The 110448-nt window shown below is 41.7% G+C and overlaps 9 protein-coding genes and 1 long non-coding RNA gene across 15 annotated transcripts; 5 read left to right on the forward strand and 5 right to left on the reverse strand.

The window, feature by feature from the left end:
• Positions 1-10221: 10221 nt before the first annotated feature.
• ccl25a (chemokine (C-C motif) ligand 25a) lies at positions 10222-12935 on the forward strand. Its single transcript, XM_068748688.1, has 5 exons — positions 10222-10251; positions 11016-11100; positions 11310-11427; positions 11573-11690; positions 11975-12935. Exons 2-5 carry the CDS (start codon positions 11037-11039, stop codon positions 11984-11986), a joined length of 312 nt encoding a protein of 103 aa, XP_068604789.1. The 5' UTR covers positions 10222-10251; positions 11016-11036; the 3' UTR covers positions 11987-12935.
• A 2586-nt stretch (positions 12936-15521) lies between these two features.
• On the reverse strand, positions 15522-17912 carry LOC137904647 (serine/threonine-protein kinase NIM1-like). The gene is given in 9 exon segments (XM_068748850.1): positions 15522-15709; positions 15712-15911; positions 15913-15998; positions 16000-16080; positions 16231-16248; positions 16251-16331; positions 16717-16960; positions 17074-17207; positions 17856-17912. Coding segments are annotated over 9 exon segments (1089 nt in total).
• Positions 17913-19032: 1120 nt separating this feature from the next.
• pnhd (pinhead) lies at positions 19033-23222 on the forward strand. Its single transcript, XM_068748851.1, has 7 exons — positions 19033-19402; positions 19891-19986; positions 20129-20262; positions 20505-20781; positions 21248-21429; positions 22180-22238; positions 23051-23222. The coding sequence occupies exons 1-7, from the start codon at positions 19033-19035 to the stop codon at positions 23220-23222; spliced, it is 1290 nt and encodes a 429-aa protein (XP_068604952.1).
• A 1402-nt stretch (positions 23223-24624) lies between these two features.
• On the forward strand, positions 24625-26741 carry admp (anti-dorsalizing morphogenic protein). Its single transcript, XM_068749349.1, has 5 exons — positions 24625-24913; positions 25017-25147; positions 25255-25377; positions 25513-25711; positions 26332-26741. The coding sequence occupies exons 1-5, from the start codon at positions 24625-24627 to the stop codon at positions 26739-26741; spliced, it is 1152 nt and encodes a 383-aa protein (XP_068605450.1).
• Positions 26742-27079: 338 nt separating this feature from the next.
• LOC137905117 (excitatory amino acid transporter 1-like) lies at positions 27080-32003 on the reverse strand. Its single transcript, XM_068749348.1, has 10 exons — positions 31783-32003; positions 30133-30270; positions 29686-29893; positions 29559-29601; positions 29418-29475; positions 29135-29309; positions 28736-28969; positions 28101-28295; positions 27792-27926; positions 27080-27628 (listed from the first exon to the last, which is right to left on the reverse strand). The coding sequence occupies exons 1-10, from the start codon at positions 31970-31972 to the stop codon at positions 27439-27441; spliced, it is 1566 nt and encodes a 521-aa protein (XP_068605449.1). The 5' UTR covers positions 31973-32003; the 3' UTR covers positions 27080-27438.
• Positions 32004-35097: 3094 nt separating this feature from the next.
• LOC137905119 (calcium and integrin-binding family member 3-like) lies at positions 35098-38580 on the forward strand. Its single transcript, XM_068749350.1, is given in 8 exon segments — positions 35098-35255; positions 35257-35280; positions 35282-35393; positions 35766-35800; positions 36110-36221; positions 37698-37845; positions 38163-38358; positions 38559-38580. Coding segments are annotated over 8 exon segments (807 nt in total).
• A 2774-nt stretch (positions 38581-41354) lies between these two features.
• Positions 41355-44079, reverse strand: LOC137904622 (ras-related protein Rab-8A-like). The gene is made up of 8 exons (XM_068748821.1): positions 43953-44079; positions 43401-43461; positions 42433-42493; positions 42269-42346; positions 42078-42167; positions 41730-41795; positions 41593-41643; positions 41355-41444 (listed from the first exon to the last, which is right to left on the reverse strand). The coding sequence occupies exons 1-8, from the start codon at positions 44074-44076 to the stop codon at positions 41355-41357; spliced, it is 621 nt and encodes a 206-aa protein (XP_068604922.1). The 5' UTR covers positions 44077-44079.
• An 868-nt stretch (positions 44080-44947) lies between these two features.
• LOC137905031 (uncharacterized) lies at positions 44948-47354 on the reverse strand. Of its 2 annotated transcripts, none has more exons than XR_011105825.1 (4): positions 47277-47354; positions 46484-46627; positions 45438-45538; positions 44948-45081 (listed from the first exon to the last, which is right to left on the reverse strand). It is a non-coding gene; the product is annotated as an uncharacterized lncRNA (long non-coding RNA). The 2 variants fall into 2 exon arrangements; XR_011105826.1 differs by having other exon boundaries at positions 44948-45291.
• A 299-nt stretch (positions 47355-47653) lies between these two features.
• LOC137904359 (tropomyosin alpha-1 chain-like) lies at positions 47654-55392 on the reverse strand. Of its 5 annotated transcripts, none has more exons than XM_068748532.1 (9): positions 55100-55392; positions 53129-53254; positions 49921-50054; positions 49158-49275; positions 48990-49060; positions 48790-48865; positions 48510-48572; positions 48362-48431; positions 47654-47789 (listed from the first exon to the last, which is right to left on the reverse strand). In XM_068748532.1, exons 1-9 carry the CDS (start codon positions 55211-55213, stop codon positions 47707-47709), a joined length of 855 nt encoding a protein of 284 aa, XP_068604633.1. In that variant the 5' UTR covers positions 55214-55392; the 3' UTR covers positions 47654-47706. The 5 variants fall into 5 exon arrangements, with proteins under 5 accessions (XP_068604633.1, XP_068604636.1, XP_068604635.1 ...); XM_068748531.1 differs by lacking the exon at positions 47654-47789 and adding an exon at positions 48008-48193; XM_068748535.1 differs by lacking the exons at positions 53129-53254; positions 55100-55392 and adding an exon at positions 50869-51039 and having other exon boundaries at positions 48993-49060.
• A 3734-nt stretch (positions 55393-59126) lies between these two features.
• Positions 59127-69189, forward strand: ap1m1 (adaptor related protein complex 1 subunit mu 1). Its single transcript, XM_068748570.1, has 12 exons — positions 59127-59168; positions 59739-59895; positions 60023-60090; positions 60185-60315; positions 61873-62020; positions 62214-62340; positions 62587-62729; positions 63329-63400; positions 63592-63750; positions 63954-64079; positions 68128-68203; positions 68633-69189. Exons 1-12 carry the CDS (start codon positions 59127-59129, stop codon positions 68653-68655), a joined length of 1272 nt encoding a protein of 423 aa, XP_068604671.1. The 3' UTR covers positions 68656-69189.
• The last annotated feature ends 41259 nt before the right edge of the window (positions 69190-110448 follow it).

The raw sequence follows: 110448 nt of genomic DNA on the forward strand, positions 1-110448 counted from the left end.
TGCTCTGAGGCAGGTTCCACGTTATGTATGTTAATTTTAGAACTGTCTGCCAAAGCCTGTTCATTTTTATGTGACCTCATTTAAACTCAAGGTACCGTGTTGTTTATTGTTCTACTATTCCGTTGAATGCAAATATTCAAAATGTGCAAATAATTGTATTCACATTCATATTCCACAATGTGGCACAACACAACACAACAAAACAAAACAAAACAAAGCAAACACAACACAACACTATAGTGATTTTTTATAATAATTTGTAACTGATGCTGTTTCATTTAATATTGCTCCATGGCTGATGGATTATCACTTATTTGTCTACTAAAATATATTCTGGAAATTAAATTCTGTTATGGTGTTTTTTTGTGTTGTTGTTGTTTTTTGGTCAATAGAAAATGAGCCTGCCATAATAAATACATAGCTAATAATATAATTATCTTGATATAATCAAAACTAATAATTCTAATTGTAGTATGACTTAGTTATTGACCTTTAAAAATAGCTCATACACAAATGTATGTGAAATGACTCAAGATTCAGAAAGTTACTACAGTTATATGCTGGAAAAAACCAATTGTTTCCCTCTTTAGTTCAACTATTGAGGAACGAAGATTAAAACATATTTTGCATGAGCTTGCATTACACAATACCGACCAAAACATTTCTGAATGAGTCACACTTAAGAGTTTCCTTCAGGCAAATCTTGAACAAGCCACTGCTTGTGTTTACAGATTGGCCCTCATCTGTCAGTGCAGCTTGGCTTACGCTTTCAGCCACAACAGTTTCACTTTTTCTCATATCCCAGCCGTGACCAATGTCCTCTGTAAATCAGTGAGTCTTTATGAGTCTTTATGGGTATCAGGCCAGGAAAACTGCATTAACGTTCATACTATTAACACATTCCAGCAAGATTATGCATTATTGTTTTGTGTGGGATGATTGTTCTGTGTTGCATGGTAGATTATCAAACAAGCTAAAAAATAGACTGTAAGTGTTGCTATAATGAAAAAAGTGGCTTCCTAATTTCTGAATCCTCCAAAGACAGAGGAAGCTGATTTTCAGTTATAATGCAGGGATGTTGTGTTCTGCACTGCAAGACCATCTCCGAAATACAACATTAAATTGCACGCTTCTTTCTGCTTCTGAACAAACCTGACGATAAATCCCAGAAAAACAAGGGTATTTATGATGCAAGCATTTACAAAAATCCAGCTGTGTGTTTGTTGATTGGAAGAGCATTTGATGTAATCTCTTAAGCAGTGTCCTTTGAACACAGCACACATAACTCCTGGATAGCACTGGGTGCAACAATGTGATGGACTAATCACTATAGGATGGCGGACGGTACATCCCCAAAGATTATTATGTAGCCATGTTCAGCATAGAAGTTTAAAAATGTTTATGCCTTTATTTTTATTCCTGTTCAATGAGTCCATGAGAGACCTGGTAGACTTGAATCTTCTCTACATGTTAATGCCGATATGATTGTAATACTTGAAGCTTTTATTTCTGCCCACAATAAATGATTATTCCCATCTTCAGCCGCTTATCCGAATCCGGGTCACGCTGGAGCCTATCACAGCTGACTAGGGGCAAAGAGGCAGGAGACAGACCGGACAAGTCGCCAGGTCATCGCAGTGCGACAGAGAAAGGTCCACCAAGTCAATTCAATGACATGTTTTTGGTGGTGGAAGAAAAGCCGGAGAACCCAGAGAGAACCCATGCAGACACAGGGAGAACATGATGAAGGTATTGTGTTTATAAATAAATACATAATAAAGATAGTGTGAGTCGTTTTGATTTACCAACACCACTGTCATGGAAAACTTAAAGTTTTCATATGTGAAATTCGGTGGTGAGATAGAAGACCCCCACCCTACATGACTGTTTCAAATTCCATAAACATCGGTCAATAATCAACCGAGATATTGAGGAACACATTTTGATGCTCCATTGACTGCAATGTTAATGAAAATGTCAAAGTGATCCAGAATCAAATATCTATTCTGGATCATCAACAAAATCTAATAATCTGTTTCTGGTAACATTCCCAACATTTCCTGAAAATCTCATCAAGATCCGTCCAGAATCGTTTGAGTTATCTTAATAACAGACGGACGGACGGACAGACAGACAAGCACCAGCGATTACCGGTACATAACCTCAGCCTCGCCTCGGCGGAGGGAAATATACAAACAAATAGTTAAACAATAATTAAAACACTCAGTCCTGGAATTGTTTCCCTCACATTAAATGTTAAATCAGTATTAGTGAACAGTATTAGCGATAGCTCTGTCATCATCGCTACTGCAGCCTTCGTGTATTATATGCGCAAAAGCAAAAGTTCCTACCACCCTGATTAATGTCCTCTTTCACACGCATGCAAAATGATAGCAGCAGCAAAGGACAGAACACGTCTTACTGACTGAAAGGAGTGCTGGAGACAACACTTTGTCTTCACACAGCTCCCGTTCATGCGCCTTTGTCAGTGGACCATCAACCCCTGACAAATATTCACTGTCATTAATCCAAAGAAATATCTCAAATGTACCAATACCAGGAAATCAGGAAAAGTCATTATCACTGCCAACCCTATAATTTCTTTTACGAGTTTCAGGCCGTTTTGCCAACAATCATTCAAATATTATTCATGTGTTGCTCAAATCAAATCTACACGACAAGCGAGGAAAGAGAAAAGGATTGCACAATAACAGTTGAGTTATTGTGTTTATGTGACCTGCTTTCCTCTCTGGGTGGTAACTCAGAAGAAGCAGTACATAAAAAAAAAAGAAGAAAGATTTTCTCCCTCATGCGCTCTGGAGTAGAATTCCGGTAAATTGCTCAAATGATCACCGCCAGTATTCTGCAGGTAAAGGAGATGAAAATGACCGGCCTTCGGTTCTGAAATGCCTCATTGAGCTCCTTCTGTTTGGATGAGAGAGTATAAACAGTGAACAGTCCTATCAGATGTCTCCTGAGGCGCTCAAATCTCATTAATATCAGTCACAAAGTGTTCAACAAAATTCTCAGTGAAGGGGAAACCTTTGTTCTGGAATCAAAATAAAGAGATTTGGGTAGATATGCAATACGACAGCACTGAAAAGAGTTTTCAACGCAACGCTGCTCAACTGTCAGATCGTGATATGACTAAAGGAGGGTCACTTCAAGTCTGATTTCATGTTTCATCAGATAAAGAGTAATGCCAAGTATTGTCTTGAATCACGTGCAAAGCAATTCAATGTGCTTTGCACAACACATCAGAACAAAATGACAGATAGACATGAGCGGAATAAAATAGTTCACGACGACAAAAAATACTGAGGACTTAAAAAGTCCATTTACAACCCTTAATGACCTTTATAAGGACACTAAAAGGAAGAGAGGGTTGTCTTCCGGGAATGCTGGTGGTGTAGAGTGGCAAGGTGTGATGGAGGAGTGTCCCCATTAAAGGACACGGATACAGATGTCCAACTTAAGGTCGTTTTATTTGGCTGTGGTCTTCCGGCATGTACGCACAGCGCTGAACTGAAGGAAGTAAACGTTATCTGTTAAGACAGACAAGCTACGGTAAAAGGGCATTGTTCCGTGTGTGGAAAGTGAAACTATTTCCAGCTCCGACGCTGCACACGGAGATATGGTGCATTCAAAGGCGTCGGAGAACTATGGTGCGTTCACGAACGTGGGATATGTGACGATTTATGTCAGAAATGAACAATTGTAGTGCCATGCCTGGCACTGCATGCAGTGACTCTGATACTTCTTAATTGCTTCCCTCCCTCGTAAAATCCAAAACCGACGACGTAGTTCTGCCAGGACTCTTTCAGGTCCAGGGTGCAGAAGGTTCTCATCACAGGCCTGGATGATAAGATTGGTAAGAGGGTGCTTTGGGTCTAGTAAGACCGGGTGGATGGTGTCTGGCTCTAGCTGCTCCGCTCTTCGTAACCTTCCCCCGACTCTGAGGAGTCCTGTGTCCCTATCGTGTTCTGGGGATAGGGAGCCCAAACGACTGGAGGTTGATAGGGGTCGGTCAGAGATGAGCGCCTTCACCTCTTCTGGGAATGACTCTAACTGTGCCTGTTTTAAGAGGAGATTCTCTGCTTTGATGTAATCTGCCGCTTCACTTGGCGAGTTAGAGCTTGGATCGGCCGCCCCGTGTAGGGACTGCGCTGTTGCTTGTAAGAGTTCCTTCCATGTGGCGAACATGCTGACGTCAGGGAGTTGAGGGCAGGAGTCAACAGTCACCTGTCCACAAAAGGAGGGTTTCCTCAGTTTGTTATTCTCAGGCTCTGGGTAGACTGATCGGTTGTTCGGCCATTGATCCTCGGTGTGACGCAGAAAGTCAGGGCCTTGGTGCCAGCGGTGAGGTCGGGACAGCTCCTTCAATGTCTTGCCCCGCGTGATATCGTCAGCAGGGTTGTTCGTGCTTTCTACATACCTCCAGTTTTCCACATCTGTAAGGCTCTGAATCTCCGCTACCCGTGTGCCAACGAAAACCTTGTAGTTGCAGGATTCTGACCTGATCCAGTGAAGGACAGTGGTGGCGTCTGACCAGAGGGTGACCATTCTGATGGGTAAGGTCAGCTCGGCTTGGAGTAGATGGGCTAGTTGGGCACCGGTGAGAGCGGCACTCAGCTCTAACCGAGGCATGGAGAGTTGCTTCTTAGGTGCTACACGCGATCTAGCCAGGACAAAGGAGATATGGACCCTTTTCTGTCCATCTTCTGTCCGTAGGTAAGCAACAGATCCGTACGCTCTCTCAGAGGCATCACAGAAGATGTGGAGATCTCTAGTTGAGGTTGGGGAGTCCGCAGACACTGGTGCATAACATCTGGGAAGTTCCATCTGGACTAGGTCAGGAATCTCTCCTTCCCAAGCGAACCATCTGTCTCGCAGGCTCTGTGGCTGGATCGGGTCATCCCAGCCGGTTTGCTCCTTTCAAAGATCTTGGACAAGAATCTTAGCTCTAGTAGTAAATGGTACTATGTAGCCTAGTGGATCATACTGACAGGCGAGTACTTGATAGATTTTCCTCAAAGTAGGTTCGGTTTGCTCCGCGGGTCTATGCTTATACCTCAGGGCGTCATTGATGCAGTCCCAACGCAACCCGAGAGTTGGTTCCTGAAGGTCCGTGCTGGACTGAGAAAGCCATAACTCACTGTTTTCGGATCTGGCTTCTGGTGGAAGGTCTTCCATGACAGCCGGAGCATTACTGGCCCATTGACGTATCTCAAAGCCCCCGGTGTAGAGCAGCTCTCGCAGGCTTTCGATGAAGGTTTTTGCTTCCTCCTCTGTGTGGGTGCTGTAAAGACAGTTATCCACATAAAATGACTGCTCAACGCAGTCAACAAGATCACTCTTGGACTTACTTGTGTCACGAACGTGCCGCTGCAGGGCATAGATAGCACAGCATGGGCTGCATGTGGTGCCAAATGGCAGGACTTGCCATTCGTAGATATTTGGTGCTTCTGTCCTCTTCATATCTCGCCAGATGAAGCGCAGAACTGGTTTGTCAATTGGTAGAAGCCGTATCTGGTGGAACATACCTTTGATGTCACCGCTCACTGCGACTGGGTACTGTCGAAACCGAATAAGGACGCCTAGCAATGATGGACCTAGGGCAGGTCCAGGGAGTAGGAGGTCGTTGAGGGACTTCCCTTGATACTGGAAAGAACAGTTAAAGACAATTCTGTGTTTACCGTTGTGCCGCACCATATGATGAGGTATGAACCAGGATTCTGGGGTTGATGTAGCTAGCTTGGGTGGCACCACGGCTATGTAGCCCATCTTCTCTAGTTTCTGGATCTCCTGACAATATGCCTCGGCACGTTGTGGGTCTTTGGCGAGTCTTCTCTCGGTGCTACGAAGACTTGGCAGAACTGCTTCCATAGGGGCTTGGAGGGTGATGGAGTTGGCTCTGCGCAGCAGCGGTGTGGCGTATCTATGGACTCCGTCAACTGTGACCCTGGAAGTGGATGTCTGGAGCAGGTTTAAGGCTTGCTGATCCTGTTTCGATCGGGTCACCTGCTTCTCACTTGTATAAGGCAGTGTATCAATCTGCCAGAGGCGTTCAACGTTCTTGAGGAGTTCGCAGGTGGGTGAGACTGTCGCTGAGAACAGGCACTGCTGTTCGGACGCAGGAATTTGGTCGATACTGGTGGGACCTTGAAGCGACCAACCTAGCTTGGTGTGGACTGCAATGGGTCCTCCTGGTGGGCCTAGCTGCACCGGCTCTATGGGTGTCAGCAGGTGAGGCATGTCAGACCCGATGAGCAGAAGGGGTTGAGCATGGTCTACGAGGGGCAAAGGTAGGCGGAGGAGGTGTTTATACCTCTGCTGCAGGGTTCTCACGGGGTAGGAATGTTCTGATAATCCCAGGTTGTCGGCCGTGAATGCCTGACGTATGTGGTACTTCTCTTCGGGTTTGAGCGGGGAAGACACGTAGAGGGCAACTGAGGCACCATGGAGCTGCACTACGTCTTGGTGCACGGTTCGAAGAGTAAGTGTTTCAGGCTGTCCATGAAGTTTCAGGCATTGCACTGCCTGTGGCAAGATGATGCTTCGCTCCGAGCCATCGTCTAGTACTGCATAGGTCTCCAGTACTCTGTCTTGGTTATGAATTAGAATTTTCACAACCTTAAGCATGACCTTGGGAGATCTATTTGGTCTATCCAGGTACACCTTTGCGGTAGGAGTGTTTACCATGAGCACACTCCTTTGGGCTTGCTGGGCTGCATCATGGAGTACCGTCAGATGTTGTTCTTTGCAGGTACTGCAAGGTCTCTTGAGGGTGCAAACCTCAGGCTTGTGAGATCGTCCACACTTCCAACACCGCTGTCCGTCCGTTAACCACCTCATAATCTGGTTTGTGTTGAGTTTCTTGAACTCTATGCAGGCACTCAGGAAATGCTCTGTATTGTTGCAGTGGGGACAGTATGGTTTGGGTTTGGATAAGGACTTCAGGGGTGCGGACCGTCCTTTGAAGTTGTGGTCATCACTGGAAGTGAGGAGGAATGCAGTTGGCTTCTCCTTTGGTTTGTAAGAGGGACGATAGTCCTTCTTCGGTGGTTGGGGTGCTTCATGAGCATAGAGTGAAGCTGCTCTACCTGCTATGCGCTTGGCTTGAGATTTCATCTGTAGCCAGGAGCTCAAATCAGGTAAAGTATAAGTTAGGTCAGTACCTGTCCGAAGGATACCTTGGTTTAAACAGTATTCCACAAACCCGTCACGATAGCTTGGTGGCATTTTACTTAGTAATCGATCGACATGAGATCCACATCTTAGTTCGTAGCCATTCTGTCCCTCTAGGGTCTTAAGCATGCCAACTAGCGACTGGATGGATAAGGCGAATGCATCAAATGCTTCAGAGTCTCCAAACTTAAGGGCTGGGGCATTCAGGATAGCACCTAGTTCACTTTGGACGAGCTGACGGGGTTGACCGTACTTGTCTTGCAGAGCCTGCATGGCCATCGTGTATGGCCTTGGATCGTGCATGTAGGCCTTGGCTAGCTGGAGCGCACTCTGTAGCTTCAGGTGTCCAAGGAGTACTTGGTATTTGTACTGCTCGTTCAGGTGCAATTGGTTGTTCAACAGGTTGTCGAGCGCCATCTTCAGTAAAGTAAAGTCGCTTTCTTTACCACTTTGGAAGGAGGGAATAATGGGTTTAGGAATGCCATAGGATGAGGTATTGAATGAGAAGGCTGCCTGTGGCTGAAGAGGGCCTGGTTGAGGCAGAGCTGCCGTAAAGCATGATGCTGTCTGGGCTGGGTAGGTGAATGCTGAACTGGATTGGTGGTGAAATGGATGATCGGGACGTGAGGTCGTTGCAGGGGGAACAGCCGAATGTAGCAGTGGAGGAAGTGATGAATACTGCACCGGAGGCGGGGCCGCGCGTAGGGCTGGAGTTGGAGCTACAGGTGCTTGGGGTGACGCCGCGCTGAGTGGTGGTGGCGATGCTGCACGGAGTACTGGATATTGGGCCACAGGTGCTGGAGGCTGGGTTGGACTCACTGCAGGTGCTGAGGGTGGCGCCGGGCTGAGTAATAGTGGCGATACTGCATGGAGTACTGGATATTGGGCCACAGGTGCTGGAGGCTGGGTTGGACTCACTGCAGGTGCTGAGGGTGGCGCCGCGCTGAGTGATGGTGGCGATACTGCATGGAGTACTGGGGATTGGGCCACAGGTTCTGGAGGCTGGGTTGGAGTCACTGCGGACGGAGACGCAGGGTGGCCTACCTCGCCATAATATGATGGACATGGTGAAGGTTTGGTGTCATTAGGTTCCTGTGTTTTCTCTTTAAGGAGAGAAGTAACCATCTTAGCTAGCTCCAGCTCGTTCACACTTTTCTTTAGCTGTCGTCGCTTTTCCAGCTGTCTGGCTAATGACTCTTGCTTTCTAGTGGCTTCCTCTTGTAACTGCTGGGCCTCTTTAGCTTGAGTCCGAAGCCGCTGAAATTCACCTTCAACGTGTTGATCCTCCTCCATTTGCTGCTGTAACTCTTGAAGCTCCATTTCCTTCGCTCGCTCTTCGAGCTGAGCTGTTTCCAGTTCAGAGAGAACATGTGTGGGGAACCTGCTCATGGTTGAGTGGGATGACCGTGTGGACCTGGAACTGGAGCTCCTCAGAGATGAGCATGTTTTCCTACTGTGTGACTGTTGGGACGAGGGAGCCCGTTGTGTGGTGTGGGTTTGTCCCATTGAAGGGAGAGTTGCAACCACATAGTCATTCAGGTAGGTTGGAGGGTGTCGCTCTCTCTGCGAAGTTTGTTGGGTTTCAGATTCATGCTGGATATCTGTGGGTTCCATACCTTGATTGATACTCTACTCCGGCTCGAAGGACCATAAAAGGAAGAGAGGGTTGTCTTCCGGGAATGCTGGTGGTGTAGAGTGGCAAGGTGTGATGGAGGAGTGTCCCCATTAAAGGACACGGATACAGATGTCCAACTTAAGGTCGTTTTATTTGGCTGTGGTCTTCCGGCATGTATGCACAGCGCTGAACTGAAGGAAGTAAACGTTATCTGTTAAGACAGACAAGCCACGGTAAAAGGGCATTGTTCCGTGTGTGGAAAGTGAAACAATTTCCAGCTCCGACGCTGCACACGGAGATATGGTGCATTCAAAGGCGTCGGAGAACTATGGTGCGTTCACGAACGTGGGATATGTGACGATTTATGTCAGAAATGAACAATTGTCGACTGAAATAATATGGGCTTTCTAACAGACACTGTTACAGAAATGTAAGCGACTGACAATAAATGCTTGGAAAAATTCTTCCAGGTCCCGTTGAGAGTTGAGAAATAATAAATATAATTCTAGAAATACTCTTCAGATGATCGTAAGATAAGTTCGTAACAGTTTTAATGTGATTTGCCAAAGGCAGGTTTGAGTCCATTACTACGCCCAGATGTCTGGCCTGACTAGTGGCTTTTATTTGCTGTTTGTGATCATTCTTCTTTTTGTCCAAAAAACGACCACCTCTGTTTGGTCAATGTTTAGCAGAAGGATGTTTTGGCGCATCCATTCATTTATTTGCTCTTTGCATTTAGTGCGGTCTACTGATGATACTAAAATTAGTTGTGTGAATGAAAGAAAAGTAAAAGCTCATCCCCACACCAGCGATAACTGATATCTGTTATAAGCCTTTAAGTGACAGTCAGTGTAAGAGCAAGATTTAAATGCAGAATCAGTCATCTGATCTGCTGCTAATAAGGCTCAACATAATCTTATGCCAGCTAGCACCCATCTTGAAAATACGGCGTCGTGTTTCTGCAGGATGCATTTGAACAGCTGCCTCTCAGCAGAAGCATTGTCTGAGTCCATCTAAATGTCTGTTATTCTCACCCAAGCTTTAAATGCAGTTCATGAATGCCATGATTTCCACAGCACACCTTTCTGGATAAGAGATAAGAACAAGTAATTGAAGAATAACGGGACTAAACAGCTTCATATTCTCACATAAATGCATTTCCAGCAAGAATTTAACTTCTCATATTACTCTTATGGGACATTTCTCTTGAAATCACAAGCGTGCTGCGTCTCTATTTCGCTTTCTCTTTGAATTTTGCAGGAGGGGTGGGTGGAAGTTGTGGAAATCAAGAGGGAAAAAAGAAAGATGAGGTGAGGTGCAAAGGTGAGTTGCCTTCATGGAAATATGATCCATGGCAAAATGCCCGTGATTGCTTTATAAGACAGCCTCGCCTTTTTCCGACACAAGCAGAGCAGCTGAAAAAGGCAAGTTCATCTGGCGCACCGGAGGTGAGTTCCCTTTGATTCTAACACACACAGTACAGAATGACACTTGTTCTATAATTCTAGCTTCCCGTGTTAAATCATCACAGTTATTTATTCAGATAGACGATAAATATGTTATATTTATATAATCCCACCACCACAGTTGTTAACTTTATCTAAATTAATGACAGATTTAGCCAAACTGACATTTGGAATCACTGTTTGGGTTTATACTTTGAAGTCAAGTTTTATTTGTATTTATTTATTTTGTCAAATTGAACAGATGTGACCTTTGTGTTTCACTTGTCCTTTACCAAAAGTACAGAGATATGTTAACAAATGACCAAAGAAAGCAAAAATAATTAAAACTATTTTGAAAAGCACATTTTCTAGTTTCCGTTTTAGAAAAGATTTCTCCTTTCGTGTGGCAGCAGCTCCTTTTAAAGTAAAAGCCACTGCCCTGTTTAACAAAGTAAGAGTTGTAGACCTTTCAACAGGCTGTTAGCTGTGTACACACAAAGCCAGTGTAAACTTTCATTCAATGTTCAAGGTTTATAGGGAGCCAGAGGAAGGTGTGGGAGTAAACTGACGCGCAATAATCCCAGGGTGATGATGATGAATATATTTATTAGATAGAATGTTAGAGTACAAGTACGGTCACACAGTAGCATGTATTACAGTACAAATAACGTCAAACATCCTGTCTAAGAGGAGCATTTCAAAGTCCTTCGTACATAACCTGGTGATAAACCAGGTTGCAGATTAACGCTGCCCTTCCTTTTTTCCAGAGCTACAGCTACAGACGGACCATGCATCTCAACACATTGTTCTTCTTGCTCCTCATATCTGGTCTCTGTCTTGCACTGGGACAAGGTAAAGGACCAGTGGATTCACTGGTTGAGTCTTGATAGGATGCATGTGATATTTACACAAAGATGAAACCTTTGCTTTTTGTTCCACTTCTTCAACGTTCCCCATTTGTGACAAATGCCTTCGTATTAGTTTAGTTTTGGTGTTGCTTTTAAATGGCAATGCATGCTACATACTTGGGTGTACTAGCCTGTGTATTTCTGATCCTTCAGTGACGTATGGTGACTGCTGTTTGAGTTACGTGGAAAAAATGAGCCTCAGCACTCAAAAGCATGCCGTCAACTACAGACGGCAAGTGACAGATGGCGACTGCAACATCCCTGCTGTAATGTATGTACGCAAAGACACTAAGAAGGTTCACTTTAATTCTGAAAGGTCTTAAAATGTGTGAAGTCTAAGTCCTTTTTTATTTAATATTTTTTATCAGCATTGTTTTAACTAACAAGTGTTTCTTTTTGTGTGAATTATCCTTTAGCTTGATCATGAGGAAGGGCCGCGTCTTATGCGCGGACCCTAAAGAGAAGTGGGTCGTACAGCTGATGAGGAAGATCGACAAAAAGAAACGTAAAGGTTTCAAGAAAATCCCCCTGAAGGTGAATATGGATGTTTTAGCACTCAAAGACTGTCCATCCTCTCAAATCATGTCTGTCGTATTGCATATCTACCCATGTCAGTAAGGATCGACATGAATTAACAACTATAATATAATTATTAATAATAATAGTATAAAAATAATAATAATTTACTATTTTGCATAAATCATAGTTTGGTATTTTGACATTAGAGATAATGAGGAATGCGTTTGCATGTAGAATAAAGAAAATGTCTGGTTAGTTTTTGACGTTTTAATGATTTTGTGATTATTTGTCCCACTCAGCACCTTCCCTGATGCCTGCCGAGAGACTGGCAGCGGCTGCCTGTTACAGCCTGGCCTTGTCCTTTATCTGATGATGGTTGGGTTAATGATTGGTCTTGTGACTTCTGACTGCAGGGCAGATTAGGAGATGGGACAAATAACGTGGAGAAATTGCTTTTGCTTTCACTGTGAGGTCAAAAAGCTTGGATGGAACTGCGGCGTCTCTTTGTTGCTCAGGCTTGCGCTACTGCTACGGACTGACCAGCACGCACATGTAAACACTTTGTGCTGCAGTGGCGCTTTCAAAAGTACATCTGTGGCTGTTTTCTTGTCTATAGGGAAAATTCAATAATCGATCAGCTGTTTAAATAGTGACGATGGAAGAATGTGGGCACATGCGAGAACACATGACATAATTTTCTGAAATGGTTAAATTCTGATCTTTTTCACGCGTTTTCTGATTAGATTTTCCAACAATATATTCACATAAAAGCATCATTACAATAAACCTACTAATCACCATCCAGTCTGTGTTAAAACGTTTATGACTGTATTCACGTAAATGGTTTTATACAGTGTTTTATTCTGTTGTGTTTAAAACAATATATGAATATACAGTATGTATATATACTGTGTAGATATATATGCCTCTTCTTCCCTGTATGAATTGATGAAGCATTTTCCAGGTTTTGTTTTCAGGAGACCGTTAGCTTGCCTTCATCACCTGATGTTACAACAAACTTATCTAAAAGTGTAGCATTTACAACTGCAAACCTGAAATGATCATAGTAAAGTAGTTGAACTGCAGGTTTATGTACAAACTCTTACCTTTGACTCCCACAGTTTGCATTAGAGAGTCCGGCAATAAAACGAGAACAACATACTCTACGGTCATTCATCGCAAGTCTTGACATAACCTTACTTAAAAGTCTATTGAATGGTTTTTATTTTTCATATCTCTGCTTGAGAAGATAATTATTATACCCAGCACAGCTTCGGCTTTAATTAATTTGCTTTGCATGGAAATCCCTGCAACGTGCATTATAAATTATATTTATCAATTAACAAATTAAGTGAACAAAGGTTTAAAATATCTGCAATGACAGTCGGAGCTTCAATGTGAGCATATTTGAATGCGTGAGCATGTCACATTTTGGGGGATATACTGGTCTTTGTTCGTTATGCTCTCATCAGGCGTTCACAAGACCTGCTGGCAATTCAGGCAGTACAGTCATTCATTGCGTTTGACTTTATTGCCTGTGGAAGTGATTGCCAGACATTGGCAACTTGCAGGAATTTCCTCGTGCAAACTGTGTAGCAACACTATCAGACGGTTTGAGCCTTTGGACCACCGCCTAACGTATGTTGGTTGAAGGAAAGGTGTGAACACACCTTGTGAGATAACATACAAAAAAGAGCATCGAAGAACAACTGAATCCGAAGGCCAAGATGATAAATAAAATGACAAATAATAATAATAATAATCACCAAGATGCTGATGGTATATTTATTATTGGTGCGCATCCAAGGTTACATTTTGAATGACCTCTCAATGAACTGCCTACAGAGATCAATGAATACGGTTGTGGCTTGAAAGGAATTTTGGTGTTGTGGCACAATAGGAAGAAATGTGCCACTCAAGTTCCTTTAGCATGCCGGGGCAAGAAAAAAAATACCAGACTGGCATCGTGAGTAGATATTATATCATAACCTGTTGTCGAGGAGATACAAAAAACATGAAATTATAGTTGGAGCCAGAGAAGCAAACTGTGAGAAGTCAAATTACCCTGAAACATGTGTGCTGAATTACAAGAAATAAGATGACAGGAGCTGTGATAAACTGGCAACTTGCCCAGGGTGTACCCTGCCTCCTACCTCCAGGCTCCAGCGGAAACCCAAGACCCAGATTTGGACAAGTGGCTGAAGACAAGGCAATTTCTGATTGTCTTGTCATCAAGAAGAATGAATGCATAAATGAGAGAATGAATGAATGAATGAATGAAGCAGAGAAGAAAAAAAAAGATTTAAGTGCTACAAGACATTTAACAGGCATGATTTATTAAAAGGCACACAATAGACCTATTGATTCCAGTTTCTGGAACTCGTTTTAACAGAGGCAAGTTTGACATAGAACATTGGCAGCATTGGTTTAATAAATCATGAAGACAAAGAAAGAGATCAAGGCATTGATAAACAGTTCACACGACAAAATCCTTTGAAAATGACAGGATTTTTAGCAATGTGCACAAACACAACCCCAAAAATGCTCATAAAACTCACTGTTAGTCAGTGTGTGACAGACGTACTCTCCACGTAGCAATGTGAATACTGTGAGTAGTTTTCATTCTTAGTGATGACATCACAGGTTTTATTGATGGAAATATTGAACCATGTAAACTAGGTTTTCACTCATTTCTCACTCGACAAATGTTGAATTAATCCAATCCAACGAGGATCTTCTCCATAAAATCTTTGATGATTGTGCAGTGATTATGTCAGAAATCTATAATCTGCATTGATCACAGGAGATTATTCTACCTGTTTTCCAAAGATACAGCCAGTTTTATATATTCTACCAGTTTTAACTGACATCACCAAAGCATTATCTATGATCAGGCTTTTGTCAAACTGTTTGCGGGACATTTTCGTTCTAAATATCATTCATCAATACTTTTTCTAAATAGCTTTCTGAACAGCTAATATTTTAGCAGTAACTGAAGACTTAACATTTGGGGATTTTTTGCAGACAGTCAGCAATTAAATTCACAATTTTTATAAGAAACATGAACTTTTTCATTTAAAAAAAAGCCAGTTTTATTTTTGAACGTTCGTCAAGGTAAAAGGTCATGACCTCCTCACTTAGAGGATGGAAATCCAGTGATTTTACAACTTGAATCGAGAATTCTTTTCTGTTATATTTGTTTATTTATTATTATACCATCAGGTAAATTATTAAGGCGTTTCTAAAAATGTTTTGCTGTTCAGACAATCCACCCTAAAGAGTATTTTTTGGATTGCTACATTGAAGGATATTACCCCATCGCTCACCTTTATCCGACTGACATTTCACGCCGTCATGAGTTTTTGGTATTTCCACATTTGTGTGTAGTATCAGGGTTGTTACTGGCCCTCTGGGAAGCTTCTTTCAAGCTTAATCAGTCATGCTGCTGTAAAAACGTTGATATTATCTGAGTGAAGTAAAGAGCGCCAGGTATGATTGCAAAACGCATCACTCGACACGTGCATTCAGTTTGAGTCACAGTGATGATGAAGTCAATCTGTCATTGTCCGATATACTAACATAGCATGAAAACTCCCATTCAATGAAGCCACTTAGTGCCCTTTTAACCTTGTGTAACCCATGGGATGTGACTGTCAAAAGAGGATACGGGTTAATTATGGAGCTTCATGGTCATATTTGTAAATCAGCAGTAAGTGAGATGAGCTGGCAGTGAGGGAATAATGTTGTTATAAATCCATAGAGTAAATAAAGTTGCATTTGGATGACGTAGAGGATAAAATTAATAGCAGGGACTAAAGAAAAACATGACTACAATAGACACATTTCTTAGCAGACAAATGAGAAGGGTATGAATGTTGTCATGCTAATTTTAAAACATTCCCCCAAATACAGATCTATGTTTTCCCCCAAACTAAATTGCATAATTATGCAGACCATAGAATGGTGTTTGTTTAGCAGGTTATCTGAGTCTGCTCTCCGTGTTAGTCTCTTCGGGGAGTCTGTGGCGTTGGATGGATGCAGCCCACATACTCTAGAGACCTCCTAGGAGGGTTCAAGCAGGCGGCTCGGTGTGTAGGGCTACAAGCTGGGTAGGCCTGTGGGTAGTTGATACCTTTCATCCACGATCTGATGACCTCTTGGCATGATCCAGGAACATAAGAAGGGATGGCACAGGAGCCCTGGAGGATGCAACACCTAAGTTTGCCTGTGTTAGTCTTTGAAGAGCTCTGGGGCTGCATAAGGTGGGGAGCCACAGAAAGTGTGGAGGACATCGATGGGGCAGCAAGAGGTGCTGAAACCAAAGTTCACCCACTTTAATGCAGCATGTACCGGAGTAGAAGATGTTCCCAGCCTTCAGGTCCCTGTGCACAATGTTATTATCATGCTGGGAAAAAGAGGAAAATGTTTGACATTGAGATGTGATGACTTTAATCTGTGTGATATTGTGCAGCGAGGATGCAGTGGGGGTTTTCTAACTCTTATTTTGCAGCAAAATGGACAACATTCCACTGAGCGCTGCCTGCCACTGACTTACCATGTGTTTGACTGCAGACACAGGACCTGGGAGATGACACGTTTACTCTCCAGGGCCAACAGGCGCCCCCTGGTGTTGTCAATGTTTGTAAAGTAGGATGTCTGTATCCAGAGTCAGTAAAAAATATTTAATTTCTAAAATTCAAAAATTCAAAAATCTGTTACAAACACACATCAGCTCCGATTCACTCTCATGGTTGGTGTTTAAAGATACCAAGAACAATTTAGTACCTTTTGTTGATGATCCAGATCACCATGAGGATGGTGTAAATCCAATTAGGAGGGGAATGAGCTGCTCTGCAGAGGTCTGTGCTCTCTGAGTGCTTTTCTAGTTCATCGTTACTTTGACAGACTTATTCCATCTATTTGTTTTGAACATACATTTTAACTTTGACAGTGCCAGATAGAAGATTTCAAACAGTAATTTACAAGGATCACATATTTTCTAAATCTGAAGTATTAATAGGAAATACAGCAATCACCTGACCTTTGGTATATCCAATCCAACCTGAGAGAAGTTCCCAGAGCCAATCTCTCCTCTCAGCTCATGAAGTGCTACCCGTCTCCCAAATGTCAGATCATTCATCACCTTCTCTGAATGGGCTAGATCATCCAGGGCCTTCCCAAAAACGCTGTGCTGCTTCTCCTCCAGCTCCTCTGACACATTCATCTTTGTCTCCATATTTCTGCCAACATTTGGGCATTCGGGGGGGTTAATATATTTTCCTGACCTTTGGGGGGGGGGGGTCGTCAAGTAGGTGTCATGTTTTTTGGATACAACAGCAATTTTGATATGCTTGAAAATACGATTGCATTGAATTTCCTTCAGTGCATAATATATAACATCCTGTACTCACATGTTTTCCCTTTTATGTTCTTCTTACTCCGTTCTGTGTTGATGGCACTGTTTCTTTTGTTCAAATACAGGATCTCGCCTCCAGACACTGGGATGTGCTGCTTTCCTTTGAAATTCCACTTCTAGAAGGTTTAGCAAAAAAAGTCTTGCAGCAAATCAAGGAGAAGTTCAACCTCTTTGAACCAAAATCTGAAGTGATTCATGTGATGTCAGCAGCATATCATGAGTGAAATCACCCAGCATGCACCAGGAAAAATATTCTAAGATGACATTTCTCAGAGTTCCAACTGTCTCGCCCACATGCTCTTCCTTTGCTGCCTGCTGTTTCCCTTTGCTTTGTATTCGTGTATAATCCAGCACTACTGCATGATGCAGTGTAATCCAAGGCTGCTGGACTCCTCCCATGCAGACAGACAGTAGAAAGAAGGAAGTAAAAAAATAAAAAATAAAATAATAATAATTGCTGAAGTGGTTTGTATTCTTATTCTTACGTTACGAATATTTAATTATTTCTAACTGGAAATTATTTATTAACTTTACATGATTAAAGCTTTAATGTGTAAATATCTTTCCATGCGTGTCATAATATTGAAATACTTCTAATTTTGTTTTACCAAATCATATCATAAAACACAACTTTATTCCCATAATTTCAAACAAAATCCTTAAGGAAGCGAATGCTGCTGTCTTCTGGCTGTGCTACACAGTGACCCAGACACTGTCCCAGACAGACACACGGACAGACCGTCTGCACAGACCCACCTCTGTACCGTCTGTGATCGGTCTCTCCCTCTGCTACCCAGACAGAGCATGCAGCCATCAGTCATCACACGTAAGCTGCATGGGTATGTCGAGACTCATTCACTGGTGAATGTATATTGGGATGCCATTGATGAACATTTTAGTGGTATAAAGTATGATTGTGTGTTATCTTTCTAATTAAAGAAAATGCATCCACCTGTTGGGAATTTGATAAGTGACACAAAAAAAAAAAACAATTATGTCTTCAATTTAATAACTGAGGATGGATGTGTGAGCAACATTGAGCTGCTGATATAATCTACTGTGAGAATATTTTCCCAAAACCAATTTATTTCTAAGTTTTGAGAAGAAGCCAATAAAAACCTTTTAGAACCTCATTGAAATCCCTTTCACGTGTTTTTAATATGTTGTAAATAGGCTTAATTGTGTTAATCTTTATGGGATTTTATAGGTTTTTCTTTCATTTACAACCTATGATAATGACCTAGGTAATTGAATCAATTAATTGCCAGGTAATCTGGATTGTGGAAGGATTACAACCGAATTTCAAAGAGATTTGTTGTAGCTTCATGCAGAGAATCAACAAATGAAACCTGTTGCGGTCATCACCTAAAATCCAGGTGTCTGAATGCTGGCGACTCGTGAATGATGATCCCTTGATCCCCCTGAAAAAGAGAAGATCCTATCAGCACTTCAAAGAAGGAGTAACCTTTTGCTAATATATTAAAGGCAAATCATTAAATACCAACATCGTGATAGAGCTCAAGCTCTTTTTTTTCCCCCAGTGATTGACATGAAACCTTTTGTTTCCAAAGGGAACTGAAGTTTTAAGGTTTCTCTCTGTTTTCTGTGCTTTATTTATTCATTTATTTTTGTCTCAGTTCTTAATTATTATTTCATTTAACCTCTGAAATGTTATAAATAGAGACCGAACGATAAGTATGTTATTCCAAGTCTTCCTCTTAGAGCTCTGTCTTCTGGACAGACGCTGGGGTTTAGAGGGCAGCTCTGGCCAGTCTGGCCATTTGGTGCTACATTGATTAAACACAAAGGTGCTGGAGCTGTGTGAAGGAGAGCCTCAGGCCCCCCCATGCTGATTCTGTTGATGTGTTTGGGCCAGGTTTTGTTTTAAGTCAGAGGTGCTAAACACCTTCCCTGTGAGAAAAAAAAAGAAGAAGATGATTAATGCCTTTGAAGGAGCGACACATTAATGACTCAAGGCTACTTAAGCGCTTCATTAGGGTGCGCCCTGGCCTACGGACACACTCGAGCCGCCGGTTCCCTCGCAGCAGAAATAGAAAAGCACCAGAGACTCCCTTTGAAGTTGGCCCTGCTTGCAAGAACATTCAGCATGGCAATTTGATTAGCCTGACCTTTTTTCTCTCTCCACCCCACTTTGAGACCTTCTTGTCAGGCCACGTTTGGGGCTTGATCCTGCATAAATATCAGAGGGACACTCAGGATCTGGCAGCTAAGGAGCAGATTGGCACTGAAGCCATGGATGGACCCAGAGCCAGAGCGTTCCTTCTCCTCCTGTGTGCCCTCTGCTTGACCTGTAAGTACTGTCTGCTGTCTTCTATTCAGATGCTGCTCTGGCGTGTGCAGACGCAGCTATTCACAAAGTGTTCTGACACCCATCCACACAAATGCGCTTGCTCAGAATAATTTCTACATATTATTGAACGTTGGTTCATGTGTTCTTCAGCGATACAAGAAGATTCTGTTTTATTTGTGTGTGTGTGTGTAATAGTGATATTATTTTCATTACAATCCTTGGAGACTATTTCTGAATGAGAATATAGATACAGGCTTTAGACATTCTTCTGTAATAAAGTGTTTCAGTGACTGTTTGTTTTGTTCTACATACAAATATGTCTGTATGAGTCATTTAATAACTAATAACCAAGAAGAAAATATTACATTGAGTGTTAAAAATATTGCGCTCTCATGTATATGAACAGCTCACCTTGGAATATCCAGTGTTTTCGCCTTAAAGACAATTTCACATTAACTTCGGGATGTTTGTTGTGTTGTGTTTTCCAGTGACGGGGATTTTGAGCAAACACATAGATCACAGAAACCTGTTCACACAGAGAGTGTGCTGCAGAAGACAGAGCCACTTTGTCTACATTGGACAAGGTAAAGTGTCACATTTATGCCACATGAACATGCTAAATAAATTTGCCAATAAAGTGAATGTCTATAATCCTCCACAAATTCAAAGTATAATTTGTCAAATGGGTGAAATTTTATTCTTTATGTTCTGCCTGTGTTGCCACAGACATATCTGGGAGTCCTGTTAGTGTTGATGTGGGAATGTGCAGGTCTCACTGCGTGGGAGCATCCAGACCAGAAGCAGGACAGCAGGAATACTCTCAGCATTCCTCGATGCTGGAATTTCTCAGGAGCAAAAAAGTAAGCAAGGTTTCCCTGCAATGCCACCTGGTGGCGCTGTTACTTCGTAATAGTTTATCAAGGATAACAAGCTGAAGCAGTGCGCAATGAAAGCGCACTGTTTGCGCGCATTCCTTTGCGCAAAGTACAAATGTCAAACACTTAAATCTGCGATAATTTGCACCAGTCAGCAATAAATCGCACAGCCATGCTCAGACATGTCAGCAGCGAATGGCGGCCCAACGTCTCTCTCCGTCCTAAAGATGCGAAGGCGCAGACCATCGTCTCCGCAGAGTCCGCTGTCGATGAGCCAGCAGCCGTCGTGCGGCACCAACCAGGCGTGTGAGCCCACCGGGATGCGCGTGGACCGGCTGCTTCTGTTCGACGGACCCCGGGAGGTGGAGATGATCGAGGAATGCCACTGCGAGATCACAATGATCCAGTGCGTCCGCGTCCCAGCACTGAAGACGTATTACTCCGAGACGCCGTATGAGACGGTCATCGACGTGGGAGGATGCTCTCGATCAAAGGGGCCCCCAGGTGTGTGCGCGCGCGCGCGTGCGTCAGTTAATTTATGTAAACTAAAGGATTAATCTGATTATTTGGCTTGTAATGATATTAGGACAGTTTCAACTATGCATCTAAAAAAAAAAAAACACATTTCTCTTGGAAAAAGGAGACAATTGTTTCGGTGTGTGCACATTTACAGGTTGCATTGTGTGCACATTTACAGGTTGCATTGTGTGCACATTTGCAGGTTGCATTGTGTGCACATTTGCAGGTTGCACGACAATAATGATGCATTATTTGTTGACCCCGTGGCCTTTATAGCAGCATATATTGAAATGTACTATGCTGCTATTCGCTTACGGCTCGGGGTCAAAGTAGTCTGCACCACTATGAGCGTCGAATGAAGACGAATGCCCCAATCCTTAATTTGAAGACGTTGATTAAATGTGTATAAATAAACCGATCAACAAATTTAAGCACTGTTTGTCATTTACAGAAGGATTTTCTTGTGTCCCCACCAAGTTTGAATCAGCCCTGGTGGAAACCCCAAACAAGGCTGACATCATTCAAACTGTAGCTGCCTGCGAACTGAAGGAAAACTGCTACCGGAGTCCGTATGTGGAGTATCACTATGAAATAGTCCATCATGCAGATGGAGTCAAGGAGGAAAGGCTAAAGGTATAAGTCTAGACTTAAAACTATAGCGTGACCTCGTGACATCTCCACGACTCGCTAACATCATGAGTATACTGTATATCGTATTGTTCATACACAATGTTTTTTTAAAAATATGCTTCGTTTCCACTTGGTGTCCTCAACAATAGAAGAGATGCATTGGCTTTGCTGAGCTCACACTCTCTTTTGTGAGCCAGTTGAGAGGAAATGGGGGGGGGGGGGGGGGGTCATTTTGGGTGCTAGACGGTAATGAAGTATCTTTATTCATGTCACATGTGTAGAGGACAGTACTTAATCAACATACTTGGTGCTCTAGACTGGAAAGTTCAAGTTAAAAAAGTTATAAATTCATTTAAATTATTATATTTGCCATGGAAATGAGGATTTAAATGTATTATTCTCCCTCACATTTACATCATTCACAAAAATCTCACTTTGATGCAATTACTATGACGCTATAATCCTACATCCTCTCTACCTTAAAATCAAAATGAGTATTTGCGATTTCAACATCGCACTCATGAATGTGTGCAAAAATACAGTTTAAAAGTTGCGTTTGTGCAAAGGTTTAAGTTGTGTTTTCCGGTGGCTCGGTGGTGGTGAGAGTACAGTGCAAATACAAATGATCCTGCAGGTGTTGCAACAAAGCAATTGACATGCTAAAACGCAGCTGGCCTGCAGCTCAACTGGGTCAATATTTGTGACCAGCTGTGACCTGATTGTCGTCTCACTGTGTTGCTAATTTTTCCACAGGAAATAGATGTGGGCAGATGTTTGGGAGGCTGCTCTGCTGGAAACCGCTGCCTTCTCAGGTAAGTATGAACATAGCTGGTGCGCACACACACACACACACACACACACCTCGGCTGCCCCTCTCATAACAATTGGCTGTGATCTCTGACACTTTCTGCAATCAGCATGGTGGCTTTTGTAGTTTTAACCCTGACACCAAATGTCCCTGAGACCATCTGGTTTATTTTGCGATTAAGGCTGACTTCTAATTGATCAATCGCTGGAGTTTTACAGCTGAAGAAAGAAAATGCAGCACAAAAAAAGCCAAAAATACACACACACACACACACGTGCTTAATCTCTCAGCATACAATACACCCTCCCATTTAATTCCCCATCAGTTACTTTGAGATTGTTAAAATGTATTTTAATTATTGTTAAGATTCCGTAACCATGAAAACAAACCTTTAGCATTGGATTCACATTGATACAAGTTTAGAAGTTATTCAGAAAATTCTTCTGAAAATTTCATCAAGAACCGTCCGTAACTTTTTGAGTAATATTGGTAACAGTCAGACAAATGCTATATGGCGGAGGTAATAAAATATTCAAATATGTGTGATTGACTCCTGTTTTTTTCATCTAAAACATTCTATTAAATTCAAATATTTGTATTATTAACTTATAATAATGTAGAAATGTGTTTTTTTGGTTAGGTTTGAGATGGTTGATTGCTCTCTTTCATAATTTGATTTATCTTTCATCATACCTTTTTATCAGAACATTTTTGGTCAGAACAGAATATATGTCATTGCTTTGAGGGACATATAAAGGACCTCGTCTGATGTAATTAATTCCAGTGATTTTAATACCTTTCAATTTCATTCTGCAGGAGCCCATCTGATGCAGAAACCTGCCTCTTATGGACTGAGAGACAGTCCAACTCCTGTGTTCCACGGGGTTATGAGAGTCACAGCTTCCTGAACCAGCATGGACAGATACGCACAGTCCTCTCCATCACTTCCTGCCTTTGCCAAAACACTGCGCCCTCCACCGGAAAATAATAACTTCCATTCCTTTGTCCGGAGTTGGAAAAAATGGAATTCACAGTAACACGTTTAAGCGTTTTGCTACCCTAAACTATTATTGTATTATATGTAACATATGTAAAAAAAAAAAAAAAAAAAAAAAAAGATGGATTTTGTAAATAAATGAAAATTACAACAATCTGTGAGAACTTGTCATTATTGTCCCACATTTTTCTAAAACTGCAAATAAAAAATGAAATGTTTCAAGATGTTTTTTTTTTTAAATCAAATTACTCCGAACGTTTCGAAGAAACAAAATAAACCTTCTAAACGGTGCAAGATCACACGAAGGCCCCCCAAAAATAGGCAAACGTTCCTTTGAAAGAACACACGTGCGGTTAATTGTTCCTTGGTTCGATATGAACGTGTGAAACAACACGGTGTGCGTTTTTCATCATTCTCAGATGTTTTATGGCATACTTTCAAAGAGTCACAGAAAGCAAACGTTGATCTCTTAAATGTTTATTGGGGGACGGGGGGCGCACAAGACCTTTTAAAAAAACATTGTAGTCACTCTTTCGCTCGCACGTAACTGCGCGTAAAGATCAAAGTAACCAAATGGCACATGCACCTCCGCATAGTATTTCCTGGCAAAGAATCTAGAGTTTGACAAAAAATAAAGAACTTTCAAGAAAAGCTTCTCGATTGGGTTTAAATTCAGGGTTAATAACAAATATATTTATCTAATTTATATATATTTCTACATGTAAAACCAAACAAAACTAAAAATCTAAATGGCATCAACTTATTGGTTGCAGTTCTCCTAAATGTAAAACTGACACCGCTGGCACTGGATCAGCATGTGTAGCGATCGACACCTTCTTCTTTATCGAAGTAATTGGTTTCCACCCATAACACTTCCCATTATTCTTGATTAATGGTTTCATTTAGGCGCAGTTAACCTCCCACGGTGAAAGACCTCACTGGAAAAAAACATTCTCCCGACTTTCTGCGGTTTGTAATTCACCTATATAACGCGACTTAAATCAGATCCAAAAATACATTCCACAATAACGCATTCGCTCCTCGATGCGCCGAAACGCGTTTACGGCGGCTGGATAAAAGTTTATTTGACAATCTGGTCGCAGACGAGCCAGACAAAGGGCTTGAATAAAATCTCCAATCGGATTCACACCTTGTTCGCACCGCCATTAGTCTCCCTTTACATTTGCTGATTGGTGATTTACATTTGCGACCAAATAGCATCTTTACTGCTGTTTGCCAAGGCTTTGAAAGGCACCGAGCAAGAGAAAAGGGAGCATTATATAAAAAGTCGAGCCTCTCAGGACCCTGCAGTCACTCCAGCTCCAATTTGTCGGTCGCTTGCGGGGCCCAAGGTCGATGCGCCGGGAATCGAGCCCTCATTCCAGAGATGTTGATGCTGCTCAGCTTTGCCGCGTTCGTGTGCGCCGCCGCTGCGCGCCCTCCGGTCCACGAGCCGGAGGATCACTTCTCCGCCGTCAACGACCCGGAGCAAGTCCGCTCGGCTGCTATCAAGAGACTCCTGGAGGTGTTCGGGATGGATGACCCCCCAGCTGCGCACGCGCACAAGCAGCAGCCGCCGCAGTACATGCTGGACCTGTACAACACTGTCGCCGACGCGAACGGCGTGACCAAAGTCCCGAACCTCCTGGAGGGGAACACCGTGCGCAGCTTCTTTGACAAACGTAAGTGCGGATGGGACAGGCAAGACCGTTGCGGGTTTGCGTGTCGCTCACGCACGCGAAGGAAGCTGTCTCGTTGGTTCTAACGCCATTCTTTGCGTTGCAGTTCACAGCGAGCAGGTGGAGTACAGGTTCAACTTGTCCACGGTGGCCAGAACTGAGAAGGTTCTCACTGCAGAGCTGCATCTTTTCAAGCTGCGGCCTCAAGCGAAGCTCAAGCAGCATCATTTCTGCCAGGTAGGAGCGGGATGAGAAGCAGCAAATCTACCCAAATGCGTCTCTCACACACACACACACACACACAGAGAGAGAGAGATTACAGTCATTTCTTCTGTTCCACTCAGGTTAGTGTGTATCAGCTGTTTGACACCAGCAGAAGCAATAACACACAAGAAAAGAAACTGCTGTCGTCTCGCCTGGTTCCAGTCCACACTACTGGCTGGGAAGTGTTCACGATTACACACGCAGTAAGTATCCACTTCTTTTTGAAGCTTAGTGCTGATTGATGTCTGTGGGGAATTCCCCCCCCCCGACGTATATATATACAGCTGCCTCAATTCTGTGTTTTATTTAAAGCGGTTCACGTGAATTCTTTCATCAAGGTCCGCTCCTGGATGTCAGATGACGGCAGCAATCTGGGCCTCCGTGTGACGGTCCGGACGCTGGGAGGAAGCCAGATGGACATGAAAGCGATCCGCTTTGCTTCTGGACGCAGCCACCACCAGAGCAAACAGCCCATGCTGGTGGTGTTCACCGACGACGGCCGTCGCTCCACCACTCTGGAAAACACGGGTATGATTTGTGCTCAGCGTGAAGGTGACAATTTACAGTTCAACTTTCAGAGATTGTGCTCTGCTTAGCAGGGGTGCATCTAAGCATTATAGGATCCCGGGGGGGTCCCCCAATTTCCCATTCTCCCCTCATCACTTTTATTCTCTTATACCGTTTAAAAAAATCTGATTTCTAAATGTAAAATCAGATTTTGGGAATTTGCTTTGAACACAATTCTTGTATTATTTATATGTTATAGATGTCTGGCTTCGTGATCTAGCCTTATTGTTATCCCGAATAGATCTGTGTTGAATAAATTCAACTGGACTTGTGGGGAAAATGTAAAACATGATTGGCCTTTTATTTATTTAGGCGTTTTCTGTTGAATTTAGTTCAATGAAAGTGACCTCTTTCAACACAGAGATCGACCACGACTTCGACAACTGAGTATCTTCAGACATTTAATCCCAAGTGTCTTTAACATCTCTCATCTCATCTGATTTTATTTAGAAACATTTTCAGAATAAGCTCAACATTGAATTATCTTAATTCACTCAAGCAACCTCTTTATCCTTGTCTTCACCTGTGACATAGCTCAACTTACTCAACTCTTCTAACAAAATTCCCCCGTTTTCTTTTATTAGATGAAGCAGCCACTTCCGGCTTACCCCACGCCCCACTGGCAGGTTCGCCCTCTCGCAGTGCCCGCTCTGTGGACTACAGCGAGGAGGAAGGTGTGTCCTTGCCATGTCAGCGGCTGCCACTTTATGTTGACTTTGAGGAGATTGGCTGGTCGGGCTGGATTGTGTCTCCTCGGGGCTACAACGCGTACCACTGCAAAGGCTCCTGCCCCTTCCCTTTGGGTCAGAACATGAAGCCCACCAACCACGCCACGGTCCAGTCCATCATCAACGCTTTGAAGCTGATCAAAGGCATTGAGACGCCATGCTGCGTGCCTGAAAAGCTCTTCTCTATCAACTTGCTGTTCTTCGATGATGAGGAGAATGTGGTGCTGAAACAGTACAACGACATGGTGGCAGGAAGCTGTGGCTGCCACTGACAGCAGCTCGCCACTGCTGTCGGGCTTTACAAAAGGAAAAATACATTCGGTTCAGATGCTCTTTAAATCTCAATTGCAGCTAACGATTGATGTGAGAGTGCTAAATATGGCACTGTAATATATGTAAATATAAATATTCAAATGATAATATATGGCAGTGATAGAAGCGATATCCTGTGAAAGATGTAAATGTGTTGTGCAAATATTTTAGTTTTCTCTTGCGATTTATTAGACAGAATAAATTGTTTAAACAATAGACTGTTGCTTGAGTTTATTTGCGAGATGTTTAACCGAAGGAAAAAAAAATACATGTTCTAAATTAAAAATATAGCATCTGACAACCAACATTGAGAGCTGGCTAGTTTATCCAAGTGTCATTTTTAATCTTGAATATTTTTTGTGTTTGTTTTTATTGTATTGCCAGGAATCATCAATCTGTCATAATTCTTCGCCACATAACATACCTAGTCTATAAACATTACAGTTTTATATATGACGAACAATTAAAACAAATGAAGAATCACATCTGCAGATGAACTGGAGGTTTTTCTTAGAAGAGGGATGTCTGGATTATCATGCTTACCCTGTTGCTTCCGTCTCAACCTGACCCAGATAAGAGGTAGAAAATGGATGGATGGACTAGTCTAGAACATCCTCACTTTTAACGAAACACAAATCTGCTTGTAAAACAAAAACTTCACTTGTCAAAATTATCAAGTGCAGAGCACTGTGGTGTTCCCTGTCCATTACATGTTGCCATGCTATCATGTTCCACGAAGTGTTCTTCATCAGAAAAGGAGATCTGGAGCTCATTTTCAGAGAAGTGCTGCACGACACCCACACCGACACAGTCAGCCAGCACGTTGGTGGTTGTCCTCAAACGATCTCTATCAACAAAGAAGCTCTGAGGTTAGAAACTTCCTGTGTAAGTTGTAGAAGCACGAACTTGACAGTACATTTTCAAACTATTGTTTTATATTACTTTGTTGCAGTTCCATAAACAAGACTGGCTGCTGCTCAAATTCTGGCAATACATAAATAGACACTTACAGCATCCAGTCAACTGCGATAATGAATGCAATGCCATCAAGGGGTAGTCCTACAGATGACAGCACAACTGCCATAGAAACCACCCCACCTTGGGGGATACCCGTGGCCCCAATTGCTGCAACTGTGGCAGTGATGCTGTTCAAATAAAATGATGAACAACTGTTAATTCATTTAATTAAAAGGAAACGACTCAATTCTTAGAAAACTCTGAAACTCTGAAACAACAAATGTATGAAAGAAATTGTTTTCAAACGGTACAATGAGATTCATGAGATTGAAGTGATATTTATAACGTGCATTTAACTGTACCTGATGATGATGATTTGAGCCACTTGAAGATCCATATGATGAACTTGGGCAATGAATATGGCAGCCACTGCCTCATAAAGTGCCGTGCCGTCCAAGGTCAATACAGACGCTATAGGCAACATGAAACGTGTCACCCGCTTATCCATGTGGAGATTGTTCTCCAGACACCTCATGCTGATAGGAAGGGTGACAGCACTGCGGGGGGAGGGGATACATAAAAACTGATGGATATACAGTGTTTAGAGTTTTAGTTGATGATATGCAAAGCAGAAGGTTTCACATCATCTCTGTGTTGAATGAAATCAAAAGGTCTCGTAGGAAAAGCTTGTAGATGTTTCTCGTCCGAGAGGGATTTTTAGTTTAATAGGCCAAAAGTCTTTATGCTTTTCCTACTGCTGACCTTTTCAACATAGAGATCTAATCTCCACAGATATTTTACATCATATTTATCGATTCCTGATTCATGAACCATAACATGCAACAAAGGCTCATTGAAGTATAAAGGAGTTTATAAGGAAAAAAGCAACTTTCTCTGAAGGCAACATTGTATTTAAGAGGACCGGTTCTCCCATAGGTCCAAAAGGTTTTTTTTTTAATGTACGAGCAGTAGTCTGTAAGCTAGAGGTCAAACTCACCTGGATGAAGTCCCAAAGGCAGTAGCGAGAGGCTCGAGAATGCCAGCCATAAACTTAAAGGGATTCTTACGTGTGGTGAGGACATAGATGAGAGGCAGGGTGAGAAAGCTGTGGATTAACAGGCCAGTAACAACAGTTGCACAATATAAACCAAGTTGGCGACCTATAAGTCCAACATCTTTCAGCTTCAAAATCTGTCCTCCAACCAAGAAGAGTATTCCTAATGGAGAATACCTGTGGGATGAAAGTAAGATGGAGTAAACATTTTCATTGCAGGGAGTAAAAGCTGGCATTTATTTCAGAGACTGTAACATTTCCAGAGTTTCTGTGATTTATTGATATCCAATATTGTCAATCATGTTATATATTTTTTACATATTTACAGCTTCTTGTTCTTACCAGATGACTATGCTGATCAGACGCATGCTGGCTTTATTCAGGCAGTCAAAAACATCCCTCAGAGGTTTTCCCTCATTCTCCATATTTCTCAGGATGAGGCCAAGGGCGACACAGATGACTAGTAATCCCAAAATATTGGGAGTTACTATGGTGCTACCAACTGGCATTTTGTCATCTATGGGGCCCCCAGTAATACCATTAGACAGCAGCATAACAAACAACAACAATAATAAATATTAAACAACTTCATTAAAGTCACAATTTTCTATTTCACTGATTTCACCTGTTTGGGTCAGATTGATGGCATCAAGACTTTTGTTTTCCAAGTAAACAGTTTTATACTGAATAAAAGAAAAAGACAAAAATCACAATTGTTGACAAGTATCATAAGGAAAAAAGAAAAAAAAACTCCTACAGATCTTACCTGTTGAAAAAACGTGGTCACTATATTTTCAGGAAACATGTTTCTGCAAGTCAAAAGAGCATTTTATTATTACTTAAGACTGAATGGCGTCACCTGACGGAGCCGACTGGTACTTCTTGATGACCACCTGATCAAATCCAGGAAAGCGTCTTCAGGCTGCACAGGCTGGACTTGGCCTCCAGAGATTGCTGTGGTATTGGTTGGTCCGTTCCCTGGCTTGATAAGGACAACTAGAATAATGCCAGTGAACACTGACATGAAGGAAGTCACTCCGTAATAGCAGAAAGCTCGGACCCCGATTTTCCCACAAGCCTTCATGTCCATCGATGACATACCTGAAACATTGCAGCATATGAATGCTACTTTATGCAGAATCAATCAACTTTGGAAGGCGGTAAATGGTGATTTTACTATTTGTAATATAATTTTCTCCCTTGGAAAATGTAGTGGAAAAAGATTAAGCTGTTAAATCATGGATCAAACATTGTCTTGCCAAAATACATTTGGATAAAAATGTTCATTGTCTAGAAGGTACAGTATGTGTGCAGAGGAAATGTAATATATTAGACCTAACCTGTAATCAAGCTGGATGTAATGAGAGGAATCACCAGCAACTGTAACATATTCATCAATATCTCTCCAGGAAACATGAAGTATTTTATTTGTCTGGCTGTCATGTTAATGGATCGAAGAGAAATTCCCAATCCAATGCCTGTCAAAAAGACAAATTCTGTTTGTTAGTGTACCATGCTCCGGGTCCATACACAGACTTCTTAGCAGAATCCGCAGAGTTCATTTTAATTATTGCTGTCAAGAGATTAATTATGATCTCTAATTAATCTCTTTTTTAATCTCACTGAAAAATTGCTGAGAAAAGCTCTCAATTTGAGGTATTTTCATTTAAATTCATTACATTATTGTGGCAGATTAAAAGCTTGATATATAACAAAAAGTAGCTTTATAAAGTAATTTATTGTTTTTAACACTTGAACAGATACAGTTCTAGCCATTTACATTCTGCTGCATTTTCTGCCTAAATGCTGCCTGCGACATTTAGTTTCCACCACCAGGGGGATTGGGAATATTACAGTGGCTCTGAAGTACAAACAACTACGACAAATAGAAGCACTGCAACAAATTAAAAAAGACAACAACATTAAGGTAAGCAATAAACAACATTAAGGTATAAGCGCTACAACATTAAGTTAAGCAATACAACATTAGCCATAAAACCGCTCCTCACCTTGTCCCTCCCACCTACAATTGGAACCTATCAATTTGTGCTAAAAAAAAAAAAAAAAAAAGCCCAAACACAATGACTGACTATTACACTCCCCAAAACTCAAGCACAAAAAGCCCAACGGATAAAAACTGATTTATTTAAAGGCCATACAGAAGCAGTAAACTTACAGATTAAAAATTAAATTAATGAGAAAAACATAAATATGAATGTAATGAATTAATTGCAATTGACAAGATAATTTGACAGATTCAGATAAAGCAATTAATGTGAGTCATTTGAATATTTGTGTATACATAAAATATGATACATTATTTACAATATTTGGTCATTGATTCCTACACTGAGTTTAGTCCCTCCCAAATCGATTATCTTGTCAAAAGTGCTGCAGGCACTCTAGGAACAACTTTAAAATAGAAGCATCTCAATCATGGTAGATAGCCTCCATGAAAAAAAACCCCAACCCCATAATCTACAGCATGCAAGGCAAGAACGAGAACAAAAAATGGTGTTATGTTCAAATGTTGAGAATGTTACCAGGAACAGATGATTACATTTTGGTGACGATCCACAAGAGATCCGGGATTATGGAACAGTTTGAGATTTTTGGTAACATTGCAGTTAATGGAACTTCAAAATTCTTTACTCAATATCTCGGTTGAATATTATTTATGCAATTTGACACAGTCATGTAGGGTGGGGATCTCTATCTAACCACCGAATTTCATATGACCCCGAACTAGAATGACGTTACATTTTAACATTAAAATCCCCCATTTACTGATTCAAAAATCAGTTAAAAATTCACAAGAACAATTTATAACCTTTTGGTGATCATCCAGATCACCATCTGGATGAGTGCGGTTCTAGTTTTACAATTATTATTATTGTCATACAGATTATTAATACTGTCAGAGTAATTTATCAATACTACAAATAAGGTGAGGAAAAAGTTCAAGTTATCAAAATTGTGTAGAGACTTACCTATGATGATAGTTGTTATAGTGAGAAGGACAAACGCATTTCTCTTGAGTAAACCTTTAATATTACTAAATTTGCTCTTTGGTGGAGAATCCAAACTCAAACGCTTAAACATCTTCAGGGTTGCATGGGTTTCCTGGACATCAGTGCTGTCCACTGTGTTCAGGTCAGAGTTCAGTATCGCCTCTTTCATACTGCTGTACAGAAAAAAAAAAAGAAATTGTCTCCCTACAATAGGGAAGATAAATAAGCATTCAATATCAAGATACCCAATATGCCACCATGCCGATAATGATAAGTTGTTGACATAGCACCGTCTCATGGAACCAGTTTTACCAAGAAAACAACAGCATTGAAGAAATAATTCAAACCATTAAAGACTGTAAAATTCCAGGTATTTCTGTCTTGTTACTTTTCTCTCAGTTCAAAGTTAATATCCTTCTTTTATCCAGGCCTTTTCTTTTAAACAAAATTAAACCAAAAAATAACACAGAATATTGTCAGCAAGGAGCAAAGAAGCTTTGGAATAAGACGTGCCTCGTTTCACAGCAACTTGATGAGCAAGTCATGGTCACAAACAAACTGATGACTATTATCGCTCCTGGCGAGGAAAAACCCAGCAGAGCTGCTTTAGAGAAGGTGGAGCCTGTGAGAATGAAACGTTTCAAAAAACATAGCAAAGCATAAAACCTGCAAAAAGGTGTATCATAACTTTTTACAAACGTGTTTAACACTCGGTTGACCAGAATTCTGCAACTACTAGAATGACCATAGCAGTCATTTTGACTGCTATGGTCATTATTTGTATATCATTTGGATTATTGTTATCACGATCTAAGAAAAATTGGAATAGGTGGAATAGGTGTTGATGATGATGAATATATTTATTAGATAGAATGTTAGAGTACAAGTACAGTCAAACAGTAGCATGTATTACAGTACAAATACAGCATTTCAATAAAGCCCTTGCAGTCTTGTTTCCGTTGAAAGTCCTTCGTACATAAATCATCAACATTTAACAATACAAATAAAACTAATATTAAATTACTCAATTGATGCAAAATAACAATAAAATAAAAATAAATTACACCACAGATGTAAAACAAACAATAAATTAAAAATACACATACTATGTATAATGTAGGTGGACAAAAAAAAAGGGGGGGGGGGGGGTGATCAGGAGAGAGTTGTGATGACTATCTCCGTTTCTGCCCCTCAGAAAGGTGCATTTTTAAGGCCGTTTTGGTACGGAAGGCGGTTGACGTCCTCCCCTGCCTGCATCTGTGACTCTATGCGCATCGGCTGACCCAAACACTTCAAGACCATTTCTGGATGCTATTTTAATACGGTTCATTAAACTAAGTTCTCTTTCACACTTCTCTCCCAGTGCAGCAATGTCTGCTGCTCCATATACTCAAAAGTGACGTCTGAGCTCAGTGCCTCGACGTCAAAAACAAACAACTCCTCCTTCATCCTCTGGAAAACGTGCGTCGCTCGAAAAAGAAAATATCTGCCCCAGTCTCACCGTTTCTTCTTCTGTTTGCGCTCCATCTTTAACACACTAGAATTCTGCAACTACTAGAATGGCCATAGCAGTCATTTTGACTGCTTGGACATTATAATTTGGATTATTGTTATAATGATCTAAGAAAAAATAGGTGGAATAGGTAAAAAAAACATCAGGCCACTAAATGAAAACTATAATGATTGAGTGTTTCATTTATTTCATTGACACAACATAACGTCTCTGAAATGACGCACGCCGACTCGAACTGCAACAATGATCTCTGTGAAAGACAAAACAAATGTATCCTGCTTTCAAAACAGGTTTGTGCCATCATTAGACCTTATTACAATAATTACAATGATAATTATTAACCATGATGAACATTCCAAAATGCTGTGAGGGGGCGGCCAGCCAACTGAAGACATTCTGCTGTTGCGATGACAATTTGCTTTGCTTATGGCTCACAATCACTCACAGTGAACTCAGGTAACCTGCCCCCCCCCCCCCCCCCCCCCCCGCCTGTGCAGCTCCCACGCACAAGTGTCCTTTTTTCTTACAATGTATCCTGCTTTCAAAACAGGTTGGTGTCATCATTAGACCTTATTACAATAATTACAATGATAATTATTAACCATTATGAACATTCCAAAATGCTGTGAGGGGGCGGCCAGCCAACTGAAGACACTCTGCTGTTGCGATGCCAATTTGGTTTGCTTATTTGCGATTTGAGATAAAAATGCTGTGCAATCCGGCACGATGCGGGACGACTGGTCACCCTCCATCAGAGTCTTCCTCACCAAGTCTCAGAAGCAAGGCTAAAGCCTCCATAACTTTCGTTTTATTTCTACTTGTCATTTTCGTCTGTCTTGGGTTTAGAGTGAAGCTATAACGTTTTAGCTTCACAGAGCCTCAAAAACAAATAGACAATAAAGAAGGAGAAAGAGCAGGACAATGTAGCAAAGAGTGACACATGACGTCCTGTAAAACGCATGCAGTCAATTTCACTGCTCATTCGAGGTACCGGTAGTCATAAAACAATGTTAGAATAATATATACACACATTTAGGGAAAGTCAGTATCCCATTGTTACATAGGTTTTTTTTTTTAAACCAAGTTATGACGTTGCAAATTTTGAAAGCAGTCAAAATGATTGCTTTGGTAGTTCTAGGCCGCATGGGTGAGTATGACATGGAGCGGTAGATCCAAACCTGCATGTCCCCTTATCGCACATTAGAGCCCAATGACCAATGTTAAACCAGAAAAATGCTAAAGGTTAGGATTTTATTGTTATTAAAAAGGTAAATTGCAAATCGTTAAACACACGAGATTTGAACTTACAACATAATCATTGACTGAAATTCCTTCAGACTGTGGATTCTTTCCTGAATTGGTTAAATAGTTAGAATTAAAACTGTTCAGATGGAAGTCTGCTGTGCTGCGCTGAATATTTCAAATGGAACAAGGTTGAATTTCAACATTATTTTGTGGAAGAGGAACATCTCTAAACTTTGCCCCTTTACTCAGGGACACACCACGTGAAGTTTGGTTGCTTGCTCAAGTAAAATAAGGTGACATTAAAATAGATTAGTCTTGAAAATAATGGTGTTATTTTTAAAGATTAGTTAGAGTTCAGCGACAACATACCTGATCTATGTGGAAATATTCCATCGAGGTCTCGGCAGAACAAAACCTGTCTTGCATCAAAAGGATTATTTATGCACCATAAAAGCCTGTCTCTACAGAGTGTAACCTGAGCAGTGCCTGAGGCGTTGGCCATAGAGTGGCACTAAAGGGGGTTGATACCACTTGGCATGATGCTGGATGGCAGCCCTTATTCATTGTCAAAGGGGCTGCTATTCACAATGGAGAAAACGATGAAATGCTGCCATTATAATGGGAACCAAAGGACCTGCGGCAGCCCGACACCTGATCTACTCTTTGGCTCTGGCTTGCTTTTGTCCCAGTTTTTCATACCTGGCATATCCATACACCATTAAAAAGGGACTTCATGTTGGAGCAGCAATGGATTGGGAGCTTGCAGTTTGTGCACTCAGACATGGGGAATAAACAGACCATCTTTACCACACAGCAGCTGGATGCTTATCAGGTTGGTGTCAGTCCGGCTTGTTTCTGGTTGAGACTCACTCTAATGGTCATTTATCAGTCGGTTATCAATAAGCCACCAGAATCCCTAGTTGAGATGAAGATGAAGATATTGACTATAATAAATAAACTGAATGTTTCATTTGCTTCTTATATTTAGACAAATGTGTGATTATCCTGACATGAATCACTGTAATACTTTAGATATGGCTGCTCTAAAAAGACATTCTGCATAATAAATTCACAAGTCTGTATTTTCCTAGTGTGGTACACCGTATACAATAACAACAAATTAAATGATATATAACAACAGCTGCATCTTGATGTTCTTTGCAATGGCTTCACTTTCTTTGCCATGGTGTGAATGTATTTACAGGACTGCACATATTTTACAAGGAAAGAAATTCTCAGGTGAGCAAATTTGAAGAAGATAATGCTTTTTGTTATGAGTCATTGCTGGTGTAACACTGTACAAATATTTGTACTCTTCTGCACAATACCACACTGTAATATTAAACCACAGCATCAGGAGACCTGTCCTACTGTGGGGCAGGCTACCATGGCGATCACATGGTATTTAAAATACAGCTTTCACTTGTTTCGCTGTAATGGAGTTCATTTTCCAATACTTTCTTGTGGACTGTTGAAATAATAACTGTTGATATAATAGCGGTACGAGAAACTTTAATATGGACAGTAATTTTCTCAAACCGCCTCCAGGCTCTTTAACCGGTATCGGGATTTGGCACCACAGCTCGTTCCCCTTGACTACACCAACCAGCCAGATGTGAAGTTACCATATGAGCTCATTGGAAGCATGCCGGAGCTGAAGGTAGGCTGACTGATCCACACACATCCTGTCGACCTGTTCGCTCCCTGTGTTTCCAATCCATAATTAATAGCCAACTAATCGACAGAATTCTTTGGAAGATTATATTGTTACCTGACTCTTTTAAACGTGAAGAATGCTAATGAGCCCCTTAGGGGACACTTGCATGATCAATATGATTGTGAACACACTGACAGCAAAAAACAAACATCCACAAATAAGCTCGACACTGACACATGCTTTTTCTTTCTTTTTACTTGTCTGTATTTGTGCTCAAAAATGACAACATACATGGTGTCAATCATTTATTTTTCATGTAATCTTGACCGTCACCTGCCCTCTTGGCAGACTAGCCTAATATGTTTTATTACGTTCCATTTCCTATTTTGCGCCATTGAGGGCCGTGCCATCCCTCGGTGAAACATGGAACCAACAAGACGGACAGAGAAAAAGTGAGGCATAGGCAGTGTTCTGAAGAGAAAATGCAGTGGATTTATTTGTGCTCCTTGTTTCTGCCCCTTTCATCCAACCATAATTCAAAGCGTTATCCTTAAACACCTGTGCAAAGGTCTCGAGAGGAAAGTCTAAACTAGGTTTCAGGAGATCTGAGGAAGAAGAGGGAGCCACAGATACTAACCAAGCAACCTCCACTGACTCCGAGTCCGGGGGGGGGGGACTATTGCGTTTCGATAGGTGCTGGTTTGCTACACCTGGCATGCATGAAACCTCCACCAAAGGAAGGAGCTAGGGCAGCACGGCCCCCCCAGAACTCCCCAAGCTGCAACAACACCCAGAGAACGACCCCCTGGGCCCCCACGGGGGCCACCCGCAGAAACAACCACGGACACAGCCGACGAACTAAGGCCAGTACAGAGGCATGGGGCACAGCAGGCCACCCACCACCTCCGAACCCGTGCCACCATCCAACCCAGGGGAACGGACACTGACATTCTAAGGAAGGCAGAGTAATGCTGTGAAGTCTGTCCAGGACATCAGAAATATACAGAGACCTTTGAAGTTAGCAAGATTCAATCCTCTGTAGATGATTAAATAATAAAAGTCAGAAAACATTTTCCTTAAATTAGCACTAGTATTGTGTTAAAAACAGGGATTATCTTACGATTAACACCAACCTATGATGCAGGTGAGAAGATCCTTTCCTCAAACGCACGTGGTTCTCTGTCAACAAACCAAACAGGTTTCCGACTGTTAAAATGAGTAAGGACAAATAGATGGTAAAAGATAAGTTTGTAGACACAGCCAGAGAGTTGACTAATATTTTATGATGTCACTGAACCCCTTTCACAGGCTCCGTTTTGGGACCCCAATATTTCTAAAACTCTGTCTGTGACCATGGAGACAATCATAAAGGACAGGGCCGCCCTCTAATCCAACAAACACTTTACAGTCAGCGCAATGAATAGCTTCCAAAATATTCTACCAGGCGGCACTAAAGACCCATGTCTCTCACCTGTCCAGGATAACCCATTCCGCCAGAGGATTGCCGAGGTTTTCTCCGAGGATGGAGAGGGGAACATGACACTGGATGACTTCTTGGACATGTTTTCTGTCCTGAGTGAGACGGCACCTCGTGATCTGAAGGCCTACTATGCTTTCAAAATTTATGGTAAAATACTCAAAAAAGTAGAACTACTACTGTACTTTCGGCTTGTCCCGCCAGGGGTCGCCCCAGCAAATCAATGTTCTCCGCTTCACCCTGTCCTTTGCATCGTCCTCCCCAACACCAGCCACTCTCATGTCCTCCCTCTCTACGTCCATGTATCTTCTCCTGGGTTGACCTCTAGCCCTTTTCTCTGGCAGCTCTATTCTCAGCATCCTTCTACCGATACAGTCCCTGTCTCTCCTCTGGACATGTCCAAACCATCAGTAGTTCTACCACATGAATTACCTTTAGATTTCTTCGTTTCTAACCTTTTATGCAAGATTTCAACAATGATGACTTCATTTGCAAGTCAGACCTGGAGAAGACCCTGAACAAACTGACCCGTAACGAACTGACGCAGGACGAGGTGAGGATGGTGTGTGAGAAGGTGGTGGACGAGGCTGACCTGGACAACGACGGGCGTCTGTCGCTTGAAGACTTCCAGCACATGATTGTTCGAGCTCCAGAATTCCTCAGGTGGGCTCATGGTAGCCATTTACTTTAATATATAATGAAGGGTAAATACACACATCAACAATATATTAAGGCACATTATTTTTGTTTTGTACCAATAATAGTGATCTAAAGTCTGTGTCCTTCCATTTCCCAGCCTTATATTTGTTTTTATTTGATTTATAACAAGGAAATCAAACCAAACTGTAAATGTTTGTCCACAGCACCTTCCACATAAGGATATAGGGAACTGAAGAACTGAAGCATTCATGCTTTTCTGAACCAGAGTATCACATAAGGATGGACTTAACACAGCAGGACATCTGGAAAGTGGCGTAATCCTGACATCTCAACTAAAAAAAGCAAATAATAGTGGGAGTTCTTTGGCGTTGTGATTTATTTTGTAGAAACAGATATAATCCAAACCACTGTTATCTTCATCAAACGTAATCAATCTTTGACATTCAGCATCCAGACTAAATATTATGTTGACTTATGTTCCCATGAAGGATGCAAGACAACCCATAACAGGTTGGATGTGTTTTGACATGCTGAGGTCAAATGTGATTTTTCTTTTGCTACTGCGCATGCAGAAGTGACACCATAGTGTATTCTGCCAATCGATCATTATGAGGCATCGACCGTCCATCACGGCAAGGCTCATCAGCAGTAGATTTGTTTTGTTCAAAGGGGCTCAGTTACACCAAACTGTGGGAGAAACTCATGCCAGAATATTCCAGTGAGTCACAGAATGTTCATTTGCCATGCAGGCAGACCAGCTCTACTGTCAGAGCACAGGGCCGACTGCAGTTTCATCTGCAGGCCACCAATGAAGATGGTAATTGTGCAGTTTCATAAACGTATTTTTAATAAATGATAAGTAGATACCTACAAATTGTAGATACATTTCCACATGGGTTGAGAAAGTAAAGTACAACTTAAATACATCTCTTGTCAACATGATATTTACAATTTATTTGAAAATGTATGATTCTCCCCGTGTACTTCACAATGGATGGATACAAACATGGCTGTAATGTATATTGTAACATGTGATGGGAATCCTAAGAAAAGGATATGAAATAAAAAATAAGTATAATTTCAGCTGAAAATGTTACAGCAGAAACTGTCGCTTCCTCTTTTGTTTCAGACTTAAAGACACAGCATCACTAAACAGAGACAAAAGTACGACCTTCACATTTCACCATCCACACAACGTCTTACTTAATCTCACATTAAGTTCTGCAAAAATGATCCTATCCACTTGTTGGCTCAGTGAACGACACAAAATAAAAATAACAGAAAGCTCATACATTGAACTGTCAATAAGCATGACTAAAAAATACACTGCCCACATATGCACAGGTCCAAGATTCACAATGCATGGCTTGCCCAAGACTGAACGGAGTATTAGTGGTTAAGACAAATGGCGACAGTAGTCATGAGGACCCAAGTTATGTGACACAGAAAAATAAAATAAAAAGTGCAGGCAAGCAAGAGAAGATCCTCCCTTGATATTGTGCATAGAGGAGTTTCATTTTCAGACGAGTAACAAACATATAAAGAAAACATCAACAATTAAATTAGAACAGTAAACATTTGTATCTCCAATTCCTCTTAAATATTGGTTGATTTTAATGCATACTGTACGTGGTGCCACCTTGTGGTCAGCTCTTATGCGACAAGAAAATATCTCTCCTAGAATTTGAGAGCTGGTGAATTATGTTGAGTCTTATTTATTTATTTTTTCCATTAATTGATAGTACAATGGATCAGTGCATTCCAAACAGCCAAGTATTTTACAATAACTATGTCTGGTAAAATCTGGGAAGTATGGTCCTTATTCCATCAAGATTCAAAAACCTTTGCAACTAATTAATTGCATTGCAAAACTATCACTTTGGCACAGAACTACACACAAAACATTATTCACTGTTAAAATGCAAAGGGAACTCCTTGGATAGCGGAAGGTTCTAACAGTGCCAAACTTTAAGAGTAAGTTTAAATGTTGTTGAGCTAACTTTCATTTAGCTTAACTGTGAATCAGAGCAGTGGAAAAACCTTCAAGTAAAAATGGAAGGAAATACTTTAAAGTCATCTTATTCAGAGCTGCAACAGAGAAAATTTAGATTCTAATATCAGCTAATCAATTAGTCAATTTTCAAGGACAAAAGGCAAACTTTCCACGCCCCTCAATGCACACATTTTGCTGTAGGTCACTACATAATAGGTGCAGGTCAGCCTAGCAATGTTCTGCAAATAAATATGAAGCAGATCATCCGTAGAGGCAGAAATATAAATTCTACTTTTCCTTTGTGTGGCCAACCTGCCTCCCAGCACCTGAAATCTAACGCAGAGAAGGAAAAAGATAAGGCAGTGTGCAATGAGCTAATTCATGGCCAAAACAAATGGCTGTCCTGGTCCACGGGCAAACAAGTGCAGAACATAATTCGAAAACTTATTTCAAACGTGCCTTCTTGACTGTCTAAATGTATTATGCAATTCCGATTCTGTTAAGGAGCTGCTGGGAGAATGAAAGCAACTCTGCTCCGCAGTTCAAACCGCTCAGTCTCAGGCCGTCATTTAGAAATCAAATGGGAAAAAGCGAAAATAATAATTAGGTCTAAATATCTATGAAAGTGTATTTACAGACCCAAAACCATGACGCATATTAAAATGATTCTCATCAACGGTTTTGCTGCCAGTTGCGATAAATGTAAGTGAGTAGTATAAAGAGAGACTAACATTGGAAGTCGGAGCCCGTCTTTGTGGGAGAAGAACCTGGACAAGGCTCCTGTTTATATCCTTGATCGATCGAGTCGTCTGACTCATGAAATCAGAGCTCCATAAGGAAAAATAAAGGAAAGATGTACTGTTTGTTGGAAGCTTTTTGGAGAGGATGAGACAAAAGGAAGACCTCTATTGGGAATGTGATGTCTTTTCCTGTGGAAGGGGAAGGAAGTACTAAGGGTGAGCACAGTCTGTTAATGTCCAGCAGCCAACATCCGAAGCATCGGTCCTCAGAGTAGGCTGCAGCGAAAGAAGCTGCTCTTTTTCTGAGGCTCTGCGATCTTGACTCCTTGACTGCTCCCCTGCGGTGCGTTTCCCTCCTGCAAAAGTGACACAAAAGCAGGTCATTCTCGGCTGCTCAGAGCTTTTGGCTCAGCATCCCCAGAAAGCTTAACGTGCTCATGCACAATGCTACTCGTGAGAACTTTTAAAATACGCATTACTGTATTGTAAAAAAGATCTTCATACCAATTTTGTGTCCATTTTTGTTTTGATGTCTCTGGCCAGAGTCAAAAAGGCCTGTGAACCAGAACAAATACCAAATATCCGTCACATTGATAGCAGTCGGCCCGTCGATACATTAACAAGACAAGATAGCGACATACCTTTTCCACATTGATGTTGGCCTTTGCACTTGTTTCCATGAACTTGATTCCATACTCTAATGCAAGCTGAAAGGGAGATAATTACCAGCTTACAACATGTTGCCAAGTCTGATGGCGAGGTAGGTGCCTTGCTCAAGGGCACCTCGGCAGTGATCTGAGGTTAAAACTGGGCCCTCCCCAGCCACCAGCACACGTTCCTCATTTCGTGGCCCAACCCACTGATAAAGTGACATTTTATTTCATAGTTAAAAGTTCCAACAACGTCCAACTTGGTCGACGCCACGCTGAACAAGTGGCTCCCGTTTGTACCCAATGACAGAACATCGGCTTTACCACCAAGCCGCTCACCTTTTCCCCCCTGTCTTTGGGAACCTGTCGCTTGTCATTAATATCACACTTGTTGCCGAGGACCATCTTCTCAACATCAGACGATGCATGCTAGGCCAAGAGAATAAACAAGATGAAAGCAATTCACTAAATGTTTGATATTTTAAGAGGAAACAGGCACATTTAGTGACAATTATTCAGGCGGCAAATACCTCCTCTATGTTTCTAATCCAGTTCTTGATATTATCGAAGGACTTCTCGTTAGTGATGTCATAGACAAGCATGATGCCCTGTAAGAAGTATAAATCACACGTGATGATGGTATCTTAAGCGATGTGGCTTCAGGTTTCGTTCGTCAAGATATGAAGACACCCACCATTGCTCCTCTGTAATAGGCTGTTGTTATCGTTCGGAAGCGCTCCTGGCCAGCTGTATCCCTGAGAAACGCCAACACAAACAGTGGCATCATGGTATGTTCAGCAGCAGAACATGCAAGAATAATTATGCTCTCAAAGATAACTTTTAGGTGGAAAGATCAAATTAGTCTTTCAACATAGTTAAAGAGACACGAGACTTTAATAATGCCACAAAGGGGGAAACTGCTTGTTCCAGCAGCAGCAAAAGAAAAGTGGAGAAACAATGCGGCAGTAACAGGTATAGTACAAGATGAAAAGAAATCTCTAAATCTCAAATAAATCCAAATGGAAATAATATAATAATATTAAAACATGGTATGTGGACAGTGTTGTTGATAGTAGAAGAACAGCGGGGATGATTACCGTACCTGTGGTAGCGCACCTTCTCATAATATAGCAGGTCTGTATTCAACAAGTGTCGGTGTTGTGTCTTAGTCTTTTTCCAAGTAATTTTTATGATGAATATTAATATGATTGCTTTGTGACTTAAAGGTCACATATTATACTCTTTTTCCACAAGTCAACGCTGTTCCCAGACACTTATATGAAATATCTGTGGCAGTCTGGCACACACATCTTGTGCACATTCTAACAATGTGATGTCACATTAACAAAGATTTTTTCCAGACGCGTTTCGGTAGGTGATGACAGACCTACACAATCTACGCAGGATTAACTGGATGGTTTATTTAGCTATTTTTGGGTTGATAATGACCCAAACCCTCCATAGTATTGTAGAAACATGGGAAAAGGGAGTTTTTCATAATATGGGACCTTTAAGACAGAAATATGTCCACTAAAGTTCACATGCATCTAATTTAAACCAATCTAACTATTATAAAGACCAAAAGGAGTCTTGGACTCACTAGTGCCCAGTTTGAGTAATGAGCACTGCGGTCACAGAATAAATGAATAAAAGTAATCTTACCATATTTGTAACTTTATCTTCTTACCATCAAGCTCTATAGTCCTAATCTTGAAATCAATGCCTGGATGGATGAGAGAATTCGCCCATGACAATCGTAAATATTGGGTATTTAAACATGTCTCTCAAGCATCGGCTGACATTGTTGTGACCCCAGAAATGACAGATGGACTAGGAATAAAACGCGTCTTGGCTTCTTAAAATGGAAATAACGCAGCAGCACTCTTCTTGTAATTGATCAACGAATTAGCTACAATGTGCTACATATTAGGCTTACCGGTATCTTGCAGGTTGTAGGATGGGGCCGATAGCTAACGTTAGAACGACTTGGCTAAATGCTAACGTCGAACATTTGTGTTAAAATATTAGCCTCATGCGAAACATAATTATAAATGTTTTACTTATATTTATGACATGAAAAACTATTACAATTTGCATTACAGACACACTACTTAGCACAGCAAGCAATCCAGCAAATAGCCTTAGCCTAAAGGAGAAACCATTGCCATATTGTAAACAGACAGAAAGACGCAGTTAATTTCACTCGAACCATACCTATAGTGGAGATAAACGTTGAGTTAAAGGCGTCCTCTGAAAACCTGAACAGGACACAGGTCTTCCCGACGCCGGAGTCACCGATTAATAGTAACTTAAACAAATAATCATACGTCTTCGCCATACTTGATAATATTACGGAAATCCCGCCCGGCGAAATTGTGATAGGTGCAAAGAACTGGCGCCTTCTACTGGCTCGGAGTTCAACTGCTGCTTTTACGGGACAGAACCTGCGACGCTGCAAACTCTCTATCAGTCTCTCAGAACTGAGAGCTTCACCTCTCATCCAAGAGACTTCTTCGGTTTAGTCTTTCACATTAGACTGTGCCCACATCTTTTCGGTGTGGGAATGAAACGATCTACTGGAGCCGATCCCATCAGTCTCCAGGTGGAGGCATGGTACACCACGGATCAGTTGCCAGATCATCGCCGAACTTTAACCTTTTAACTCCACAAGTCTTCCATTATTTATGATTTCTTGTTTTGACTGAAAATCAATTTTTTAAGAAATTCTTTAGCTTTGATACAGCATCTACATCTTCCATTGTTGCGGTGAAAAGACTTCCTAATTTTGAACTCGAATATAAACTTCTTCTTCTTTGTAACTCGCGTATTTCTTCGATAGAACAAACATAAACACGGGCTCTCGCGCGCCTCGGTCTTGAGGCAGAGGTACCGTCTGCCTCACCTTTCGATGTTTCACTGCGGTCAAACCATTAAGACTAAATCCGTTATCAACACACGTGAAATACATTAATTACTAAGACTATATAATAAAAGTGTCTACAAACAGAACATTGGTGGCGTACAGAGAGTCAGCGACTGGCACGGGCCAACAGCACACGCTCAATAGTGTGTGTGGGATTACGCATCAATGAATCGATCCGTCACTACGCTGCATCGCGCATGTGCAAAATCGTGTATCTATATGAATTGGGGGTTTTGCCCCATCCCTAGTATATTTGTTTGAGCAAAAATAAATAAGAGGCATGAAGGTATGTCTTACAAAAAAGAAGCTTTTGTATTTATTATTGCAGTTTCTTGTTATTTTACAAGCTGCTAAGCTCCTGCAGTGTTTGGTCCAGGACTTGGTCTTGAGTTTTTTCTTCTTTAGCAGTTGATAGATTCTCTGCAATAAATAAAAAGCAACAGCAGATTAAAAGTGCAAAACAAAGCGTGCCGATGGATAAGATAATACATTTGATTCATTTTAAACATACAACTTATACATTTTAAGTTACGTTTTGCTGTTCCAGGTGGAGTAATATACAAATTGAAAAGACAGCAAACAAGAGAAAAATACTCTTGTTTGTACAACACTCTTGAGTGTACTGTTCATCTGCAGGTCAACAGCAGAGAGCGAGCAGGTGGAGGAAAATGCACATGGAGAGAAATCAGGAGGAAGAAGAGAGAAAACAGATGAAATATCAGGGTAGGGAAGGACAAAGATGTGAACAAAGGTTTGAGGATAGATATCAAGCATACCATCCGAGCGTTCTTCAACTTCCACTGTGCTTTTGCAAACATTCTATAGTCATGTTCAACTGAGCCACAGTGTTTTCTGCAATTTCTGCACGGGTTTCCGCCTGAGAAGAGATGTTTGACATATTTATTGCCCAGACATGGTCTCTATCAGAGAATAGATTTGAGCGGTCATGAATTTAAAGACTGTCGCTCAGGACTTTAATATGCTCTTTATATTTGTCCTCCTTCTCAGAGTACTGTAGAAACGGAGCAAAAGGAAATCATGTTTTCACACATAGTACATTTATTTGCTGCTGAATATCTGAATGGCGGACATATCTGAAATCAACAGAAGCAGCGAAGAGTGTTGGAAGTATCTAACGCTGCCATATTGATGATGATGAATATATTTATTAGATAGAATGTTAGCGTACAAGTACAGTCACACAGTAGCATGTATTACAGTACAAATAAAGTCAAACATCCTGTCTAAGAGGAGCATTTCAAAAAAGCCCTTGCGGTCTTGTTTCCGTTGAAAATCCTTCGTACATAAATCATCGACATTTAACAATACAATTTTCGCAATACAAATAAAAAAAAAACCAATATTAAATGACTCAATTTATGCAAAATAACATTAGAAAAAAAATAATAAGAATAATTTTACACCACAGATGCAAACTTACAATAAATCACACCACCGATGTAAAATGACAATGAATGACAATAAATTACATAAATTACAATAAATTACCAAGACACTATTAATGCATCTCTGCTCGGGACGCGCAGATCCATCGGCCATCTCCATATGAAACCGATCTCATCTACCTCTGCAAAGGTCTAAACGTCAGCCACGGTCTCCTTCTGCTCTGCCTTTCGATCACCCCCATACTGCTGTGCACTAAACAGGTGTGTAGTGTAAGCTGTTAATAAAATAAGACTGGAACATTGAAGGTGTGTGCTGTCAGTTATTTAACTAAATTGCTACCGGCAGGTCAGGACCAGAAACTGTCTGCATCGTGGCCTACTTTGGGGAACTCTGTCAACACATGGCATTATCTCACCTGCTTGCATTTATCCTCCAATGCCTTATTATCAGACTCAGCCCGCTCTGCCCTCTCAATGGCCGCCTCCCTCTCTGACTTCAGCGTCGCCATCTTCTTCTTGATGGCCTCCATGGTAACAGTTGGAGCTCACTGACTCGCAAGCTTCAGTCAAAAAGAAGAAAGGAAAATGTTTATTTCTTTGGGTGAAGAGCTGATGTCCGGAAGACAGACTGGGGGGGGGGGGGGGCGCCCCTCACTGGAGGAACAAAGATCATTGCCCTCTTGATTTGGACTGAACAGGAGAGGAATATCAGCCAAGACAGAAATTGACTTGAAACTCCCACATCAAAAGAGCATCGGCTTCTTTAAATGAGAAGCTTCCTGTTACACGTGTACAACGATGACGTCACCTTGTTTCAGGAAGCAGTGCATTTATTGAACAAGGAACATAATGTGGAAAGCAGAATAAAATGCGAGGGTCGGCTTTCTGTGCTGCTTCTCCTGACTGCCTTCCGGTTTACGACTGAGTCACACTCGGCTAAAACAACAACAACAAGCGGAACTTTATCTGCGTAACTCGCAACTTAAATATAAAACACACAAAGTAACGTCACGAACATGAAAAACGTGACGCCATTCAGCTAAACTCGTACGTGGCCGTTCACAAACTTGTGTGTGGGCGGCTGAGGCTAGCAGGCGTTAGCCGCCTTACTTATGGACAAAAACGACACCAATGAACACACAATTACGGCGTGACAACTTCCGAATAAGCTTAACACGACTTTATGACATGCTTGTGGACTTTGCTCACCTGTAAAATAAAATCTAGGTCCGTCTTAATGAGCGTCAGCTGCTCTCCTGACTTGCCTTCCATATTACGTCACAGCGCCAGTCAGCCTCTTCACAAAGCTTCTACTGACACCTTCTGACGCAAATTGGTACTGCCATACGTGTATTACAGATGAAACAGGTGCGTTTTAAACTAGCCTTTTAAAATACAATAATAAAAAAATAATGCTGAGCGACTGAATTGTAACAACTGATAAACACCATTCTGATGGAATATGATGGAAACTGAATACCATATGGGCCCAAAACCATGTTAAAAAAAGAACTAGAAGCATAATAACCATTAATGTTTGAAATGGGTGCATTTGTTTGAGCAAAAGGAAATTAGAGGCATGAAGGTATGTCTTACAAAACAAAAGCTTTTGTATTTATTATTGCAATTTCTTGTTATTTTACAAGCTGCTAAGCTCCTGCAGTGTTTGGTCCAGGACTTGGTGCATTCCTAGGTTTTCTTCTTTTGCAGTTGATAGATTATCTGCAATAAAAAGCAAGAGCAGATTAAAAATGAAAAACAAAGTGTGCGATGGGTAAGATAATAAATTTGACTCGTTTAATAAAAACAACATTGCAAAAACTCTTAGGTATTTCAATTGTGAATTTCTAAATATGTTTTTTTACAATCAATCACTGATATATTTTCAGGTGCAGAAATATAAAAATTGAAAAGACAGCAAACAAGAGAGAAATATTTTTTATTGAAGTTTAGATGACGGCAAAGGAGGAAACGAAGAGACAAGGTGCTTCCAATCAGTCAAGGAAAGGAGAAAGTGAAAATATCATGAGCTCCCTGCACGATTTACAAAGTGTTCATATCATTCAGGGCATGATCCAGCTCCTCGCTAGTAGCCTTGTATTTCAACTTCTGAGTGTACTGTTCATCTGCAGGTCAACGGCAGAGAGCGAGCAGGTGGAGGAAAATTCACATGGAGAGAAATCAGGAGGAAGAAGAGAGAAAACAGATGAAATATCAGGGTAGGGAAGGACAAAGATGTGAACAAAGGTTGAATGAAGAATTGATTTGAGAAGAAGGATAGAAATCAAGCATACCTTCTAAGTCATCTATGGTCTTTTCCAACTTAGCCACAGTCCTTTCTGCAAATTCTGCACGGGTTTCCGCCTTAGAAGAGATGTTTGACATATTTAACGTCCAGACATGGCCTCCTCAGAGAATAGATTTGAGCAGTCATGAATTTACCTCCTTAAGTCTGTCGTTCAGGACTTTAATATCATCTTCATATTTGTCCTCCTTCTCAGAGTACTGTAGAAACGGAGCAAAAGGAAATCATGTTTTCACACATAGTACATTTATTTGCTTCTGAATATCTGAATGGTGGACATATCATACACATATCTCCTTTAAAAGAGCTTAAATGAGAGTTTTACAGTGAAGAAGCTCATTTAGAATAGAACAGGGACACGTGTAGAGGTGGATTAAATCAGAAACAATTCATCCATTCATTCTCAATAACACTTACTTTATCAGACTGGGCTTCTAGTGACTTGAGGTTGTTGGTGACATTCTTCAGCTCTTCTTCCAGGTCACCACACTTACTGTATAAATAATGAAATACAGTTGCATGGTATGCATGATGTGTATGACCTTGACCTGTGCTTTGTAATTACTCAGTGATGGCTTTAAGCGTACGTATTATTACATTAATGTATTCATGCTTACAGCTCTGAAATCTCTGCTCTCTCCTCTGCTCTCTCCAGCTCGCCCTCAAGGATCACCAGTTTACGAGCAACCTGATATTAAAAAAAAAACATCCAGGTGGAAAACAAACATTATATTAAAATGCTGTCTAATACTAAAGCTGTTGAAATGCTATTTCTGGTCTCACACCTCCTCGTATTTACGGTCCGCCTCCTCAGCGATGTGTTTGGCTTCTTTCAGTTGCAACTCCTGGATCTCCATCTTCTCCTCATCCTTCATGGCTCTGTTCTCAATCACCTTCATGCCTCTGATGATCACAAACACAAGCTTCAGTTCAACCAGGGCACAAATATAAATGATGTCTTTATTACAATGTGCATAATAATACATGTGTATTATTATTCTGTCTCAATATTATGAAGATGTTTGGACTAACAATAAATGACCTCATAGATAAAAGTGTCAACGGGCATGAAAAATGAACAAAAAAGGCAGACATTGATAGTAGATGCAAGAAAAACTAAAGAATCGTTTTGAGGCTGGCCAATCCTTTTGTTACTTTGCATCTAAATATAGCTAGAATGGATTTTTGAGTGCAGCATTGACACCTTACCTTGCTCTAATTTTATTTTTGTCATAATATAACTCGGCTCATTCTTCCTAACAACTAATCCCATTCTAATACCTAATTAAAAAACAATTTTCCCCAACTTATATTATTTTAACCAAGCTTTTATTTATTTTTTCCAGCTTCAAAATATTGGCAGTTTTGGAATCCTCTGAAATCAAAGTTGAATGAAAGTTCCCTGCAACTTCATAACAAACATATTTCTAACTGGAGGAACCTGAATAAAAAAATAAAAAAACCACATCGAGTATGGTTGTACATAGACAATAAACCCTAGGAACCATAACGCCACAATTTTTGTCTGAGGCCGGTGTCACCGCTCACCTTTCACTCTCATCTACAGCCTTTTCTGCTTCCTCTAGTTTCTGCAGGGCGATGGCCAGTCTCTCCTGAGCACGGTCCAACTCCTCCTCCACCAGCTGGATCCTGCGGTTCAGAGACGCCACCTCGCCCTCTGCCTACAACAAGAGAGGAAGAAAGGGAGGGGTCAGGGGGTCAGCCAGGAAATGTGCTGCTACCGCAGGAGGAAGGATCCTGTTGAGGCTGGTCAAAGCTGAGCACTGTGAACCAGTCATCCCTCCATCCATCCTCTTCCGCTTTTCTGCTGTGCAGGTCATGGGAGTTGCTGGAGCCTATCCCAGCTTGCTATGGGAGAAAGCCGGCGTCCACCCCGAACATGTCGCCATAAGGTTTAATGAAATCGCTTGATAATACGTAGAACCCTGATTTTCCCTCCGTCTGTTTCCTGTTAGAGTAGACTGTCTGCTCTGATTTAACCAGTCCGGTCCTGATTTAACCAGTTTGGTCCTGACTAAACCAGTTTGGTTTGATTTAACCAGTCTGGTCCTGATTTCAGATGTCTTCGTCTGTTTAAAAGCCTTAATTATTAACAGGAAGAGGAACTATTGCATGCTAGACAAAACAAGATAAGAATATTTGCCATTTTCTATTGTCTTCAACAACATGTGGGGGAAAACTCTTTTCATAAGACAAAAAACAAAACAAAAGGAGGGTGCAGTGCATTTCTCCTCCTTTAAATAGACTATTGCTGTGCAAAGATGCTCTAAGTTCCTCTATATGATCCATATTGGTACATTATACAAGATAAGAATGAAAAGTAGACAAATAGACGCATAAATGAACGAATACATTTGAAATAGTCATTTCTGAGTACCACTTATTCAATCGCTGCCTGCGTAAATACTTTGATCCTCCTCAGTAAAGATGACAGAGACATTAAAGTAAGAAGATGGACACGGGACGCGTTCTCACTTTGCAGCGCAGAGTTACTTCATCATCCAAGTCTTTCTGAACTGCGAGTCCCCGATCTTCTGCATCATCAAGCTGCTGCTGCAGGGCTTGGATTTTCTTCTTCACCAGCATCGCCATGATTTAGATTACTTCTTCTTCTTCTTTTTTTCCAGAAGCGACATAAACAAAAAAACGAAGTAGAAACAAACGCTGGCCGATTACTTTAAAAGTTACTGATTTGCGTAAGAATTGCCGATTCCGAGGAAACCGGTTTCTTCCCCCCCTCCCTCCCAGGCAGGATGTCTGGGGCGCGCAGCGCTGGACTGAGAGGGTAACAGGAAATTTATGGCGAGACCGTCCAATCCCGGTTAGAAGCCTGGTCACTGATGACGTCACTCCTCCTTTCCGCTGGGCAAATATGCAATGTGTTGCTTTAGGCTGCATTTTTCCTTCTCTGATAAGATAAGATGGATCTGGAAAGGAGATCAAGAGAGGAGGAGGACGGCCGCGTCGTGACGGATCATCACCAACGCTCCCTCTAATTGACCCTTACTCCTGACTTTTCCCTTGTTCACTGACTCACAGTGGAAAACAGCACAGAATGATTTTTCGCTGCGCGAAGACCGTATCAGCTGTGCGTAATTACGCACGAGTGCACCTTAGAGGGAGCGTTGCTCGTGACGTGGAAACATTTGATGTTTGAAGAAGAGAAGACAGTAAAGGAAATGGGAGGGGGTGTAGAAACAGGTGACGCGATAATGTTTTTCATCAGGACGCGATAAACGACCTGGCATCACATTCAGCATCCGTCATAACCCCCGTTAAGACGTAGCGGCGTGCGGTGCACAAAAACAACCACGTGTGTCTTGGGTCACGTGAGACAGAAATAATTACATCCACCAATGAGAGAGGAGAAGATATCTTGGGGGTGGGGGGTGGAATTGAAAACAGATGCTGATCTTTTCTAAAGGGGTGGCTCACAGGCCAAGGAATAAATTGATACATTGATATTTTCATGCAGGCGCTGCATCTGGTTTTTACTTCCTTCATCAATGTAGAATCAGGCCTTAAAAAAATATATATATAAAAAGAATAACAAAATGGAATAGCACTAGAGTCAAATATAAGTCACAGTTATTTCTAGGAAAAACCAAAGATTGTATATTTCTTGTTAACTAATGAACTACACTGATAATAACCTGATGCTTATTATCAAAGTTCAAGCAGATGTGAGTTGAATGTCAGGGCAGTCACCATCGTGGGTTTTATACCCCTCCTTGCCGCATGTCCAACCCCGTCATTAAGTTTAATTAGAATCCATCAAGCAGTTTTTGGTTAATCCTGCTAACAGACAGACAAACAGACGAACAGATAAACTTGAGGAAGTGAAAACCTAACTTTCCTGGCAGAGGTAGTTATTACCCAAAACCAAAGACCTTCCGTTTCTGCCTGGGTCTGGTTCATATTGTTAAAAAAGAGCCATTTTTTCTGATGAACATTAATTTAATCATCAAACTAAATTAAATATATTGAATTGAACTGCCTTTTCCAACTTTAGTGAAAGGGAAAGATCATGAACAAATTAAATAAATTATTCATAAAGCTGAATGTGCTGCGAGGCCAGACAGAGTGTAATATCTCCACTCAAAGAGGCCAGAGCATTGATTTTATTAGAACTGCAGCTCCTTTGTTTGCTTGAGCTGCATTCCTAGGATTCCTGGTCAGCTCCAAGAAGGGGGGGGGGGGGGGGGGGGTCAGTTTCGTCTGTGTTCTATTCCAGACCCAATTCTCAGCACTATGTTGGTTAATGACATGTTACTCTATGGTTCATGGTACAGTCTGATGTAGAGGTTTAGTGCAAGTAGTTTAAAACTTATCAGCTGTGTAGAGTGAGTCTGAGTCGGATACACAAATAGGGACTTTGTTATATGCATGCAAATTAACTGGAATTAATGTACTACCTTCTTATAGTCATTTGTTTAGTTGACAAACACAAAAAGAATAGGGAATAATTAACCTTAGCTTGTACAAATACCACTTGACCAATAACTAAAAAATATGTTTTTAATTGATATATTGCATTATTGAGTAACATTGATTTAATTTATACATGGCCTTTCCGTGAGAGGAGTGTCTAATGCTGTCATTTTAATGCGTCTCTGCTACTGGATTCTCTACAGTCATGGAGTGATATCTAGTTCAGTCCATCAGTACCTTAGGACTGATACTTGTGAGGGTTTTACTGTATTGTAGATATAAAGCATTTCCGTGTTTAACTCACATCGCCGGCCTTCTTCTCCGACAGCTCCAGTTTCTCCTGAGCATCCTTCAGGGCCTCTGAGTACTTGTCCAGTTCATCCTCTGTTCCTTTTAGTTTCTTCTGCAGAGCGAGCAACTCGTCTTCCAGCTGAAGGAAACCAAGCATGGGAGGAGTCAGGACATAAAAAATAAAAATAAAAACTATTGTTGCTTTGTATTAAAGGCTAACATCAGAACGCTGACATGATAACAATGCCGACATGCAGCTGTTCAGCAGGTATGAAGCTCGATACCAGATTAGTTCTGTGCTTTTTCATTCACACATTTGCTTCTTAGCGCCTAAGACAAAGCTGAAATTGAGGGGAAAGCTAAATCTACAGCTACATGGCCTTAAACCAAAGTATTGGACAAATAAAACATTTAATGTGGTGCTTAATAAAAACATCTAGGTGTTGAGAAATGTCATTGAAATGTTTAAATATCAGCCTCATGGAACCACCAATGTATTAAAGTGTACAGTAATTATTATCAACACCCATCTGATAGCATGGCTGAAAGATCAAAGCCCGTTATACTTGATCAGCTAAAGGTTTGGATACATGTTCTGTTAAATAGTAAGTCTTTCCAATGTAAATCCAGTATAATGAAGTCTGGGGCTCATCAAGGGTAAGTTTGGCATTGTTGCTGATATTTTAGATTATTTGGTCATTTGAGTGATGTAATCCTTATTTGCTGACTCTATAATAGAGATACATCCAGAACACATGGCCTCAGCAAAGACAGCATCTTTCAGCGTTGCTTGCGTCACCTCATTAAGTAAAAAGGCTCTGCAAGATCTAGGATTTCAGGCTGACTGCACCTTAATGTGGAAGACATGCTGGGATGGCATGTGTGTCGCCAGTGACAACTCTCACTCCCTGTTCTCTCTGAGGATATGATTACAGCATCAACTGAGAGACAAGGGATTAAGTTCACTTCTTAAACTGTAGCTTGTCCCTGCTTCGACTTCTTCCTGCTGTTTAACATTCCTCTTGTGACGCCTTGAAGATCAGATAACCTCCCACTGTGCCATGATTTCATCTATTTCAATGCCTCAAATTTTCTGCTATACCTCCAGACTGTTTGACTGCTTTTAACAAGTGGTAGAATTACACTATCATGAAGTTAGCGCTTAAAATATCAAGGTGTCTCAGGCTCTCGCACGGCAGCACCAAATATGGATGTGCAGATATGTGTGAGTTTTTTGCAAGGCACAGATATGAAAAATCACTTTTTCCATGTTTCTACACTAATATTTGGTGGCTTCGGGTCATTACCAACCGAAAAACTGCTAAATTAAACCATCCAGTCAACCCTGCGTAGTTCGCGTAGTTCTGGAATCAAGTATTGAAACACGTCTGGCAGCACTCTTCCCGTTGTGACGTCACAAAGGGGGGACGTTCAAAAGATGTGCACTCTCCCCGTGTCTGCGCTCCGCACGTCCACGCTCTACCTGTGGCTCAAGCACAGGTAGAGCGTGGACGTGCACAGAACAGAGAGAATAAAGATTATTTTTGGTGATAATGTTCCGGCGTGCAGCTGCGTTCGAGGGCGCTATAAACTTAGTTTCTGTTTCATTTTCAGAGGCGTTTCTGGCAGAGCTGTTTGAGACCGAATAGAGGGACGCTGTCCTGCAGCATCTGTTTGCCATTTTGACCAAAGATATTTCATGTAAGTGTCTGGGAACTGCGTTAAACTTGTGGAAAAAGTGTATAATATGTGACCATTAATAGTCAGCTGCGGTAGATTGGTTTGTTTTAACCACTGCAGCAACACTTCTATTAGCTTCAAATAATCCTTCTGTTGATAATATGTCCAGCGATCATCACTCTGCCATTAGATGTCATCCTCTATCTTCTCCTGTACCCAAATGTAAGGCTCAAATGTTCACTACTAGAAACTGTCTGCATTCTTGCCCTTTGGGGAACTCTGTCAACACATGGCATTAGCTCACCTGCTTGCATTTATCCTCCGATGCCTTCTTATCAGACTCAGCCTGCTCTGCCCTGTCGAGGGCATTCTCCTTGTCCAACTTCAGCATCTGCATCTTCTTCTTGATGGCCTCCATGGTAACAGTTGGGACTCACTGACTCGCAAGCTTCAGTCAAAAAACAAAAATAACAAAGAAAAATGTTTATTTCTTTGGGTGAAGAGCTGATGTCCAGAAGAAGACACTTCACGAGAGTCCTCACAAGGTGGGTGGAGGGCACACCCAACAAACACAGACTGGGGAGGGGGGGGGTCAGAGAGGGAGTTCAGACAGAGCCAAGAAGAGGATGCTAACTGAGTCAGTGGACCTCTGTGATTTAAACTTGACTGCAGGCTTGGAGGCAGCGCCGGTCTCTATAGTGACTGCCCTTTCCCAGCATTTAGCCCTCCTGCCACTCCCCGTCTTAGCTACTCTAAAAGTTGCTTTGCCCCCCCCAGTCTAAACGTCAACTACTGATGGCTCTCTGGAGGAACAAACTGTTGTCGATGTATAAGCAACATTTGAATCATTGCCCTCTTGATTTGGACTGAACAGGAGAGGAATATCAGATAAGACAGAGATTAACTGAAAACTCCCGCGTCAAAAGAACATCGGATTCTTTAAATGAGCGAAGCTTCATTTCTGTATGTCTGTGTTATTACTTTGGAATGTTTAAATTGATGTTAATACCAGAGTTGGTTAGAAAGGACATAGTTTGCATTCTACTGCTGAATGAAAAGAGCTGTGTGGAAAATATTCCAGCCAAAGAAAATGTAGGCAAAGAGCTGTTTTCCGGCGATATACACCAGGCAGCTGGAGCTTTGCTGCCAAGCTACGCAGACAGAAACCATACGTCTAAGAGCTTCTTAATTACCATTGGTATAACGGAACTCTATCTAGATCTGCTTCCTGTTATTTGTATAAGGCACACTATATAAAAAGATTTGTTGATCGCGGATCAAAAGGTTATTAGTGTTCGTCAAAGGTTCCAGTAATATGATCTTAAATTTCTCTGGGCTGTCTTGTACTTCAGGAGATTTATTTATATGAAAATTAAAGTTTATATCAGAAAGAGAAGCCAACATGGATATATATTTATGTTTTTTTGTTTGTTTTGTTTGGCCATTTATAAGTTAATCTTTGCAAGTTTCTAATGGGCAATGGGCGTGTGCGTGTGCATGTGTGTGGTTCTGCATGTATGTGCAGATGACATCAGGCTTAACAGATGCCTGCTTGCTTCAGACTCTTCTGGGAAAGTTAATTTATTATGAGGTTACAGCCAAGCTTGCCTTTTATCACATCCACAGGTATGCAAAGAACATTGTGTTCTACTGTGTGTGTGTGTGTGTGTGTGTGTGTGTGTGTGATTTTCAAAAGTCAGATGAGGAGATCTGCCAAATTTAAAGCCAATAAATACACTCCCAAATATTCACCTTCCTCCGTGAGAGTAGAAGGCTGATACTGAAAAAAGGGCAAATACAATTGTTCTTAGATGAGGAGGGAAACTGAAACCGGTTTTTGGCATAGCTTCGTGAATGTGGTGCATTTTGATAGTTTTAAAGCCTTTGGGCTGGCATAAGTTTACATCTTGATCAGCACGTGTGGCGTCTATATGTTTTGATTAAAAAAAAAAAGTGTTTGGTGATGTATTCTTTTAAATAAAATTATTTGACTTGTTCTATTTTTCATAGCGAGCAGAAAGGACATTTTGGAGGAGAACCAAGAGGAGAAGAGAGAGGAGGAAAGGGAGTGGAGTTAAGCAAGAGGAAAAATAGAGACAGAATGAATTGAATGCAGAGCGAGAGAAATCAGAACCCTCCCACAGGAACACAATCTAAACTCCTCTTCTCCTTGTACGGTAAAAACTCCCCCCCAGAAGCCACAGGATTGTCTTGGGAGTAGCGTCAAAGTCCAGCTAAGTATAAATCAGAATGGGAAGAGTAGAACAGATCACAGAAGAATAGGCACTGGTGCTCGATATCGTTCAGGCAATATGCGGACACTGATGTTACAGTCCATTATAAATACTGCCAGTGTGGGATCCGATTCACACAACAAAACTCACATCCCAGTGAACATCTAATCATTCAATGGATCTTCTGCTGTTCTCCCTCATGTCTAACTAATCAGGTGTAACACACCTGTGTGATGCTCCGACTCACAAAGCACTCAACAATCGCATTCGGCAAATCCTATCAGCCAGTGTAGTCTCTGAGGCCGCATTACAAACAAATCCATCAATAGCGCGACCACATCCACTGAGCCCCAACAACAAACCCACACACAAACACAGTGTATGTACACACGCGTGCGTGTAAGTTGCCGTTATATTTGGCCCTGTAATTCAGTCCACTTGTATCTATGGCTTCTGACAATGTCTAGACTCCATTTTACCAGCCAAGAGATCAGAGCTCTGTCACTTTGATGAGGCACAGTTGTGGCGCACAAGCCTAGTGCTGAAAGGCCTTTCATCCCAAAGGGTTTGCTGGGAAAAAACCCAAAAATCCTATGATGATAGTCAGCGTTGACTCGTAAAATGATGAGGTCAGTATATGTTGCATGTGTGAAATTTAAGATGTGTGTATCAGCAACAGAATCAGAATACTTTATGAATCCCAGAGGGAAATTCTATATATTGCCAGTGAGGTGAAACATTAATTAAGTTTCAGTATAATATTAGAACAGGCATCACATTAGGACCTTTGAAAGTGAAGTTTTAAACAACTTAAGTGGAGCTGATTAAAAATGTGACTTCAAATTAAGTATTCAGTATAAATCTTCCATGCAGATAGGAATTATTTTTCCATTGAAGAGTTCCATCATGTTTTCTCTAAAAGTTTCAAAAGTTCCAACTTAGTGTTTGATCCCATGCCATCAAAAAGAGCCCTATCATAGATAGCTACCTACCTTAGATAAATCCAATGTTAAACATTTATAACCTTAGCTTCCTCATTCTTTTCTCATTAATTTTAACACTATTATATCTATCTACAATGGCATGCACTGGTATACGTATACTTCACTAATGCTGTTGTAGTAGAATGGGAGTGCATGGTTATTCCGAAGTCTTGAAGAGAAAAGTTAAGGATTTTAATCAGATCATATTATGGATCCATGCGTTTGAGGTTTTGCTTTATTTGTGTTTTCTTTATTTCATCAGTATATTTTTATTTACCAAATGGTTTGCTTGCTGGGAGTATGTGATTGTTTAAACGATAGGATGAATTGGTGACAAAAAAGAACCCCCCCCCCCCCCCCCCCCCCCCCGAAAACGATGTTAAATTTGAAGGAATGTGCCTTAATGACAGGTTCCAATAAAAGAGTGACCAAATATAATTTTCTCATTGACTTGGATTTCAGTAATAAAGATCCATGATACATATGATTTTCCCTCAGGATTAATTAAATAATTATCTACATTATATGGGTGCAACAGGACAAAAACAGACAGAAGCCCGTTACTGTAAAAACAATTCGGTGGAAGATTGTTTTAATTTTACAATGGAATACAATAAAAAAAACATTAAAACATCAAGCACTCCCCTTTGAACTGCCACCTTATCATGGAAAGGGAGTTTGAGTGCCCGAGTGATCCCAGCCCCAGGGGCTATGTTGTCGGGGGCTTTATGCTCCTGGTAGGGTCTCGCATGGCAAACCGGTCCTGGGTGATGGGTCAGACTGAGACCAGATCAAAAGCCCCTATGAAAAAGAATTGTACATGAAGCATTTTTTATTCCGATCAGGTTTTTAATCCGATTAAATGTGTCCATGTAAAGTAAATGTAGCCAGTGTCATTCTCTGGAGCACTACATCCTCCAATCCTATAGGGGGCGCTCGTTAGACATGTAATGTAATAGTTCTGAACCGCAGGGAAGAAGGGTGGCTTTCCTCTTTTCGGTATTATGAATGGAAGTCTGTTCTATGATTCTTATCCTGAACTCATAATTATCAAACATAGTCATAAGATATAGATTAAAAAAGTGCTAGTGGTTGAAGTATCAAGAGCCTCAAGATGTCTGCGAGTGCGGTGTACGTGTTGGATCTGAAAGGAAAGGTAAGAGCTGCTGCTACGTTGTTAAACTAGCGCTTAGCCTAGCTAACGGTTTTCTTTCACAGATCAAGATGTGGCTCCCTGCGGCAGGAAAGCTAGCTGACCGATATGGGTTCATTTGATGTATTAATGTTTGAGCATGTACTTTAAGTAGTATGATGAATGTCAACAAGGAATATTGCGGGAATGGGCTCGAGTAAGGCCACGTAGCGATCTGTCAAACCGACGCCACGCACGTCGCGCTGCGATTGGGCAGGTGAAGATAAATGCGATGAGACGCTCCTCGTGAACTGTCAATGTTGTTTTTCGTTTGTTCCTTGCGTTGCGTACTTGCATCCTGTTTTAAACTGAGTATCCAATGGTAAATTATTACTTGATTAAAAAAAAACGTAATTTTAATTATAATATTTGTTTGTTGTTGGGGTACAGCTGGGGTATTGGGGTATTTTTTATTTTTGTCAACTTTATATTAGCACATGCAGATAGTATATTATTATTAATGGATAATTATCTAGTGACAGGCCCAGTCGTGCACTAAGCAGCAAACGCCTGTCCTGATCCATTTCCCTTCAGGTTCTGGTTTGTCGAAACTACCGGGGTGATGTTGACATGTCGGAGATTGAGCATTTCATGACCCTTCTGATGGACAAAGAAGAGGAAGGCACGCTGTCTCCAATCCTGGCCCACGGGGGAGTTCGGTTCATGTGGATCAAACATAATAACCTCTACTGTATCCTGAGTGTTCAGCGCCCGATATGAACGTTATAGCACCATGACAACACATGATCTTATACGTCTTTCGTGCTGCTTGGATATCAAACTCTCTTCTAACTAATTCTTAACATGCATCACATCAGTGGTTGCAACTTCCAAGAAAAATGCCAGTGTTTCGCTGGTCTTCTCCTTCTTGTACAAAATTGTCCAGGTAGGGATTGCATGTTTTTTGTTGTTGTTGAATAACAACTTGAACAAAGCTGTTTAGTCTGTATTTACAGTGAAGAACTAAACCTGTGCTTCAGGTTTTTTCAGAGTATTTCAAAGAATTAGAGGAAGAGAGCATCAGAGATAACTTTGTCATCATATACGAGCTGATGGATGAACTTATGGACTTTGGTTATCCTCAAACCACCGACAGCAAGATTCTACAAGAGTGAGTAACCCTCAGTGAATGTTTCACTGCAATCAACTCCACATACATTCATTAGAATGATTTTCAGAGGAGTCTTGAACTCAATACCTTTGAAGGAAATGAAGGAAGAAGAAAAGGCTGATGGAGAGAAAAAGCAACTACGCAAGAGTTCATCAGCTTAAATGATTAATTCATCATTATTCAAATTATTAAATAAAAGAAATACTATTGAAATCATTACTCTTTACTCCAGTGCCCTGTGTGTTTTAGATGTTTGCTCTAACACACTTAATTAAAGGAATCAGTTAGGGTCATGCAAAGCTTGATAAGGAGCTGATTACTAGAATCAGGAGTGCTGGAAGAAGAAGACCTTTAAAATATGCAGGGCAGGCAGTCCCCAGCACAATACGTTCCAGCCAGGGGATGAACTAACCACATTAGACTCCAGGGGCAGGTCGTGAGCTTCCTGCCGAATCAGACGTCACCACAGGTGCGGTGGAAGGGCAGATTTAAAAATTATGTCCGTTATAAAGAGAATTTGGCAACTTTGTCTAGAAAACTGAGATGTCTCTTGCATTGATACATAAGTGAGACATGTTTTAAGACATTTAAATACGTACAGACAAGGAATCTGACTCTGGTTTAACTTTGCAGACAATGTAATAGGTGTTGGAAATTTTTGGTAAAAAAATGGAATAAAGATCAAATGTACACAATTAATGAAAATTGTTTGAGAGAGGTAGACGATCTTCCAGCAGTAGTAAACAGGTCATGAATGTTTTATTTTGTAAGATTTTGCTTTACAACACCTGCTTCAGGAAAACATTGTGATGCACTATTCCGTTATTGAAAACTTGGTTGGGCTGTCTGTGGAGGACAGTTTGAAGATCCGCAGCTGGAAATTTGGTGTTGATTTGAGCTAAAAGTGTGGGAAAAAGACAATGTGACGGTTTGTGTGATGATGGAGTTCATTATTCCTGCCAGTTTAAAATATGTCAAGGTTTCTGCTCAGTTGGACCAAGATTCTGATGAAAGTTGCAAAACTCTGATAAATATGTCCGGTTTGATATGACTTTTTAAATTTTAGAGGGTTTACTTTAGCGCCACCGTCAGGACAATTGGCTCAACAATCCTGATGTGTAAGTCTGGCATCGGACTCGCCCTATGCACCAAGTTTTATTTAGGATGAAGAAGAAAAGAAGAAGACTGAGCAAACAGCTGCCTGGTCCCTGAGTATATTGTGCATGATGAAGCAACCAGTGTTTCATCACAGACTTCTGTGTTTTCTCTCTTCTGAGTGCAGAAAGGCTGCATGAAATCAGGAAATGCCACTCTTTGCAGCCCTAACACAATCCAAGGGTCATACTTTGACTGGTGGCAATTGTCAGCCATTAAATTAAGTCTAGCTGCTGTACTTTTAAATTGCAAATTTAAACTTGTAGCTCATTCTGGATTTCCCCCCTGTGTTCTAAGATGAGCTGTAAGTCAGACAATCCTGTCTTTTCATTGCTTTCTGGGAATGTACCTTTCCCCCCCCCTTTTTTTTATGTGTTTACATTTTTGTAAAATGTCTTCCAGGTACATAACGCAGGAGGGCCACAAGTTAGACACTGGCGCCCCACGACCCCCCGCCACAGTCACCAATGCTGTCTCCTGGAGGTCAGAGGGTATCAAGTACAGGAAGAATGAGGTCTTCCTGGACGTCATTGAGTCGGTCAACCTCCTGGTAGGAACTGCTTGTTTCCTAAGCGCCGTGTTGCTTGGTGAATACCAGCAGCAGGGCTTGTAAACTGCCTCTCTCTGCGCGTCACAGGATGAGCTTTTTCTCTGCTGTCTTTAAGTAGCTAATGCTTTATGGGACGAGGGGATTCTCTCTCCCTCTTTGACCAACTGACATTTGCGATCCATTGCCTTTCCAGGTGAGTGCCAATGGGAATGTTCTACGTAGCGAGATCGTGGGCTCCATTAAGATGCGCGTCTTCCTGTCTGGAATGCCTGAGTTACGTTTGGGCCTTAACGACAAGGTCCTATTTGAAAACACTGGACGTGAGTTATCTGCTGTGACATACTCTAGTGATATTGATGAAGTAATGTTTTCAGATGGGGTCATCAGTAATTGATAATGATGATCATTATTGTGAATGAGTGACATTGCTTTTTATCATTCAGATACGTTTGGAAAGGTGTTTGCAAATGTATCTGACTTTGGACTGATTGATGTTAGTTCATGCAGGTACACTTTTTTCTTCTTCTTCTTCTTCTTGGACAATGATCTTTTTCTTTTTCCTGCAGGTGGGAAGAGTAAATCAGTGGAGCTGGAGGATGTCAAGTTTCACCAGTGTGTCCGTCTGTCTCGCTTTGAGAATGACCGCACCATCTCCTTCATTCCTCCCGATGGAGAGTTTGAGCTCATGTCTTACCGCCTCAACACTCATGTGAGTCCTCTTGACCTTCCAGCTCATTGTCTACAGGGTCTGGTAGTTTGATTGGCTGAAACTAGCTCCTACCAAGCACCACATGGTAATCAGTTTAGCTTCTTGTGTCTTAATTCCCTTCCTAAATGTGCTTTTTTTTACACATGTTGACCTTACAGACCACCGTATTAACGCTGACTCAGCATTGATGCATGTTTAGAATGAAAACCAGAGAACAGGCAGTATTTCTCCATCTTCTATCATGGGAGACCTACGACTGCCTTGATCAGCGCATGTGGCAGCTGTAGTAACATGCAGTGTCCACTAGGTGGTGACTGTGCTACATGACAGTGATCCTAATGAACCGCAGACACCCTTTGGAGAAAGGTTTGCTTTGAAAGCCAGGACTCCACTTAATGTAATTTTGTGCCATTGTGTTGTTTACTGATCGGATTTTCTTCCTTTTTACTGGAGGCCCCGTGGAACGCCCTGAAGGACCCATGGGGTTTCCAGGATACCACTTTGAAAACCACTGTTTAAATTCTATTTAAATTGTTATTAGGTTTAATAGAAGCGATTGTTTGAAATTGATTTCAACGTTTAAACTTGTTTTGTTATAGGTGAAGCCTCTGATCTGGATTGAATCTGTTATTGAGAAGCATTCCCACAGTCGGATCGAGTATATGATCAAGGTTGGGTGCATTTTCAAACTGCAGATCCTGCTTACACATTTACAACTGACATTGAAATCTATTATTAGCCTCTTAAGGTAATAATTATCCTGTTTAATAATCGCTCAGTAGCTATCACCAAGCCTTACTTTTATTGCCTATGTTTAGTTGGAACATTGTAATAAACGTGACCTGCTTGTTTCTCATTTCAGGCCAAGAGTCAGTTCAAAAGGCGTTCCACAGCCAACAACGTGGAGATCCACATTCCTGTGCCAACGGATGCTGACTCACCCAAATTTAAGACCACAGTTGGAAGCGTCAAATGGGTTCCAGAGAACAGTGAGATCGTCTGGTCAATCAAGTCCTTCCCTGTGAGCAGAAGTTATGACTCATGCACAGCATAGAGTTGTTTTAAAAATCATTCTTTTTATATTTTACGTTGTAGTTTTTCTTCCTGACTATTTCTGCATTTAAAACTTTTGTTTAACTAAACTCATGTTTCTGAAACCTGTTTTTGCGACTATAATGCATCAAGCTTGCATCGTGTAACAGAGTTTGTGCCACTGATTCACAGGGTGGAAAAGAGTATCTGATGCGAGCTCACTTCGGCCTGCCGAGCGTAGAGGCTGAAGACAAGGAGGGGAAGCCGCCAATCAGTGTCAAGTTTGAGATTCCATACTTCACCACCTCAGGCATCCAGGTACAACCCACAAACGTGTACACGTCAGCTTTTTAAACAGCGTAATGTACTTCCAGCAGCACCATGGGCAAAGACAAAATAAGCTCTCTGGACAAACTGTTGTTACAGGAAGATTGACTCCATCTGTTTATAGGAGCTCAGCTGTTTATCATCTCTGAATGTAAACCATTTGAGAATAGATTCAGACAAATCCTGATGTTTATTTTCACCTGCAGCAATAGTCTAAATAGCATGTGGGTTTCTGGTCTCGGGGAAAGGCAATGTCCCAAAAACGTACTTCCTCCAGAACAGGAATTTAAACAATTTGCATTGTCTAAAAATCAATTGCACCTTTTGGCCAGAGGGGGCAGTATGGGAGCACCGTTCAAGTGCAACAGTCCATCAGTGTGCAAGAAAAGCTTTGCTGTAGCACAAAGCAGAACGCTGGAGTTCATCTTGGACTTAGCCCTTTGGCTTTGATGTCGGTCAGTGAGAGGAAACATCTGCAGGTAGGAAGATTCCTGGGACTATCTGTGTGACCTCCGTGAGCCCGAGAGGAGAAACTCTTTTAAGCTTCATGTTGTGTAGACTTACACAGATGTGCTGCACTTTCTGCATAATCACTGTTGTCTCGTGATTATACGCGAGGCACCACAGTAACACAAAATTAAGTCTCCCGATGTCTTCATAGGGAGACAGCAAAGGCAAGTTGACAGACTCTGTTTTAAAACATATTATTTTGTGAAGACCCGTCAGCTGGTACATTTACACACATACAGAGTTGCATTTACCAAATCTCATCTGACTAGAAGAGTTTATTATATTCAGCCAGAGCTTGTTGCACTGAAATATTCACTCGTAATGTGTTGGTGCATTCATCTCTGTGGTGGCTATCTAGAAATAAAGGATCAGTACCGCAGCCTTAAATAGAAGAAAGACAACTGCATAAAATGACAAGGCTTTAAAGCACTGGATTGTGCATGTTATTATTCATTCTCTATCTAATCCTCATTCTAAAACTCGCACCCAATTGATTCTGAAGGTGTATTTGATTCTCTGTTTGCACTTCAGTCAACCTCTCCACCGCAGGTTCACCACTTCCCTCAGGTTCTCAATATCACTTTTGCAGACAGTCAGTCGGGACCTATGAGTACGTGATTAACTGTAATCATGCTGGAATTACAAAACTTTGCATCAACTATTGGAAATATTCAAGCAGTAGGTTCAACACTGGTGATAAGATACCAGTAGTAGAAGTACAGGAAGTAGATCACAGTGTGCAAAATGATTGGAATCGTTTGAACAGCCTGATTGTTCTGAGGGTAGGATCGCTCTTCTTCACTTTTAATGCTGCTCCTGTTTAACTCCTATGAGAAGAGCGACAGGCTCATATTTTCCACCCTCCTTATTTCCCATAATAGTTAATAAGACGTTATTAAGTTGTGTGGACATTATGCTGCCCACTCGGAAATGAGAAGCTCAACCCCGAGTTAATTGGGGGGTGGATATTGCATAAAAAGTATTAGTATTAGTAAATGATTTCTTATCCAATGAGGACATGGCCTTCAGACTGTCATCATGACACTGATCAGAATGAGGTGATCAAAATCTGCAACTTTAATTCATTTGAATTCAGTTACCAATTAGTCTGTGAGAAAAAATCAGAAGGGTTTAATGTCCGCATTATATAGTTACCAGCCATGTACGTTAACATGAATCATTGTTTAGTAGCCAGTTGGAAACTAAATTAAATAAAGAAAATATATGAAACCATAAACAGGTTAAATACATTTGTAAAAATCAGAACCTGAGATGGTCTGTTTCTGAAAACGCCTTATTTTTCTGGTGCTAGCAATGCCTTAGTCGTGTTGAAATAAGGACTGTTATTTTTATTTTGCTTTACAAGTGGATGGCTCAACCGATTCTCTGCTAAAATGGTGGAGAGAAAATGCATGTGTTAACTGGTAGCTTTTTCTCTTTCATATTAGAGAGAAAAGAATACACAGCCCTAAATTAAGAGTGTAAGAATAAAGTTTTTCCTCTGGCATGCAGGACCCGCAGAAATAAAATATCCGTATTAAAGTTTCTATAAAAAAAAAACAGTTCATTAGATCCCAACTTGCTGCAGGCTCCCCACCCCCGTTATAAAAACCTTTTGCTGAGGGGCAGCAGTCGCTGTAGCAAGCACACCGTCTCAGAAGCAACCTGTCCGTGTTGTCTCCAGTGTCCTGGTCCAGGTCAGTGACCGTCCCCTTATTACAGGGCAGCAGCAGCAGCAGCAGGCCTGGTCTCAGGCTCTAATGCCGTCAGTCACACTCCTCTCTGGGTGTCAGACGAGGCTGCGATGTTTAATTAGACGCACATAAATATCAAAGCATGAGAAAGTTCCTCTTAACTCGACCACTAAGTGTAGGGGAGAGCACATGTGAAGTGTGTATGATGCACGTAACGGCACCGTATAAATTTAATCAGAATGGGAATACAAGCCCGGCACTTTGGACAAGTGGTAATAAGAGGCGAGCTGCAGTTAGACTCTCCAGCCGTCCGTCTTTAGGCGATGCTGTGAGAACCCAAACAAGCTGGCATAGACGTTTGGGGTCCCGAAAGCCCGATCAACGCAGACCACACATGTAGTCTGTACTTACCAGAGATACAACAAACATCCTCCTTTGCCCTTCTCATCTTACAAGCCATAATGATATTTTGCGGAGGACGGCTTTTGATGCCGTTTTGCTGACTGCGTAGCCACAGTCCGGCCGGCTGCACGTTTGTGCCGCCGGGTCTCAAGGAGAAGTGCTGTGCCGGCAAACCTGGTGATCCCGCGTCTGTGTTTGTCGTCATGTCTCTCGCTCTCTCGCTCTCTCTCTGACCTCACTGTGTAGTGGAAGGTAATGACAAGTCGGCCAATGCCAAGGCCGCACCAGAGGCTCGCCGCACGAATTCCTGACCCGTCTGTTCCGTTTTCGGCTGGGCAACCAGACTCGTGGGGACATGGCATGGCAACAGTTCCCAGAGAGGGGTCGCATCAGCCCTAAAATGGCCACATTAATTTCCCTGCTAATTTTGAGCATGCAACATTTATTAAAAATAAAAATTGTAACAGGTTTGTATTGAAATTGATTACTGCAAAAGCACGCTGAAGCATGACAGAGATCTCTTAATATTTTCGTAGAACACTAACAACATGAAATGATATATTACAGGGAACTTATGTTGCTGTAAATCTAAATAATGTGAATTTATTATTATTGCTATACAGTGACGTCAAATTAAACCTTGTTTTTCCTTCTGGACTGAGAAAAAGATCTGCGAAATTGTCCGTTCCTGCCCCGGACGGTATTTCTGGAGCGTTTAATCGAAATTCTGTGGAAACACTGCTCTGGTGAAATATCTCTTCATGCCTTGTGAAAGTTGTATCTCGATTATGCTGATGTGCAGGTTTTGTCCTGCAAGGGATCCAAAAAAAAGCCTGTATTTTACAGTTATGTAAATTCACTTAAGTGCGTCCCCTGAAAGCTGGTGTGAGTCTGCTTCCCCCTTCTCGGTTTGACTCATGCTACTACTTCCTCATTAACGACACCGCTTACTACCTGCAGTAAAACCATAAGTACAATTGCACTAAAAGTCTATCTTTGTGTAGCTTTGAAGGATTTCTAGCATTCCAAAAGTACGTTTATATGCTGCATTCGGCAGGTGCAGCAGAGATGGGGAGGTGATGAAGGCCACGGACGTTTCGCTCGTCGTTACAAACCGACCGGACTTGGTTGCTGTCATCTTTTTGGAGCTGACACATCACCAGCCACATGTTATTTAACTTCTGTTCCAGCTGTGACTGTGACCTCCATGTCCTTAGCACATTGCTTTGTGACGGAACAGTGTGCACTCTGGGATTGGCTCCAGTCTCTGCCCACAACTCTGCACAGGATAAGTTTAGACTATGGATAGAAAATGTTTAGAATGAGGAGAAAAAAAGAAGCCACGCAAATAGTTTTTATATATATTGTTGTTTGCTGATGAAGAACACACCAACCAACAGTCGTGATTTCAGTCTCGTGTTTTCTCTCTACAGGTCCGCTACCTAAAGATCATTGAGAAGAGCGGCTACCAGGCGTTGCCGTGGGTACGCTACATCACCCAAAATGGAGGTAGGCTATGTGAAAAGTTCAGGCGATGTTTGTGCAGAGTGCCCACGTGTGCAGTTATTAGGCAAGAATTGGCCAACGCAGTGCAATACGGTGGGAACCAGCTTTGTACTGATGGGTTTCTATGAAAAGGGAATACATTGGAGAACATGAGGCAATGTTGCAACAACGTCCTGCGAAACGTGAGAAAGTGAACTTTTTCAAGCTTCGCTGACCTTCCTTCTGAGTTTACAACGGTTGCACATGTTGGTCTTCTTGCTACTGTTGCTGCTAATTGCTAAACACCGCCCCGCCCACCCGCCTCCGTCTCATTTCCTTTGGATTCCATTCAATGGGTGAAAAGCATCAGCTGCCTGCACTGGCTTTATTTCCGATTATCTTTTTTTTTTTTTCTTTATCCATTTGATTAAGTCTTGGCCATTTCCTCCTCAGATTACCAGCTCCGGACCCAGTAGGCAGCGCCGCAGCCGGCAGGTGGAGATCGGATGGGGGCGAAGTCGAGTCGCTGATGTGATATCAATGGCAGGCGTTTGCCACGAGACCAGAGGACTGTCAGTAGCTACTTTTTTTTGTTTGTTTGTTTTCTATTTGCTGAAGTTGTATTAATTTCTGATCAATGCAAATATAAGATGAAGCCTTCAGTATGAAAAGAACAGCAACCCAGTGTTGATGTTTTACTACTGTTTGGTTGCTAATGTTAGCAACATGCCAAGGAAAGCAGGAATGAAGTTTACAGCCAGAGATCTATCCCAATGGGTCAAATGTTTCAAAAGAGTATGTTACAGTTGTCGCCAAAAGTTCCTCTAAGCGTCTCCACGCAGGTCAGCAGAACGCGGGCGGTCAGTCGGAGCGGGGTTTTATTTTAGATGAAGCTGCTTTGTTTTGCCACGATTCCCATCGGTTGATTATTTGTATATATTTGTTACAGGTGAATGAACGTCAGTGTTATTTGTTTGCCCTCAAGTTAAAAAACAAAGTTCTCTGTTTCAGTCGTTTCCTCCTTGTGATTCCATCGATTCCTGCTGGAGTGATGCCGTCCTGCATGGCTTCCTTGCTTTTTTTATTTTTATTATTAATCTGGCAGTTTGACTCCTGTGATGTTCAGCTTTTCAGAGCAGAATGAAACGCTCTCTAGGTTGCACATTAAATAGGATGCCCTGTGTGTGTTTTTTTCTTGACCCCCCCCCCCCCCCCCTCACTGCACCCCGTCTGTAACCACGTCATTTGAAATCATTAAATGTCTATTTAGAGAAAATTGTTCCGTTCGTCTTCTTGCGTCACTTCACATGTGATGTCACTGCAGTCGCCGCAGTGATGTGCCATCTGCAGGCACCTGTCCCACACACCAATGAGGAATGCTGAATGTAGGGGAAAACAGCAAGGGGGGGGAGGGGAAGGGAAGGGGTTTCCTGTACCAGGTCTGTGGTGCAGCGAAATTGCGGATGGTTCTTTCCACGCTGACCTGGAGGTCTGTTCAAACAGTGCGACTCTTAATACACACTGCCTGTGATATCATAGGCAACTGGGCTCCAGCACTCCATAAACATGCAGGCGAACTAGGAAGGATGTGACTCAAGCTGTGGTCAGCGGTCGCAGCCGTACCAGAGAGAAACGTGGGATGGACCAGCACAGACCGGCTATTGTTCATGTCAAGCCAGATTTCAGTGGTCTTGAATGAGGTCATTACTTCAATTTGTCTTGTAACGAGAGTGTGATCCTCTTAATTCATGTGAGTCAGAGCAGATGCTGAAGGTCCATGATGGAGCTACTTGTTATTTTTAGCGTTTAGCGTTGAGATTATTTAGATTCTTGTCAGCACCGGTTTTAGTTGAAACGTCTACAGGGCAGGTGCGAAGATTGGGAAGTATCCTTCATTTTCTAGAAAGCGCCGTCATCGGGTTTCAACACATGACGATGGTCATATAGACTGAAATAAATAAATAAATGTCAACCTGTCTGGAATTAGAATAGGCACTTTACCTTTTTGTTCGCCCCTGACAGGCTGTCGCACGGCACATGAACACTTCTAAGATGTGTAACTATTCCAAAAAACTATGTCGGTATAAGTCAAAAAGTGAGTCCGTTAAGTCTACTGTAAAGTGATCTTTAAATAATCCCATTAAACCTAATCTATGAATGCCTTGTAAATACATTTTGGCCGATCCACCAGGGATCAATCGGGGAAGAAACTAGTTAAAACAGACTGTCAGTTTAGATTAAATCGATTTCAACCTCTTCGCCAGTCGGGTGTTAGACGTCGAGGCAGTTTTAAAGGGTTTGTCTATTCACGCAGGCACTTTTACAACTCTTACATATCCAAGAATCTCCGACCCAGAGTCATTAAAAATCCCCCCCAGTCCAGCCGTTAGTCGAACACACTGGTGGATGTGTGCTCTTCCTCACTTGGGATCGGCTGCTGTGATCTTTGGCAGAGCTTGTGAATGTAGTATTTGGCACATGATAAGAAGGTTGCATTCATAAAGCAAATTCAACCAGTGAGGAGTCCGAAGGGGAGACCTGACCGATACCTCGTCTTTCAAGGCTGCTTGGATTACAGAGGCCCTGGCTGCGGCATGTGTCCAACAATATTTACCATAAGCATGCACTCCCTTGTCTCCGATTAACCGCAGTTATTATGTTTCTCAAAGACGTGTCCCACAACTTTGTAATTTTTGATAAAATTGTGTCAAAAGAAAAACAAAAGTTTCTTTTTTTGAAGCTCTCTTGTGTCTGTAAATTGATAGAAAATACCACAAAAAAAAGAAATTATGACATGATTTCTGCTTTGCTCTTCACATAAAATGTCCCCTGCTGTTTCAACATTACCGAGACCTGCCTTTGGGTCCAGCTTTAAGAAGTGAGGCTGCAGATCACACCTCACTGAATGACCCTCATGTTGCCTTTTCTAAGAATACAGGACCACCTACTGTGGCTGCTAAGAATGGAAGGAGGCCCATTGAGGAGCCACTGATTTGTTCTTTCTGAGCCACTTTAGAATCAACATGGCTTCACAGCGTGTGGATGATTTATTTCTTCTGTAGGTTTCCAAAGGGTGATCCCGAGTAAAACCCCGTATTTTCAGATCACGCCACTGAAAATATGAATATTCCAACTCTGTTCATAGATCTTCCCAAATCCTTCACATTGTGCATTTAATAATTGTCACACAATTTTTTAACAATACCAGGGTTTTCTTACTTTATTTCATGTTTTTAAAACACAGTATTTTTTTTATATCTTCTGCAGGGATACATAACTCGTATGTTTTAACTCTGATCTTATTTTATTCAGAATAAAAGGAACCCAACAGGTGAATAAATAAATAAAAAGCCCTCAGGAGGCATGTGGCTGCCATGGCAGCAGATACTACTGTATCTGATTTGAAGGTAGATGTTTCACTGTGGTTAATGTCAATGGAAAATAACTATGGTTACTCAACTGCATTACTAACCACCAGGTAGACAGGTCTGACAGCGTAGCAGTTTAAAGGTGTGCCACGAGGAAGCCCGTGTTTATCTACACACGGAACCCCGGCGCCTAGCAACGATGGAAATCCTCTCGTGTCACATCAGGACTCTGATCTGTTCATGACGTCAAGACAGGTCGTTCCCCACTCAGGCACGCAAAGTGCCCCTATAATTGCACAAGTGGCGTCTTTCGCTCTCCTTTGTGAAATACAAATAGCCAATGAGTCACTTTGAGACAATCGCTGTAGAAAAAGGATTTCACTGCAGGAGCAGTTGAGGAATGCGAGGGCCTTCCTCCCACAAAAATAACCTGAGATAGTTTTTACACTGGTGGAAAAACACTAGGAGCTCAGTGTGTGGTCTAAACTGGATTTACAGGACGGTATTCCTCAAGTGAAATTTCCACGGCCCTGTGCAGACTCTCGAACAATATTAGTTTAAAGAGCAATTAGAGTGCTCAATTTATTGTAACCTCTGTGTCTCCAGCCCACTTATTGCTATTGATATGGCGCGGGGCAGTACGTGACATTAGGATATATGCATTGTGTCAGGTCCCTGCAGTGTCACATGTCAAAGTGCACATCAAGAAATGCATTTGGCACCATTGCTGTGTTTACTTTCCATTAACAGATCTCATATAACGTGTGTTTTGTTGTACCTTTGCCTTGGAAACTGACTCATCAGCAGTGAAGTCCAAAGTCTGAAAGATCAGCAGGTACAGTGGAGCGCGTACCATATTATTACAGGCAAGAGCAACAGTGGGGGGGCCGACCTGCAGGCAAGAGGCCCCACGAGCAACCAGAGGGGCCAGCAGATTCTGCAGTTAAAGGAATCACTCATTTTGACAAATGTGTTTATTTCTAAACTTTTCACTGTGAAAGATTAAAAAAATACAGACGACTTTCTTGACTTTTGGTTTTGGTACCAGTTAGCGTGGAATGGGCTAAATCTGCTGACTGTGGTCAGTTCAAGGAAAACTAAATTAACCTTTACTTTCCAAGATCAATGTTTAACACACAAGAAAACAAAACATGAAAATAATTTCTCATATTTGTCTAATATAAATAATATATTTACCTCCACCGAGGAAGTTACGTCTTCGCCAGTGTTGGTTTGTCTGTCTGTCAGTAAGGTAATGCAAAACGTTTTGGACGGATCCTGATGAAATCTTCAGGAAATGTTGGGAATCCTACCAGGAACAGGTGATAACATTTTGGTGATGATCAGCAAGAGATCCTGAATTCTGGATTACTTTGAAAATGTTGTTAACATTGCAGTCAATGGAACTTCGAAATTTGTTCCTCGATATCTCGATTAATTATTGTCTGATGTTTATGGAATTTGACACAGTCATGTAGGGCGGCAACCTCTCATTATCAAATTTCAACCGGCTAGGATCCGCTATAGAAATAAAGTTGAATGTCAATACAAGAGGTAGAGCTGGGAATTTCTTCAGCTAATCATATTTACGTTTGACATTCCTCTGCGCTGTGGACAATGTCCTGTCCTGCTGCACAATTATATGAAAATTACGAACTCCATCTTGGGTTCTGTGTAACCCGAGGCAAATTGGGCTTGGCATTTTGGGAAATGTTTTTTGTTAGGTTTCAATAAGGGACAGGCATGCAAGAGGACCCCACAATGTGGAGACAGAGGCAAAGAAACGTTCAAAGTCTTTATCGATGTCAAATACAAAACTCTCAGCAAACTCACAGCCAACAAAAAATCCAACTGAGCAACATGGGGAGCACAAAACCAAAAAAAACCAAAATCAACGTCAGAATAATTCTCAGCCAAACACATAAACACAAATCGGGCAGAGCACAGACCGGCGTCACGGAGCAAAACACGCTGGGGAGGCACGCGAGACAGAGTAGTAGTTTTAAAGCAGTCAATGATAGGAAGATGGATCACAGGTGTGTCTGCTCCGCTCTGCCAATCTCTCCTCTGCCACGCCCACTGCAGAGAGGGAGCGAGCAGAATGAATGAAAAGAAATACCAGGAACAGAAATGATCAAAATAAACTAACGAAAACCCAAACCTGACAGTTTTCCTTTAACATCTGTTTGTGATGACACTGGTCTTGAAAAGTAACCCCCCCACACACACGCACGCACACAGACATACAAACACACAATAACTACGGATGTGTCCAGGTTGCATGAGACGGAAGCTGTCTCGGGGGGAAAAAGGCAAAAAGGAATTCATCCAATAGATAAAAGAAAAGACACCCTGTGTGTTCACACAGACATAATTCATGTTTTATTAGAAAGAAGACCTCTGTCGCTGAATAAGACCTTCAAAATAAAGGTTGCTTGAGGCAACACACTTGCTGAGAGGTCTTTTCTTATAACACAATGGAGGGTAACATCTTTGTCCTCTGTGGAAAAGCACAGGACACCTGGCTGTTAGATGTACGTTCAAAGGCATTCAGCCACTTTCGGCAGCCCGCTGCTCTTCTGTTTGACAGAGACAAGTGTACATCAGGCACAGAGACACCTTGCATTCACCATTACGCGTTGGATAATGTCAAATGCAGAGGTTCAGCATAACCACAAAGGGAAAAACCTCTGCTCCATGTCCTTCAAATTGCTTTTAGAACCATTTGCAAATCTACCAAATATACATCTGGTTAACATCTAGACACTAACAGATGGAATAAACATTGACGCATTCATGAGAAACCTCCTAATTCCGCCTGATTGTCCACCAGAGTGACTTTTGGTTTCTTTCCCTGCTACTGAAAATATTAGTGTCTTGCCCTGTTGCTGCTGTGGACATTTGATAGGCCTTGGAGGACGTCCGACATACTTTCTGCTGTCTTAATGCCCGCCTGTTACACCAAATGATATTTTAGCACAAGTGCATGGCAACATGAAAACAAAGAGGCACTGAATGAATTCTTTGGCCGACCACTTTTTGAATTACTGATCATGTAAAAACCCACTGTGGCTCCCAGATTGCAAACATCAGTCCTTGGAGCCTGCATGCAAACCAGTCCTCTAAAATTGGCTTGTCTATTTTTGTTGGGCTGTGGGGGCAAACATGTGTTTGACATCAGTGTCAGTCAGTAGACGTTTTTGCAGTGGGGCTTCATTGTCCCCTACCGCAACTCCACTTAAATTAACTGGTGACAATGTTTGATTTCAGAGAGCACCGGTGATTCCAGTCCAATCGATGAGCTCAGGTATGAGTACAGCCCTGCTGAGGTTCAATGTTTTTTGGATCCTTCATTGTGCTTCTTTCTGAATTGGCTCAAGCTGCTGTTTAAACCAGATATTTGAGAAGGGATCAGGATCGACTGCAGCAAAGTCAACATGTGCACAAAGCACAATAGGGCCCTTGCACCACAACAACCTGTCCAAATCTATCAAGCCATGCAACATGCTCAATATCAAACAGCACGGCCACATGAAGGTCTGAGTCGCACGCAGTGCCCAAAAGCCTAATGTGCAGCAAAACTTGGACTGCAAAGCAACTCCATCCTACCGTCTAGACTCTAGCCAAACCCCTTATGACTTATTCTCGTGCTGTAAATCTCTAACATCCGCCATTATTTCAACTTCTTTAACTTGTCTGACTTCAAAAAAGAAACCCATTCACACGGCATACCTGTCAAGGAGCGGACAATCCACAGAACAACATAAGATCTGCTATTTTGCATCTCTGAACTGGATGCCGGCATGAAATAGGACGCTGATGAAGAAGAGCAGGCCATCGCAACCCTCTAGATGAAACGTCGAAATAAATACCGTCCCGCCGTAAAACAGGTGATGCTTTTGAGCAGCATTCTCAAGAACTGGAGGCATTTCTTTTGTCTTTCATTCATTCATTGTCTGAACCGTTTAATCCAAAATCCAGGTTGCGGGATGGATCTACTGGAGCCTATCCCAGCAGCCTATGGGTGAGAGGCGGGGCACACCCTGGACAAGCCACCAGTTCATCGCAGGGCCACACACAGAAAGACAATCACACACACACACACTCACACCTGTGGACAATTAACTTGACCTAAGTTGCTTGTCTTTTGTGGGGGGGGCCCTGGCGGGAGGCAGCCGGAGAACCCGGAGAACCCGGAGAGAACCCACCCAGACACGGGGAGAACATGCAAACTCCTGCCCCAAACTGGATTTGAACCTACGACCTTCTTGCTGTGCGGCAACAGCACCACCAACTGCGCCATTTCTTCTTTCTTGTCCTTTAGAAAACTTGCGTATTTACGATGCACTCGGAAAGAAGAAGAGGAATGAAAGGCCTGTGTGACACCAGCTTTTTTCCCTCTATAATTTCCGTCCCCATTTTCCGCAAAGACCACTCAATCTTATAGCCATATGGCGGTTTGCTGCCATAACCATTCACAGCTGAGTAAAAATAAACCTTTGGGATTCATCCTTGAGACGGGGGTTTGAAGACACATTCAGTACCACTTGTGCTTGACTTCGTGCTGGTTACGATAACCTACTGTGATTCATCCTATCTGCAGATGATTCCCCTCATATAATTTGCAAAGGGAGTAAGGTCAGGGTATACAATACCGTTCAGTTACAATTTAAGGGTGAGGCAAAAATAGAAATTCAACCACATGAAGAGGTTCAGACCAGAAATAGCTTGTTTGATGGGCATACATTTTGGCGGTGCAATGATGGGGTCTCTACAGAGAGCTTTAAAAGCTGCCCCCCCCCCCCCCCCCCATTTATGATTAGGGGTAGGGTTGCCGTGCGCGTGGTTAGTTTAACATGTGCTTCTGCACAGGACACAAAGTTTATACATTCAGACAACCTGCACCATTAAGGCTCTAAAGTCTTTAAGTATAAATTACACACTGCTTCCATTCGCACATGTTGAGAATGCCACTTATTGTCAAGTCTTTGACAAGATTAATGAGATTAACCACCTCTCTTTCTTCAGTCTTTCAGCAAACACAGCATGTCTTCACACCAGGCTGATGTAGTAAGCGTGTTAGGTGTGGCCGCCGCCGCCTGCCTCCCACGTCGATTCAACTGTAAATATGGCATGAGTTGTGTAGACAGGGAGAGACAACCTTCGCCCACCTCAGAGCATTTACAGATTACAGACCCTGTAATTATTGTCTCTGATTTATGGCCTAGAAGGTATTGTAACACTTAGTATTTCAAAATGGGAAGAAAAAAAAAAACACTATTAGCACATACAGTTCATTAGAGGCCCGCTTGCTTTAAAGTAGGCAACCTGAGTCGTACAGGCAAATGTTTACTTACGTAAGCTCTTTAAACGCCGGTGTGATGAATTCTCTTTTCAAATGGAACAGTGGCTTCTCAGTTAGACTGATAAATCCCCATGTGTGTTTGCAGGCCGCTTGACAGGATGGTCGGTCCGCTGCCTTTATCCAGACTGAATTACATTAATGCTTCTGAGATGATGAATCCTAAACGACGGTGATCCTCTGAATGACTGATGTGTTTGACTCAGATATGTCAACATCTATTGGATGGAGTGCAATTACATCTGATTGTGTCACTGTGAATATTTTTGGTGATACCATTCAAATTCCATACAGCGCCATCATTTACTGAATTATAATTTGTCCAAAAAACTAAACAAGAAATGTCCCATCAGGCTCTGCTTTGTGTGTATAGTGCTCGTAAGTAAATGTCAATATAACAAGCTAAAGGTACTTTGAGAATCATCATGTTACATTAGCATTTAGATAAAGACTTGTCATGCACAATTCAAATCTCACAGCCGAGTTTAAATGAAGACGTCCTCACCTTAAATAATGCGAATTATCAAAATGTGCAATACCTGAAATATTTTATATTAGAACAATGTCTAATTAAACGTGTGAAAAGTGTGTCAAAGAAAGAAAATGTTTAAACTGCAGTGTCTGAAAGAGCTGAGTACTTGACAGTCCTAAGATCTTCTTTGTGTGACCTTTTCAGCTTAGATGAACTCTTTGCAGTCGCAAATATCTGTAAAGCATCAGCTCCCGCCTCCCGTCAGTGCACAGGCGAGGTCTACACATCGGGGCAGTTTACTCTCAAGCCCGCAGAAGATTGATTTCACTCAAGTGATAGAATACAAGTCTGAATCAAAGGCTTCACCTCTGAGTGCGTGAACAGGAAATATTAGCAAAAATAATCCCATTCAGCATCAGCGGTGTTCTCACAGCGATTCCTGCTGTTTGTCTCATTGTCACAACAGCAATGCTATCGTTTTAGCAAGTGATCTTTTACATGCATCAACTGGCATCAGCGTCAACATTGCAGGAATTGTCCCAAAAAGCTATGCAAATCGCCAACTGCTTTGCCAAACAGGATGCGTTGAGTCACAACTTGGGACGGCATATATTTGACTGTTGTCCCTTCACTGGAAATGCTATTCAGTTGCATAAGAGTGCACGTGCCCGGAATGAAATATCCGTGCAGCTGCTCATTGTGAAAGTGGGATTAAACTATGAGTATGTCAAAAGACCATCTGTGGCTTTGTACCTAATAGCCACAAATCACCAATCTACCTTACGGCACCCATTCTCCAGAGGAGGCCTGAAGTTCAGAGGCGGGTTCCTGCAGCTTCCAGGCATGACATTCTAAGATACAAAAATTCACTTGAACAAGAAACTTGAAAGAAAATGGACAATTTCTAGAGACTTTTTTTTTTACTTTTCTTGCTGGTGAACTGAAGAAAACTGCAAGAAGAAAGTCAAATCAAGTGAATTTATTTGTATAGCACATTTAAAACACAATGCAGTGTTGCCCCAAGTGCAACATATAGCAAGACGCAGATGAAATTTGGATTATAGCTGCAACACTGGTGGAATGAAGAAATGTTCTGGATGTGATGAGCAGTGGACTCAGATTAGTTCAACCCAAATTGCGGAGGTGAACAGAGTTGGAGCAGGTCAGAACAGTTTCACACTGACAGGACCTGATTGGCTGATTGGCTGATTGGCTGATTGGCTGTTTGGCGCTGGGGTCAGATCTGGTTAGTTTAACTGGAAGAGTAAACAGTCATTGTCAGGTGATTAAGAAGCTGCGAGACAGAGAGACAGAGCGTGAACAAACATGAAGATAGTTCTCCTCATCCAGCTTCATAGATGGCAGCAATATTCATGACATTTTACGATCTACTTCACATCCCGTCTCTTGTCTGCTCTATTTATGTGTTCTTTTTTACTGCTAGCTGTAAAGACATTTGTCCCTATAGGGGAAAATGAAGATATTCTTGATCCTTGATTTTCCAGAACTCTCACTCAGGGAATATAGTTGTTTAAGTAAGAACCACATAATTTAGATGATGGATCCAGATCTGCCTGCAGGACACCTTTCATTAAGTCAGCTCTAGTAAATTGAAGAGAATTCCTTGCCTGCCTCTTAATTCTCCTTTCTCTTTTCATCTTTCACACAATAGCTTGATTTCAATGCCTGACTTTTCCTGTCCTTTGCATACACACCTGACAGGACAGGTGAACCGAGCTGAGGAACGTGAAACATCAGGATCCCTCAGGGCTGAGGCTCCTCTCCTTTGATCCTCCATGGTAGATATGATCATTGATAGTACCTTGCTACCCCCCCGAAGACGTTCACTGTCATCTCTCTGAATTCAAGCAGGACGACTCTTGGTGATCTTTATCTCTACACTTCAAAAAAGAAAAAAAGGGACCAAAGGTCCAAAAAAGTTGAAACACTTAACCTAAATTCTAATTCTAATGAGGAGTTTCACCACTACAGGATGAGACTGCTCAGCTCTGCCACCTGTTTGTGCATTATTTGGCCGAGCTTTCCCAAAGGAGGCTGAGGGTGAGCCAAGGTTCCTCATCTGTGTGAAGCTCATAGCTTTTAAGCAGATGCTGGATCTGCTGGATCTGCTGTAGCCAAACCAGCCTCACTTTTAGTGTTGACCCATGTGGTTATTCTATTTAGCTTCTTACAGACCCCATGAAATTTACCCGCATGGCTTGGGCCAAATATATCAACCAATTTCAGTTTATATGGAGACGACTTTAGTGAGTCACTCTTAGTCTCACCAGCGTGCACAGGTTGGTTTGGAGGAATCCTCTAGGGGGCTATATTTGAGGATGATTTAAAAACAACAGGGTATCAGGTTCTCTACTTTGAAGTGTCTGACAAATGTTGTCGGATTGAAAACTGTACATGCCAGGCATCAACTTGCACTGTGACATGATGCATGATATCCACTGAGAGAGAAAGGAGTTAATCAAATGTGATTGTTGTCCTCATCTGATAGAGCAGAATATTCATCTACATGCCCTCCTAATCATTTATTGCCCTCCTACATGAGCAACTACTCAAAAACCCATTTCCCTTTGTGGATGCATCTGCAATGGTTTTATAATGACTTACACAGTTAGACGGCCTTTTTCTATTTCATAGGAAGAAGGAAAAATAATAACAGTAACATTCCTGAGGGGCTGTAATTTTCTTCCGGCGGGTAAAAGTTGTCCATTATGGTCAGGGTCAAGGAACACATGCAACCCCATCATCAGGTCTGCGTGGTCAGCCACATCAGAACCGCCCGTCACGATCAGTGGAAAGGCTCTGTCTGTTAGCACAACACACAGCCGCTCTCCAGCCATAGGCCCTGGCCTAGCGCCTCAGTACATTTGCCCCCACTAACCACGCCGGGCTCTAATTTAAGCACGTATATTCCTTTGGAATTACAGCATACATACACCCTTCCCTGCAATTTACATGATATGCACACTGGTGGGGTGAATTGAGGCAATGCTGATGCAAATACTCAAGATCTTTCTATCCCTTTGTTTTGTGTTTGTCAATAGAGCGGCTGAAAGACAAATTTATCAAGTTTACAGCAGAACAAAAAGACAAACCATGTGTACAGAATGTCTAACCTTCACTGTCCCTCTTATTGTCTCATTTATAATCCTGTCCATCCTGGTCTCTCCCAAGGAGAACCTCAGCATCTTCATCTCCTCCACTTCTAGCTCCGCCTCCTGTCTTTTCCTCAGAGCCACTGTCTCGAAGCCGTCCATCATGGCTTGTCTCACCACTGTCTTGTAGACCTTTCCCTTTGTCCCCGTTGACACTGTCCTATCACAGAGCACTCCTGATACTTTCCTTCACCAGTTCTGATATGTCTGGATGGCAGCATTATGTGATTCCAAATCCTCAGCACTATTGATGCCTTTCCATGTGTTACACATTCCACGGACCCGAGCGCCTCCATACCATCGCAGATGCTGGCTTTTAAACTTTGAACTGATAAAGATGAGGATGGTTCTTTCCCTATTAGATTATTTCCTTCATTTCAGAGGTTTCACCAAATACTTCGAATATCTTGATGACATTTGGTACTCAAATCCTAAGATTTCCCACACTGCTCTTGGTTGTCAGAGATACCCCTTTCATATTTAATCATAACACTGTTACTAATGAACCTCTATCTGTATCAATCAGGTGTTTTTCAGCTTTACACAACTTTCCCACTCTTTGTTTGACACATCCCAACATCTTTTCTACGTGTTGTTGTGTATATACAGCATGCATTCTGTTCTCTTAGCATTTTAAAGAACCTCTCCGCTTCTTTTGGGGAATTGTAGTTTCAACTAACTGACTGAAAATATTCAGAAGAATTTGCTCCATTATAGGAACATCTATTCTTGTTTCAGTTTAAGTTGCTTGGTTTTGGAGATATGGATCTGCAATGTTATTTTTGCGTAGTCCCCTTAAATAGAGAAAGATTGCATGAATGTACAGGCTTTAACAAATTCACGTGCCAACAAATGCATGTCAAATTGCACCAATGTTTATTTTTTTCTTTTATTTAATGAGCATAGTCTCTTCAACACAGAAGCATTAGTGAAATAAAAACACAACACACCCTGACAGCATATTTAAAAACCATATCTGTCATTTAGGAGGTTAAATATTGCTAATTGTGGGTTTTGTTCATGCCTATTTTATTTAAAGTATTAGTGAGCTGGAATGTGTGGGATGTTGTTTGGCTGCAACAACATGACAACCGCCAGTGGAATTTGTAGGTGTTGTGAGAATGTGAGACTTTATTTTATAAAAACATAAATAAATAAAAAAAAAAAAATTTGTTGTTGGAACAAAGTTATTGATCTTTTGACATGCTGTTAGCGATCACTGTCTTGATCTCACATGGCTGTCTGTGCATAACTAGCACAGTAACAGCAATGTCACACACACACAAGCCGCACCATGCAGTGCCTCCTGGAATTGATCACGGTAGTGATGAGTCATTGCGGCAAGCTGGGAACCTGCAGGGTGAAGCGTGTTGTGGTGTCTCGGTATTTTGTCTATCAGATCCAGACATTGACAATGGGATATGATCTTATTTTTGGCTCGTCTGTACAGTGTTTAGTTTTTCGAAGCAGATTCCGTGACTGTGTTCAATGATGTTTTTGTTTGAATGAAGATGACAACAAGAATGTCAACGGTTGCGCAGAAGCAGCTGGCAGATGTCTGATGTGCACAAATCACCAAGGAGACAGAAATATTAAAAACTAATAATCATCCAGACCAAACATGTTTTTACCCCAGAAACTATGTGGAAAATTCAACTCACTAGTGCGACGAAATACAATTAACTCATTTCACAAAATGATAAACTTTTAATTTACTCAGTTTAAAGCAAATTCATAGAAAATAGTAATAATGTTCTCAACTTCCAGCTTTCTCCCAGTCCAAGTAAGTGATAGCAGAACAATTGTAAATTTAACCAGTGCAAAATAAAAACAGACATTTTAATTGTATTAAAAACATGACTGTATCCACATACATTATATTTGTACAGTGAAACAGTGCAGTTCATTTGAATGATGTGTGATGAAGGGGTTCTTACTAAGTCATCAGGCAACACTTGACAATTATTACTCTTACTCTAACTGAAACGTCTTTTGACGGATCAGTGTGTCAGACAGGTTTTTGATCAGACGTGGCATTCATCCAGCATGCCGGTAAGTGTATAACACACTCAGGTAAAGTGTAAGCTGCTCCACTAAACATTGATGGGGTTCATTCATTAATCCAGGTGCGTTCCCGGGACCACAATCCTGCGCCGTCGCACAGTAAGTGCTTTTGAATAGGAATTTGTTCATTGTCACATAAGACGGAGCGCTGAGGGAGCCTTGGCATTTGAAAAGGCCATATTTGAGGGCCTCCTCTGTGAGTATTTACCTTCAAGGACAAATGAAGCCATTGAGTCGCGGCGAGCTGTGAATGAGCTCCTTCTGCACACACAGGCTTTTTGAATGCACATCAAAACAACCTCAGCTAACCTGGGGACGCATTCCTCAGGTGTTTAATGTGAGGGCAAATAGGCAACCACTTCAATAAAATACCTCTTAGATGGAATTGCATAAGTCAAAAAAAGCCAGGCACTGGCCGGACTGAAATGGAACTCAGAGAACATGAACGGTTGAACGTTTTACCTGTGGGTTTTTAAAGGCTATTTAAAGAGAGGGTATTTATTTATTGTCCTGCCTTTTTTATTTTTTTATGGCAGACAAACATGAACCTGGTATATGCAGAAGAACGAATATCTGATTGAAGCAGTGCTGTCATTTCACTAGACATAAAGATGTTGATCAGTGTCGCCACCTCAAAAGCCAATTCATTCGTTGACTTTTTGGGAAAAGAAGAAAAACCTCTCTCTATTTTTGCATGTTGTCGTTTTGAGGTTGAAAAGACAATAACAAAGTTGAGCCATGCGAAGGCCATCCTATTTTGATGACATTGTACCAAAGCCCCCCCCCCCCCCCCAACCCAACCTTCTTCCCCCTTTCCGCAACCCCTTCCCTTGAAAAACACACAAAGCAGCGTCGCATTACACGCTCAACACCGCTGCTCCCTGCGCCATGTAATTATACAATCTTCAGAAAACATTTATTTTTAGGGTTAGTAAATGTTTGACTTCTGCTATGCGCTTGAGGTTAAGAGGACATGCAGGGGTATTTCACTATAAAACTTTTAACAACTCAAGCTTCATTGTGTAATTCGGGGACTTTTTATGATATGTAGGCATTTACTTACTTAAAAGAGTTTCCAGTTCCAGCTTCGTCCGAGAAATGACATGGAGGACACAGTGTTCTCCGTCACATCAGGTGTAAATGAGGGGACTGTGATCATTGCGGAACGGTGGACCTTTTCACACAGTAATACTCCTGAAAGTATTTGTATTACCGGTAATTATGGATTAAACAGACATAAATCAATATATTGTACAGATTTTACTTAAAGGAAGCCCAATTATATAAAACTAGCATATTATATTGGCCTGCAGTATCCGAGTGTCAAAGAAATAAAAATGATTCAAAAAGAATATCACCAGCATTTCCAAGTATCTTAAAAAGCAATTTCATTACTAATTAAATGCCCTTTTATTTGAGTGCTGGCTAAAAAGTAAGGTTTGAAATTAGTCAACAGATCTTTAACGTCATCGTGAGTGATTCTCAATGGTTTCAGACATTGGCGTTCCTAATCTAAGTCAATCCTTGGGATTTCTTTTCCAGGACAGATGCTGTACGGTGAATTCAACTTGCTAAGATGTCTGCGTAGCTCTGATGCCTTTCATTAAACACACATGGATGAACCACGCTGCCACTCTGGGTGACATTTTCCCTCGCTGAAGATGACCTCTGTCATCTGTAAGTCATCATTCCCACATCCACACATCCACTGTACTGAAGACGTATTAATCTACAAACAAATACAGACTAGCCTAAAGACGAACTACAGAGTCCATCTCTGTTCAGAAAATCTTTTGCCTTTTATTATTAAACATGAAACCCAACGAATCTGTGGCCTGTTTGAGAGGCAAAATTATTTTGGCGGCACGGTGGGGTAGTGGTTAGCGCCGTCGCCTCACAGCAAGAAAGTACCGTGTTCGAATCCTATCTGTGCGGAGTTTGTACGTTCTCCCCGGCACGGATTTTCTCCGTTGTCTTCGCCCCTCCAAAAAGCATGCATTTCAGAATTGATTACCCTAAACGTAGTGTGTGTGTGAATGGTTGTCTGTCTCCGTGCCCCCCCGCCCCGCCGCGATGCGCTGGTGACACATTCAGGGCGGTACCCCGCCTCTCGCCGATAGCAAGCTGGAAGAGGCTCCTGCAACTCCCGTTACCCGCAAAGTGGAAGAAAACTTGCTTTCACATTTTGGAAAAACATAAGTATACAAATAAGTATGTTTACATATTGCAGTAAATGCTTATTGCAGTATTTATCATTCTGCTCATCAGAATTGCTGATAGCAAAAACAACATGACTGCACATGGTTTGTGCCATTATTTATGACTCGTCAGAGTCATTGTTGAGCTCCGCTACGACTTGTCTGGCTCATTATGCTGCCCGTTACATCTTCTAAGGGCTCACATCTAATCTCCACTCATTTTACAAGACATGGCGTTCAGATCGGACCGGCGGTGTTGGGTAATTAGCACATGTTCAATCTTTGAGGTTCACGTGACTTATCCCACTGCATACGCTATACATGCTGCCTTTGTTTTCCAAACGACATGATAACCCTAAGAGAAGTGTTTGCAAAAGTTGAGGCCTTATCTCAGTTTTTCCAATAAATAAAACATTTATAAAATAAGTTATTGGTCATGTGCCAGTTTTAAATCTAATCTACAAGTTTAATCAGATTAAATCAGTGCCAAGGAGTTACATGCAAATGATTTGCAGGCCTCTTTGTGACTTATCTTATCTGCCTGTGCTAATAGGAAAATTACACAAAAGTTGTGTCACAAAAACAGCATTCAAATTGTGTTTTCCACATTTTATCTCCACCAAGCTCGCTTAAAAATAAAAAATAAAAAGCACGGCAGACAGATTGGAAAATCTATTCAAAGTTACTCACATTAATTATGGAGAAAGAAGGACTGTTGCTCATAAAGGAGGCAGCACATTGAAAAATAGAGCCAAAGGTAACAAAAAGGAGGAATCAAATCATCTTAGGTTGGACAGATTTCTTTTCTCACAAGATCCGACTCCTATCTTGGCCTCATTCTTGTATCTCAATGGCACACCCATGGCTGCTGTTACAGTGACTCATACCCAGAAACCAGCACCGTAGCATGACATTCAAACACACGTCTCCACGCAGGGTTAATATTGCACAAGCATCCAGAACAATCTGGGAAGGAGTTCCCCACTGTTTTGTGTTTCGCATTTTAATTGCATTTAATTGCGTACAAATACAGATGAATATTTTTTGGGTCACGCACAGCTTGTGAAGGCAGTGAGTAACATTTGGTAGCATATTGTGGGTTTGGCAGACTATTTGCAGAGTTATGAGCAGAGCACAGAGTATTTGTGTCCAAACAGTCATGAGAAATCCTCACCACAAAACAATCTGCCACATTTAAATCGCATCTCTATATATTTTTCCACTTTTATCCACAAATATAATTTCTAGCATTTGATTTCATTAATGCATTTACCATGTTGTAAAATTTCATTCATTAGCTCATTAGCTTTTTTGTTAAAGAATATTGACGAATAGAGTCAAAAGCATGACAATATACGCTCTTGTGTAGACAAAGACTGAACATGTTTGTACCTTAGACACATGTATGACTCAGGATGTGACCCGGCTGTTGTCATAGAACCTGCTCATGGCCCTTTGTTTCAATGTCCACCCCCCTCACTATCGCTCCCACTTCCTGTCACATATGCATTAAAGGCAAAATTCCCCCCAATAATAGCGTTAAATAAAAACAGTGTTGACCTAGAAAAGCAGAAAAGTCATATTAACTTTGGATGCATAAAGGTTTATTTGATTACCATTAAGTTCCATTTGATGTCATTTGCTTTCATGGACAGTTTTCTGATGCTTCTCTTTCTTTTAATGCTTATATCTTCTCTTATATCCTGTTTGGTTTAATCTCCGCTAATCAAAGGAAGCCTCTGTTCCACGAGTCAAGTTAACAATTCATCAGGACGTTATTCCTCACGAAGAAATCATCGTGTTTAGATAAAACATTTCGGTTGGCTTGCATTTGTTAAATGTTTCATGTTGTCTGAATGTCTTTTTGAACAATGCGATTCTATTGTTATTCTGGAGGAGTCTGGAGACAGAGGGACCTTCGGGCTACAGCTTTGTTACCTGCACTTAGTGTTTAGTGTTAATGGGTTGGTGGGGGGCTATTTTACCCAAGATGCTATCAGATGACGAAGTAGTTACCTCCATTGGTATTCTCTGTAATTAAAGAGTATGCCTTTACCCAATGCTGTGGCCACTAATCATTGCAGCAACTGTCATGGTGGTAGATCTTCAACGGCCTATAGGAAACACACAAAAAAAAACACACATCTGACAAAGCCATTTTAACACCATCATTTACTTTCAGATCAATTGTCAGTCTCCATAGTAACAACATTCATCTGTCATCTTATGGTAACGTGTGTCCAAAAACATAACATCTTTGAAGTGTGAGACCTCTGTCCAAGATGTGCAGCGTACTGGAAGCGAGGCCTGAAGGAAGCCACAGAGGAGACTTGAGTGTGTTAAGCTGAACAGCTTATCTGCAACACATCTCCGGGGCTGCCTTAAAGGTCTGCAATTACAGGTTGTCACAAAGAAAGCGATGATGAGTTAAGCTGGGCTGGTAAAACGGCAGCAGCTCATTTCTACGGTTACCATTTAAATAATTTTTAATTTTAAGTTTTCATTGTTTGCTTTTGTGTTTAGGGGTTGTTGTTTGTTTGTTTTGGACAATTTACCATATTACAATACTGTTTGATTTGGCGCGTGCATCAAACAAAAAATACTCATCAAAAAAACCTTAATAATATTTTACTTTTGCAGTGTCGTGCTACTTTGGTCTGAAATGTTCTACAAATATCCAAAAACAGGTAAATGATGCTGAAGAAGTAACTATATGGAAACACGCTTACAAGCGTGAACAACTGTAGCTGTCCTAAATCACATGGCAAACGACGTAAGCTAATCACGGATAGAGTCGATATCATTCAGTATCACTGAAGGCCTGCTTTTCTTTACACTGCCACTTGGATTAGTGACGTAATACCCCTTAATACTCATTGAGAAGCTTATCATATCTAGAAACATCGCCTCCATCGTAATGACGACGATGACATTTGGGAAGACAAAGAACTTTGCATCACGCAAGCTGTGTGATTCCATTTCCTCAGGGTGCTCAGTTTGGCAGGATTGTGGGAGATTAAAGGTCCTTCCGATGTGCTTCCTCTCCTTCTGAAGAAATGTCCGTGTTCCCCTTCTAATTTGCCTCCCTGTGCCATTTGCCTTGTGCACATATTGAAGTCTTTGTTGTGGTGAAGCGCTCTTGCATGTTGTGTAAGTGTGTGTGTGTGTGTGTGTGTGTGTGTACGTGTGTGTGAGATGATACAAAATATAAAAAGATCAACAAAAGGAAGTTTTCCTGCCGTCCTCATTCCCATGTAACACAATGAAGGTGAACAATGGAAGCAGCCTCAGCCAGCGCCATTATCCATCCAGATTCACGCTGAGGTCCGGTTACAGAACACCCCCCCCCCACCCAGTAGAGGTAACTATGGGCTTATCTGCATGACTGTCAGTATAGGGTTACAGATTAAGGATTTAGTTTCCTAATACTGTTGTGCACATGTTTTTGTTTTTGTTGTAGGTTTGGGAATATTCTCTTCATGTCATCCTGAGATGTAACCTTGATGGAGCAACATTAAGCTACAGCTCAACATCGCAAACGCTCAATGTCGCTGTCAGACTTCTGAGTAAAAGCTTTGACACTACCTTCACATTTTCTATTCTATTTCCTCAATGTTTTTTCTTGGACCATCATATCAGCTCTATTTTGCTCTGTTGGTCTGTGTTTGGATTTCTTTCTTTTGCAGAGCCTTTGTTTTGCTGATTCAAAATCAAAGAACCTAAGAACTAATCAACGACTCCTTTGCTATCAGATCCAGAAATGTTTTAACATCTGTCAGCAGACTGAAGCAGGTGACAGCATCCCAACACACACACACACACACACACACACACACACACACTCTCTCTCTCTCTGTCTCACACACAAGATGACACTTAATCAGGGCATCCTACAGGAGTCCAAATACCAAAACGCTGCATTCCACCCTCTGTCATTGGCAGCTGAGAGAATGTGGAATATTTCTGTGTGTTTTAAGAGTCTGTTAAAAGTCATTTGTTGCATATTTAAATACTTTTTATAAATGCTATCTATATGCTTAAGGATTTTAAAGATTGGCATTTAGAACTGTTTATTCGTTTGCGGTCCTTTTCAGATTGACGTAATATTAGACACGTCAATGATGAATGAACAGATGGAAAGATCAAGTCAAGAGTGATCGTGTCGTTAATGCAATTTGACTCAGCAAATACTTAAAAATCACATTTTAATTCACGTGTTTGCACCTTTTTCCACGTGTGTTGTTCCAGTGATGTAACGCTCACTGTGAGACTCTTGCTCAGACAGACAGCAGCGGTTCCTTCGCATTCGTCTGTCCTTTTGTGGTATTTGGGTGCCCTGATTGACTCTCAGGTGGCATTACAAGAGGCTCCCACAATGCAGGGCTCCCATAAACAATGAGGGTCAGTAAAGGAGGCAGCAGTCAATGCAGAACTCCCAATGAGTAGACGTCTGGGCTGGGGATTTAGCCAGGGGGCCCCGGGCCATCATGCCTGACTGAAGGCAACCTGAGATACAGAGTGGAAGGAGGTGGATATGGAAAAAGAACAAACCTTTCTAGAGAGGGGTCAGTGATTTGCCTTGTATTTTCTAGAATGAAACCTTTTGCTGTGAGTTTTTTTTATCTAAGATGGTCACAATCTCATGTAGATGTTTCCAGGGGTTGGCTTTTGAGGTTATCATCAAAACGAATCATTTTTAACTACAGTATGGTGCAACTTTGTTCACCCCATATCAAGACATCTCACTCCTGCTTGCTTAGAACCTGTGAGGCTGAAAGCATGGATGGATTACTGGAACCAGAACAAGAGGCCCGGGGAGTCAGGAGGCACCAGCTAAGCTCTTCTCTTTGAAATGACTGTTATTAACATTTCACCAGGCAAATCCATGGTTGTTCTGATTCCTATTGGCCCTTTAATGTTAATCGTATGGCAACGGCTGGGCTACACAGCAGACATTTTGCCAATGGTTCGGTTATAAGAAAGCGGGAGGACCTTAAAAATCATCATCGTCTACTACTGGTGATAAGAAGTATGGCGTTTTTGAGTCAGAATAGGATCCACCAAGATGATGATGATGATGAATATATTTATTAGATAGAATGTTAGTGCAGTACAAGTACAGTCAAACAGTAGCATGTATTACAGTACAAGTACAGTCAAACATCCTGTCTAAGAGGAGCATTTCAATAAATCCCTTGCGGTCTTGTTTCTGTTGAAAGTCCTTAGTACATAAATCATCGACATGTAACAATACCAATAAAAATAAAAATAAAACCACAACAGATCTAGCAGAAGAACTTTGTTTACTGTACTGTTGCTGTGATCGTATTGATTTACACAAACAGTTGATGAAGAGGCACTATTGCTCTGACTGACTATATCTGGCTGTCAAATGTGCACAAGCATCGTATCTGAGGGTGACATTTACTTTTTAAAATCGGCATTTCTCTAGAAAATATTTAGATTCAAATCATTAGGATTAATGTGACTGATGTGACTCAGTTCGGTTCTTTTCAGAGTTGTGTCCACGAAAATAATCTAATCTTCCCTAATCAGATTTGAGTCAATATATGTTGATCTAGACTTGATAAATATTGGGATAATGGGCCAAACAACTTGAATGTGAAGGGTCAGATTGCAGTTCCTGTGTGTGTGTGTGGGGGGGGGGGAGGTTGGCACTAAGAATTTTTATTACAGATAGATACAGGTGCTAAAAGCAATTGCTCAATCATTTGAACAAGAGAAGCACAAATAATCCAAATACGTATCGATCAGTCAGTTTGGATTGAATGTGCATGTGAAATCAAAGAGTTCAATGAAATAAAGTTTAAGACCCAGCAACAACACAAAAGCTTTCAGAAATCAGGAGAAAGAAAAGGGTGAAAAGTGTGCTGACAAGAGTTGCCCTGTTTGACGGGTCTGCTTGTGAGTGTGTGCGTGTGTGTAGGTGTGTGGGCGTGTGTGTGTGTGTGTGTGTTTCTGATATGCCACATAAATATTTACCATCTCTAGCCAAATGAGTGTACTGATGTGGATTTGAAAGCTAACATTACCAGGGATGGAATAATGAGCTTGTGGTTTCAGGGAGCTAGAAGGAAACGCACTTGCACAAATAAGGATGGTGAGTAAATGGGGCCTTTGTTGAGCTCTGCGATATTTCGCTCTCTGCACAAACATAAAGGAGTTGTCGGAGGTGATTAGGAAAACAAATGTCAAGTTCTTTCACTCTGCTATCAGCTCTTTTCAGTGCAATCTTGCACAGGTGCATGCTGCGTGTGTGCATATTCAAGCGAGCGTGTGTGAAAGCATGCCCAGTTGGCGCACCTTTGCTTCTTGGAGTTGGGATTTGACTCAATGTAATCTTCATCCACAGCTACAAACTTTTGAGTTTAAAAGTTACGTTTGGAAACAAACACGAAACAATGTTCCTTAAAAATCCATATTACAGCTGCTTGGTTTCAAAACGTATTATCCTTTTAAGGGGAGGCTTTTTGTATTTTTATTTATTTATTCATTTATAAAAAACAGGAAAGCTGACAAACAGCCGCAGGCTGTTATGTTTACTCCACAAACAGGTTGCGTACATAAAGCTGAGAATCACATGCAGTCTGGAGAGCTGTAGGACTTCATGTGGTATTCTTGTAAGAAGATCAAACCCACAGCTAATCCTACCTGCATGACTTAATGTTGCTCATAATGGTAAACATTTGCAAAGTATATCCGGTAATATAATAGTCCATAAAAAGTTAGGGTTAGATGTGATCATTAAAATGTGTTTTTCTGTGTTGTTCACATGTCTAGGAGGTAAAACAGTAATTCTGATGCTGATTTTATATGATATGTAAAACTAATGTAAAACAAATCTGGCACCAACAAATGACAAAATGTTTTCATTATCTTTCAAATGTTGGATTTTGCATTGGTTGATGGTGAAGAATGGGGGCAGGACTTGCTCAGTCTTGACTTCTTTCTATTGAAACTGGATTTTTCTTTTCAAGTGTTTTATGTACCGGTACAGTATGTATATATATGTTTCTTTTTTTCATTGTTTGCATTCAAAATAAATTGTTAACAAACAAAACAGAGTGAAAATGTGTAGTCGTTTGGGAGACACCTGTGCTTTGTAGGAGTTGTTCAGTTACAGCACCATAAGCTGTTACTATAAAAACACTCTGAGGGTACGGCTAAAAGATGAGGCCTGAGCAGACAGGTAAACCCACTAGGAATGTAGTAATAGTTTTATAAGACGGCTCAACACAAAACACACCTACACATGAACTATAAAAACATGTCACATGTTGATTTATGGCTATTACCCAAACCCAAGTCTTAAATAGAGACCTCAAACAGCTATGTACATAAAATGGGGTTGACAATAGTCACTGCAGAAAAATGAAGGGATCAGTTCAGCTCCTTGACATTGATGAATAAACCTCACCTTATCAGTGGAAATAAAGATAAGTCCAAATTGGGAAGAAAAAAAAAAAAGTAATGCTGCAAAGGTAATGTTAACGCCCAATGCTTTGCAAACAGCTCTGACATCCTTTGAACTCTGCATTTACCTTGAACGATAGCAGGGATATTATCAGTTGCAACAAGCGAAGGAAAACCTGCTGATTGCTTCGAAATACGAGGAGAAGAAAACAAGTTGATAAATAGCAGGTTTGATTCCTGTCTGATATTCTCCCCAAGCCTTTCTCTCAATCATCTCCTTGTTCTTATTCTGCTCATTTTTCTTCACCCCCCGTTTCTCTTCACATGCAGGCTGACGTTTCGTAATTCCAGTTGACGCTGTTGTCGTCTGTGACACCAAACCAAACCAAATCCAAACTTGTAGAGTAATTTGTCAGAATTCCTATGACAGAAGCAAAACCTTGGTCTTTCATCATTTCGCTCGGCTAAGCCAGTCTAAGCGTGAAGCAACACAAGCAACTCGGCCTCAAAGGCTGAACAACAAACGTTGAGACACTACGGGCCAGTCAAAAAACAAAGTGTAGAATGCATGTGTATGAAACTCTAACGTTTGAATCAGACATTGAGGCCCCTGATTGGCTATATCTGTGTTTATTGAAGAACAATTTATTGTAGCATACACATCATTCTTAACGTTTTCTACACAAAGTAAATAAAAGCAGATGCATTTTAATACTTCCTTGTAAAGCAGGCCAGCTAATCTCAAACTCTAAAGTGAGGCTTTATAGCGTTAATTAAAGGGAGGCATGTTTTGGACTGTGAGCCGTATTACTGATGCTACTGTCCTCTATCCCCCCCCCCCCTCACAACTTCCCACATTTCCTGTTTCGCTTTCAGCTGTCACTGTTACAAAATAAAGCCCAAAATGCCCACAAAAAAAGACAAAAGAAAGAAAAAAACATTGTTAACTGGTCATTCACATCATTTAGATCATTGATCTTATGACTTTAAAAGCAGACTTTTGCAAGCAAACTATTTGGAGATGAGAAAAACAGTCAATAGTTGCATTAAACAACTTTTTACTTGTTGCACTACGTGTAATTACCTCCACTACTTCATGAGAATGGAAATAATTCTATGATGAAAACCCCAAAATAGCTTTCGTGTTTTTTTGTTTTTCAGTGTCTTCATGACTTTTTATGCTTCGCTTTACCTCTTCCCCTGCGTCTCCGCCTGCGTCTCCCCCTGTGTCTCCCCCTGCCATGTCTGTCATCACCGTTGGGGTCATGCAGAAGGGCAGCACTGTCACCAGGTGATTGGGGAATCCTCCTTGTACTCGTGTTTATCACTCAGCACCTCCTCAATGCTGAGTGATAAACATAAAGTGGGATTAACCTCTCCCAATTTCTGGTTGACCAGAGGGTTTCTCCTGCCTCTCCTTTTACTCCCTTGTTTTTACTTCTTTTGCGTTCAAGGGTATTTGAAATATTCCAATCACTTAAAGAGCTGACCTTCATTGAGAGGTCGGGCTGCGTAGCCTGGAAGCATAGTTAACTCCTGCAGAAGCAGGCGACACATGAGATGTTGGGAGTCTGAGCATTTACACTTTTTTCATGGACACACCCCGAATGAGTTGCCAACGCACCGCGGGGCAACACATAGATAGACAATCATTCACACACACACACACACACACTATGGACAAATTGGGGTATCAAATTCATCTAAATTGCATGTTAAAACCCACAGACGCGTGGAGAACATACAAACTACGCACAGATAGGATTTGAACCCAGTACCTTCTTGCTGTGAGGCAACAGGACTAAGAACTCCACCGCCGCTTTTTATTATTATGTTTTAGAAAGAAATAAGAAACGACACAATTTTGAAGAAATGTTTCTTCCATTCAAAAAAATGAAAAACTATGAACTTGGATCCTCAGGTTGACACTTAAAGTTTCCTACATGATGCATTTACGTGATACTTTTTTTATTTAAAAGATACTTATCTATGATTCATATGGAGTTTGTCATCTGTCAGTTAATTAACAAACCATCCTTATTGGTTTAGCTTGAAGCAAGCTGCTAAAATCAGCTGACAACATGAAAGATAAATGTTCCTCACCAAATAGCTAAAGCAAGGCAGTCAAGTTAGGAAGCGTCACTGATCAATGTATTAAAACAAGGCAAGCAGCTTCATCAATCAACCTTTTTAATAGGTGGAGGACATTGTTGGACCAATCAGGACAGAAGCAACAATGTGTGACTGGAGACACATGCAGATCATGGAATGCTTTGCAGCAGCAAAGAATACATACCGCGAGTCCATTTGTTTGCCTTTCACATTATTCTTCATATTGCATTTATCAAAGGTAGTTGGAATTAAGGTTGAACATTGTCCTCCACACTTTGCAAACAAAACTATATCAGCTGCTTTGGAAATAAATTCCAAAAAACTGTTTGTTCCAGTTTATCCATGTTCCGTTTCTCTGTATGTTTACAAAACATATCAGCTGCCGTGCTAGAAACAATGGAATGTAGAACCTCGTATAATTTCTTTGCTGTTACACGTTTAAATTGCCCCATTAATCATACTTTAATTAACCATGTAATTAAATAATGCGGGCACCCAACGTCTGCCACGAGTCTTCCTTTGAAAGGCCCTGAACTTGGTCTGAGGACACTTCAGAGCTTCCTGTGTGCACTGTGACCTCCCAGGCAGTGTTTGCTCGCTGGCGTAGCACAAGCATGTTTTCACTGTGGATCCTGGGCCCATAAAACACTCTAATTAGAGGGCATCCTTCAGTCAAGTGCAGCTATCAGTCAGTCATTTTATGTTTATGGCCATCTTTTCTCTCTTGCTATAAAGTTTAGTTGCTAAATGCCATGTAGCTGGCTGACTTAAGGAGCCCAGGCCAGAGATAAGAGACCCATAATTCTTCTGTATCAGCATTGAGGGCTAACATTGTCTCCATCCGGGCTCTAACCCTTGGTCAGGCACCAGTACTTGTCTCTGGCTGCTGCCCACACAATGTCTAAAAAGGCGGGGACTGTGTCTGCATTTACGTAGAAGCATGTACGGTCGACAAAGGCTGCGCTGGCATAAAACCAACGCAAAAAAAAAAAAAAGAATCTCAAACTGCCACCAGCGGCATGCAAGATGCAGATTTAAAGAGAAGAAAAGGTATCATAGGTATTTCTGTAAGAGGCTGGGTTGCCACTTAGCTGGATGTCACCATGTTAGCATCCAAGAAATGCAGATATGACTGCCTGTCAAAACACCAAGTCAACAGATACTGCATTTAAGGCATGAGAAAAGATCGACGGTCCAGGTCCCATCCGACAAAGTATGCGTCACAGCAGCCTAGGCAAACAAAGTAGTCTGCCGTGACTCATAACCACCGACACATGAGCATCCAGCGCATGTGGATGGGAACAACAGTCATGTCTAGGCAGAGGGCCACATGCAAGGCTGACAGCTACTTACACCTGGATCAATCCTTTGATCAGCAAGCGATCCTCTACACATAATATGAGAAGATAATGGATACAAAAATGTGTTTCCTTTGCACGTTTTCTTTTTCTTTCTTTTTCCCCCCACTGTCTTTCTCAACTTTGTGTCAAGATTAATCCATCGCAATCTACCTGCTGCAGGATCCTGCTGCTCCACATGGCTGTATGTTCTTGTGATTAACAGCACAGTGCAAACAGCGAAAACCCTGCCTATGACTCACTCAGCAAACATTCAAGTTGTCTTCGGCTCGAAATGGTTCTCATCACTTCGTCCAAGTCTCTCTTCAACACCTGTAAAAAATAAAAATAAAAAACAGACAGACAGATTTAGAGTTGTTTTTCAAGTTGAGTTTTAAAGCAAATGCAAACATTTCCAAAGACTCATATTTGTCATTTATGTCACACACCTACACACACACCTACACACACACACACACACACACACACATGCCACACAGACATTGCTTATACTGTCTACCTTTTTAAACAGGATTTAAAGATTGATCAAATGCGCCGTGCTGTATATGTATTCACTATTTTCCAGGAACTAGAGCGCTTTCAGCAGTGACGCCTGTTGAGATATTTGAGAGGTCGAGTGAGCTGAGATTGTTTGGTTCAGGTTTCTCCACCACAGTGAAACAAAGCATGATATGCTGCAATGTGCAAACTATAACTGACTGTCGTACGTCCGGAACTCTTGCACGAATCTCTTTGCTATAAAGCTGGAAATTCATTTAGGGGAATGTAGAAGTTCTTGATTTTGCCTTCAGGTAAATCACACAATAAAACACACGAGGAACTCACTGAGACTTTGACAGCTACGTGGTCCATAATAATGAGGTTAAAATACTTCAAATATTCACGCCTGACAAAAGCTTTTGGTAAAATCCTCCATCTAGAGACTGTGGAACATTTTGCATGTTTCTCAGGATTTTCAGATTCATGGTTCTCCCTGAACTGACTCCATGTGAAACCTATTGAGCATTTGGCTTGTGCATTCCTCTTGAATTCATTTGATGGGGAAATGACTGTTGCGAATAGCTTGCGTGATACGAAAAAGATAATAATTTCTGACTTTCATTACGCCTGCGTGCAGATTCAGCTGTTCAACATTTCACATACTCTATCGATACCATACAAGTGTGTGCTGCCCGAAGCACAAAAATCCTCGCAAATCCTGAAAGTGCACAGGCCAGATGTCAGAAGTCAAACGTGCAGGATCTCACAGATGTCAAGAAGGAGAAACTCTCAGCCGGATTAACTTCAGAGCAAATGAAAGTGAAAGATGAATAGATAAAAAAAATTATATCAGGGTTTTTATCGCAACGCTTGTGAAGTGGTGCATGATAATATAATTCAAAGCATCATGAGCAGAGCTAATGCATTTCTCTCCTTTAGCTTTAGTGTTTAAAGGAATGTTTTATTTTTGTGTGTGAGTTGGGAAGATTAATACGCTGGTGATGTAATGTTTGTGAATAATAAGATTCTTTCAACGGCTTTTTGCCACAGATGAAGAAAACTGAGACATATTTCTCATTTACTCGTGTTACTACTATTCTGCTTCACTGAAAAAAAAAGGTGCAGAGTTCTCATTATAAAATTGTTGAAGACGATAAAATACGTTTATTTATGTCTTTTTTCGTCTTTTGGCTCTTTGCTTTGCTTCCAAATATTTTACTTATTTTAACTTATTTTATTTTCCAAATCTATGTATTGGGTCGAAAATCCAACTGCTTTACTCAGTGCTCCCCCTGCAGGCTTGGAGAACTTCTGTTGTGTTTTTCTGTCGCATTTCTTGTTTTTTTTACCCCCACCCCACCCCCTTTGGCCTGCGTCCAATCGGCTGATGTGCAGGGGGGGGGGATTTATGACCTGCTCCGAAGTTAACCACCAGAGAACCATCAATGTTTTATCTTCACATATGGGGACCTGTCATGTCCTCGGTTTTCATGTATGGTCATTGGGATGAGCAGAGACTTAAAAAAGTACTCCTCTCTACTAAAATCAAATCAGCTCATGAAAGCAAAGCTCATCGTTTTAAAAACCTGCATGAATTAGTCAAAGACAAAGGTTTATTTATGACCTTTAGAGTCACTGGTTGGCTGCATTTTATTTACCTAACATTTAGTCTGACAGATTTGAATTGATACTGTTCGATAAACTTCCGTGAATCAATACTGTTTCACAGTAATATGGTGTATGATGTTGTTATCAGATGACGCATAACAAATAATTCAAGTATCAGTGGTGATAGCGCAAAATGTTTTTTTTCCCCTGTCAGTTTTGCTCAAGACCACTTTTTTGCACTGCTGCAAGAAAATCACATATTTCTGTACTGATAACTTTTAAGGTTAAATATTGTGATGTGTACATTTTATACAGGACACAGTGATGGCGTACAAGTATCAAGTTAAAACATATTTGAGCCTTGACGCTCACAACACAGCTGGAAATGCTGGAAACAAAGTAGCGTACCGGAGCCAACAAGCTGTTGCAGTTTAGTTATGAAATTTATGACTGCTAAAGAGAAATTGTGATCAAAAACACATGTTAGATGAACCTAAAAACCAGCTGCCATTGGCATCTGCGAAGAGAGCTCTAAACCCCGAAGGCTTCTGACAGGTTGATTGGAATTGTTTCATTGTTTTTGTCCCTTATAACCCTTGAATAGTGTACATTTGCCATCTGCTGTTGTACTTTTCTCAGAAAATACACGTTTTGCAGCCAACTCTCTGCAGTCACTCAGGGCCTGAGGATGAACGCAAGGTCCCCGGGGTCTCGGTGTGGCTGTTGCACCGGACACCACAGCTCAGTGGTCTCTACCAGAGAATGGAATACGTTTCCCTTTTCTATTTAATTTTGTATTTTTTTTTTTTACTCCAGGGTCACATAAACACCAGCGCCAGACCTGAGTGGGATCAAAGTACTCATTAAAGAAGCCCACAACCCTGAGAAATGGCAGACCAAATAGCAGGCCATGGTGGCAAGCAAAAACTAAATTTGGAACAAGGGCATGCATTCATTTCCCAGGAATGGGGTGTCTTTGGCAATTGCCATTGAGCAACAACAGTCAGTTAAACATTTTTTTTTCTAAAGTTACAGTACCAAACAACAGAATTCTTATACAGAAAACACTTTCATAAAGATGGATAGCGCTAATTTGTGTTTGGTCGGGTTGCATTTTAACTGAAGCAATTCGTAGACTGAACATAAACTCAGAAAAGATCACACGCTTAAGAAATACAACCAAGAAGACACCAAGATTCATGCACATTTTAATGTTGTATCCCTTTAATAGTTATGCCAGAGGCACAACTCGCTGTATTAGGTGAAAGCAACATGGTCTAAATACCGGGAATGAGCTGCCAGCCATTCATTATGTTGGTCAGTGCAGCTCATGCATGACCAACAAGTCTATAAACAGGTGATCCAAACTTGCACTAGAATAACATGCATCTAGACACGGAAAGAAAAGTACATTACATCTCATTTTCATACCATGAAGGTGTCATAGTTTCTGCTCATTTAACGGTTTCCGCCAGCTGTGCTGGAATACTTGTAATACACACTGGGCCATCTGTTGTAAGCAGGTGAACACCGATGTGCGACTTACATTGAGCCAAATCAACGTGGGTTTTTTTAATGACCAGAATCAAACTGCCAGATCTATCGACTAACAAGACACAGAAAAACATTTTTGATGTGGCTTCCGGGTGAAAGCAAAACAGAAAAGCCCAATCCAGGGGTGGGCAAACTTTTTGACTCGCGGGCCACAATGGGTTCTAAAATTTGACAGAGGGGCCGGGCGAGGAACAGATGGATGGAGTATTTGTGTGAGCTAATATAAATGACATGCAAAACCCATTACATGAAAGGATTTGGCCTTTTACAGGCAGCATTACAGGGAAAAGGTCAAATGAATCAGGTTTAATTATAGTAAAATTTAATTTAATGATATAATTTGGACGAGTTCGGCGGGCCAGATTAAATAGCCCAATGGGCCGCATATGGCCCCCGGGCCTTGGTTTGCCCATGCCTGGCCCAATCACACATCCACTCTCACGTACGCTTCTTAAACTCTCAACATCTGGGCAGGCAAACAATGGGTTTTCCAGTTCGGCACGTGAATCAAAAATGGTCTTGTGTAAACAGGGAGAATGAGTCAATCTGGAATCATCTGTTGATTCAGATTTCTATTTGAGTCTTTGTGATTATGGCCGTCCCGCCGATGCTCTGTAATCATAGGCCCCCGCTCCCCTCAACAGTAAGGTTCACATTAAAAGTGCGGTTATCAACATGTGTGTGAGAGCGAGTGAGAATGTGTGAGAGTGAATGCACATGACGGGCAGCAGAGGACTTAAAGTGCAGCCTGAGCGTGCCTGCGGTTGATCTCTTCCCCTTAGCGTCCACTGGTGAGCTTTAATTATCAGAGATAATGCCTCTGGTGAGACTTAATACACTCGGTGTGATGTGAGTGCCCATGACAGGAGTCAAGGTTTGGGGGAAATCGAAATCAATTTCCACCAGTCTGTTTTAGTGCAGTTTTGTGGTACTTTGTGTCTGAGTATTTTTATTTTGCACCATTTTTTATTTGTTTGTACGTGTTTATGTGGCATCTGTAGATTTTATACACAAACACTTTATAAGATGTTGCATTATTTTTAGATTTAAAATTAGATCATTTTTAAACCACCTGCACTAAATGCATCAGCAATCCAGTGATATAATAATAACAGTGCGAAGGAACCCATTTCCATAATGAGTATTTTACTTTGGATTACTGTCTTCAACTGTAAGCCCGGAGGCGATGCTCATGGTTGTGTGTGTATATGTGTGTGCATGCATCCGTGTGTGCTGATGTACACAAACCCAAATACTTCTGGATCGTATAGCCACACATTTTTTTTTTTGCACATTTGTGAATATATGCTCTCGTGGTTGCGGTGATTCAGAAACTTGGAGAAAAAAACTCCTTGGCCACTGTTTCTCATATTGTTGTTTTATACTGCTGACTCCTCGCTCCTCTTAACTTGTCATTATGGGCTGGAATAACTGCTTTTGGTTTGGAATCTCGTTTCCACTCGGACACTGTATTGGCGCTGTACTTTTATCCAATGGAAGTACAACGGTACCACCATCATATTTTGTTACCTTGAGAGTGGGCTACATTAAATAAACATTGATAAGGTTCCTCATTGAAAAGCTTACACGTTTACATTTTCAGCAATGCGCACCATTGTACGACGTGTAACAGAGGAAAAGTCATTTTCGGCACTCGTTAAAACATCTTTGACCTCTGTCAAAAGGTCAGATTTTGTCTTTGTCATGACTCAAAAAATTAATATCCCAAGAAATGTTTGGCCTCTTGCTGACACGAAGGATCTGCAGACTAATTCCTTTCTTGATATTGTGTAATCCACCGAAGTTACGAGAAGGATAAATCCACATTATTGCTATCTCGATGTCGTTTTTGACTGAAAACCTTACAGAGATCTCCACTCTAATAGTGCGCTCATGTACTTATTTATATTTTGCTGACAGTATTTAGATACTGTGAAACAGCATAGCAGTATAAGGTTGTGTGTGATGTCACTCACTATTCACTCTCTGACTATGACAGCCACTTTTACAATGAAAGGCAAATTGTAAAGCAGTGTTTTTGCGTTTATTAATGAACTCTATGTCCAAAGCGTTCTCTCCTTAAAACACACGCTCAGGCTGCTTAAGGGCGTTCTTTCCTGTTCTCGCTCTTTACTCAAGTCTTTTACTTTGTCAAGCTACAGTTCCTTTGGAGTCTTTAAAATGCAGTTGAACTGCTTTCTTCTGCAACGTAACAAGGAGTAACAAAGCTTCCGGGCCTTTGCGTCTTGCAGCGTGACTTTGCATGGCTGCACGTATCAGCTGTGCTTCTCTCTCACATTCTTTTTGCTCTACTTCACCTCTTCTTCCAACAGACCTCCTGTTCTGGATTTTTTTTCATCCAGCTTTTGTAATGCTACATGTCCACCTACATGGGCAATAACATAATCAATATTTATTTTACAAGTGTTAGTGTAGTATAGAAGCTGCGGACGATAACATTGGACAAAAAGACATTTAAGAACAAGATTTAATTTTTTCATATAAATAGACTGCTCTCAATTTGATTTGACAGTGCTAGTGTTGAAATTCCAGTTCACGTGTTCTTTTCCTGTTACCTTTATTTCTTATGTCCTAGACATTTACTGGAATTCAAGTTATAGAAAAACACATGCAGTATATGTAACAACTACCTTACCACTACCCACGTACTACTACCACTACATAACAATGAAAAATATCAAGGTTTCATTTATATTTGTCAAATTAGAGTCAATTTGTATTTTACATGCTCGTATTTCTTTGTACGTTTTGTGGATCCTCCCTGCGCCGTGATGTCTGCTTATCGTAAATACTTCCAAAGAACTAACGGATTAGGAAATATCCTGTTTCTTCTCTCAAATGGGAGGAATTCGAAGGAAAAAATGCACGCTTACAACTTTTAGGGTAAACCACATATTAAGTGTGGAATTCTGATTCTCCTGAGAAATCATCAGTCAAATAGAGGACAGGCCTGAGCTGTAGTTTCTTTAACCTCAAGAGACAGCGCCAACAGTCCCACTTTTAACGTGCAGATAGAGATATTCCCAGATGAGGCTGAGACAGGCCTAAACCCCAAATGATGAATTAGGCTATTCACCTCTCACAAATCCACACAGACCTCTGTGTGTTCTGTCATATGAAAACACAAGGTTGCCTCTTGTGCTCCAGGCCCAAGTATGTAAAAACAGAGGAAATAGCCGAGAGAAAAGGTGTCATTTTTCTTCATCTGAAAGCGTGTGCGTGTGCGACTCGAGCGAGGCTGAGCGAGAAAAGGAGCGTGTGCCTACATGCGTGAGAAGCACACGGAGGGAAAGTGAGGGCGGGAAGAGAGAAAGAGAAACGGCCTCTAATTCGCTGATCTCAGCTGATTACATTTTCCCGTCCAGACGGTAGACATTCCTTCGACCGGTGGCCGCAACTGTTGGGCCTCTCGGCTTTCGCTCTGCACCCGCGTCCCATTAAAGGTAAACAAGCCCATGTCTATGCAGGCCACAGAAACAGGTGGGTGTAAAGAGCGAGACTGGTCACTTCAACCCAGCTAGAGGTCAACAGACCTCTAATCCTCACCCCCCCACGTCATCAAAAAGGTAGAAAAACATATTTCCTTGGTTTGTGTTTGTTCAGAGAGCTCTGGACATGTCTGTGTCCCCCCCCCCCCCCCCCCCAAAGAGTTAACCATGAGATCTTCTTGCTGCTCTAAATACAGCCTCGGAATGTGAGCTGGCTGGGTTGATCAGAGCATTCAGAGCTGTCACTGCCTCACCTCACATCTCTTAGCTGGTATTTGACACAGCGGGATTTGATGTCCGCCAGTGACACTGGACAGACATGACAGGGAGGGCTTTAGTCCGATTGATGAACAGCCATGTTGTGTTTGCGATCTAACTGGAGCAGCTCCTCCACAGAGGCCTTTGGGTCTCTCTGAACATGGATTTAAAAGTCGAACAAGGACCAAAACAAAGCTTGTATAATCTCTGCTGTAATATGTATAGTCATTCAACACCAAAAAATGGCTTTTGGAACTGATTTTTATGCATTAAATTGCCACTAACCATAAGGCATCAATGTCTATACAGTATTTTCACGACCTTTCTCTTTGCTGTCCATGACCAGCTGGTTGTTTGGTCACAGAGTGCAGCTTTTCCTTTTTAATTCCTCACTTTTCTTTTCTTTTTTTTTTATCACTTTCACGTGAACAATACTAATTTCATATTGCTGTTAATACATTAGTACCTCAAAAAGGGTTCTTGAATTAGTACACATTATACTTTCCACCGCTGCCACACGGTCGACAGTCAGGACGTACACCTCAGCCCAGCGACAGAATCAGTTTTTCCGCTATGAGGGCCGCAAAGGTCAGGGAAACACTGGCGGCGTTTCAATAACGCCCCTCCTTCGCTGTTCCTCGGCAGGCCACACGTTTACTATCAACAGGAAACATCTTTCACGGTAAAGGAAGTGTTACTCTCTAATTGGTCTGATGTGATTCACTGACCAGTGCGCTCTCAGCCAATGGGAGGGGGCTTATTTTAAGAGGAGGTATAAAAAGGAAAGGAGGCCCTTCCAGGGAGCTCAGATCGCACAAAGTTCTCACACTGGATACACGGCGTGCTCTCGGTTCGACTTCTGAAGAATTGTTGAGACTGTGCATAAGACACATTACTAAGCACATCTGGTTTCATTGTTGTTTCATGGATCCCATAACACATCATGAAACCACAGTCTAAGCAAAAAAAAAGAAAAGTTGGGGGGAAACCCAGGGAAGCAAAAAAAAAACCTGACCTTGTTATGATTCTTCGGGCTTGGCAAATGCTTACTCAAATTGGCTCCTCATACATTTTTGTGAACATAGAAAAATGATCGGAGGATCCAGTAGCTGGAAATATTTAAATTCATGAATCAGACCGGAGCCAACAGGCATGTAGAGGCGAGAGACGAACCCAGTTGAGAGGGATTCATTGCTATTTGTATTTGTATTTGTATTTATTTTTTACATTTAAAGCTGTCTCACATTCATTTCGGAGCATTCCCCCCCCCCCCACCACCCCCCAAGAGCCACTAATGTCGCAATCTCATGTTCAGTCTGCACATTGTTCTCTTCCCAACTTTGATTTTTTTATTTTAACCTCATGGACAGTGAGAAGCATGACAGCAGAGCCAAAAATATCATTACACAGAGGGTGACATTAACGACGGGGGGGGGGGGGGGGCTATGACGGAGTTCCCTGATTAGTGAGTTGCCACTGTGAGACAAAGGGCCTCTGGAATCACAGGAAACAGAACAATCAAAGACCGAGTGCACATTCCAAGAAAAGCACAGCCGCACAGAAACACAACGTGATCCAGGACATTGCTGTGTCTGAACATCTGATGAAAGCTTTAGCTGAACAAGTGCAATGAACTATTACTGGAACACGATGCCAATAGGGGGACTAGCTGAAATCTCAAGTCACTTTGTACGTTAGACACGATGTTGGATTGCTGCCGTTTCAATCTGTCACTAGCAGGTATTTCAAGATGTTTGATGCCAAATCCCTAAACCCTAAACACAGTATTATTTAAAACATTTTATATAAATGGGCCTGCAGATCTTACCCATCATCCATTAGCTATAGCTATCTCTTTCTCCTCCTTTCTCCAAATTGGCAACTCTGCTTCCGTGGCTTTGGTTTACTGAATTAGAACAATTCCCCACCAGCCCATAATTTGAGGGATTCTCAAAGTGCCACACCCTCCAAATACATTTCCATTATAATCCCCCTTTTATTTGTATTTTTTTTTTTTTTTGATTGATTGATGAGGGTATTGCGGGGTGATGGGGGGGACACCGTCCCATTTCTTTTTGGTCTGGATATCGCAAACGTCTCCACAATTATTCAGTAGCAGGGAACAACAGGGTTGCGTTGAAACCCTTCAATGTGGGCACACAAATTCTAGGCCGAGCAGAGATGAAGGGGATCTATTTCCATCAGAATGTGCTGTTTATCTCTGTGTGTGAAATCAGTGGGGAACCTCCTCTCCCACACGCTAGGCCCACTTCTCTAACTTGTGGTATATGTGGCTACCTGTGTGATGGGGTTGCAAGAGGATCTGTTTTCACTTTCTCCTTTGTTACGTATATTTTTTTGGTTGCTGTGCGATTTCAACCAAATTGATCAGTTTTCACGTTACTGAGTTGCATCCAAACGTAAGGTCCTGGCGGGCAGCTTCTCCGTGGGGAGTTTTCACGAGTATTTCCACAAAGATTAAAAACACATCTTGCAAATCCTTTAAATGAGTATCAGATGCAGAGAATGAGGCAAGCTGTGAGCACTTTCCCTGTATTTCCAGGCCAGCAGCGTATCAGTCAGGCTTGTGCAATGCAATGGGGCGAGGGCGAAAAATACCAGATGAGTATAAATCTCAGCACATTCGACCTCAGAGTCTGCAAAAACAAATTAAGGCCTGGTAGTCCCCTTGGCTCGCTCAGAGACTCACACATAATACACACAACTGGTGTACATGTGTTCCTGTTAATCGCTGATTTGAAAGACAACATTCGGAACAGGCCTTAGTACAGACAAGAATGTGGTACCGCTGCCCGTGAGCCTGTGTGAGGTCCGTGTTGCTGAGATGTTTGTAGACAAAGCGCAGAAGAAACGTGAAGACATCAAGAGACACGGCGCTGGCAGAGCTCACGTTGCCATTCAGCTGAGCAGGACGGTTGCAGCATGATGCCAGGACGGTGGAGTCCTGGTCAGTTTAGGACGAGAAAAGCTTCAACAGATGCCACTCAGAAAAACAGGAGCAACACAGCCACGTATCGCACAAGAAGCCGCACGGGTGCATACATTTGCTTCAAACGCACGCACGCACACACAAATACAACGGCACACACACTCACACATACATATTTCATTTGTGCATTCTTGACAGAAACCTTAGACAGAGAGTGTGCAGCAGTTTTGCAGAGAGGAACTGTGATTGTTCAGTGCAAACCTGCAGCACACCTCATGTTGTGTGAATCCACAACACACAAATGCTGCCTGTTTTCACACACGCTCAATGCACACTTCAGGAAATCATGGCCAAACTGTGAGAAGATTCGCTGTTCAAAAAAACAGGAAGTGGTTAACAGCTGCACTAAACCAGAGTACACCTCCGTAATTCTACATACACTCACAAACTGCAAGACCTTTTTTTTAAATCCTCAAAGAAGAAATAGAAAGCCATGCCTCCGCCTCCTCAACTTTAATCATTTGATTTATTTGAATCAGAGACACACGTTCAAACAAGCACGATATATATTCACGCCATGCGCCTCAAAGAGGCAGCCTCTTCTCTTCAGAAAGTTATACATGTTCACATTTCTACCACTTTAACAAAAGAATGTTAAAATTGCATAATTTGCCAAGCGGGTAGATCAGGACAGGCTTTTGCCCCTGCAGCATGTCTCTACCTCAGGTTAAACAACGCAGCTGTATAATGAGCGCACATGCACTCATCCAAGTTGACCTGTCCTGCTGCAGAGAGGAGTCCCCACATGCTGAAAATAGTTAGGGCTTAGATGGCAACAAAACAAGAAGGGAATTAATCGAGCCAAGAGCAATTACCTGAGCAGGTAATGGCAGCAACTCAAAGGACAAAAGACACGTAACAGGTCTTGTGACAAGCCGGTGTAAGAACAGGTTCTGACAGTTAAGCTAAGCTGCCAACAAGACGTGTCTGATGAGTGCCTGAGGCAGACCTCAGGTGACTTTTAGATGGTCAGTCAAGGTTGAAAAGGTGGGGGGGGGGGGCGGCGCCTCAAGCTCTCCAGAGGTCGTGAAATCGCTGCAAAGAAGCAGCCACTTTTTGACCCTGAAGCAAGCCTGTGAGCCGTGGTCACGAGTTCAGATGTTGTGGAGAGACGGTTGCTGTGTGCGTCATTGTGTGTTACTAAGCGTTTGTTGTGCGTCTGCATGTTTGTGGCGTTACACTCACAGTTCAGTACAAGAGAAGAAGATGATCACATATTTTCGGAACCGTAACCTTGATTATTCATCATAAAAATAAAAATAAAAAAGCCCTGCCTTGACGTATTAGAAGAGCATGCACTGGGGTGTGAATTTGATGCACATGGAAAATATATTCTTCTGTTATCATTATCATCCCGATGCATGACGATGATGTCATCTCCTCCGAGTTCAGCTGTACTTGAAGTTTAGTCTTCAACGCTCGGAAATTTGAGAGGATCACCATCAATTTTCAGCCCACAAGAAGGCCGTTATATTACAGCTTGATCAATGAGAAGGAAGTGAGTGACGAGGCACAGATGATGCAGGAGGTTCAGGTTAATAAAGAGAAACAGGGAGACGCAGGAGTTTGAAGTTAACCGGTGGGGTGAGGCCACCTGGGCCGTTACATCGGGGTAATTATGCCTTACTTGAAGTGTTAAATAGACCAGTAACCAGCGCTTCGGTGCCCTTTATTAAAGCCAGGTGTGGTAAATAAATCAATTAGAACATAATGTGATTCAGCTTGGCTCCTTGGGAGACTTTTTTTTTTGTGATGGACGCTGACTTTATAAACTGTGAGGGCATTTCCAGTTCCACGACAGCAATGCAATTCAAAAAACAAATGAGAAACATGCAACCCGAAAGGACTACGTGCCGATTTTAAATCAGTTTACATCAATGCATTGCACATGCAGCCACAAAAGAAACTGCTGAAAGCAGGAGAGGAAACCGACGTGCGGCTCTGCAAACCACTCTCCCCCCATTGAGGTAGCACACCTCACACATAATGAACTGAAGATTTGGTATCATGGAGCCACCGGGCTGGCTGACAAAAACCACTCTACAAACACCAATTCCTGTCAACAGGCTAAGAGTGAAAGACAAGACGCATCAAAATATGAATGTGCATGCGGGCAAATAGTCGTTACACACCGGATCTCGTTGTGTTTGTCAACCACAGGTTGATATCTCTGCTTTTGTTTTTGCAGCCAAACCCAGAAATCTAAATTACTCAGTCGGAGATACGCCCTGAGCACCTGAGCACGCTGTTTAACTGCTCCAACTGTCCAGAGCGGAGCAGGCGTCGATTTAGCACCTGCTGCAGCGCAGTTTTCACATCGCGCGGCGTGACGCACAGCAGCAAGCGATGCCCGGCGTCTGTCGCCGTCTTTCTCGCCCCTCGCACATGTGGAAGAAAGAAATGTTTTATGACCGTTTGACTCAGGGCTAATGTTCATGTGCTACTTTGAGATAGCATCTGGACAGTGCAGAAGAACCTGTCTCGGCCCCAACCTCCCCCCCCCCCCCCCCCTCATTCTAAGGCTTCAACACATAGAGAAGAGGAGATTTCACCTGTACAGATTTAGTACTCTGTGATTATTCCGATGCAAAGACCTGTTAGATAAAGACTGAGAAACAAATCCGTCTTGACTCTACAAAATAAAGGACCTTTAACTTGTAAGCAGCGGAAGCAGCGATATCGTCACACACATTTGTTCATATTCAGTGTCAGGCTTCTTCCCGCTGACGCAGCCCGACCTCTTGACCTTTGCACTTGACACTCCAGTTGACTCCCAACTGATTTCACACACACTGAATCCATTCATGATGCAGGTACACTCATTTCAACTGTGACATTGTAACCCCATGCCAGCGTCTTTAAACGCTCCCTTATAAGCTGTCACCGTTTTTGTGCTGAAATGGTGTGAAGCTCGCGGCGCATTAGGAGATCTGTGTTTTCAGTGCCAGTCATTTAGAAAAACACAACGCCATTCACCGGCGCAGGATCAATACCGATGCTCTGAAAGACTGTGATTCTGCGAAAACAGACGGGTGCACTCAAGGAATCGGAACCAGGTGTAGAAGAGGAAATACCTGGAGCGTTCCTTGCTGGAGGAATGTTTTTATTAGCCTTTTCACAAATGTCGCCATTTCGAGGTGTGCACACTTTATAAAGTGAAGTCCAGGCTGGGTCGCTCCATCAAGCAGAGCGCGGCTTCAATGGGGAACCTGTGCTGAGGCCCGGGCTAAGCTATTTGAACAGCTGGCACAGTTTAGTTCGGCATGTTCAAATGTGCACAGGTCTGAGGCTGTTGTACCACACAGAGGAAAGCACAGGCCTCCTCGAGGCTTCAGCAGGATCGACGTTACTTTATACAGTGTCATCCTGCTGCAAGTCAAAGCAGTCGAGAAAATCTGCTGACATGAGATATGATGGCAATCGATCCAAACACAACGAAAAAGAGCCGAAGGCTTCACAAAATCAGTTCATGAGCTCCGGAGAGCTCGTCTGCATCGCCCTACTGAGTTTTAATGTCTGACACAGATGTCTGCCATTCAGTACACTCTTTTTCATTCATTCATTCATTCATTCATTCATCTTCCTGCCCGCTTTATCCGACATCCGGCTCGCGGGTATTGGTGTAGCCTATCCCAGCAGTCTACGGGCGAGAGACCTGGCTACACCCTGGACAAGCCGCCAGTTCATCGCAGGTATATCTTTTTTGCACAGATTAAATGTCAAATATCAAGACACAACATGAATAAAGTAAACATCTCAGAGGCTCTAGTTACCGGGCAGCTTTGAACATAGCCATGGCTAACTGTTCGTCTCTCTGTCATGTGACCAAAGACTGGTCTGAAAATGTTCCAGTCTTTTCAGAGTGGCACGTTTCAAGCCAAGTGCCTGCCAATTCTCATCTATCAAATAAAAAGCACCTTTCTTAGCACTTTGGAGAGAGAAAACATTTCACGGCCAGTGAAGGCTTGTGTGTGTGTGTGCGTGTGTGTGTGTGTGGTATGATGAGTGGAACCGGTATGATTCCTGGTGTTAACAGCTAATAAATCCCCCCCCCCCCACACACACACACACAGTGCACTACTGGCTCAATTATATCCACATGTAGCCATTATTCCCGCCATGTTAGCTGGGGTGAGCTGCGTATTTTTAAAAGGTGGGTTTCCATGACACTTGCTGAAAGCAGCATTGCTTGTTGAGACACATGTTTGGGTTCTGTGGAAACCAGATGCTGGTTTGTGCTATGGAACACAGCGGGGGGGCAGCATGTGCCCTTTGTTTTCAGAAAGTCTCACCTCAGTAATGTTTAGCA

The sequence above is a fragment of the Brachionichthys hirsutus genome, chromosome 15, assembly GCF_040956055.1.
Source record: "Brachionichthys hirsutus isolate HB-005 chromosome 15, CSIRO-AGI_Bhir_v1, whole genome shotgun sequence".
Lineage (NCBI taxonomy): Eukaryota > Metazoa > Chordata > Actinopteri > Lophiiformes > Brachionichthyidae > Brachionichthys > Brachionichthys hirsutus.

Coding starts and splice junctions, on each gene's coding strand:
- ccl25a (XM_068748688.1), top strand. CDS start 11,037: ATGCATCTCAACACATTGTTCTTCTTGCTCCTCATATCTGGTCTCTGT. Junction 11,101..11,309: donor CTGTCTTGCACTGGGACAAG/GTAAAGGACCAG, acceptor CTGATCCTTCAG/TGACGTATGGTGACTGCTGT. Junction 11,428..11,572: donor TGCAACATCCCTGCTGTAAT/GTATGTACGCAA, acceptor ATTATCCTTTAG/CTTGATCATGAGGAAGGGCC.
- pnhd (XM_068748851.1), top strand. CDS start 19,033: ATGCCTTTGAAGGAGCGACACATTAATGACTCAAGGCTACTTAAGCGC. Junction 19,403..19,890: donor GTGTGCCCTCTGCTTGACCT/GTAAGTACTGTC, acceptor TGTGTTTTCCAG/TGACGGGGATTTTGAGCAAA. Junction 20,263..20,504: donor AATTTCTCAGGAGCAAAAAA/GTAAGCAAGGTT, acceptor TCCGTCCTAAAG/ATGCGAAGGCGCAGACCATC.
- admp (XM_068749349.1), top strand. CDS start 24,625: ATGCTGCTCAGCTTTGCCGCGTTCGTGTGCGCCGCCGCTGCGCGCCCT. Junction 24,914..25,016: donor GCGCAGCTTCTTTGACAAAC/GTAAGTGCGGAT, acceptor TTTGCGTTGCAG/TTCACAGCGAGCAGGTGGAG. Junction 25,378..25,512: donor TGTTCACGATTACACACGCA/GTAAGTATCCAC, acceptor TCTTTCATCAAG/GTCCGCTCCTGGATGTCAGA.
- LOC137905117 (XM_068749348.1), bottom strand. CDS start 31,972: ATGAAAGAGGCGATACTGAACTCTGACCTGAACACAGTGGACAGCACT. Junction 29,310..29,417: donor CATCAATCTGACCCAAACAG/GTGAAATCAGTG, acceptor GGGGCCCCATAG/ATGACAAAATGCCAGTTGGT. Junction 28,970..29,134: donor CTGATCAGCATAGTCATCTG/GTAAGAACAAGA, acceptor TTCATCCCACAG/GTATTCTCCATTAGGAATAC.
- LOC137904622 (XM_068748821.1), bottom strand. CDS start 44,076: ATGGCGAAGACGTATGATTATTTGTTTAAGTTACTATTAATCGGTGAC. Junction 42,494..43,400: donor AAGATAAAGTTACAAATATG/GTAAGATTACTT, acceptor GGCGTTTCTCAG/GGATACAGCTGGCCAGGAGC. Junction 41,796..42,077: donor CCAAAGACAGGGGGGAAAAG/GTGAGCGGCTTG, acceptor TCTCCCTTTCAG/CTTGCATTAGAGTATGGAAT.
- LOC137904359 (XM_068748532.1), bottom strand. CDS start 55,213: ATGGAGGCCATCAAGAAGAAGATGCAGATGCTGAAGTTGGACAAGGAG. Junction 50,055..53,128: donor CGGAGAAGAAGGCCGGCGAT/GTGAGTTAAACA, acceptor CTCTTGTTGTAG/GCAGAGGGCGAGGTGGCGTC. Junction 48,866..48,989: donor AGAGCAGAGATTTCAGAGCT/GTAAGCATGAAT, acceptor TTATTTATACAG/TAAGTGTGGTGACCTGGAAG.
- ap1m1 (XM_068748570.1), top strand. CDS start 59,127: ATGTCTGCGAGTGCGGTGTACGTGTTGGATCTGAAAGGAAAG. Junction 62,730..63,328: donor CTTACCGCCTCAACACTCAT/GTGAGTCCTCTT, acceptor GTTTTGTTATAG/GTGAAGCCTCTGATCTGGAT. Junction 64,080..68,127: donor TCACCACCTCAGGCATCCAG/GTACAACCCACA, acceptor TTCTCTCTACAG/GTCCGCTACCTAAAGATCAT.